Source organism: Lissotriton vulgaris, chromosome 4_1 (assembly GCF_964263255.1).
Source record: "Lissotriton vulgaris chromosome 4_1, aLisVul1.2, whole genome shotgun sequence".
NCBI lineage: Eukaryota > Metazoa > Chordata > Amphibia > Caudata > Salamandridae > Lissotriton > Lissotriton vulgaris.
Window position 1 is genome coordinate 506,269,078 of NC_141691.1, and position 144,179 is coordinate 506,413,256.

Genomic DNA, 144,179 nt, shown 5'->3' on the forward strand with positions numbered 1-144,179 from the left:
GAGGTTGGGACCACCAACCAGAGGTCGGTCAGTCCCTGTTCCGAGACGGTCGTCCGCCCGACATCATAAAAGGCCCCTTCATCTTTTCTAAATAATTCATTCGTTATAAGATTATCAGGTTTAGGGTCAGCCTGATTTGTAAGGAATACTGGTGAGCATGCAGTTCATTAACCATTCTCCATTCCATTTTAATTCTCAGGGCTGTTTCAAAGCTAAACACTTTCAAAAGATTGACTATTTAATGTGTTCCAATCTTTTTTTGACGTGCATTAAGTGGTTAAAATGTGTACTTTTTGCTCATAGGCTGTAACGAGTACTGGGACAAGTGCGTTTTGTAATGTAGTCATATAGTCTAAGTCTAAGCAATGATTAACAAGCGCAGTCCTCAAAGTATCTATCTCAGTTTATGCTTCAGGGCTTTGCCCTATAAAGCTGTTTGGATTTAAAATACCAGGTAAGAACTCAAGCAGACTATCATTGTTATTCTGAGTTGAATTTTGCCAGTATTTTAAGTCTACAAAAAAATCGGTAGCTCTTTGGTTGAATGATGTCATTCTGTGAGAGATTCATGGATGACAGACAAATGGATGACAGTCCCCGAAGCATAAAAAAAACGTAATCATGAATTATGTAATATTCTCCTTTTTTGTTGATTATCACGTAGGAAAAACAGACTGTGTCTATATTCTTTTTCCAAATATTTTGATGTATTTTACTTGTGTTTATTCATTACTTGATTTCTCAACATGTGAACAGACCATCAGTGCTTCAATAAAATTCATAACGCATCACATTCACATACATTTGTACGCAAATGGTCGTCAAAGGATCTTTGGTAAATGTCTTAAACATAGAGTCTAACTATGCTGTTTTCTTTGTTGGTTGCTCGTTTTCTGGGGCATTAAGGGGCATATTTACAATAAACTGGCAAAGCGTGCCGTTAAGCCAAGAAGTCTAATGGCACGCTTTGTCACTTTGGAAAAGCAGGGCTACAAAATATTTACAATAATATGGTGCAGCCCTGCATTTCCCCCTGCGCTGGCGCTACCTTCAGCTGCCTAGCACCAAAGCAGGCACCCTTGCACCATAGTGCAAAGGTGCCTGTGTTGAAGGGAAGATTGTTTATGTGCAGGAAGGTCCCCCTTCCTGCACATAACCAATATTTAAATGTTGTTTTGTAACTTTTATGTGTGAACATAGAAGTTGCAAAACTTCCTTTTTTTTTTTTAATTGTTTATGTTCAGGAAGGGTCACCTTCCTGCACATAAACAATCACAGGCAATTTGCTGTTTCTGTGTGTGCCTCACAAGGCAGCACACATGAAAGCAGCGAAAACAATGAGAAATAACGCATTTTCTTTATTTTGCCGGTTTAGGACCGGGTTTTTCCTGGTCTTAATTTTGGCGCTGCCTCCTATTTAAGCTGCTCTTGTAAATAGGGGGCAGCATCAAAATCATTGGGTGTTGCTGTGGAACGCCCACTGCAACACCCATTGCCCTCCCCTTTCACGCTAAACACAGTGTGAAATACAGACTTATTTACAAGGCATCATTAAGCCACGTTAATTGGCTTAAAGCTGCCTCGTAAATAAGGCGAGGCGCATATTGCCATCACAACATCACTGGAAGTGACGTTGTCTTGGCAACTGAGGTTTATAAATATGCCCCAGTGTTGGGCCATTCATGAAGATCACCTTTTAACTAAGCCTGGGCGTAGTTCGCGTAGCCGCACTCCGCAAGCTACGCGAAGATGCACTTGCACTCCGCGAACTACGCATAGCTCCGCGAGCATGCGTAGTAGCTTGCTTGACCAGTTCGCAAGCCATTATTCGTCTTCGGGAGCGCCGTGGAACTCTGGAACCTGCTCAACACCACATCTCCAGACGTCGCCTTCCTCACGGAAACATGGATGAACGCCTCCTCAGCGCCCGACATCGCCGTCACCATCCCGGACGGATACAAGATCACCCGGAGAGACCGCGTCAACGAGACAGGAGGAGGCATCGCCATTGTCCACAAGAACACCATCCGCATCACGACTAACTCAGACGACACCCTCACAGCCGCTTAACATCTTCACTTCCAGATACACACCGACCCCAAGACCACACTCAGAGGCACCCTCATCTACAGACCCCCAGGACCTCGCACACAATTCAGCGAAGACATCGCAGACTTCATCAGCCCGCACGCCCTCGCCTCCGCTGATTACATCCTCCTAGGGGACCTCAACTTCCACCTGGAGAACAACAACGACAACCAACACCACCACCACCCTGCTGGACAACCTCGCCAACCTCGGACTCATGCAACTGGTGAACACCTCCACCCACTACGCCAGACACACGCTTGACCCAGTCTTCTCCTCCAGCAAGTACATCCCCTTCAGCCACTCCACCGGGCTCCACTGGACAGACCACAGCTGCATCCACTTCAGCTTCAGAAAGACCACGACTCACCACCACCCGCAACAGGTTCCCCGCAGGAACTGGAACAAGATCACCACCGACCAGCTCACCACTTCACTGAGCCAGAACCCACCCGCCAGCTCAACGGACCCCAACCAAGCAGCCAACAACCTCACACAGTGGATCACCAATTGCGCTCGCCCAACCAGCCTCGACCACTCGCAGTCCGGCTTCCACACCAACCACAGCACCGAGACCGCCCTCATCGCAGCCACTGACGACATCCGAGCCCTGCTCGACAACTGGGAAACAGCGGCCCTCATCCTCCTGGACCTCTCCGCAGCATTCGATACGGTCTGCCACCGCACCCTAGTGCAGCGCCTCCGCAACATCGGAATCCAAGAGAAGGCACTGGAGTGGATCATCTCGTTCCTCACCGGAAGAACCCAGAGAGTCCGCCTCCCCCCGTACAGATCCAAGGCCACCGAAGTCATATGCGGCGTACCACAAGGATCATCACTCAGCCCCACCCTTTTCAACGTCTACATGAGCCCCCTCGCAGCCATCGTATGCCAACACAACCTCAACATCATCTCCTACGCCGATGACACCCAGCTGATCCTCTCCCTCACCAACGACCCAGGAACTGCCAGAACCAACCTACACGAATGGATGAAAGACGTAGTCGAGTGGATGAGGAACAGCTGCCTGAAACTGAACTCAGACAAGACGGAAGTCCTCATCCTTGGATCATCACCCTCCGCCTGGGACGACTCCTGGTGGCCCCCTGCCCTGGGCAGCGCACCCAAACCAGCGGACCACGCACGCAACCTGGGCTTCATCCTGGACTCCTCCCTCTCGATGACCAGACAAGTCAACGCCGTCTCATCATCATGCTTCAACATCCTACGCATGCTCCGAAAGATCTTCCCATGGCTCGCCACCGAAACCAGGAAGACGGTCACACCGGCACTCTTCATCAGCCGAATGGACTACGGAACCACAGCCAAACTCCAGAAAAGACTCTAACACATCCAGAACGCCTCCGCATGACTCATCTTGGACATCCCCCGACACAGCCACATCTCCGGACACCTGAGAGACCTTCACTGGCTCCTTGTCAGCAAGAGAATCACGTTCCAACTCCTCACCCACGCACACGAGGCCCTCCACGACCTGGGCCCCAGGTACCTCAAAAACCGCCTGACCTTCTACACTCCCACCCGCCAGCTGCGATCGACCAGCCACGCCCTCGCCGCCGTGCCACGCATCCGAAGATCCACCCTGGGAGGAAGATCCTTCTCCTACCTGGCAGCCAAGACTTGGAACTCCCTCCCCATCCACTTCCGCCTGACCCAAGACCACCTCTGCTTCAGGAAGCAACTCAAGACATGGCTGTTCGAGCAGTAGCGGACTCCCCTCCCCCAAGTGCCTTGAGACCCTCTGGTTCAGTAGCGCGCTATACAAATATCCTGATTGATTGATTGATTGATTGCCTGCATGCTCGGGATGTGTAGCGTGCGAAGTTACCCATGAGGTTTGTCCCGCCCGCTCGCATCCCCTTATTTCCGGTCACTACTAATGTGTTCGTGAGTTATTCTGTGCCAGATTGCAGTTTCTGCGTGTTCGGCAACTCGATCTTACCGACAAGCATCCTCGCGCACCCGAAAATGCTATTGAGCGCGCGAGAACTACGCTACGCAGCAGTTTGCGGAGTATTCAACAACTTCGCGTTCTCCGCAGAGCGCAGAGTTGCCAAAACTCCGCAAACTCCGCGAACGGAGCGTAGTTCTTCGCCCAGGGTTAGAAGCCTATGCAGATTTTAGTGTTGAAGTGAATTGCACATTGGGTAACGTAGTACTCTCCTCTGGCACCTGAGAGAATACCACTTCCGGCCTCTCCAGTAACCTTCCAGAGGTGGTAAATGATGCATTTGTGTTTATTCGATGTTCCACTATCTGTCATATAAAAGCAAGTATGGATGCCATAGAATGATGCATGGTATGCTCCTAGGGCAGTGCATGGTACCCCTTTTGCTATTATATAATTTGTTTGATTCCTTTCGCCTATGTAGAGGTTGTCGTATTTCAGGATTGGCTTCTAACGTTTGGCCTGTTTGCCAAAGGTTTTAAGTAGTGTATTATGATCCTTTTGTAAGATGTGTGATGAACATAGCCAAGTTCTAATCCAAACATAATTTCCAATATGTAATTGATATGATGGAGCCACTGCTTCAGTGGTAGTTTCATCTTTTTGGACCAAATACAAACATTTCACTGCAAATGCTTCACAAGCAATGACACTATTTCCTCTGGCCTGCTGTGAGCTTCAGCCTCAGCACGTATTTCAATTGGAAGAGCTGCTTATGTTTCCTTTGACCCAGGAGCAGATACTGTTAAGATGTGCATTTGTGCCTGAAGATGATGCTTTGACTGACACCATCAGTGATAATGCAGATACCATGGTTGTGTTTAGTGGTGCTGCAGGGAACAGACTCAATTATATTTTACTGGTTGCAACATTTTTGATTTTTGATGTCCCAAGGTGTCGCATCTGTGGCATGACTGTTATCTTTATTGTATTTTTGTTCTGACCTCCTGTTTTTGACTGTGCTGCATTTTATTTTTTGCTGGTTTTAGGACTCTGAGTACTTTACCACTGCTGAGAAGTGCTAAGTTGCAAGTGCACCCAGTCTAAAATGTAATGGCATTTGGTTTCTCCATGATTGGTATATTTTGATTTACTAGTAAGTCCTTAGTGCAATGCACCATGTGTGCCCAGGGCCTGTAACTCAAATGCTACTAGTGGGCCTGCAGCTCTGATTGTGCCACCCACATTAGTCGCATTGCAAACATGTGTCAGACCTGCCATGTCAACCTGCCAATTGCACCCACTTGCCAGGCCCAACCTTTCCCTTTTATTACATATAAGGGCTGTTTGTGCATTCACTGTAGACAATCACACAAAGGGAGCTGAGGTGTGCCCTGCATATCCATATGGTTCTTCCCCAGGCTGATATGCCTTCCTGAGCTAGAGCGGTGAAAAGAGTTGACACTGGCACCTGAATAGAGTTGTGCACTTCCTCACACAAATAAGTCTCCACCCCCTGTTGTGTGTCTGGAGCCGGGGTAGGGAAAAGCAGGGTCCTATGCACTACAAAGACTTTTATTTGAAGTTTGCCTTCTTCAAAGGCTGAAATGGGTATAAGAACTGGAGCTGTGACACCATATACTGAGAACACTTCTGGATTGAGGATATTCTGCCAGGAAGAAGATATGTGTTGCTGTCATGAGGGACTGCCACTTTGCTGTTTACTTTGTTCTGCTGGCCCCCTGTCTGCAGCTTCTGTGCTGGGAGTGAAAGGACTAAACTTCACTTTCTACATCCTGCTTCCTAATTTCTCCAAGGGCTTGAATTAAGCTTGCCTTCTGTTAAGAAGTCTTTGGGCCATCAAAGACTTCACTTGTAATCGTAATTTCTTCTCTGCCAAGGGATGACAAATCTAGTTCCTGGGCCTTTATAAGTGAGTTATGGTGATACAAAGAACAAAAAACACACATCGACTCAAAGTATAATTCGGAACCAGGGCATCATCGCTAATATTCAATGCATCCTGCAGCTGAGAGTGGTCCCCACTCGATGCAATGACTGTGGCTTAAAACGCGGCACCCGCTTTTCGTGGCGGTGTGCCCGAAGAACCGCCGCTGCATGAGTTGCAAGCAACTGTGTTTTTTACAATTTTAACCGTGAGTTGCAAGCACTGCATCACCAAAGTCCGTGACTCATTGCCCCAACTCTAATGCAGTGCTATGGAATCGAAGCAGAGTGACTTGACTTTTGACTTTTCAATGCATTGTCTCTGGATGCTGATTTCTACATTAACACTGAGCAGCACTAAGGAACTGAGGTATCATGCCTGCAAATGATGCACAACCTCCCCTGCGTAGTAGTAAGGAACTGGTGCATCACCTGCTTTTTCAACGCTTCACCTCCCCTGTGCCTTGCATCATCTGATTTTTGACGCAACCAAATTACTTTGGACCGATCAAGCGCAGCCATTGATCTTTAAGAACCACAACTTTATTTAATCTTTGAAAATTCATATCTTGAGTTGTGTTTGTTGGATATTTGTCATTGTGGTCTTGTTTTAATCAGATAAATAGCCTATATTTCTAAACTGGTGTCAAGTCCATTTGTTGTGTTTTCACACTGTTACTGTGTGTGTGTTTGTGTGTGTGTGGGTACAAATACTTTACGCATTGCCTCTGAGAAAAGAATGACTGCTCTTGCCAATGTACCAAAGGGGTGAACATGGGATATTCTGTGGATGTAACTTACTTACCCTGACAAGAATTAGGGCCCCCTCTTGAACAGAGTACAAACCACTGCCAGCTAGAGACCCAATTTCTAACAGGCACTTCAGCAGGAATTTTAGTACATGGCAGGGTAACTTTTTTATGATGTCCATGTTGATGCCTGTTGCTAGTATTTATTGGCGTCTGACACAGAGGGATGTGCAATGCTTGCACTTGGGGCTTTGGATTGTGTAATTGCTTTTGACTTCAGGGAATTTGTTTTTACAAATGATTACTTTTGCTATGGCCTACTCATCCAGTTTTCTTTTCAGGAAAAACAAATGTTGGCTTGGAAATGTAATGAATTTGCCTTAAATACCAGTCTGCTAAATATCGCTGTTCGTAAACTAATGCACATAACAGTACGTGAGATTTTTTTCTGGTCTGATATTGATCACATGGATATTTATCGAGATGCAAGAATATTATTACCAAAGGAAACCCGGAAAAAACTTGCATAGATCTTAACCCACTTAATCATTATTTTTCGGGTGTGGTAAATATCACAATTTAATTTTAAAATCATTTTAAGGGCTTAAATTAATAAGGGTAACCCCCTCCAAAATAATATCTATCAGTCTATTTATCTATTACACATTGCTGAAATGTTGACTGTTTCATATTTTGCTAATAATTCTGACGCCATCGGAAGAATCAGCATGAAAATTTCCCAAAAAAGGTTTTGCTGATTTGAGTTTGCCATTCTAATGTTTTGTGCAGATTTTTCAAAGTGGGCGTAAAAATAAATGACGGGTCAAAAATGCAATGTTTCCCTTTTTAATTTCAATGGGAATCTTTGCTCTCCTCTGTAGAAAAAAAACACTGAATAGAAATACGCCAAACTTGACATTAAACTATGGGGCATATTTATCAAAGAGTTGCGTCACCCTTGCTCCTCGCAAGGGTAGGAGTAAGGGCAACACAACTACTAAATCAGATTTATCTAGCCATGCAAGGTTACTTTGCTTGGCTCTGTATGGCCTGCTAAATCCAGAGTAATGCAGTGCAGCGAAAATCGCCATGTTGCATCGCTCTGCTCCAGGGAGGTGTTTCATAGGTGGAGCATTGCTGTTCCCAAGCCTCAACCCAGGGATTTTTGTGCACTTTCAGATTTACCATTTCTGGTAGACCTGAGAATGTGTCAAAATGCTATGCCTTTCCAGGTGCGGCATTGCAAGGACAAATATCTTTGTTTCGCCTCGTTTTTATCTCTTTCTATGTGTGCTAGAATACTGTACACATAGAAGGAGGGAAAATGCCTCAGAGGATTTTTTTAGTGCAGGAAGGTGTCCCTTCCTGCTCAAAAACAATACTGCTTTCAACACAGGTACCCTTCCACCATGGTGCAAGGGTGCCTGCATTAGCGCAAGGCAGCCTAGAGTGCACCAGTGAATGGAAAGACAGGAATGCACCACTTGATGTTAAATATCAATCAATCAATCAGAGTACTTGTAAAGCGCGCAACTTACCCATGAGGGTCCCACGGTGCTGAGGGGAGATGGGGGTGCTGCTTCTGCTCGAAGAGCCAGGTCTTGAGGAGTCTTCTGAAGGCGAGTAGGTCTTGGGTCTGCCGTATGTGGGTAGGGAGGGGGTTCCAGGTCTTGGTGGGGAGGTAGGAGAAGGATCTGCCGTCGTTAGTTGGATGCGGGGGACAGCAGCCAGGGCGAGGCTGGCGGAGTGGAGCTGGCGGGTGGGGGTGTGGAAGCTGAGTCTGCTGTTCACGTCGGCTGGTCCGGCGTTGTGAAGTGCTTTGTGTGCATGGGTGAGGAGCTTGAAGGTGATCCTCTTGTCGACGGGGAGCCAGTATAGGCCTCTCATTTGGGGGATGATGTGGCTGCGGTGGGGGACATTGATGATCTGTCGGACGGAGGCGCTTTGGATGCGTTGTAGTCGTCGTAGGTGTTTTGCTGGGATTCCTGCGTAGAGTGCGTTGCCGTAGTCCAGTCTGCTGCTGACGAGGGCCTGTGTCACCGTTCTTCTTGTTTCGGTCGTGATCCACTTGAATATCCTGCGGAGCATGCAGTGGGTGTTGTAGCAGGAGGAGGAGATGGTGTTGACCTGCTTAGACATGGAGAGGGAGGAGTCGAGGATGAATACTAGATTGGGTGCATGGTCGGTGGGTGTTGGTGCTGTTCCCAGTGTGGTTGGCCACCAGGAGTCATCCCAGGCTGAGGGGGTGGGTCCGAGGATGAGGACCTCTATCTTGTCTGAGTTCAGCTTCAGACGGCTGCTTCTTATCCAGTCGGCGACGGCCTTCATTCCCTCATGGAGGTTGGTTTAGGCGGTGTGTGGGTCCTTGGTGAGGGAGAGGATGAGCTGGGTGTTGTCAGCATAGGAGATGATGTTGAGGTTGTGATGGCGGGCCACTTGTGCGAGGGGAGTCATGTAGACATTGAACAGCGTTGGGCTGAGGGATGCGCCCTGGGGACGCTGCAGATGAAGTCGGTGGCTTCCGATCGGAAGGGTGGGAGGCGGACGATCTGGGTTCTGCCAGAGAGGAAGGACGTGGTCGAGTCAAGAGCCTTCTCTTGGATTTCAGCTTCTAGGAGGCGTGCCTTTAGAGTGCGATGGCAAACCGCATCGAAGGCGGCTGACAGTCCAGGAGGATGAGGGCTGATGTTTCGCCATAGTCTAGTTGGTGCCTGATGTCGTCTGTTGCAGCGATGAGGGCTGTCTCGGTGCTGTGGTTTCATCTAAATCCGGACTGGGACGGGTCCAAGATGTTGTTATCTTCCAGGTGGCGGGCCAGTTGCATGTTGATGATTTTCTCGATGACCTTAGCTGGGAAAGGGAGCAGGGAGATGGTCCAGAAGTTCTTGAGGTCCTTGGGGTCCGCTTTGGGCTTATTGAGGAGGGCGTTGATTTCGGCGAGCTTCCAGCTTTCCGGGAATGTCGCTGTTTCAAAGGAGATGTTGATGACCTTCCGTATTTGGGGTGTGATGGCTTCGTCTGCTTTGTTGAATACATGGTGTGGGCACGGGTCAGACGGAGATCCTGAATGGATGGAGTTCATGACCTTGCGTGTCTCATCGTTGTTGATGTTGGACCATGAGGTCAGGCGGTTGGCGCTAGTGGTGTTCACAGGGGAGGTGGAGTCGGGCGTAGTGGTGGCAGTCATGGTGTTCCTAGCATTTCCCTTTCAAACAATGCAGCACAGTGCTTCAAGGTGGCTTGATGCATTGCTCTACTTGAAAGTTTGATAAATGAGCCCCTAGAACTTTACAAGGAAAAGTGGCTTTGCTTTGTTTAGTTTGGTATAACTTTTTGGTATAGCTTTCAGGTCGAGCTAGCCCTTCCAGCCCACAAACCAACCCTCTTAGGGTTCCCAAAATAGATCATCCTAATCTCTCTAGCACACCTCCCGGCCGTTCCATCAGAAATGTCCCTAGGCTGTTAGCCCCCTCCCCACTAGCTCCCCACTCTGACTATGAGACTATTACACCTCCAGTGACCTACGAGACAGGTCGAGCTAGCCCTTCCACCCTATCACTGACAAATGCCAATAGAACTGCTCCTGAACCATTGTCCCCAGCCCTTTAGCACCTCCCTCGTTTATGTATTTTGAATTCCTACATTCTAGAGCTGCTAAACTAACCCTGTGCATTCACAATTTCATTTGGGATCTAATAAACCTCCTCCACCTCGCAGAACTCTCCTTCGCTAACCTCATGCCCCTGCCAAACTCCACCTCCACACATCACAGAGTACCCTAAACACCCTCTTCCACTATCCTTCAGACATCTTTGCTCTTGCAAGCAACCATGCCACCTCTCAGAGCAGGAAACCCTTGCCCTTGTCCTCTCCTACAACTCTAACCTTTCCACTCCAAGTCCGCTAGACCTCATGGAAATGGAAATCCTTGCCATCCGCCGGCACTACAACGCTACCCCAGTTACCTCTTATGCACTTGAAGTGAGTGACAAACATGCTATCTGCACAGTCACTATCAAACCCAACAGACCAGCTACACTCCGTAACATAATTGTGGTCAAAAGTAATCTAGCACCTGTTCACCTGTCTGCCCAAACTCCTGACACTCCTTCCGACCCCTCTCTGTCTGGTCCCTTGATCAACAGCTGATCGACAGCTAAGTATGCCACTGATATTGCTGATCTCATCCTGAACAACAATTTTGACTTAGCAATCCAACCAGAATCATGGCTCAACAAATCCTCATCTCCATGCCTGGACCTCCTAGTCCCTCCCAACTATAACATTGCAAGGCTGGACAGGCAATCTAAGAAGGAAGGAGGAGACATTGCCTGCATCTACTTCTCAATCTTCTTGTCACGGAACTCCTGGCATATACCACTGAATCCTGCAAATACTTCGCCCTCGCTATTTGCAGCAATTTCACCCAACTGTGCAACCTGCACATTTTTTACAACCCCCCAGACAAGAATGACTCCTTCACTGACCACCTCATGGAAATCATCACAGCTAAGATTTCCTCCAACACTAAAGATATTTTCCTTGGTGATTTTAACCTGCACTGGAACGATCCCAAGGATCCACATGTCAACGCCATCAAAGACCTCCTGGCCGATCAAGCCCTTACCCAAACCTGTTCACTCCCAACTCACTCGAAAGGGGCCACTCTTGATTGGATCATCTCTAAAGAATCAGCGGTCAAGCTTATCTCTATAGACCCATGTGACTGGTCTGACCACCACGCCATAACCTTCCTACTACCTGGCACCCACAAGACAAGGGCATTACAACCAGTGATTCCCAAACGCTGGATCCCAAATCAAAGACAGAAACCTCTGGTTCATGGGATCCCTCAACAATGAGAAGAGATCCCTCCAGCAATCTGAAAGAACCTGGAGGCAGCACCTGTCTGCCGCACATCTAAATCTTCTTCGCGAGGCCAGAAATGCCTACAACAGGAACATCCTTAACTCAAAAAATGAATTCTTCAGATCTGAACTAGGGAAGGCCAAGAACAGACCCCGCAAGCTCTTCGAACTGGTCAAACACCAATCTAATAAATTGGCAAAACAGAGAAAGTAACCCTCAAGTCCCTAATATCCTCCAAGGAATTCTCTTCCTTCTTCGTTGACAAAATCATAGCCTTAGGAAACAAACTCAATCCCGCCATATACTCTCAACTCCTTCCAGACCTGCCTCCTCCTGCCGCAACGCCCCCACAGACTTCACATAAAAATCAAGCTCACTGGACCGACTTCAAAGTCTATGACAAAGACTCCATCTCTAAAATCCTATCTACCTTAAACCCAAATAACCATTTTAATGACCCGCTCCCCTCCAACTGCCTAGCTGCTGTTGCCCTATCCACTGTTCCTAGTTGGACTGCAATAACTAACGCCTCTCTCCGGCAGGGATCGATGCCGGACTTTCTGAAAGCCGGCCAAGTCCTCCCCATTTCGAAAAAGCTGTCACTACATCCTGTTTCCCCAGACAATTTCAGACCCATCTCCAACATCTCCCTCTAAGCCAAAGTGCTGGAGAAGTGTGTGCAACATCAGCTAAGTCAGCATATCAACACCTTCTACCTACTGGATGACTTCCAATCTGGATTTAGACCTGGGTACAGCACTGAAACCACCATGCTCCACATCGTTGATGATGCCCAAACTCAGGATGGGATTGTAAGGCTCTGTTCTAGAATCGTTTAGGTACTTCCTCCATAACCGATCACAGAGATTACTAATCAACGGCAACTTATCCGCTCCCTCCCCGGTCACAGTTGGAGTCCCCCAAGGATCAACCCTGTCCCCCACCCTCTTTAACCTTTACCTAGAACCGCTTGCCAAAGTACTACGCACTGCCAATATCTCCTACCATGTGTAGGCTGACGACACTCAGATCTACATCAAAACCTCTTCTCTCAAGAAAATCCTCTCCCTGAACGAATCCCTGAAACTGACTGTCCAATGGCTCGCCTCGAATCAACTCAAACACAATGCAAAGAAAACAGAATTTCTCCTACTTTCCCCTCCTAAACCCAACGCTGAGATGCAAATATGGATCAAGGCTATCTCCGCCTTAAATTACCCACCGACCATCGTGGACTCGGCCAAATCCCTGGGAATCACCCGGGACAGCAGCTTAAACATGCGGGAAACATCATCTCGATGGCCAAATCAGCCAGATTCCACCTGAGCTACCTAGGGAGATTGAAACCCTTTCTCGATGCTCCCGACCTAAAAACGGCAGTCCAAGCACCAGTCATCTCTAGACTGGAGTATGACTGTTCTACCCTCTTGGGTTTACCCAAGATCTCCCTGGCACCTTTAAAAGCCTACATCAATGCATCCGCCAGGCTACTTACTGGCACAAGGAAATTCAACCACATTTCCCCACACCTGAAAGGTCTGAACTGGCTTCCTCTTGAGGCAAGAATACAGCTTAAACCTGCTTGCAATACACACAAGGCTTTATACACAAACTTCCCTGCATAGTTTGCACGGAAACTTGTGATTTCTGGAGGAATCAGAAACTCCCGGTCCGCCAGATACCTCCTGCGGCAACCTGCTCACTTACAATCATGCTTTCTCTGGGGCCGCTCCTAGAGTATGGAATTCTCTCCAACCACCATCAAAAGAATCCCTTCTCTGTCTCATTTCAAAAAGGATACCAAAACCTTCCTTATGGGTAAATTCCTCGTTTAAATTTTGTCTTCAACCACCACTAGGACCCTGATATACTTCTTGCTATTGCCTTACTTCAGATTACCTAGTCACCCCTGTGGCCTTTTCTTGAGTAATTGTTAAATGTAATCTGTAAATACTTGTCCTATTCCTTATGTATTCTGCACCCGCCTCCTTCTAATTAATTTTTTACTGTTGTGATTCTAAGTCTTTTTATACAATCATATGATTCCTGTAAAGCGCTCTGATACCCTAACGGGTCAAGTTCGCACCCTATAAAACACATAAATAAATAAATAATAATAAAAACGTTTAGCAGTTTCCGAAAATTGGCCTTACAAAAGGGGATGAGCATGAAAACGTTAGATGTGTCTTGATATTTGAAGACATGTTCTTTTATTTACACATATTTTTAATGTTACCTGACAACGTTGTACAAAATATGTCAGATGTTTAGCTACTCTTCGTGTTCCTCTAACATCTGGGAATGAAGTTCCTCATACAAGACCACAGTGAAGATGCATTTCCCATTGGAAACTCTTCATAGATCAACATGGCTTTGTAATAAGGCTGGTTTCCCCCATTTATTGAGTTACTTCTTAGATAAGCATTAAAAAATATACAGGTGTGCTTTTAGAGAAGTCCCTGAATCTGGACTTGCAAAACAACCCTCTTCTTCTAAGGGGATGGTAGAGGTTTCAGGTAAAAGTGTTGCAGCTGCCTTTCTGCATTTGTTCTATCTTTCGGTTGCACCCATTCATATATCACATGAATGTGAATTAACACTGCATTATAAACATCAATTACTGACACAGTTATACTTTCCTGCCACTTTGTCATATTACTGTTAAAAAGTCAGAGAAAACAACTGTGTAGTTATGGTTGGGCCAGAATTATCATTGAAAACTCCTGTTGCCCCTTCTTACGCAGAGTGGCAACAGGAAGTATGAAGCACTTAACAGAAAGATACACTTCTGATGTCAAGTTTCATGGGGAAAGAAATAATATTTCTCTGAATGGAAACAAAGAGATACATAGAAGGTGTAGAGTGTTCTTTTGTTGCCATGTTGTGCCTCAGTTTCCCCAGGGCCCCCACGACTTGGCTGTAGCTGATGCAGGATGAAGCTTGTGTGGGCAGAGGTCTGCGGCTCCATGAGCACCCCCAATCCAGTGGGCACAATCTCCATCCTTTGCCTAACTCTTTGGTTTTCATATGCAGGGATCTCGCTGAGGTTGGCAAGCACTTATGGGCATGCCTATAACTCCTGGCTTTTCCCAAGTTTGGATTATTAATTAATTGTGGGTTTGTAATGCGCTAGAATCGACTCCCGAAGGAGTATCTCTGCGCAGTAGACCGCTGGGGAACCCGTCCTGGCTTTCCCTGTGAGATTGTCCCTACTGGGTATCTCCAAGGTGAAACCAGGCATCCCCGGCGTATGTTGGGGGCCGTTGTGGAGATGAGGCAAGCTAATGCCCAGAGTTGCCGAGTGTGATCCCTGGTTAGAGTAGGCACCGAGGTGAGAATTATCGAGTCCGCTGACCCTGGTCCACAACCCTGCCGCGTCGGGAATTGAACCCTGGTCCCAGGCCATCCTCTGCTCTCGGGTCTGCCACCTCTAACCAGTGAGCCACACCACTCCACATTATGGGGTTTTAATTGTGTCCATATGTATTGAAACTGGTGCTCATGTAAAGCGCTCTTATACCCGATGTCAAGGGTCTATTTTGCGCTATATAAAACTTTGAAAAATAAATAAATTAGTGGCTACCCACTATTGCTTTTCTGCCGCTTGGATGCTTTATTGTGCTGATGGTATATGATGTAGGTTTGGGTACTTTTATCTCCCTGCTGTGATGTTTGGTAGCTTGACCGTTCTTCTTGCACAGCTTGCTCCCTGGGAAATCTTTCAGTGAGGCACTCTTTTGGGCTACCGCTCCCTTTTCCGGTTCTCATTTTGATTGCTGAACCCATTGCCATTCTCCACTTTTCCAGGTGCTTGTATGCCCAGTCCATTCCAACGCCTCCTGATTTTACTTCTACACTGGTGGCTGATGTGCTATTCTTGTTCTCAGAGGATTATCCCTGTTTGGGGGGCTGGAGGCGTATCTGATATGTGGCTGGCTTAACCTGGTGCTGTTGCTGATTGTAGGCGTGGTCTTTCGATAAAAATGTTGAGCTGTTGTGCTCTTGTGTTGGTCTACTGACTTGTTTTTCAGAAGAGATTGTGATTTGTACTTTTGTTCATGTTGCTTTGATGCATTTGTGCCTTACAGTATCCGTCTATGTCCTTTATTTACTCTCTTTTTCTGAACTCCTGCAATCATTTTGCCCTTCACCATTTGGAGGTATTGGCATTTGCCCCCAGACTATTCACATATGGTCTTTATCCACCCAGTCTGTCTGCATTGCTGCTCTATATTGGGGCTCTCGGAGTGGAGGCAAAAAGTAGCCTTTTGCTAGCTCCTTTACCGCCTTTGTACTCAGGTTGTATGCTTTGGTTGCAGCTCATATGCTTCCAGGTTTGGATTTATCTGCGAAGGCTCCTGCGCATATCCTTCACACTACAAGTGGCATTCTGCTTTGTGATGCCTAAAGTTGGCTGAAGTATCCAACCAGCTTGCCTGCCTTCCTCTCATTCTTCTATTTTGGGTTTTTACAATAGGTCTCCACCTGAAGGCTGTCAACTCATTGTTCCTTCTGGCATGTCTCTTCTGATGGTTTACTCCAGCCGTCTTTAGCCAGGCTTGCTTGAATCAAGTGGCAAAGTGAGCAAGGGACTCCTTTGACTGGGTGTGAGTGTTCATATGCTCCGTCCATCACCACCCCCTTTTGTACCACTTTGTTCACCATAAGTTGGCAGGGTATGCTCAGTTGTGAGTTCCTTGCTCACTTTGCCACTGGTTTCAATCAAGCCTGGCTGAAGACGGCTGTAATGCCAGAAACCGGTCCAAGGAAGCTTGTTTCCGGTCCAGGGAAGGCATGGCTTGGCAGTTCGGGCTTGACTGTTCCCATGAGGCACAGGGTCAGACTGATTTGCATATGGCCATGTCTGAGCTGGGGTGGCAGAGTAGGCTAAAGAATGGTGATGGATTACACCAGATCTGTTGACTGGGTGTGAGTGTTTGATTGGTTCAGATGCTTCGTCCATCACCACCCCCTTTTGTACCGCTTTGTTCACCATAAGTTGGCAGGGTATGCTCAGACGTGAGTCCCTTGCTCACTTTGCCACTGGTTTCAAGCAAGCCTGGCTGAAGACGGCTGTAATGCCAGAAACCGGTCCAAGGAAGCTTGTTTCCGGTCCAGGGAAGGCATGGCTTGGCAGTTTGGGCTGGACTGTTCCCATGAGTCACAGGGTCAGACAGATTTGCATATGGCCATGTCTGAACTGGGGTGGCAGAGTGGGCTAAAGAACGGTGATGGATTAAACCCAGACCAGTTGACTGGGTGTGAGTGTTTGATTGGTTCAGATGCTCCGTCCATCACCACCCCCTTTTGTACTGCTTTGTTCGCCATGAGTTAGCAGGGCATGCTCAGACGTGAGTCCCTTGCTCACTTTGCCTCTGGATTCAAGCATACCTGGCTGAAGACAGCTGTAATGCCAGAAACCGGTCTTAGGAAGCTTGTTTCCGGTCCAGGGAAGGCATGGCTTGGCAGTTCGGGCTGGACTGTTTCCATGAGGCACAGGGTCAGACTGATTTGCATATGGTCATGTCTGAACTGGGGTGGTAGAGTGGGCTAATGAACGGTGATGGAATAAACCCAGATCTGTTGACTGGGTGTGAGTGTTTGATTGGTTCAGATGCTCCGTCCATCACCACCCCCTTTTGTACTGCTTTGTTTGTCATATGTTGGCAGGGTATGCTCAGACGTGACTCCCTTGCTCACTTTGCCACTGGAACTCAAGCAAGCCTGGCTGAAGACGGCTGTAATGCCAGAAACCGGTCCTAGGAAGCTTGTTTCCGGTCCAGGGAAGGCATGGCTTGGCAGTTCGGGCTGGACTGTTCCCATGAGGCACAGGGTCAGACTGATTTGCATATGGCCATGTCTGAACTGGGGTGGCAAAGTGGGCTAAAGAATGGTGATAGATTAAACCCAGATCTGTTGACTGGGTGTGAGTGTTTGAATGGTTCAGATGCTCCGTCCATCACCACCCCCTTTTGTACAGCTTTGTTTGCCATAATAAATGAATGAATGAATACGCACTTATATAGCGCATGGCTGCCCATGGGGCATCCCAGCGCAAAAGGTAACCCCACACATTCAGCAGTGATCAAGCAAAAAGAAAAGTCTTCAACTGTTTTCTGAACCTAAGATGGTCAACTTCAAATCGGATGGTTTCAGGAAGCTGGTTCCAAAGTCTGGCCGCGTTATAGGAGAACAGCCGTCCTCCGGTCCGAGACCGTTTAACCTTCGGGACTAGCAGCAGTTGTTTATTGCTAGATCTCAAAGTCCTCTTGGTGTCATATAAATGCACCAGGGGCTGCAGCAAGACTGGACCTTTCCCCAAGATGCACTTATGGACAATGCACATTGCCTTTAACCTGACCCTTTCTGCAACAGGAAGCCAGTGCAGTTGTCCAAGTGCCAACCTAACTGTCTTATGCCTAGGGATGCCCATCAGGAGACCAACCGCACAATTCTGTGCTATCTGAAGTTTCCCAATAGTTCCCAAAGGCGCACCCAGGTAGACTACATTGGCGTAGTCCAACCGTGATAAGATCAAGGATTGGACCACCGTGCTCCTAGCCTCAAATGGCAGAAGGGGAAGAATCTTCCGCATCATCCTGAGTAGGCCATAGCAGTTTGCGGCTACCTTTCCTGCCTGGGCTTTAAGATTCAATTTACAATCCAGCCATACCCCAAGACTCTTAATTTGTGTCTTGGGGACAGGCGGCGCACCAAGGCAGGTTGGCCACAAGGAGTCCAGATTGTGAGGAGCTTTATGACCAAGAATCATAATCTCAGTCTTTGTGCCATTAAGTTTAAGAAAAGATGCATCCATCCATTCAGAGACCTTTACAAGACAGGCCCCCAGTCCTGAGTTTGAATTGTCTTGCCGGTTAAGACCCACCACCAACTGTGTGTCATCCGCATATGTAACAGTGTGAATCCCCCAGGGGCCCACCACTTCAGCCAATGGCCTCATATAGATATTAAACAAGGTGGGACTCAGTGAAGACCTCTGAGGGACTCCACACTGCAACGGCTTATGATCAGAGAGAGAACCCTCCTCAAAGACCACAAAGGACCTGTCAGAAAGAAAGGACTGTAACCATTCTAGTACAGTACCTCCAACACCCACCTCCATGAGTCTTTGGATCAATATATAATGGTTCACAGTATCGAAGGATGCGCTGAGATCTAATAAAATATTTGCAGCCCAGCCTCCGCTATCCAAGATCATCCTTGACTCCTCAATAACTGCAAGAAGAGCAGTCTCCGTGCCTTGGCGCCGTCTAAAACCAGTCTGGGTCGGGTGGAGGTGATTGTTCTCCTCAAGATAACTTGAAAGTACTGAATTGACATGTCTTTCTGCCAGTTTACTCAGTCCAGGCAGCAAAGAAATAGGCCGATAATTAGACCAGTCATCGGGGTCTAAATTATTTTTCTTCAGCAAAGCTTTATATCTAGCTTGTTTCAAGGACCTGGAACCTGTCCCGTTGAGAGGGAGGCATTTATCACGTACAGTATCACTGGGCAGACTATCTCTGAAACTGAATGAAGAATACCCGGAGGAGCTGGATCCGCTGGTGATCCAGATTTTAATTGGTGCAGTGACAACAAAGTAAGGGGGGAAAGATGTCTATAAGTTGGCAGGGTATACTCAGACGTGAGTCCCTTGCTCACTTTGCCACTGGATTCAAGCAAGCCTGGCTGAAGACGGCTGTAATGCCAGAAATCGGTCCTAGGAAGCTTGTTTCCGGTCCAGGGAAGGCATGGCTTGTCAGTTCGGGCTGGACTGTTCCCATGAGGCACAGGGTCAGACTGATTTGCATATGGCTATGTCTGAACTGGGGTGGCAGAGTGGGCTAAAGAAGGGTGTTGGATTAAACCCAGATCTGTTGTCTTGATCGTTCTTATGCATTTTCTGTGAAGGCTGGTTTGAGCTTATTGTTGCCTGTGGGTGGAACTGCAAGTTGCCAGTTTAAGTCCTTCAATGGGCTTTCCTTGTGGAAACCACTTGTACTGATTATTGCAACAGGAAGGCATGAATTCATTGATGGTCTTCGTCACTGGAGTTGGCTTCCTGGTGTACTTTAAAGCTTGTTTGTGGATCTTTTCTTTCCTCAGAGTATCTCATGGCTTAAAGGTTCTGTCTCTTAAATGGGGGTCCTGTTGTTTCCTTGGCTGTGCAAGACTTTCATTCCTCTAGACAGCTGTGGAGCACCATGGGGCATTGCTCTCCATTTTCTCTGGGTATCTTACTTCCTCTGCCCATTCATTTGGGATTCTTTAATTTTGATTGACCCTGTTTCGTAGAGTGAATGTGTGGCTGAGTTCTTTTTGATTTTGATTGCTTTTCATCCTTTTGTGGGAAGGTATCTATATCTTTGCACTTTGGGGGGTTTCACTGGCTTTCCTGATTTCCCTTGCCTTTCATGTAACTTTTGATGAGTCTCAGTATGATCTGCTAGGCTAGATCTGTGGGCTGGCTGTATGTACTCTGTTGGTTTTGGCCAGATTAATTTTCTTGTCTAACAATTGGTATTTCTGATGGCTCCTCTGGTTTTGTTTTGGGTTCTCTCTGGTTTTCCAACTTTGTTTTTCTAAACCTTGCCCCCTTGCAGGTTTATTTTTGTTTTTTTGTTCCTGCCTAATTCATACAGAATGATTTTCTTTCATGGTGTCTTTGCTGGCCAGGGTGTGACAGAGCTGGTAGGGAATATTAAGACCTGGGTTTCACTTTTACCATGTCAAAGGAAGAGTAGGTTTGGGTATCCAGATTCCGCCCTTTGACGTTTGACATTTGACAGTGGTCCTCTTGCACTGATGGCTGCAATTGCCAAAGTCTGGTGCCCTCCTTGGCATCGTTACACATTCCCACCAAGGGGTCCGCCCTAGAGTTTAAATATGACTGTCATGGAGTGAAGAATTTACTGGAATTAGCGTTCCAGGTGTGATTATTTCCTGATGTCGCATGTCCCAGGTAGGGCATCCTCCAGCAAAACAATGTTGACTGTGGAGGCTAGACATTCACCACCCTCAGGTAAGATTTGTAGGGAGGGATGGTTCTGAGCTGAAGCCAGGTTATTTAAAAAAAAAAAAAAAAAACAGAACTTCATAAGCTTTGCATTTCACAAAGCTTGAACAATTAGAAAATTGACAAAGTTGTGAGTCTGCCTATTTTACAGGCTAAGAGCCTGAACCACCATTTCAGGCTTGCGCACTGCTAGCAGAACACTTTCCTTGAACTGGACTTTGGGAAAATCACTCCCTTTTGTCCTCCATGAAAGGCCTAAGACGTCAGCTTTTTTGTTAAATCAACCTGCCTTTCTTGGCCCTTTCGCAATCATCTTCTTTCATGCCTAAATACGGCTAGACTGCCGCGTTGGCTTTATAAATTATTTAAATAAAAATAAAGGAATGTACCGTGAGATGATACAGTGGGTACTCAGAGGGGTGTATTTTAACAGTTTACAGCTGCATTCAGTACACAGTATGTTTCTTCAAATTATTGTGTGAAGTAACCTACAAGTGGCGTCGACTGTGTCTTCGCAGAATCAACACAGCATGAGCAAATGGAATTACATGTTTCTCCGGCGCCCAGTGACTATGTACACAAAGATTAGATGCCGGGGAGCAGTTTAATTTTTAATTGGGTTCTTCCTTTAACATCACTCGGGAGACCGTCAACCCCAGATATCTCCTTATTAGTGGTTTTCGTGAACTGAAGAGAAAACCAGTGAGGAGAAGGACGTGTTTAATTTCAAACAGGCCACTGGATACTAATCACAACCAAACGTTTGCAAGACAACCTACTATACCGCCCGGGACAGGCCCCGGGGAGACGAGATGAATGGAAGATTTCCATCACACAGCAGCATGCAGCATTACATTACATTCGAGCTAAATCGACACTGAAAACGCATATCATTGACAAAGCCTGTAGCTACGGCTTTTGCAGTAGTGAGAAGAACATATTTTTACGTGCATATTTTATTGGAAATCACATATGAACAAACTCCTCTAAGGAAAAAAGGTAGGATTATATTATGCAAACGTTTTTTCAATGCATTTGCTCTTGGTATAGGTCGTGTGCAGTAGCGGTCGGTGGTGAGAGTAGCTGCCGGGCAGTGACGTGGGGAGGGGGAGGGGCTAGGTGGGAGTAGTAATCTATGGATTACAGAGGATTACAGGTAAGTAAACATGTAAATAAATAAAAACGAATTTTGTTTTGCGTACTGCATCTCCAAACGCGATGCAGTGCACCAACGAAATTTGTTTTTTATTTATATGTTTACTTACCTGTAATCCTCCGTAATCCATAGATTACTACCCCCCACCCTGCCCCCTCCTCCCCCCATCACTGCCCGGCAGCTACTCCCACCACCGACCGCTACTGGGATACAGTACAAAAAGTAGACATATAAAAGCACTAGACTCGGGCAGCTAGCCGCGTCATAGTGCTTTATTTGATTGCTGGAGGGGCGATAGAGATGGTGGGCATCAACACGGGGGTAAAGAAGGCGTTTGGGTCTCATAAGGACGGAAAAAAGTGGTATGATGCGGCCAGCACTGGCCATGTCATCGCGTTTTTTGGGGGTTTACAACAGAAGAAGGGCAGATCGGTACACAACACTGAGGGTGGTAAGTGGGGGCGGGAGGGAGAGAAACATGTGGTTGGGTGGATGGATGACCTAGGGACAACAGAGACAACAGAGGGTAGGGTGGATGGAAGAAGTTGAGGAGGAGCGCATGGACAAATGAACGATGGAAGTGATGTCTTGGGTAAACATCAAACCAGACATCAAGTAGGGCTAAACATGGAGGTGGAAGAAGTACAGAAAGGAGCCTTGTTAAAAAAGAAGCGCTCTAGTAGTATTCTTAATCCCAAAGAAGAAAGTAGCGCTTAAAAAATGAGCAGTGGAAGGAGGCAAGTAATGCAACTTTGCTCCAGTAGAAAGAAAAACACACAAGTGGAGAAGTGTGGCTCAATGGTTAGAGCGGCAGACCCTGATGCAGAGGTCTAGCCCGGGACCAGGGTTCAATCCCCCGCCTCGTCGGGTCTTGGGCTCAAAATGATAATTCTCGCCTCGGTGCCTATTCCAATCATGGAGTCCCACTCTGCAACTTTGGGCAATAGCTTTCTTAATCTCCACAACGGCCTCACTACGCTAAGGATGCCTGGCCGCCACCTTGGGGGTGCCCAGGAGTGGACACCTCACAGGGAAAGCCAGGATGGGTTCCACAGCAGTATTTGTACAAGCGCCTTAAGACCGTTGCGGGTGAGTGGTGCGCTATACAAGTATCAATTTACATTTACATTACATTACAAGGAAGGAGGGAGTCTATGCCAGCTGACCGATAAGAAGGAAGATAAACAGAGAGACAAAGAACCTAAGCAATGGTAAGTAATGGGCTGTCTCCAAGCCCACTGATAAAAACCAAAATGTCTAAAAAAGACAGCACTTGCACTGTCTAGCCAAAACCATAAAAGGCACCTGAATACACTGGCTTCATATAGAGATGACAAGAACAGTCATGAAGTCCAGTCAAGTCAAGAATAACTTTATTTGGTTTAAGAAAGCTGTAAAAGTATAACGTACATACAAAGAGCATAAAAATGTAAATGTCGAATTAGTACAATAAAATGTTACTTGACTCATGTTCATGTTCATGTTCAAAAGCTTTTATTCGATTTGTACATACAAATCACACAAGCAAAAACACAATTGAAATATTAAAATCACAAAATAATCTTTCCTGAAAAAGGGAAAAAGCTAAAGTGCAGCAAGTGGAAGGTATTCATGCCTCTATAGGTCAAACATGTTCTTATAAAATACACGACGTTCTTACATGGACTAACTGGGAATCAATAGAAATTACTTACTAGGCCTTTACTGGGGACTGTATATTAAAATTATTAAATAATCATTCAATACTGTGGGGCACTGCATAAACACCTTAATACAGACATTGATATAAAATTCAAAGAAAGATAAAACATATGTATACAGACAGGGATAATAACATTAATTTCATCGTGAATAAACCCTGGCAGCTGTATAGCACAAGTACAGACAGGTCAGTAAACAACATTAAAGTACAATACTTTTCCTGGCAGCTGTACATTTTAAAATAAAAGTAGCCAAGAAGAAACAAATCTCCTCGTTCACTAGTAAGGATAAAAATATCAGTGCTGTTTGTGTGGTACAGATGGTATATTTGATAAAAATTGGTTTAAGGTATTTAAGCCTAAAATACTGATAAAATTTACAAAAAAGTAAAAAATGGCAACTACTCTGACGAGAAGTACCGTCACACGGACAAGGTGTGTTTGAACTAGTCTTTGTGTTTGGAAAAGCAACCAAGTGGTGTACAATACCCAATCTGACCCGTGTTAAAACATACTGGTGGGAAGGGCGGGTCACAAATACAAGATAGGATTGCAGTCCAGAAGCTAAATTTAGATCTTTGTAAAATTTCAAAGTAGCAAGATTTCCAACAGCTTTGTCTCGCTCAGCCTTACGAAAATTGAGGAACGTTATCTTAATTTCTTTTTTTGAAATGGATACAACCTTTTCCGGCTCACGAAACACATTAATGTTAAACAAAAGTAGATACCAATGATGGATGTATCTTAACCATAATACCCGTGAGGAATGATCCAAACCTATACAGTCAAGGATAATATCCTGAGTGAATCGGGTCTCCGGCTTAGCCCAAATAGATCGCCACAATAAAAGTGGCCGAACTGCTGCTAAGTCAGAGATGTACTCGATCCCAACTTCGTCATGGATCAACTGTATGGAGGCGGAAGGGGGAACACATAATAGCCTCCTTAAGAACTTATTTTCCTCCTTCTGCAAGAGAATACCCTCACAGTGACCCCACACCCCTGCCCCATACAGAGCAGAGGAAACACAGCATACATTATATATGTTCGTCATATCATAGATACTTCGTGAGCCAAGTTTAGAGGCAAAACGAAAAATGCTACTAGTGGACCGTAACATTTTTATTTTTACGGCATCAAATTCCGCATGCCAGGACCCACTGTTACTATATGTTATTCCCAAATAACAAAAGGATTTAACAGAGGTCAGCTTTTCCTTATCTAGGAAGAAAGTATGTTTTACCTGCTTGGCTGCCTGACCACATGACATTACGTATGTCTTAGTTTTATTCACACGAAGCTGCCTAGCTTGTATAAACTGCGTGAAATTATCAATAAGGCGCTGTAGGCCCAACTGTGTTCGAGATAAAAGAACAGCGTCATCCGCATAAAGTAACAGCGGAACAGGTTTACCACCAATCAGGGGGGCATCTGCTAAAATGTTGGTCAAGGATCGGTCGACACCATTAATAAAAAGGGAAAATAAAAGCGGGGCTAAAACACAACCCTGACGAATGCCCCGAGACACTTTAAAAAACGGGGTACATTCGCCAAGGGTACCATAGCGGACTTTACATGAAAGTTTTTCGTATAGTCTGGCTAAAAAATACACTATTTCCCTTGGTGCCCCTGCTTCAAGCAGAACCTCCCAAAGAATACTATGGTTAACCAAATCAAAAGCGCTGCTCAAATCAGCAAAACATAAAAAGAGGTTGCCACTTTTGGCCACAGTATATTTACTGATTAAAAGGTCCAGATTTACGCATTGGTCCAGTGTACCCAGACCTTTGCGGAAACCGTATTGGACTTTAGTTAAGATGTTAAAATCAGTTGCCCAGTCTTCTAGCCTCTTCAGTAAAATCCTGCTCATCACCTTTACGGAGGCATCCAGTAATGAAATTGGGCGATAATTAGAGGCCTCTGACTTATCGCCCTTCTTATGTAAAGGGATGATGATCGATTGACCCCAGGTAGAAGGGAATTCATTTTCAGCCGCACAATTAAAAATCCTTGTCAAAATGGGAGCCCATAACGCTGTTTCATCTTTATATAAATCCAGCGGAACCCCATCGGGGCCAGGTGCCTTGCCTCCTTTACTTAAAGAAATTGCTTCCTGACATTCTTCCAATGTTATAGCCAACGAAAGGGGCAACCATGGGTTTATATCTGGTGGTGGTAACTCAGAAGTTGGCCCTTCAGGGTTAAATATTTTAGAAAAATGATTAACCCAGTCGCTACATGCCACATATGAGGTCAGTTCTGGAACATTTTCTCTACTGAGAAACAAACTATTAATCGTTTCCCAATAGAGTTTACTGTTTTTAGTCTCAGCAGCCTCCCTCAGCTTGTCCCATGCCTCAGACTGTAATACCCTTTTCCTTTTATTGATGGCTAATTTATAACTAGCCCTGAGGTGTTGTATCACAGTCTTAACACGTGGTTTGGTGCCTAGCGCATTCTTTAGGTTACGGAGGGCGACGATACATGTCTTATCAAACCACCCCTGCTTTTGACCACTGTTGGCTGACGGGGTCTTAGTGAAGATACCCTCAATAATGATGTTCAAAGATACAAAACATTCTATTAAACAGCCAGAATCACTGTCATCGTCCAAACAATAACTAATTTGATTCTTGCATTGGGTGACAACCTCCTTCTGCTTAACTTTGGAATTTACACCGGTCCATTTAACCCTAAGGCCCTTTGGTCTAGTAGGCACTATATCGGTTGTACATTTACCACCTGAAACTGTTGAGGTGCCATGCCCCAAGAGGGTAACACGTAGGCTATTATGGTCACTGAGACTTTCTTCATTCACATATAAATCAGTGTAGTCTCCACTGCTAGACAACAAGATATGATCAATAAATGAACATGCATCTCTACCCGTGAATGTAGGGCATGTTATTGCCCGGTTGTTAACATTGCAGTTTAACAGGGTCATATCTAGCATGGCTAGCATATTATTTAGGGTGGAACCATAGCTGCAGTGTTGGAAATGAGGGGAATCCTCCTTCCCCCCCTGATCTCTCCAATGGCTATTTAATACTACATCAAAGCCACAGATATTCCCGTTAGATAGATGGCAAGGCTGCAAATTAAAATCCCCAGCCCATACCACCTCAGCCTTTCTTTTCGAGATATCTAAAGCTTTAATGATTTCCTTTTCTAAAGGCAGTAAAATATCCCCCCTGGTGGCGTCAAAAATGTTGTTATAGAAGTTAACAATAACTAAGTCAATGTTCTTTCTGCATTCCACCCTTATAACTTGGCTGTGTGTCCCCACAGTTGTACTATATTTGACCGTACAATCACACAGCTTAGTTGACACTAACAATAAAAGGCCTCCCTTAGCCCTGCCCGAGCTGGATTTGGTTGCTCTGAGACAAAAAGATGCATACCCTTCAATATTAATAGGGTCTGGACACCAAGTTTCCTGTAATAAAATTAAATCAAAACCCTCGCCCAAAAAGCTGGTCCAAAAGGGTGTACCCAATTTACTAGTAAGACCAGCAATATTCCAGGAAATAAGAGAGATTCCTGCTGGTTTCCCAGCATTACCAGCAACAGGTAACTCCTGCTGGTTTACTGGTGGTAATAAAGCAGGACCCTCTTCCTGAAAGATGGTAACCGGACTTAGTCTGGGGCTAGCAGTAGTTGTACATATATCCAGGCTACCCTGATTGCCTATGTGCTGGGAAGGTCTTAATGATGACAATTCAATAGATTCGTGGGGTACGACTGGGGGCTTGGCAGAGGAAAAAGAAGAATACTCCATCTCAGAATTAGGGTTGTTTAGATCCAATGCTTCTAGTGAGCTGAGTCAGTCTACCTCATCTAGCACGGCATATCTATTTGGGTGGGCGAATTGTGAGGACATGGGGTCTTGAGAGTGGGGCGGGTCCTGCCACGTTTGTTGCCAAGAATATTTATCCAATTGAGGTGGCTGAAAAGATTGCGGCCATTGATAAACTGACTGAGGTAAAGGTGGCGGAAAATGAAAAGGGTGTTGCCAGTGGGCTTTTGCTTGATGCATAGGAAAGAGTGGGGCAATTGGGGGCTGCTGCTGTAAATTAACATGATGTGGAAAAAAAGGGGGCGGATAAGGTGGTTGCAACCAAGATTTAGCAGGTTGCTGTGGAAAATATCCAGGTCCACTGTTGCTTTGAAAATTGGGACAGGGAGTGTTAGGTTGTACGGGCTTTGATAGAAAATAAGACAGGGGAAGTGGATTAATTTGGGTCGCAGGACCACTATTGGGTGCATTACACACGTAGCTTGCTGCCCCTACATCCCTAAAATTAACAGTTATTACGTCCCCTACTATTGATTTCTTGCTTCTGCCCACCCAATCCCCTCTACGCACGGTAAGGATTTCACCGTTCACGTTATTAGGTAGGGGTTTATGTAAATGGAGCCATTGAGCACATTTGTTTCTAAGCTCGGTAAACGATTCTTTTACTCCCTCCTTCAATGGGGGAACCGCCGTCAACACGACTACAAAAGGGGAAACCTCTGGTGGTAGATTTATGGACCTAAAACGTGTCTGCTTTGGTTTGGGCCCTTCAGGTTTGTTTATAATGGGAGGTGCAGAAGTTGAGTTAGGTTTCCCTGCTACTTCTTTAGCTTGGATAGTGGGGGTAGCAGTATTATCAACAACAGAATGTTGGGTCGCCTGGACAGGAGTATTCCCCTTTGTAATCTGAGCAGATATTGATTGAGCGGGAATATTCCCTGTTTGCGGCTTAGGGAGTATAACTGGGTTCCCATGGACTGCAGTACCTTGAGCCTTATTTAATACACCATTGGGGGCCTGAGTGCTCATTGGACATTCAGGGGTTGATTCTATGGTCCCTTGTGACTGGACAGACACTTGTACCTGCTTTTTTTGTGGCCATTTGGAGTGTATTAGAGAAGTAAGCCTATCCACTTTAGAAATTAAAGGCTTAATTTGTGCTGCTAAAGTGGCTTCTAGGTCTAGTTTTAAGTCTATTACCATGTTTTGCACCCAGCACGTGATACCTGATGTCAATTGTGGGGTAGGGGAGATCAAATTATGATTCCTAACTGGGGCTTTTGCTTTACTTTTGCCCTTCAATATGGCCTTAGGAGCCCTTCCCCGTGGAGCAGTGGGTACAGAAACTGTTTCCGCAACCTTATGCCCACTCAGACTCGGCTCCACTTTGTCAGGTGACTGACAGATTTCGAGATCTGGTGTAACCTCCAGATCTTCAAAAGACGGGTCCGAGTCTGATGGGGCAACCGATAGATCTACAGTATTCGGTACAGTCGAAACATGATTAGTGGGCAAAGTTATAGGTAATGAACAATTATTCACATTCTGCGGAACAGGAGATTTAGCCTTTGCCAAAGGGCCCAGGGATGAACGCCTAGCGTTAGCGAGGTCCATAGAGACTCTTTTTTCCAATATAACAATACTTTGGTCGATAGTCTCATGTACGCGTGAAATAAAAAGATCAATAGGACCAGTCACCTGAGCTACCGCCGTAGCTTTCTTCGCGCAACTTCGAGTTCTGTTGCGTATGGTCGACATCTTGGGTATTGGTTTTCAGGGGTGAAGACACAAGAGTTCTGGGCCAGGGCCGTCCTCTGCCGTCCTTGAACGGCCTTAAACGGCCCGCTCTTTGCCCGGTCTTCGCCCCGGTAGTCGTCCCGCGCGCGTCCCGCGTGCGCGTTACCCACGCCAATTATAAGGACTAGGCAGGAGGAGGGGGCGGGAAGAGGACCAGCTGCGGCCGATCTCCGCCGCTCGGAACGCTGGTCCTCGCAGTCCCGCCTCTACCCTGTCAGCTGGCTGTTTGGGTCCACAGGGCGCGTTGGTGCACAAAGCACGAGCAGTGGCTTCAAAGGGATATTTCCCCACAAGTGAGACTCGCCTGCGAGCGGCACCCGCGGAGCGGGGGCCGCGAGGCGTTGCAGAAGGATCAGGCAGCAATTAGGGACAGCGCTTCCTTTAGCGAGGGCTCACAGGGCAAGACTCACTCCCCAGAGGTTTTGAAGAGAGGAGGAGGGGGCGGGAAGAGGACCAGCTGCGGCCGATCTCCGCCGCTCGGAACGCTGGTCCTCGCAGTCCCGCCTCTACCCTGTCAGCTGGCTGTTTGGGTCCACAGGGCGCGTTGGTGCACAAAGCACGAGCAGTGGCTTCAAAGGGATATTTCCCCACAAGTGAGACTCGCCTGCGAGCGGCACCCACGGAGCGGGGGCCGCGAGGCGTTGCAGAAGGATCAGGCAGCAATTAGGGACAGCGCTTCCTTTAGCGAGGGCTCACAGGGCAAGACTCACTCCCCAGAGGTTTTGAAGAGAGGAGGAGGGGGCGGGAAGAGGACCAGCTGCGGCCGATCTCCGCCGCTCGGAACGCTGGTCCTCGCAGTCCCGCCTCTACCCTGTCAGCTGGCTGTTTGGGTCCACAGGGCGCGTTGGTGCACAAAGCACGAGCAGTGGCTTCAAAGGGATATTTCCCCACAAGTGAGACTCGCCTGCGAGCGGCACCCGTGGAGCGGGGGCCGCGAGGCGTTGCAGAAGGATCAGGCAGCAATTAGGGACAGCGCTTCCTTTAGCGAGGGCTCACAGGGCAAGACTCACTCCCCAGAGGTTTTGAAGAGAGGAGGAGGGGGCGGGAAGAGGACCAGCTGCGGCCGATCTCTGCCGCTCGGAACGCTGGTCCTCGCAGTCCCGCCTCTACCCTGTCAGCTGGCTGTTTGGGTCCACAGGGCGCGTTGGTGCACAAAGCACGAGCAGTGGCTTCAAAGGGATATTTCCCCACAAGTGAGACTCGCCTGCGAGCGGCACCCGCGGAGCGGGGGCCGCGAGGCGTTGCAGAAGGATCAGGCAGCAATTAGGGACAGCGCTTCCTTTAGCGAGGGCTCACAGGGCAAGACTCACTCCCCAGAGGTTTTGAAGAGAGGAGGAGGGGGCGGGAAGAGGACCAGCTGCGGCCGATCTCCGCCGCTCGGAACGCTGGTCCTCGCAGTCCCGCCTCTACCCTGTCAGCTGGCTGTTTGGGTCCACAGGGCGCGTTGGTGCACAAAGCACGAGCAGTGGCTTCAAAGGGATATTTCCCCACAAGTGAGACTCGCCTGCGAGCGGCACCCGCGGAGCGGGGGCCGCGAGGCGTTGCAGAAGGATCAGGCAGCAATTAGGGACAGCGCTTCCTTTTACTTGACTCAATTACTCTACATCGTATAAAAGAAATTTAAAATACAAGAGTTTAAAAGGGGGGCGCCAATTTCATTTACATTTCATATCGTTTCCTTATTAAAAGTGCGATCCTACTAAAATGTAATACTGCCATGCAGATAGCTTCAGTAGGCAAAGAGCATAGGAAACTAAAACCCTCCTGGTTATTATGTGGGCAAGCTTCTCTTAAAAGTGGATTAAGGAACTGGGTCCTTGGATCCTTATAAAGCGTACAAAATAGGGTAAAGTGCAAGGTGCTTTGTTGTGATAAGTTATTACAAGGGCAAGGGGTGAGGTTATTGCACCATCCAGCCTGTTTAGGAAAGGCCACTAAAAAGTGCAGTGTGCAAAACCGAAGTCTAGTCAAAAGAAATCTGAACTGCACGTTTGTGGTAAAAGATAAGTAAAATTGTTGATGTAAAAGGGGCGAATCATTTTGGGGTTGCAGTCCTGCTAGCCGCTAGCTATTATCAAGCTCACCACAGTATGCATTTTTTATAATCAATTTCTATATTCATATCTTTGCTGTCAGGATTATCATAATAAGGCCCTAGGCCTATTTCATTAAATTGTCCTTTTACATAGCAAAGCCATGGTATAACCGCTGTATTATCCAACATCATGCAATCCTTGATAATTTCTTTTGTGAGTTTCAAGTCTTCTGACAGCCAGACTTTAGCCCAAAGGATCAGCGGGGCAATATTAATTTGATCAGCAATACAAACCACCCCTACCTCAAAGTGACAGAATGCATTAGGGGTGCTTTTAGGAATCATCAACAATCTCTTTAAAAACGTATTTTCTAGCGTTCGAAGTTGTGTGCTTTTGTAGTGTCCCCATACGCCACCTTATATGTAGCAGTAGACAAACATTTTGATTTATATAGGGTTATCAATTCCGGTACTGGCTTGTGGCCCAACTTACATGCAAAGCGTAAGAGACCTTCCACAGCACAGCTAGTGTTCAGCACCCTGGATGTAATAAGATGTTCCCAGTTCAATTTATTATTAAAAACATTCCCCAGGTAGTTAAAATTTGAGACCTTGTCAATTGTCTTACCCTTTACTGGAAATTTTCTAGATTTAGTGTGACTAGGTCCGCAGACCATAATGTAGGATTTTGTAAAATTAACCTTTAGGTCCAGGGCTAGCATAAAATCAGTAAAATCATTCAGGGACTTCTGTAGAATATTACCAGTTAAAGCCATTAAAACCGTGTCATCCGCATATGTCAACAAAAGGATCGGCTTGCCCCCAATTCTGGGGAAGTCTAACTCCTGATCTAATAGAGCAGATTCTAGTCCATTTGTATACAAGAGGAAGAGAAAGGGGGCCCATATGCACCCCTGTCGAACTCCCTCTGTCGAAATAATGGGTCATGTCCTTTCTCCCACAGGGCCGTATCATTTGGCTACAGTGGTGGATGCGTGCAACCCTCGCAATAGGGTGATGAGAGGCTCCCCGAACCCATTTCCCCCATCATGGACTACAGTTTGCCCCTGTAACTGTGTCAAAAGCACTGGACAAGTCCATGAAGGTAAGGTGTATTGGCCCCTTCCTTGCCTTCAAGTACTTGCCCATGACCAGAGCCAAGTTGAAGCACTGTTCATTTGTCCCCATACCTCTTCTAAAGCCAAATTGAGTTTGGGACATTAGCCCTTTGGAATCTGCCCAGGTCTCAAGGCGTGCTAAGATCACCCTCCCTAGCACCTTAATTGTAGCATCAAATAAGGAAATGGCCTATAACAGGCAGGATCTTCCTTCTTTCCCTTTCTTTACACCGTGACCATTATGGCCTCTTTCCATGATGTTGGAATAGAACTAATTATTGCTGCTCTAAAGACGTTCGTCAGGAGGGGTGCCCAGAGTTGGAGATTACTTTTAAATATATCCAAAGGTACCTCAACCGGCCCTGGGGCTTTTAGGTGTATCCCTTTATCAAGGGCATCCTCAACCTCACACACTGATAGTCATGAAGTCATTTTTTATGCTATATTTGGAAAGGAAAGGGGTCCCTGCATTACATGATAAACCCTAGCAAGGAAATTACAATTTAAGAAAAGAGAACATGTAGCACCGGGTTTTGTGCCTGTTTCACATGGACAAACTTAGACGTTGTAAAAGTAAACTAATCGATACTGTTATATGTTACTGATATGTTCTGTTATTTTATTATACAGACAATGTTGTATTCCAATATTATTTCATCATTTTTATCTGTTTTTCAACCCATTTTCTTATGCATATAAAATAAGTGACTATTCGTGCAAAATAAATATTGTGAGTAAATGGTACAAAAATACAAAGCTTATATACAACAATTTATCGAATTTATCGAATACAGAACCAAATTCCCATTCAACGCATTTCGGCGTATGCCTTCTTCAGGATACCTGTATTTCTTGCACAATAACGGTTACTATGAAATAGAAAATTGATGCAATCAGTTATAAATGTACTTCAAATTCAATAACAACGTCTAACTGTTTACATAATTTACATAGCATACATTTATATAGATCTGTTATTTACTAAGGGACTTCTTGTACACCGTGTGATTATAGTCTAGCTAAGCCATTTATTCACGTATTCTTAGTTCACATCGTGCTGTTATACATATTCGTACATTGCTATACATATATACATTGCATATTTATATCACACTAGATTACTATATTCATCTGTACACTATATACATTATTTACATATGACTATAAATCTGGACTATTAGTGGTGGAGGGTACTAAACCTGCCAATCCATGCTTACAGATAGAATCACTATTGTACATATTTGCCAAGGGAATGTACTGCGTACATAATGCTCTATTGAAAAGATCAATAGTAGGAAGGATAATCTGGTATATATGGGTTGTAATGAATGACTCATAGACGAATGTCCACATGTAGGACTTACGGGTGATCCCGAGATCTAAAGCAAGAGACATGGATAAGCCTATTCTAAATGAACAAAACGAGATACCAGGTAAGTCAGACTAATCAAGGATTTATAAACCCGCTGTGGTAATACCTGTACTAGAGTCCATGTGGACTAGCTGTGCTATGTGGATGTTGTCGTTTGTGTGTTTCTCGCAGTCTCTTATGTATGTTGCTCCCAGAAGACGAATACGTGGAGGAAGAATCTGGTAGATAAAAAGGAGGAGAGTACCAGAGCTGTCAATTACCTATCTCTCAGTAAGAAGGGTTAAACTTTTCTTCATATAATTATGTACCTACTTGAAAAAACTTCTCTTTATATCCTTATGAATAACGGAAAAAAGGATATAAGAAAATTGCTGTGGAAGGAGTTCTTTTACCCGCTGGTGCCGAAAGACTGTAGTTGGAAATAATAGAAAAATATACATTCCAAAAGTTACTGATGCCCTAATTACGTGGAACTGAAACCAATATTACTGGATACCTCAACATACCTGTACTCGGTTAAGTGTCGCATCGAGGTTAGTATAGTGTATTCCTCTGAGTTTTTGTGTGGTGGATCAGGATCCATCGGCTGGTATTCCCTACATGAATAATAAGTAGCAACCTTAAAGCTCAAACTTATAAAACTATTTTTGGCCTCTATTACACACCCGCTAAACTATATTCTTGGGGTAAAAGGGAGAATGATTTATGTCCAAGATGTACACAAGGACCAGCTAATTTAATACACATGCTAAGCAGCTGCCCCAAACTCAATCAAATTAAACATATGATTGCTAATTATTGGGAGGTGCTGTTTGGTCATAACCTTCCAGAGACAGATTCACTGTTTATTTTAGGATATGATTCTTCGATCGCCCTATCAAAGAGCGAGCAAAATTTATTATTTATAGGTACAGCGGTACTTAGAATTATTTTGTCGGCCCGCTGGAAAGAAGCTGAACCACCAAGCTTCCAGATGTGGCTAGCTCGCTTTTTAGCTGTTTTCAGCTTCGAGAGAGCCATATACTCTACAAGAGGAATTAAATGGAAAAAATTGGGTGAATCAAAATGGTCTCCAGTCTTGAGTTGGAAAGCAGGATTAAACCCATCTATTTAGACTTTTTATGATGGGATGGAAGTTAGCATACAACCTAAAATATATATCAAACATTGTTTTATTCTGTTATTCTTCTTTCTTATCGAATTGAAATCCTTGAAAATGAAAACTAATATGATTATGAGTATGATGCTCTATGATTTTAACATGTACTCCCCTCTAACATGCTTGTTTCTTTTGTGTTCCTTTTGTATCATTTCTTTGTTATGTACCTGTCTGGATTGAGTTCATTAAAAAAAAAAAATAATAATGAATAACGAAAAAAAGGATATAAGAAAATTGCTGTGGAAGGAGTTCTTTTACCCGCTGGTGCCGAAAGACTGTAGTTGGAAATAATAGAAAAATATACATTCCATAAGTTACTGATGCCCTAATTACGTGGAACTGAAACCAATATTACTGGATACCTCAACATACCTGTACTCGGTTAAGTGTTGCATCGAGGTTAGTATAGTGTATTCCTCTGAGTTTTTGTGTGGTGGATCAGGATCCATAGGCTGGTATACCATACATGAATAATAAGTGCACGTAGTAGTGGTGAAGAGACAGTATCTTCATTCACATATGTTCTATCTATAGATCAAAAATGGGAACGCTGACCCAAGCCCCCCATATATGAAAACATGATTATGACATGAAATGCTAGACTCTCATCGAGTTGACTAACGGTCGATACGGGGTTCAACAAAGGATCTCTGACCTCAAAGCTTTACTTCCTCCCATAGAGCCCAATAGGCCCATCTGAGGTGGTTATATATTGACATCCCCGTTTCTCTGCAAAAAGTTATTCTAATAGTCAAGATACACGGGCCCACTCATGTCTCCAGGGTGGAGTGAATAAAAGACTCAAAAAGGTTATGTTGATGAACCCAGGTCTATAGGTCAATCATACGAAGGGGAAAGAAAACAGTTATAAGTTCCCCGTCAGAAAGTATACATACGCAGTAGCGTATATCCCCATGGAAAGGAAACAGATATAAGTTCCCCATCAGCAAGTGTAAATACGAGGTAACGTATATCCCCACGTTGAAAAAAGGTTCCGTCCTCATTAAATAACTAACACTTAGTAATTATATCATAATATTAAACATGTATAAGGCGTCTTCATACCGGTTACTGTTGGCACGGGCGCTTAAGGTTCTGCCTGTTTTAAAGGGACCTCGATTACCCGGCAAAAAGCAAGTTCCCCGTAGGTAAGTATACATACGCAGTAACGCATATCCCCACGGTATTTAAAAGGGATCCGAACTCTTAGATGCAATCACACTTACTTGTTGTATGTTAATCTTGTACATCTGCGCGGCGTCTTCCAACTGGTCACTAATGTAATGGATGCCTGAGGTTCTGCCTGTTTTAAAGGGACCTTGAGTACGCGCCAAAAATCAAGTATCGCGCTACCAATCAGGTCCAACGCGATCATATCTTTATGTTAAGGCACTGTGTGTTGAATGGAGTAGTAAAGGCGCCATCTTGACATGGAGTAGAATGGCTGTCTGCAGATATAAAGACGGGGGATAAAAACCTATATCTCTTTATAGGAGATCCGATTAATATATCTGTTTGTCCAAAAATAAGTTCCGGGTATATTACTAAATGAACATGCCGGTCTGGATGACAATGTTATAACGCCATGTAGAAGAGAAATATATGTTGGTAGTGTCTCGGGATTGTAGTAATGCATATATCACTACATGGTATCATCAAAAACGAAGGGCATATGGGTGCAATAATACATAGTGTAGGGATGGAGAAGCTACTTTTCTATGAATACAAGGGTATTGCCTAAAATGGGAGGTGTCTCTCCCTATGCTTGGAACATGTACATCATAATTCTTACTATGGTACTTATGTCTAACCCATACAGTTGGGTCTGGTAATTTATGGAAAAAATAAGGAATTCTAAAAATTTCAACAGTTCTATGAATAAAGATACTAATATTAAATCACTAAGGTGGACTATTTGACTACAAATTAGCTAACCAGCTATCCTCGGTGTGATACCTATTAAATGGTACAAGAAGCTATCCATTGTTAATGTAGGTAACGTATAAATCAATTCAACTATCTGTAAGCAAGGATAGATCAGCCAAGACAAGGACCATCTATATGATTATATTAGGGTAACTGAAACGGGACAATGCAATACATAGAGTTTATATTCATATAATTGCCTGTTCCCACTGGATTTCTGCATTTAATCCGTTCACTGCTGTCCCCAATAGGAAAATCCAGTATACCTCCCTCAGTTTTCTGATTTTGTCTTGGTCGGAGCCTATCTTTGGGTGTATACTTTCAAGGATATACCAAGACATATTATCAGGTGCATGGTTCTGCTCTAAATAGTGGGTAACCATCGGGGCTGTCGATTTTCGTATCCTGATCGCCGACCAATGCTCTGTCAACCTGACATTCAGCGCCCGACCTGTTTGTCCCACTTAACCTTTCTGACAGGGACAAATTATTAAATAAATTACATTGGAACTTCTACAGTTGTTTAGATCTTGAAGTTTGATCAATTGTTTGTTGAACTGCAAAGTAGGGCCTTGTAAAACTGTGTCACACGATTTGCAGTTTGAACAACTGTAGGTTCCTGTTACTGGTTGCATGTTAATAAGAGATTGCTGATTACTTGATGTTCTAGATGTCATGCGTGATCTTACAATGTGATCTTTCAATGATTTATTCCTCTTATAAGCAAACATGGGTTTTGGCAGCTGCTGATCTTCCTTTGGGATATTCACGTTTAAAATATGCCAGTTTGCACACACTGTTTGTCTAATTCTTTCAATAAGAACCGAGTGTTTGGTGATAAACACTAGGTTAGGGGCTTTTTTGTCTGTGCTGGGCTCCAAAAGATGCTGGCGATCATAGAAGCGAGCCCGCTTGTATGAATCTCGTATTATTTTATTCGGATAGCCTCGAGCCAGAAATTTAGATTTCATCATTATAGATTTGTCATCGTAATCTGATAAATTAGTGCAGTTGCGTCTTAAACGCAGGAATTCACCAAATGGGATGCTATTCTTCTGTATGGTGGGATGAAAGCTGTCGTAATGGAGTAGTGTGTTTCTTGCTGTGGGCTTAACTAATAAATCCACAGCAGGGACCCCATCTTGATGTTTAATAATGACATCTAGGTACTCTACTTGTGTATTATCTGCATGGTGAGTAAACCTGATGTTCTTGTCACATAAATTTATCCATTGAAGGAATTGGTCAAGGTTGTCTTCATTGTCAATCCAAACAAAGAACACGCCATCTATGTATCGCGACCATCAGGTCACAGATTCATAGAATGGTGTTATCTCGTTGAATATGAATTGATTCTCAAACTGAAACATATAGATGTTAGCAATCGTGGGGGTGCATGAAGCACCCATGTTGACACCCTGCTGTTGCTTAAAGAGATTGCCATTGAATTAAAAAATGTTGTCCTGCAAGACAATCTTCAGACATTCTAGGACAAATAAGGTAGGGCATGTGGAGAAGCGTGGCTCAGTGGTTAGAGGCGGCAGACCCGGAAGCTGAGATCGGCCGTGGACCAGGGTTCGATTCCCCGCCTCGGCGGGTCTCGGGCTCAAATTTCCACGGAGTCGACAATTCTCGCTCCGGTGCCTACTCGACTCACAGGGTCACACTCTGCGACTCTGGGCAATAGCTTGCTTAATCTCCACTACGGCCCCTTGCGGCGGGATGCCTGGCTTTCACCTTGTGGATACCCGGCCGGGGTATCTCACAGGGGAATACCAGGACGGGTTCCCTAAGCAAGCGCCTTGAGACCCCTGGGTTAAAGCGCGCTATATAAATCGAAGCACATTTACACTTACATGTTGTATTTTTGCATAAACCAATGTGTGGCTTCTAGGGCTCCCATGATGGGAATATTACTGTATAATGCCTCTATGTCCATACTGACTAACAGCTGGGCAGTGTTACAAAAATTCACATTTTCCACTAGATTTATAATGTGTCTAGGATCCTGTACGTATCCCGGAATACGGGAAATGTATGGACATAAAATGGCATCTACATATTTAGCTAAGGGCTCCGTTACTAAGCCAAGTGTGGTCACTATGGGCCTTAAGGGTGGATTTGGAATATTTCTATGCACCTTGGGTATTCCGTTGATGCTGGCAAGTTTAGGATTGGTTACATTTAAATATTCCCATTCTTTTTTGCAGATTTCACCTTCCCTTAAGGCTTTGTCCGTTAATTTTTTAATTTTGGTCTCGATCTGTTTTGTGGGGTCCTTGGCTATAGGGGCATAGAAGTGAGTATCACTTAACATGTCTTCCATTTTAGTAATATAACTCGAAGTATCATATACTACGATCCCCCCACCCTTATCACATGCCTTCACTGTAAGATTCTTATCTGCCTTGATGTCTTTTAGTGCATTATATTGAGTAGAAGTAAGGTTAAAAGGCGTTTTGGGAGTAAAATTGGTAATGTTAGTGAATTTGTCGCACATGAGTTGTTCAAATATAGTGACCTGTGGAGGCAATTGATCTACTGAAGGTGTAAAAGATGATTTGGGTCTTAAGCCAGATAGATTGACCTCCTCAGATATCTCTTCCTGTCCTAGAAAGGAGAATTTTAATCTGATCTTACGTAGAAAGGACTGTAGATCTCTAAATAAATCAAATTTGTTCAGTCCAGAATGTGGCGCAAATGTGAGGCCCTTAGATAGAACAGAGATAGTATTTAATTTAGATCTTTCTTACTGAGGTTAAATATTGGCAATTGTTGTAGTTTCTCCAGTATCGGTTGTTTCTCGTTTCTAGATACTGGTTGTACATCATAGGCTGATGTACAGGGAATTGGCTGAAATCCTCTTATGGGGCATTCTGGAAGCGAGGTTAAAATTGTGGCCTCCAGTTGCCACGTCTCATCTGGCGGTTCCCTAAAAAAGGTGGCCTATTTTGATATCTAGCATTAGACCTGACGTTTTGATAACTGCCTTCATAATAAGCTCCGTCACCATCTGAACCAGATGATTCAGAGAAAGTATTAATTCTTTTGCCATATTTAGTTGGTCTATTTCCCCAACTATCTGTGGGGCCTTCAGAATTGGTAAAGAAATTGTCAGATAGATAGGGGTATGTTGTCTCTTTTTTTAAAAAATGAATGTCCTTTCGTAGTTTATCTGTTTTTCTCTTGATTAAGTAGTCAGAGTATGAATTGAGATCCTTTTCTATATCTTCTAACTTTTTCTTTACATCTTCTACTACTCCTGAGTTCTTGATTGTTTCTTCTAGATCTGCTTTCTCCTTGGCTAATTGCTGTAATATACCTTTTGATGTTTCTACAATTAACATCATGTAGTCTCTAGAGCAGCGGTTGGATATTAGGGCCCAGCGTTCCAGAAACTCCCTGATGTGCACAAATAGACCTGGTATATTGCGGACCCTTATCCCCTGTGGTATTACTCCCGCCTTTAGGTATTGGAGCATAAAATGTCCATGTTGTTCTATACGTTTGTCTTAACCCCAATAGGGTATTTATATCTTCATTTTTGTCTTGTCCTAATGTAGACGATTCACCAAAGGAGACTGTGCTTCCTACCATATTGGCATATTGCTCGTCTGAGAAGCCAAAGGTTGGTAATTTAGCCATGATTTAAAGGATTCAATAAATAATATTGTATTAAGAAGTGGGATATTTGTTTAAAAATCAGGAACAAATAGTTTATTGCATATGGCTCTGCCAGACCAACCCACCCGGTGAAAAACAGAAAAGTCCCTATTTAATATACTGATTTCTATAGTCAAATTGATCAATTGGTGTGTCTATTTCTACGCCCCTCAAGGACCGGCCTTGAGTATACTATATTTGGAAAGGAAGAGGGCCCCTGCCTTACATGATAAACCCTAGCAAGGAAATTACAATTTAAGAAAAGAGAACATGTAGCACCGGGTTTTTTTATGCTAACAGCAGCAAAGGCACACTCAGATCTACTCCTCGCAAAGGAGGTGTGTCATCATCATCAAATAACTTTATTTTGTATTATAATATAGAATGCATAAAAGTACATATAAAATATTGTTGCATGTGATACAAAGAACCATAGTAAAAGAGATAATGACAGTCCCTATTAGCCAATGAATTATTAGGTTAAGAATGTCATATTAAAAGCATATAAAATAGCAGCAAACATCAAGTTTTTAGCCAAAAAATCATATTAAAATACTAAAAAAGATGTACTATCGAGCGTTGTGAGATTTTATAGCTGCTAATAAAAAATTATGACAATGCATAACACACAAACGCGGTTTCTAGTTGATAGAAAGTGGAAAGTGCAAGTGCAAAAGAACGGAATGAGAATTTATTTAAAAGTGAAGCAATAAAATTCTTTTTTCTCTGTTAAATAAAATGGACAAAAAAGAGGATATGCTCAGTAGATTGAATTGCCTTCTCCTCATAGGAGCAAGGTAGTAGATCGTTTATAAAAAAAAACATTATTTGGATGGCCCAAAATTAGCTGGATATAATTAAATCGGAATCTAGTCAAAATATGGCAATGCTGTCTGTTCTCTACGAACACTAGATAAGAACGAGATACTAGGGGAATATGCGGTAGACTATCATAGATCTTAACAGATTGTTTCCCTTTATATCTATCCCATCTTTCTGCAACTGGTTTCTTTAAAAAGATATCTTTTAAACGTGTTTTAGGGAATTTTTGGCAGAAGGACGGAGAGTCATATAAAAATGCAAGCCTCAATGAGAGAAGAGTATGATGAACATATGAAAGCCAGGGGATTTTATACACTTGATCTAGGTTCATAATATTTGTTAGATCTTCTGATTCAGATCAACCGAGCTTCTTTTCCAGACTGAAAGCCATAAAGTAAATGGGGCCAATTTAATAGCATCAGTGATAAAAGGCAAACTCAATTTCTTCTGAGTGATACAATTATTGCCTGCTAAAGAGAGTGAGAGCAATCTGTTAACAAATGTGTGTATGATTTGAAGTGCCCTCGCCTCCAATATCCCCCACATAGCTGCTCTGTATGTGGCAATTGAGACGGTTTTTAGCCATTAAAGGTTTACAACGTTGGTCTTTCTGTGACATAACCTGTCTGGGTTAAAACTCCTCAAACGCCCTAACACTGATAAGATTGTGGAATATTCTTTCAACAGCGCCACTTTATTGCTTCATTGAAATTGTTGCAACATCGTTCAGAAAGCTTAAACTACAAACGCTTTTCTGCTGCCTTATTAAGGGGACAACATTAACAAAGACTATTGTCCTGAAGATGGTCTCATGTATTGCAACGTAGAGACCGAAACATCGACCAATACCTTTTTTCTATAATGTGTTGTTATTATTAGTAAGAAGTAAGGTGTCTATAAATGTCACAGTAAAGGCTCTTAATTGACTTAACTACCATTCTGTCACATTTTTTGTATATTGTTTACAAAAGTACTCTTTTTTGAATAAGATAAAATTTAATATTTTTCTACGTACACCCGCTCTTTGTTTTTATTTGTATTTGCTCTGTATATTTCTACATTAATGATTTGGATCTTAGTTAAAAAAAGTTTTTGACCTTGTGATTTGCTAACACTACTTAATTAATTAAGGTATCAAACAGCTGGAATTAACCACCACCTAAGGTATTCATTCACTTGACTTATAAACTTAGTATATTTATAATTCTAACTAAAATACTTTATTATTTCTTAGACACACCTTTAGATTAAAGTCTCCGAGCCAGATCAGTTTCAGAGGTTTAGGATGAGCCTCCACTAGATACTTTAATATGCTTAGGAAATGCGTCGGGGTATAAGTTAATATTTTAATAATTCACTAACATAAGATCTCATGAGTCATAACCTTTAAATATTAAAGTAGGGTGAAATATTTATAAAAAATAAAATAATAAATAAAACCGAATTGGAGATCAGTGTAAGCAGACCCCCCACCCCCCCTACCCCCCTGCCCCCTGTGTCTCTCCCCTGTGGCTGGTATTGCTATTGTTTGAAACAAGCAATATCCATTAATGGAAATTTATTCAGACTCCCAAGTTTCTTGTGCACAAATGATATGGAATTTTAGTAATGGCAGAGAGCCATTCTTCCTTATCTCATTTGCTTTTGTAGCCTGCTATATTCCAGGACAGGAATGTATAAGATAAAATGGTTGCATAGTTGAGAGTACCCTGAAACGTTGGATTCAATAATACTGGGGGACATAGACCTGATTAAACTGTCGATCCACTACTCCTTGAAGCGACAATTGTACATCATTAACAACGCCCTCTTTTTCCCCAAAATCAGGTGGCATATGGGATAACTGGTTAGCTGATGCGAGGCAATCACAGGAGTCCAGACCTGAAAGGGGGGCAAACATATTGTGAGAGAGATAATCTGGATGATTCAAGTGAATCAACATGGGTGTACTATCACAAACAGGAATAACCAGACTGTTACCAGGGACCAACCCACGTTGCTGGCTCTGTAGGTTATAGAAGGAACCCAGGGGTACGAGAAAAATTTTGGTACGTGCCTTGTGAGCCGGGGCAGATTGAAAAAGTAGGTCTCTTAAAATAAGTGGGTTATCAACATTTAGCACAATGCAATCGCCCTCCAAGGCCTTTGTGGTTGGACCAATCCATGGTGTTCTTCTGGCCATTATTAAATGGTTCTGTATTAGGTGCCCCGATCTTGTGTGATTAGAGAGCCAATGACAAGATTTATCCATGAGTAGTAAGGTGGATTCTCTTTGTGAGGCTCTAAAGGTCTGGAGCTTTAACCAATACTAGAACATATGGGCAAGCCTCAGGCGGAAAGTCCAATATGTCATTGCACATATTGGACTTGTGGCCCCTGTGGCTGGTTACTTCTCTCTACGGAATTCTAATAGATGGTCTGGGCTCAGGGACAACTAGGGGAGAAGGGCCCAGTGGTATATCATCCAAAGATCTAATCACTTGTGGCAAGTTTCTGACGCTTGTTTGCGTTGCACAAATACTTGTTTGAGACATTGTAGAACAGGACGTACTTGCCGCTCCACGCCCAGATTTACTCACAGTTAAAGGGCTGTCCACCCCTGAGTGTAGTGAAAGAACAACAGGAGTAAAACCCATAAACCACGTCTGGATGGGTGAAGAGTATGTATAAAAAAAAATTCCCAACAGGTATCAATTTAAGGCAGTTAAATGATGTATGCAGTCAGCATTACATAAAAAAGAAACAATGAGACTCATATGGTTTAAGAGCTTGTTATTCACCAATTCAAAGGAGGGTGTTTCACATGGAAATACAGTTAGGCAGCACTGTACAGAGGAAATCATTTGACAACCCAAAGGCACTTGGTGAGTGGTGATATATACAATTGGTAAATGGTGATGATGCAAGTGCTGAACGTGAACAGCGTGAACGGCGCAAGGTGACAAAGAAGTAGACAGTGGTGGCTCCGCAGGATTTAGTTTTAGTTACTTAAATCATGGTATCAAACAATTTACAAGAGCCAAAAACATTAGATGCGCCATAAAGTTGTGCTGTGATGTAGACGGCGTTTCGATCCCCTTGAGTCGGGATCGTCTTCAGGACAGGGTTGTCGGGTTCAGGCAGTGCTGCGGGGAGAAAGGTCGGATCAGGCAAGATAATGGAGGAGGGGGGCGGACAAGGGAGTGAGGCAGAGGGGCATTTAGGCAGCGGAGCGGTAGGGGAGAGGGAAGGAGTGGTCAGACTATGGTGTACATGCGGGATGGTGGTGAGCTGGCCTAAGATCGGCACCGGGGGAGTGGGTGTGAGATATGAGGGAGACACATCAATCGGCCTGGAGTACACCAGAGGGTGTCAACTTGAAGTGACACAGGCCCGGAGGGGAGCGAGTTGAAGGTGGGTCGACTGGGTGTCCGGTGTGGGTGTGAATGGGTGCATTAAGGGCCATACGAAGTGCGGTTTAGTGTGGTAGAAGCCTAGGAAAGATCGCGCATAGTGGTTGCGAGTGATTGGTCGTGCAATTAGGTGGGTAGGGCGTAAATCGGGGATGGGCAACGGTATCATGGGGATCGGTGCTCGGAGGGTGATGCATCCTGGTGATTACTTGTGAGATGTGGTGAGGGTTGGGGGGCGGGGTGTTGGTTGGAAGGTCACCTAGTCAGCGGAAGCTGGGTGGTTAAGGTGGGTGACCTGGCATGGCAACAAACCACGACTGTGCTTAAGGGGTGCGAGAACTAAGTGAAGGGAAACTATCGTGGGTGGGCTGGTACACGGCAAGGCAATAAAACATACTTGTGCGCAAACAGCTGGTCGCGTGGTTCCTGGGTCCATGGGCTGAGGCAGCGGATGAACAGTCTGGGGGAGAAGGGGGAGAAAGAACGTCATGACCGGGAGAGGGCATGATGGTGTCGCAGGAACACATAGTCAGATAGTTACCTGTAACTTATTTGGCGCAGACGAGGGCGGGTTAGGAAGGGCAGCGCCTGTGGGAGGGAAAGAGCCGCCAGTTACAGTTAGCTGGTGCCGCGCTCGGCGAGTTAAGTAAAGAGCGAAAATGGACGGGAGAGAACCGCCAGTCACAGTTAGCTGGTGCCGCGCTCGGCGAGTTAAATAAAGAGCGAAAATGAACGTGGAGGGGTCACAAACCTGAATAAATCAAGGCGGCCGAGGGCAACGAAGCCTCAGAACACTCGGGAGGCTTGCTGTGAGAAGGAGCAGCTCCGTGAACCCGGAAGGGGTGTTGCGTTGTATGTAAGGCGTGATTGGGTGGTGACAAAGGGGGGGCGTGGCTGGGGAGGGAACGGGGCAGGGCTATGGCTGTGTCAGTGTGTTGCTAGGGCAACGATGGAAGTGCACGGAAAAACTTACTTGAAAAAAGACACATCGAGTAGATGCATACATAATTAGATCAACGCGGGTAAATACGGACTGAAATCGGCAAGAATCACACAAAGTGAGTAGGTTACCAACGCAAGTACTGTGGCCTCAAGACATATAACGCATTGTATATAATAGTTTAGGCAATTGTTGGAGGCAGCTGAACATTGGCCAAGTGGTGAAAAACCAGGCGGTTAGTTTACATGTTTTTAAGAATAGAACTGAGTGAGTAGGCGTTGTGTCCACAAGACAGTACATGATTGACATTGGATAGAACAATTAACATTGGTACTGAGTTGCAGAACCAGGCTGGCAATATACAAGATAGATAGACTTAACCAAGTATGTGGGAGCACAGAGGGTCTGCAAGGGGGCCAGCAAACCTGGTTGTAAATCCAGGTATTTGTGGGTGCACAAGGTTCATGGTATTACACGGTGATAGTACTATTCCACTCATCAAGTGTGTTGAGGCCATGGTTGACGGAGTCGACGCGTGAAAACCATTTGCATTCTGCTCTGTTCAACAGATTGGACATACTTCCGCCTCTGATTGGCAGAGTAGGTTTTTTAATGACCATCCATCTCAAGTCTGTGTCAAGGTGCCGTTTGTCGAGGAAGTGTGTAACCAGAGGGGCGGTCAATACTTTGCAGTTGATTCTGCTCTTATGTTGGATGATCCGCTGCTTTACCATTTGGGTGGTCTGGAAGATGTAAATGAGGCCACATGGGCAGCGGATAGCATAGATCACATTTTGAGTCTTGCAGTTGGAGTGGTGGTTGAGTTTGTGGATGTGGCCATTTTATACGAACTCCTTTGTGTGACGGTGAAGTCGCACACACTGCAGGATTGACACTTGTAGTGGCCGACCACAGGATCCAGGCCCCAAGTGGCTGTAATAGTGTGTTTGTCCGTGGGTTGGTTGGGCCAGGTGATTGCATGTACAAGATGGTTGGTGATGTTAATTCCCTGTTGATAGGAGAACAAGGGGGGTTCATGAAACTTCTTGGGATCGTAGAAGGGGCCAGTTTTTCTTGATTATTCTACTGATCCTGTTGCTGTCGGGGCTGAAGGTAGAGACGAACGGGATTCTAGTCAGCGTCTTTTTGTTGGTCGGAGTCAAAAGATGTTCACGGTGGTTGTACCAGGCGCGTTTCTTAGGTTTTGTCACTAGGCGTCGTGGGTAACCCCTGTTTATGAGCTTGGTAACCAATATGTCGGCCTCCCTGAAGTCTTTACGCCATTTGCAGTTGCGGCGAATCCGCAAGAATTGGCCATATGGTAGTCCGTCGCGCACGCCCCTGGGATGGTAGCTGGAATAGTGTAACAATGTGTTACGCTCCGTAGGCTTACGATAGAGAGATGTACCCAGGATACCGTCTTCTGCCTGGATCATAACATCAAGGAAAGGTAGATCGTTGGTCTTGTATTCACTCGTGAATTTGAGGTGTTCCTGTGCGTTGTGGAGCCACTCGACAAAGGGTAGAAGAGTATCTGAGGATCCATTCCAGATAAGGAGAATATCGTCTATATACCATCGCCACAGATCAATCTGTGGTCGGTAAGGGTTGATGGGGTTGAGAATGAGTGATTTTTCCATGTCGTGGACAAACAGAATGGCGAAGTTGGGGGCGAAGCAAGCGCCCATGGAAACTCCCTTGATTTGTAGGTAGTAATTGTCTCTGTACAAAAAGTCATTGTTTTGGAGTGCAATGCGAAGTAAGTCCAGTCCAAGTGGGTTGGGGTCTGGAAAACAGGAGGTTTTTGATCACTTCAAGGCCTTCGTGGTGAGGAAGGTTGGTGTAGAGTGACTTTATGTCCATACTGGCCATCAGCTGGGTGGTCATGTCAAAGGCCTTATCCTCTATGGTATTGATGAGGTCCGTTGTGTCGCGTATGAAAGTGTCGGTGGTGGGCACAAACTCCTTGATAATGGCATCTATGTACTTTCCCAGTGGTTCAAATATAGATCTGCACCCGGATACGATAGGTTGTCCTGGTGGGTTCGTGGTGTCCTTGTGTATTTTCGGAAGGACGTAAAGGATGGGCGACCTGGGGTGTGGGTTATTGAGGTATTCAAACTCCTTTTTGGTGATGATGTCAAGGTCCCTGGCCGTTGTCGTGGCAGATAGAATTCTTTCTCTGATGTCGCTCATGGGGTCTCTGGAGAGTGGGCGGTAGTGTTCCGCATTGGACAGTTGGCGTTTTTAATCTCCAGGTCGTATTGGGTGGTGCCTAAGACGACGATGCCCCCGCCCTTGTCTGCGGGCTTGATGATGATTTAACTGTTGTTTTGGATGGAGTTGAGGGCATGTTTCTCAGTCAAGGGAAGGTTGTCGGGGATGAACCGTGGTGAGGTTTTGAGGTCCATCACCTCTTTCATTACTAGCCATTCAAAGGCCAATATTTCAGGTGTCATTAGATTGGAGGGGCGATTGAAGGTGGAGGGAGGCCCGAAGGGAGAGACCTGGAAAGGTGTTGAGTCGGATCTGTCAGCGAAAAATTATTTAAGACGGATTCTCCTTAAGAATTTCAAGAGATTGGATTGAAGTTCAAGGAAGTTGGTTCGTACAGTGGGTACGAAGGTGAGACTCCGTGAAAGAAGTGTGGTTTCTTCAGTGGTCAAATTGTGGTTGGAGAGGTTGAATATGGGGATGGTCATTTCAGTCCCCATGGTAGCTGTAGCGCTGGTTACTGGGGCGGGCCCCATTGGTAGTAGCGGTTCCGTATCTGACGCTCGCCTGGGACCTGAGGTTGGTATTGTCTGGTCCTGGCTGGGTGGTTCTGAGGTGGAGGTTGGCCGCGGCCCCGGGCTAAAAAACCAGGAGGCAGAAGTGCTTGAGGTCTGGAGGTGGAGGAGGAGGAGGAGGAACCGGCGTCAGAGTTGTTCGCAGAGGTGTTGGAAGAGTCAGAGAAGGTGATCCGTTGGTTGTTACGGTATCAGCCCCAATTACGTGTTCTTGGGGGATTCTGTGGGGTATTGAAAAACTTGTCATTTAGGTAGGGGTATGTATTTTCCACTTTGTAATTTTTTATATCTTTTTGTATCTTATTGACTTTTTTGTTGAGTTCAAAGGTATTGAATGTTGCGATGGTCGAGTTTATTTTGTCTAGGAGACTCTTGGCGTCAGTTAGAGAGGGATCTGCCAAGATGAGTTTCTCCAATTCATCAATTTCCACCAATTCAAGGTGACTGTGCTCGATGATCGTATCTATGCCCAGGACCATCCAGTGGCGGGAGCAGGTGGTCGCTAAGTGGCTGAAGCTCGTTCTAAACTTGGGGTCCTGTGTAAAGATAGCAGGGGTGTTTCGGATTTATAGGCCCACAGGGATCACACCTGATCGTAGGTAGTCTGTGAGAATCCGAGCATGGAGATCAGTCCTGATATGTTTCTTTTTCAATTTTTCAAGTTTTTCCCCCCCACCCTCACCACATCTCACGAGTATTCACCAGGATGCATCACCCTCCGAGCCCCGATCCTCATGATACGGTTGCCCATCCCCGATTCACGCCCTACCCACCTAATTGCACGACCAATCACTCGCAACCACTATGCGCGATCTTTCCTAGGCTTCTACCACACTAAGCCGCACTTCGTTTGGCCCTTAATGCGCCCATTCACATCCACACCGGACACCCAGTCGACCCACCTTCAATTCGCTCCCCTTCGGGCCTGTGTCGCTTCAAGTTGACACCCTCTGGTGTACTCCAGGCCGCTTGATGTGTCTCCCTCATATCTCACACCCACTCCCCCGGTACCGATCTTAGGCCAGCTCACCACCATCCCGCATGTACACCACAGTCTGACCACTCCTTCCCTCTCCCCTACCGCTCCGCTGCCTAAATGCCCCTTTGCTTCACTCCCTTGTCCACCCCCTCCTCCATTATCTTGCCTGATCCAACCTTTCTCCCCGCAGCACTGCCTGAACCCGACAACCCTGTCCTGAAGACGATCCCGACTCACGGGGATCGAAACGCCGTCGACATCACAGCGCAACTTTATGGCGCATCTAACGTTTTTGGCTCTTGTAAATTGTTTGATACCATGATTTAAGTGACTAAAACTAAATCCTGCGGAGCCACCACTGCATATTTCTTTGTCACCTTGAGCCGTTCACGCTGTGCACGTTCCACACTTGCATCATCACTTTTCACCAATTGTATATATCACCACTCACCAAGTGCCTTTGGGTTGTCACATGATTTCTTCTGTACAGTGCTGCCTAACTGTATTTCCATGTGAAACACCCTCCTTTGAATTGGTGAATAACAAGCTCTTAAACCATATGAGTCTCCTTGTTTCTTTTTTATGTAATGCTGACTGCATACATCATTTAACTGCCTTAAATTGACACCTGTTGGGAATTGTTTGTTGATACGCACCCCTGAGTGCAGGGATGAACGTTAGTGGGATTTTCTGTGTGTCATATACCATCATTAACAGGAGCAGATGTATGTTTAGGAATAGAACTATGACTTAAAAGCTCTTGTAATTTCTGTTCAATGGACCCCAAACGGGACAATATTGGTTGAAACAGGGGGGATAATAAAACAAAACGATCCTCAGGAGGCTCTGATAAATCCAGATTGACTGAATTCGGATCTAGACTTGACTGGGGGAGTTGACTTCCTTTCCTTTTTTATTTTTGGGGCTGACTCTCTTCTCTTTACTCTTTACATGGACTTTTTTACTCTTACCGCTTACCGGTGGTATAACGGTAAGACTTCATTGTAAGAGAGGTAAGTCAAAGTCAAAAACCACTTTATTCGATTTAGTTAAAAATCATAAAAGCATTCTACAATCATAAAAGAAAAAGGGGCAATACAAATTCATGAGAAATTACAAAGATCGATGGAACAATTTATATATTCACAGTTTAAAAACAATTAAAAGAAACATCAAAGGTAATTTATATCTTCACAATTTTCAATGAAAAAAGGAATAAATATTTAGCTAAAATTTTTTACAAATACATAAAAACATTATCCATTTCATCCTTTCATGCAAAACCCTTATGTTACATTTTAAGTCTTCTCCTCCTGATCCGAACAGCAGCAACAAGATAATTGGCCACCCTAAACATAGCCAAAGCAGAATCCAATAATTGGAGATACAGGAGAGCAGGTTTTGCCTGCTGGAAGGCTTTATCTTTCAGCAAAGGAACCAGGTATTTCTGTCTGGGCTCAGTAATAAAATGACAGAACAACATAAAGTGCATATTATCTTGCGTTGAAAAATTGTTGCAATTACAAACAGGGGCGTCCTCCTCCTTATACCATCCTTGATTATCACAAAGGACCATATAAATCTGATTAAACCGAAGTTTAACCAGAAGCCACCTGTGAAAAGGGATGTTGACAATAGTAAGGTACGGTTGTATAGTAAGGCAGGTAAGGGTCAGGAAATGGGCTCTGACCGTGGGTTTAGTCAGTTGGCGTTCCTCCCTCTCCACATTTTTCAATTTGGCAAAGTTGAGCTTAACCCAATCTAGATCAGATTTCCTTAGACCTTGAGGGACCGAAAAAATGTCGGGACGACCAAGGTCCAAGGAACACTTATGAATGTATGATAGCCAAGCAATATTTTTAGAATTGTCCAATTTTAAACAGTCCACCAGTATTTTGTGATTCAAACCTAGGTTGTTATTGGTGCAGGTCCTTATCCATAACAAAATAGGAGCCATTAAAAGGATGTCAGAAATATACCCTAGACCCAGTTCCTGGTGAACTGAAAACGTGGCTGTAGATTGTGGAAGCCCTAAAATGGATCGAAGGAACTTGTTTTCTTCCCTTTGAATGGATTCGGCAGTCACATAACCCCACAAACCTGAACCATACCTGGCTATTGCCACAGATTTCGCCCTATACAAGTTTAGTAAAGCACCAGTTGGCTTCCCACCCAGTCTCCTAGAAAAACTTTAAATGGCATTAGCCGAGCTCCTAACTGTTTTAGTTTTAGCTATAATTTGGGGAGCCCAGCTACCCTTGGTGTCAAAGATTACACCCAGGTAAGTAAAAATTTTGACATTAGTGATCACGTCACCATTGCAGTAGAACTGTTTAGAATTATTTTTGACAGCCCCAAAAGCCATGACGTGAGATTTGGAGTTGTTTATCACTAGGTCAAGTGAAGACAAACTCATTAAAAGCATTTAAAAGTCTTTGCAAACCTAAATGGGTCCGAGCTATCAAAGCTGCGTCATCCGCGTACAGGAGGACAGGGATACGAGTATCCCCTGCACGCGGAGTGTCCAAGGTAGCAGTTAAAAGAGTCTTCTCTAAAGAATTTATCTAAAGAGTAAACAGCATGGGCGCAAGAATGCAGCCCTGCCGGACGCCCCTACTTGATTTCAACCACGCTGTGCGGTTACCTTCTTGGTCCATTCTAATAGAAGCTTTTAAATCCTTGTGTAGTTCTGCCAAGAAATATACAAGGGGAGGATCAAGACCCAATTTTAACAACATGGTCCACAGCCGGGCTCTATTAACCAAATCAAAGGCCGTGGACAGGTCCATAAAAGCAACAAAAATTGACCCCTTTTTTGCAGTAGTGTAAGAGAGGTAGGAATTGGTATGGCATTATCCGTAACGTTTTCCATGGCATTAACCATTTGAGGCAACAGAACCATTAAGAGCATACTACCAGCATCTGAAAGACCTAGGCCCAGTATTCCAGGAATAACATTAGACTTGAGAGTGGGAATCAAGCCCTCGGGTCCTACCAAAGAAACACAAGCACCATCCTCCAGGGAGAGCCTTTGCTCTGCTATAGCAATTTCCATAGAAGTGGCATTAGTGGCTTTAGTTAAGAATGAATCGAGGGGGGCTATTGTTACCCCAGGGGTTGCCGTCGCTGTAGGCTTCTTTTTTCCCATCTCAACCAGATCTTTCAGCTGCTGCATAAAGCAGACGATGGCCGGGTGGCAAGCGTTAAAGGGGTGGCCAAGCCCGGCCTCCTCCGGTCTCGGACGGGCGCAGATAGGCCTGCCTTTGGCCCGGGCACACCCACGCGCATCCCATGCTGCTGAGCCCGAGCATAAGATTTAAGCACCTCCGGGTGCGGATTCGGGGTGGCAGCAACAGCAGCAAAGCCAAGACTCATTGGGCTTGGAGGCTGCCCCATCCTTCCTGCTGCACAGTGCAGGCTCCCGCGCTGTGGGCCTAAGTGTAAGATTTAAGTGCATCCAGGCACGGATTCACAGTGACAGCAATGACCGCAAAGCAAAGGCTCCTGGGGCTTGTAGATTGCCCCCTCCTTCCTGCTGCACAGTGCGGGCTCAGAAGGTGTGCCAAAGACATAGCTGGTTGATTGCATCTTTGAAAACATAGTGCACACATACGTGCAAGTTGCTGATCTTCACCCATACACAACAGCCCATCCTGAAGGCAGGAGAGAGGTACATAGTAAAGTAAATGTTTTACCAAGACAGAGCTATTTCATCAAGCAAAAACGCCATTAAATAATGCAATGACGGTCAGATAGGAGTTAGATGTTCAATATAAGGAATAAGGAAGGCAATATATAAATTGTACTGCAAGTGACTCTTAAAATATATGAGCCAAAATTCATTTCGCCATGATTTCTCTAACTGTAGATAAACATTTCATAAATCCATTGCAGCCAGCAGATTTTCTCTGTTTACATGGCATGCAGGGGTAGGCACCTGGTGCCAACAATTCATGTTCCTACCAAGTGTTTTTTGGCAAATAATGTAATCGACATCTATTTGTATGCTTTCATCGCTGACTAGGTGAGGGATGGAAAATACACAAAATTTGATACAAAACATACAACTCCTGGGCACCACAATAATGCACTGTCCCTTCAGGGGTACCTGCGCCTGACCAGCCTCCAGGTTGATCCCCATACATCATCAACTCCAGGCAACGCAGGGTAGGGCTGAAAGGTACAGAACCATCAGCTGGTCAGTCCCCCCTCAAGTTAGCTCCATGCCTGTCAATATCATTACCCCATCAAGGGGACAAAACTAGCTAATCGGTCCAATTTCTTAAAAACAAGTATATAAGTCTAATTTCTCGAGTAGCCCCATTCTCTTCTACTCAAAATGTTACCTTCTGTTTTAGTTCTGTGAAGGTGGGTGTTCACATTACTTACTGTCCCCGCTGAATGTCCTGTTCCTCTAGAGGTTTTGATGGTTGTGTTGTCAAGGTACATGTTAGAACTGGGATTTCTGGTTGGCTAATGCTTACGCCAAAGCCAGGCAGAAACCACCACTCTAGTCAGGGCAAGGGAGTCACACGCCAAGATAACCCCTGCTCACCACCTTGGTAGCTTGGCACGAGAAGACAGGCTTATCCCGGAGGCAATGTGTAAAGCATTTGCGCACGCACACAACAGCAACAACATCCTAGGCACACCACAAAATGAACTCCACACAAGGTTATATGAAAATAACTTTTGTATTGTCAAAACACATCGGATAGTAATCACTTAATATACATTGTACCAACTGGCACGGGCAATATTCTCAAGGGATTATTTACACCAGGACAGGGCCACGTGGGCCACTGTCAGAATCAGCACTTAGAAGAACTAGCACTTAGAATAACTGTAACACCAAATAACAATTATAGATCACAACCAGTAACCACTGGTAACAGGTAGGTACACACTACGCAATACTAATAACCACAGGCATAGATCACGCATGGACACATAACCTCACTAGTATAAACTATACTAGGCAAAACAACCTACTACGCATGAAAGCACATCTAGAGGTATCACAGGCATAATGGCATTGCACATTACGCCTAACTCACATTTAGGTCTAACCAGTAAAAATACAATAGGCAATCTCCTCACTAGTCTAAACACATTAGACCTTACCCCTAAGCATAACTCACATTTAGGGGCGTAACTCACAGAGTGAAAACATCTCATTAGCATAAACCTACATAGGTAAACTAACCTCATAATCATAACCCACAGTTTAGAGGTATAAAACACAGGGTGCGTGAAACATACTAAATGCATTACATTTCCTAGCACCACATCACTCTAGCACATAAATCACATTAGGCAATTACCATCATAAACATAGTAAAATCACATTGTGCAAAAATCACATTAGGGCCTTGCGCCCTATCCACATACCAGTCCCCTTGGCCAAGTGGCCATCCAAGAAGGGGCTCAAATGCCCTGTGTCCAGAATGTCAGGGCGCCAGTCAAGGGTGCGCCACCGGCGCAAACCTAAACGTTGCAGCTGCCCACTACTTGCTGGGCAGCTGGGAGCAACAACAGGGCCTAAGCATTGCAGCTGGCACTAAGTGCTGCACAGCTGTAGAAGGCCTGGCACCTCTGTGCCAACACTGTCCCTCCTAGGGACTTGCACTCATATTGCGCATAAACGGTGCATCTGCCCACTACTTGCTGGGCAGCTGGGAATCAGCAAACTGCGACAGGGGCCCTCACTGGCCCTTAGGAGCAAAGTCTGCGCCACAGGCTCTCACTAGCTCTTTAAACAAAATTGCGCCAAACTGAGCCACCAGGTTCTGGAACCACCACTGTACCAACGATGGAGCCCTCTACCTTCTGACCTCAACTATGCCCCTCTAATAAAGCATGGGCTCCTCTGGGCCTGGGCAAAGACTAGCTGCCAAAGGTTGGGAGCCATCTGGCTCTTAAAATAATGATGTCCAAAACATTGGAGCCCTGTAGGCTCTGGAAGATCACCTTGCTCATGGAGCACTCCGCTCCTAAACTAATTATGCGCCCATCTAGGCGCAGCACTGGCCCCCAAACCCTGAGGCCTCTCCGGGGGATCAGCACAGGCCTTTCTGTAACAATGGTGGCCCCTGGGCCACGCGGGCCCCTTCAGGAAATAGATGCCCCCATCGGTGGAGCGGCCCGCTGACAGACAGGCCGCTCTAAATCGATACCTTGCACGGGCATCACAAGGCTCCCTCTGCTCCCTCGGGAGCAGAAATAGCGATGTCCTCCCCACCCGTCACCCAGCCCAGCCCCGACTCACCGGGCTGTTGGCTGGGGGACCAGTCTCCTTCCTGCGATACTCGCCGGGGCTCGCTCATGGATGCCGGGGTCCATGGGGCTCTCTCCTCACTAGGAGAGAGCCATACACCGGCAGGAACACTTTCGGCGTGGGACTTCCCTTTCCTCACGGGAGCTCCGCGCTGGCATCGACCGTCGTCCCCCTTCACCCGGGCCCCAACCTGGGACCCGGGGCTTCTCTGGGTGCCACGGGCAAAAGGCAGGGCTCTCTCTTCCGCATGAGAGCTCAGCCGCCCTCAAAAACACTTCTCTTACTGTCCGCACTTCCTGGTCGATGGCCCCGGGGCTCTCCACAGCTATGTGAGCCCCGGGCCGCGGGAGGACTTCACTACCTCTCGTCACCGAGCAGCTTCAGGCAGCCATCGGGTTTGCCGCGGTGACGCCACCAGCATTTTCTCTCTCTGGGGCATACGAGGGGTAGGCTCCCTTGCCAAAAAAAAGTAAATAGCGGGGTGAGCACCCGCTAAGGGGCACATCAAAAAGGGGTGGGCACCCGTAAAAATAAGGATAAAAATAAAAATGAAGACGCAGGGTGGGCACCTGCCATCACACTCTCCAGAATCTCCAAAATAGGCAGCCATGACGGGGGATCCCCAGACAGCAGCCACAAGCTGCAACGGCACACATAGAAACGCTCTCTAAGCGCCAGAGGAAAGTCACCAGCCTTCTCCCCCAAAAAGTGCTCACAGGGCGCTTACTCCACAAAAAGCCTGGGCAAAAGCAAAGAAAGCAAGGCAAAGGGTCCCAAAAGTCCTGGGTAGCAAAGGTGGGGAAAAACAGCTCCCTCACAAGGAAAATCCTCCAGGCATCCAGGGGCTTGGCAGGGCCCAGGGAGGCAAGCCTTCCCCAGGGCCCCAGCAGCAATACGCCCCTGGCAGTTTCAAGTTAGAAAAACAAGAACAACTTCATGGGGTCACAGCCCCCTTTTTATACAGCAAAATCCTTTGTTGCAGGGTGCAGGCAATGGGAGAACCAGCTACAACTGGTTATGGAGAACTCCATTTCACTGGCCAGGCTAGGGACATCAGACGCACCACAGGGGGTGGAGCCAGCATTGTGTGGGGGAAGCCCAGCCCTATTCAGGCCCCAGGTGCAGCCCCTCCCTCACATCAGCATGCTAATCTCAACACTCACCACCGGGGCAGACCCATCCTGACTCCTGGAGCCGGGCTCACCGGCCAGCTCCAGCCAATCACACGCCAGACACAAATTACACAAACATGCCAACTTCTAGAAGTGGCACTTCCACACTAGACACAATCATGCCGCATACATCATTGCGCAGCATTCAATTTCACAAGTTCACGCATAGCAAACTCAACCCTGCACTCCCCACACATCAGGAACTACCATGGTCACACATATTCCCCATGCATTCCTATGGGAGGGCAGGTCACTCTCACCACACACACAGAGAGCGCACACACTTTACACTGGACCACAGTTAAAAAGTGCGCAGAGACCTAAAATCACTAACACCAGGTTACAGAAACAGGCTAGGCAAAAGCAAAATGTTTCGGGGTGAACCTGTGAAAAGTGCCAGGTCTAGCAGTACCAAAGAGACATCTTTCCAGGACTGCAACGTTCTTAAGCCCCCTCTGCCAAGGTGCCTTCAAATTAAGTCACACCCCGGGAAAAGCCAACGGAGAACCCTTCAGAGACTCCTGTCCTTGGTGAGACTATTGGTGGTCCTCTGCTACATGCAGGGTATACCAGCTCATACAGCGTATACAACATGCAAGTCGCTGAAACACATCAATACCCAACTGCCCCATCCCCAAGGCAAGAGTCTGACACACTCAAGCATGTGGTTTACCAAGATATAGCTATTTAATGAAGTTAAACACCATCACAGAATGCAATGGCAGTCGTATAGAAGTTAGATGTGCAACACACACAAATAAGAAAGGCAACACATAGATTGTACCTCAAGTGACTCTTGAAAGATATGAACCAAAATACATTTAGACATGATTCCTCAGTCATGTAATATACTATTAAATGCATTGCAGCCAGCAGATTCTTTTCATTTGCATCCATTGGAGAAGCAGGGACCTGGTGTGAACAATACACATTCCTGTTAAAGGTTCTAGGGAAAATAATGTTATAAACATCCGTTTATACAAGTTTTAATCTCTGACTAGCCATGATAGGGAAAATACACACAGTTAGATACAAAACATACAACTCCAGGGCACTGAATAATGCTCCATCCCTGCCAGGGTACCTGTGGCATGATCAGCCTCCAGGCAGAGCCCCCATCCATAATCACCTCCAGGTAACTCAGGGTAAACTGAAAGGTCCAGGACCACCAGAACGTCAGTCCCTCGTCTAGCCAGCCCTATACCCACCAATATCATTGCCAGCTCAAGGGGACAAAACCAGTCAATTATTCAAATTTTTTCAGTGGCCTCACTCTCTTTTGCTGAAATTTCTGCCCCAGGCCAATTATGTCATTGTCAAACTCTACCTCCACCCACCAAGCTTCCAAATCGTTTGATAATAGCAAAACAATCATAGCTCAAGATATGCTCTAGCTCTTCACTGGATGCTGCTCTCTGTTGTATCCCGAAAAGTAACCTCCTACTGGTAGCTGAGTCAGACCTGCTAATGGGCATTTTCACTGTCGAGGCCCATAAGTCATTTGTGAACACTCCACCACTGGTTGAACAAGGAGCAAACTGCCTCAGAGATGTGCTATCCCAGTACCTCCAGAAAATGAAACAGCCCTGCTATGATGCACTCCCAGTCCTACCATTAGTCGCAGCAGCAGCTCTGGACCTTTGCAGGACCATATTTCTCTGAGGGACCTTGCACCGACAGTTGTAGCCAGGCGAACCAGATCTCACAGGCATGCGAACTACACTTACCATGGCTTGTGCTCTTACCCACCACCAGAGTGACTGGTAACCATTCAACCTTATGAGTAATTGATGATTTAACAAGTAGCCTTTGCTGAAATTGTCCCTGACCGTTGATGTCCCTCATATTGGACTACAACTGTGTATCAATAATTCAAGGTGACTTTCTATACCAAAAACTGAGTGCCAACAAGTATGCAGTTAATAATACCTGTCCTCGTTGTGACAGAATTCCTGAAACCATTGCCGACTCCTTAGCTCACCGAGCAATAGTTCGCCTGGACATGCCCAATGTGAAGAATGGTGTGGTGAGAAAAGCATCACACTTTTGCTGGCAGTACCATTCCTCCAGTGTATCCACTAATTTCTATGATTGTCACTGTTCCCTGCATTCCTGTGAGGCTTCTAGCTGATGCTGTATCTCATCCACTGAATTATTAGCTTGCAGTTCCACCACCCTTCTGCAAACTCAAGCCCTGAGCCACAAAGCAAACAGGGGTATGCCCCCGGCATAAGAGTCTCTTTTGGTGCAGGGTTTCCATGGCAACTCACCAAAGTCGCCCTGGTCTCAGTGAACATATGGAGCCAGTAGATTAGTGAGCTTGCCAATATGTTCTTGTGTATGAACGTTAGCAATGAAACAGACCAGGCACAGTATAGGACAATCCCAACAATTCTGCGATGTATGCCAATTGAAGTGTTCTTGTTTTTGTAAAATCAATAAAATATGTTAAAAAAAAGTATAAGACAATCCCTTAATAGACTTGTCCAATTGCTGCCAGTTTGAAAAACTCAAGACCCTTACATGTTGTTCCTAGGGTTGTGTTTTCCCCGCCCACCCACAAAACATCTATCTATAAAAATGTTGAAAGCTTAAGCTTCCATTTCTCTACCTTACTAGTAACTAATAGCCAAATATACTCTGAGTCTGAACAATGGACATGACAGGGAATTATACTGTTTCCAGACTTGCTAATAAAATGAAACATTTTATTATATCTAATTCATCCAACAGATGATGTAGGCTGTGCACTGTAACCTTGCTCCTTTGTGCGAGTTTGGTGAAACTTATTTTTGAATTAGTTTGCCATGCCCTCACTATGTCCATTAACTGGGATAATGACTCTTATCATATATCAGTGCTGCAGCTCACCTTGCTCTTGATTGCACCTGACAAGAAAGATTGTGCTGTGGTAAATACAGTTTGTGCTAATTGCCGGAAGTGTTTTTTAAACCCATGATACGTTGAAGGAATGCATCGTATTCATTACAGCACTGGTTGTTAAAACTGTGGGGCTTATTAACAAGAACCTCGTTAAAATTATCGCCGTTTTAGCGACAGGAAACTGCAGCTAAAACGGCGATAATGTGCTTGCTAATATGCGCTATAGAATTCCAATAGAAGCCCAGCTTAGATGTCCTGCACATCTAACCTGGGCTTCTATTGGAATTCTATAACACACATTATCGAGCCCAATATTTCCGTTTTCGCAGCAGTTTCCTGCCGCTAAAACTGCGATAATTTTAGCGAGGTTCTTGCTAATATGCCGCTATGTTGTGCCCACCCTGCTCCTTCAATAAGCCCATTTCAGCACACCCGGTAGGTTGAGACATTATCTCTGTAGAACCTCACACCTTTTAGTGCATTAATTCTAGAAAATTAATTTAGTCTGGAACGTGCTAAATCCACCCACATTCTTAGGACATTCAAAGAATCCTATTTTTCATTTCCTATGTAACCTGCTACAGTGTCCCGTTTCCTGTTCAATTACTGTTTTTTCCTGAGTCATATGGGGCCATGTGCCAAAATAACTACTTATGCTATCATATGGTTCATGCCCTATTTTTCCGCAAACTGTACTTGCAGCTGTGCAATGTTCTGCAATTTGCAGCGTATACCTCCCTTGATATGTTTGTGTTTAACTTATGCTGACAGTGTATACGTATTTACGTTTGGGACAGGTGTCCGTAGCCCCAGCCATGGAGGGTTTCCTATCCTCTCAAGAGCTCCTGTTCTGAAAAACCCATGGAATCACTAATCATATCCTGTGCCATTTGAAGGGATTTGAAGCAACACAACCAAGAGCTTGAGGGACTCCTGTAGGTATTGTGCCACCTAGCATAGAGAGGAAAAAAGCAAGATGTGTTTTGTTGCTTAAATATAAATCGGTGTTCACTTAACAAGGACACCCTCGACAGCCACAGGTGATAATGGAAGATTATTTGTATCTAGGAACACGCTATCTACACCGTCATTGTTTTGCCAATCATTCTCAACGGGTTGAACTTAGTCTCTCACTGAGTTTTGCAGAGCTCTGGAGAGAGAGCTCATTCTTTTTTTGAATACTTTCATTGATTGCTTTAACCTGCTGCAATAGGGACCCCACCTTGTATGCATATAATAAAATGGCCCTAGCCACCCAGTGCTGGGGTGGTCTCATGATTGTGGTGCAAGGCTATGAATATTTCTGTAAATGTCTCAATAAGCTATGGTCACTCCCACTGCATCAAATTCCTTCTTCCTATCTTTGATATCCTTTCTTAGCACTTCTTAGAAGAAAACCCCAAGGCGATACACGACAATTAGAGAAGCCAAAGGTGTTGCCCAGGCTGCACTTGCAGTGATCCTGCATGTGTTATAGCTGTTATCAGCATGCAGTTTACTATTACCATTCCTGATTCCTTAGCCTGGCTGACCCTCTGCCGAGGGTATATGTATGTGACCAAACTTAACAATGAGTTCAGTCCTTTCTGCCCAAAACTGAAACAAAAAAGCATAGATTTAACATTGTCTTCTTTGCTTCATTTTCACTTTGGATTTACAGGCTGATTTGACTTTTTCCAATAGCTATACCGTAAATTATATGTACTGTTGGGTGGATTTCCCAATGTCAATCCAATTCTTACAGAAAGCTCAAAGGGCCACTTAATATAATGTTATGTTATAAAATTTGTAAAGCCCATAGTAGCTCCAGCAACGCCTTCCTAGCGCTAGTCTATTGCAAGAATCATACTGCAGCAAGCGGCTTAAAACGGTGAGGAGAGAAAGAGACCCTAACTAATGAAGAGCCAGATCATCAGTGTTTTCCTGAACTGAAAATGGTTCTGACTGCTCCTGATGGAAAGGGGGAGCAAGTTCCAGAGACCTGGGGCCTTTGCACCAAAAGCACGCGTTCCCGCTCTTACTCTCTGAGCAGTGGAATAATGGCCAGATTAGGATCAGACGAGAGAAGAGGACGTGAGGGTCGATACAAAGATATCATTTTTGATAGGATCTCCCTTGGGAATACAGAATCTTGTGGGTGGCACACAAGGTCTTAAAGTCCACACGCCGGTCAACAAGGAGCCAATGCAGTTTGCAAAGGAGATCAGAGGCATAGCAACATTTAGGAAGGGAAAACAGTAGACTGGCCACAACGTTTTGTCCCAGCTGGTGTCTTCTACTAACTGGCTTATTGGCTTCCAAAGGAGGTAGGCCACCAGTGGTCACCTCAAGAGTAGGTATCTCTTCCTAGGAAAATAATTTCTGTTCTGTGCATGAATCGTCAACTGTGTTGCACAAGGCTACAGCAAATGTCTCTTTGTCATGTTGTGGCCCAAGAAATCAAATAATTACAGGCTACATAATCTACTATATTAACTTTTAATCTTCCACCCCCTTACTTTCTATGACACCTCTGGCAACTGTATAAACTGGAGCGTTCGGTGTGTTTTTTTATGAGGTGCATCGTAGGAATCATTCTCTCACCAGCAGTGAGGTGTGACTTCCTGACATCCCCAGGGGAACATTAGGACCTGAAAGGCCAATGTCCCCAGCACCCTATGCTGACTTTTAGACCTTTTGTGAGTTTCTAGACACTGTCTCCACTTGCAATTGTTGAGCGAGTCTTGTGTTCTATCTCTGTAGTAAAGCATTCATGGACTAACATCTACTGGGGCAGTGACAAATTCACAATAACAATTCATTGGGGTATGCACATCATTTGCCTACTGCTTAGGACCCCTGATGAGGTGCTACAAACGATGTTTGTCCTATGCAAGCACCTGACCATCATTCGATCAACACCATGGTCCGCACCCGAAGCGTGATATTCCATCTCCCCCCGGAGTTCTGACCACTCTGTGTGACTTTTCACGAGAGTGGGAAGTGAATATGTATAGCCCTCCTATGAGGGTTGAGGCATCAGTAATACCTCTCCCTTTAGACACTTTGAAATAATAAATGATGCATAAGCCAACTGTTCTTACTGAAATTGTGGTCTATTAGCCCTAAGCAGCTGCCTGTTGCACTACCACACATTCAGCATGTCTTTATTCAAGTGGACACTTCCTGCGAAAAGCTTAGACAATGATTTTGGATACTGTATGAGAAGCAACACCCCAGACGATCACTGTGTAAAACCGGACATTTGAGTTCAATCTCGATTGTGATAGGTAGGTAGGAGCTTGTCTCCCCTCACTTGGCCACCACCGTCTACTGTTTCACCAGAAGCAGAATTGCTTCTATTGGTGCAGCATGCGGAGTAGCACCAGGGCCAAGTCACTTGAGGCACCACTGAACTCTGATTATTGTTGCATTCAACATATGGAAAGCAGCGGACTGGCTCATTTCATTCCTTGTGCTAAGACCAATGACTACTGAATGAAACTCTTTGTTTATTTAGACCATAGTCTTTAAACACAACGGGAAACCACAATAAATAAATTACAATTCAATTCATTAAAACTTCCTTATAGTATACTCATGATAAGAGTACGGAATCCATGTCCTTTCCCCAATAGCAGCAACCAATAACCCAAACGAATTCAATGTTGTATATATTAATCTAAATAAATAAGTAACATTCATTCAAATCATTAAAAATACGTTATCAAATATGACTACTGGCTACACTGTTGCTCACCAGATGATCTTCAGGCATTCGTGGGCGGGTCCGCAATGCTACTAGTTGTTGCATGCTCCCACGCTGTCCTTGCCTGGAAGGGTTGTTCACAAATGGCATGCCATACTCCTGAGTGCCTTGTCTCTCTGTCTTCAGGTCACACACTGCCATCGTAGTGAAGAGCAGCTCCCGTTTATCGATGTAAGAACGACAAGTGGTAAGTTACACGGGCCCATTAATATTTATTATTTTAAAAACACAATTCCCATTTGCTTAGATATTATTAAATATAACCTCATTTACTTCTATAAGTGCTTTGTACCTAACACGCAGACGTGAATATACCCCTCCAATGAATGCATTTGTATAGTCATATATAAATATTTCGAATTGAATTAGCAAAATAAGCTGCATCCTGCACAAACAAGTAAAATCAATGCACCCTTTACTGCACTGCTAGCTAAATACTCCCTAATAACCCCTTCCACAGAATAATGTGAAAAAGCTCCAACTTCCTTAACGCTTTCCCTTCTTTAAAATCCTTCATTAATTTTGCAGCCTCTTTGTTATGGACCGGCACACTATTATGGATGCGCCAAGGCTGGAACACATGCTCTTCACATAAAGAGTCTAAGGGGCAGATTTATGAGTCCCTTGCGCCACGTTTACGCCGCTGTTGCGTCACGCAAGGCGGCGTAAACGTGGCGCATCCCTACGATCGATTTACAACGTGACGCATCTAGGCAGATGCGTCACGTTGTAAAGCCCTGCGCCGCTTGTGGGCGTTCCGGCGCAGGGTGGGCGTTCCGGGGCAGGTGCGCCTCGCAAAAGTGGCTGAGTGAAATCTATGAGATTTCTCTCAGTCACTTTCTACGTCAATTCCTTACGCCTGCTTGAAGCAGGCGTAAGGGTGACGCACCATGCATTGTAGGGGTGGCTCCTGTGCATTGCAGGAGTCATGTCGCACTTGCGACATGACTCCTGCAATGCGCCGCCCGTGCGCCGAGAGATGCGCCACGCATCTTCACTGCCTTGCACCATGGTGCGCCGCATCATAAATGCGGCGCACCATGGGTGGCGGAGCAGTGGCGCACTGTGGCGCACGTTAACTGGCGCATCCCTGGGGATGCGCCAGTTAACATAAATCTGCCCCTAAGACCCTAACCATGATGGCCGCTCCCTCAGAGGGATGTAAAAATTGCCTGGCTTCATATATGCGATCCCTCAGTCTCCTCTGCTAACAGAAAGGGGTGTCACTCCATACATAAGCTTGCACTCAAGGTAACATTAATTAAGGATAGGAATATGTAATACTAAGCAATGTTTATGAGGCATGTATGGCTACTGCATAGAAGTTTACAGCCTTTTAATCACCATTATTTAAGTTGGTTATAAGAACAACTGTATCAGTACGATGGACAATCCCACCACGTCAAGGATGCCCCTTGACCACACTTCTCACTACCCCCTAAAACACCTAGAATTGTTCACATAACTTCTGGCCCCACCACAGGCCTGGATTCTCTGGAGGTGTTGACAGTCATGTGGGCGAAAAAAGAAACTCTTTGGGCCTGCAGGTTTCTTAAGCTCCCCTCTGCCTTAGTGCCCCCAGATGATATCATACTCCTTAAGAGAATTCACCAGACCCCCCTTCAGAAGCCTTCCTGCCTGTGGTGGAAATAATGGCTACCCTCTGCTAACTACAGGGTCCACCACTGGCCACCCAAATCTCCCAGTTGTCCCAATTTAGCCACACCATCTGCAAGTGTGCAATTCATGTTTCAAGTGTAATTGATCTGCACAGAGAACCCAAAGGTGACCAGCTGGCAGAAAGGGAGTTATGGTGTAAGAACCGTGATTCTGCCACCTTAAAACCTATCTTTTATGTCCCTCTTTGGGTGGGCTCTCAACATATGATTAAACAGCACAACACTGAAAATAAATGACAATCAATTTGAATAATATATGTATTGGAAAAATATTTTGTAAATTAGAGACAATAACCAAACAACATATTCAACATACACAACAAATACACGTGATTTTTTACAATAGTGACATATACAGGTGACAGATTATGACTGTACAAATCATAATACTACAAAATGTGTACAAAAAACATAAAATATCAATTTTTCTTCATGATTGCGTTAAATTTCTACCAACAAAAAAAAAAACCCTAGCAAGACCTCCTATATTGTATGGGTCTTGTTGAGCAAACAATGCTAGATCAGGAACGCCAACGTTTTGACCCCTAGTTACGTGTGCGTGTCAATAACATCACAGTGGGGTCTTCTTCATGACAAACAAACAGTTGAGTATGCCCTCTTCAGAAGAAACAAGAAATATGGCTATTTTTGGAAATCAATGTGTGTGTGATAAAAATAAAAAAATGGAGCCAAGAGAATGAGCTCACCTTCAGAAGTGACTCAAGAAGCGCAATGGAATGCACGGTTTACTCAGTCAAATCCCCCACACGGGCTTGGAACGATTCTAAATGTACCAGAGTTATCTTGCTCTTAAGAAAAATCATGAGCACCTGTTTGTGATGTGTTACATAAACAGGGTCAAATGGATAATGATCATAAGGGTTTGGATCCTACCTGTAGTCTCAATAGTCTCCTGGAATCAATGAAGTTTTCAAATAGATTCTCCAATATTCAGGGGCACACTGGCTCCCCGTAAATCTGTGAAAAGAGATAATTCATTTGTGAAGGAATATTAGGTACAAACTGTGACACCAACCCACCACCGTGAGAATACGTGGGTTTATAAGTGTAAAAAGTCATTCACCTCCGTTGTACCCTGCTCGGAGAGTGGTAGGGGCTAATTCTGCACACAATTTGTAATTCGTCATAGAACACACAGACCTGGTCCTGCCCAAGGTCTGACTATACCAATACTTCCAAGGTTATAAGGTCCAACTCTGGATACATGCAGAAATAAATGGATTGAATTAAAGAGAAGCCACAAGCGTTGCCAGTAAGCTCCCCTCCACCCAAAAAGGTGAAGAAAAACATACCTCCAGCATATCAGCTCAGAGTCATGGATGAGAGCATGTTGGCAACTGCATCTTTCACTCAAATAAAAGCATTGTGTTTCGGGCATCCTTGTGCATGCAGGCACGTACGGAATGCTGAGTTGGTATGCTTTGCTATGGAAACTGAGACGCAGGCTACCACAAAAAAAGCCGAAAACCACACTCAATTTCCAGCTCACCTCAGTGCCATGGAAGCCTGGCCCGAAGGAAAGGAGTCGCCGATTTAGCCCGCCTGCTCACTAACGCGCATCATATTAGACAAGAGGGGACACGGCCGAATCATCCAGAGTCCATCAGAAAAAAATATATATATATATAGGACAGTATTAGGCCACCGGGTAGGCCCATTATTTCGGCACACGGTGGGACATTTGAAAATGTGTCCAGATTTATCGATCATTTCCTTCAGGAGTTTGTAAAATCCCTGCCGTCTTATATCAGAGACACTATGGACTTCTTGCAGAAAATTAAATCTCTTGTGTGGAAAACTGAATATCCATTGATCACACTAGATGTAACTGCTCTCTATACGAGCATCAACCATGTAGATGGGATGAGGGCAGTCAAACATTTTCTCAGCAAAAGACCAGTGTGTATGTTGGAGCATAACAAAATGTTGTTAGAGATGTTAGAAATGTGTTTAAATAACAACTATTTTCTCTTCCAAAATCAAATGTTCCAGCAGCTGCGGGGAGTAGCAATGGGGGCCTGCTTCTCTCCCAGTTATTCATGTCTACACATGGGGCTGTGGGAGGAGCAGGTCTTGGGCAATGCCTTTGATGAGATCATGTCCAACAAAGTGGTAGCTTGGTACAGATTCATAGACGATTTGTTTATAATATGGAAGGGGTCAACGAGTGAAGCAGAACAATTCATTAGTGACATCAACAAGAATGAATTGAATCTGAACTTCACAGGGACTATAAGTAATAACAAAGTCAATTTTTTAGACATAGTGGTTTATGTAGAAGGAGGGGGACTGCAGACTAAATTACATCGTAAGGAAACTGCGGGCAATACAATCCTCCATGCCTCTAGCCAGCACCCCAACCATTTAATCCAATGCATCCCCTATAGGGAAATGCTGAGGATTAGAAGAATCTGTAGTACAGATGCCGCTTGCTCAACAGCACAATTTGAGAGCAAAACAAGATTTATACAAAGAGGCTATACAGAAAGTCTGGTGCTAAAAGCAATGGAAAGGGCTAACAAAGCAGGAATAGTCCCGCCTGCAGAAGAAGGTGTGGGGGCAGAACATGTAGCGGCAAATAAAGCTGGTTGCCAGCCTAGACTAATTATGGAATATAGTCGCCAACACAGGCAATTACAAAAAATTGTCAAGAAAAACTGGCATACAATCACAGGGGACCCTGTGATTGGAAAAAGGGTGGCAAATTACCCAGCAATAACATACAGTCGCGCCCGTTCCATGAGTGATATGTTGGTCAAGAGCAGTCCAGAAGTACTAACCAGGGACAACTGGCTAGGAAAGAGCAAGGGTTTCCTAAAGTGTGCCGTGTGCAAGGCGTGTACCATAGGAAAGAACAAAATAACATACAGCTCTCCATTCAGTGAGGCTGAAATTCCTATTACTAAGAAGATAACTTGTAAGTCAGATCATGTTATCTATGTGTTGGAATGCGTTTGTGGACTGTGTAACGTTGGTAGCACCAAGCTACAAGTTCACAAGCGCATATTGCAACATATGAGGGCAGTAACCAACAAAGACGAAGCCTACCCTGTGGCGAGACATGTAAATTTATGCCACAAGGGAGATGTCAACTGCCTGAAATACTTTGCAATAGACATGGTACAGCCTTTACAAAGAGGGGGCAATAGAGAAGCCCGTTTAAGATTACTGGAAACCCGTTACATTCTGGAGCTCGATACCAAGACACCAAATGGCCTCAACGCGACGGAGGATTTATACACTTGTCTGCAAGTAGAATAAACATCATAAGACAAGAGGCATGAATCATTCAGGAGATGCAGAAGCCCAAAAAGAGATTCTGGGGTATAAAATTCGTCAAACTAACTAAAGCATCTAGCACTGCCAGGTTTTAAAAGTTATTAATGTAATCACATATTTAGGGGGAAACCACATAATTTCTTTTCGATGTGCAGGAACAACACAAAAATTCCCAAGCAGTATAGAAGCAGTAATCCGTAAAATGACAATGCCCACTGGGGCAGTATTCCCAATCCCTCTCAGAGTGCCAAATTCCACATAGAAGCGAGTTCAATTACAGAATATGCACTTTAATTTGCCAACTTTGCACAAAAATCTTCCTTTTTATAAAATTATTTTTATAAATATTTTGAAGGATATGTGTAAATATTTAATGAAATATGAAAATTGGTGTTGGGGTTTACATGTATTGAAACTGATACGTTGATAAATATTCAATATAATATGTTTTGCAAATTTGCACATATTTATATATGTATTCTAAATATTTATTCTATTTATTGTGAATTTTGCACATCACTGTGGAGTAGCAAACATAGAGGGAAAGTCTAAGAATGGAAAAAGAAATGTAAAGAATTCTAAAAAAGCCATTGTTAAAAAGTTCGGATTAGGCTGAAGTATTTTGTTTATTTCTATAGGCTTGGGAACATGTGACCTTTTCTGCACTACAAATCACGAGGTGAATTTCGACCATGTCATGTGATCAAGGGCTCCAGGGCCCGAAAACGCGTCATGGCGGACAAGAGGGTGCACAAAAATAAATAAGCGCTGAAATCTACCTGTTTGGGTCCGTTTCGTTATTCTGGTTCCTGTTTCCTTGGGGCGGACAACAAAGTTCTGGGTGTATATATATATATATATATATATATATATATATATATATGTATATATATATATATATATATATTACCTACTGGCGCTCGCCAGTAGGTATATATAGTTAGGATTTTTTCTCTATGGGACTTTTGAAAATTCTATGTCTAATAACTTTGGCGTTTGTGGTCGGAATCGGCTGAAATTTTCAGGAAAATGGCACATTTTGTTTCTGAGCAGCCCCTGGAAATTTGGGGGGTTTCATCAAGGGGGGCCGAGAAAAAAGGGGGGTCCCAAAACGCGTTTTCCCATGTTAATTTCCATAGGGCGTTTGGCCTCACTTTTAGCTCGAACGGCTGAATGGATTTCCACGAAACTTGGCAAAATTGTAGGGACTATTAGCCCAATGTGCCTTTGCTGGGTCTCAATATATGTGCTCCAGTGGATTTTGAGAAATTAACGTTTTAAAAAACAGATATATCTGTGATAGCGTCCTGGATAGCGCTCCAGATCGCGTACTTTTCGCGTAACGGAGCTTTGCGAAGCGAAGCAGATTGGCTCTCCGGTGTCTGTCAACATTCTAAACAGTCCGGAGCGGCCGCCATCTTGTCTCTCGGTAGGATCGAGAGACAAGAGGAGGAGAAAAACGAAGGGGGAATTTAATGAAAGGGGGCAAGGTAGACCCCTCTTGACCCCCTAGGAATGATGTTGTGGTTATTAAAGGGTCCCGTGTGGAAAATAAAAAAAAATTGATTTTTCTCGGTAGAAGCGCTTCCCGGTTCGCGAACCGGGCCGCAAACTTGTAGCGAAACGGGAATTCGCCATTTTGTGTTTCGGTTTAATTAAATTACAGGGTATAAGGGGGTACGGGAGACGTATCCTGACCCTTTATGTTTTCTGAGGGTGGCTGAGGAGGCTCATATATGTTGATACATGTCTTCCAGCGGCTGTGCGTGAGCGTTTTTTTTTTTGCTGCGTGACGTCTGTTAACGTTCGATTCGATGGAAATCAGGAACTGTTGACCGCCATTTTGTCACTGCGAGTAAATATTTTGTTAAAAATAATTGTTATAAATTAATCCGTATTGATAAACATTGTCTGCACCATCTTGCCTTTTTTGCAATGCCACAGTTTTGTTGAGCACGGCAGCCATTTTAGATGCCTTGACCAGACCCACTCCTTGCACGCCGCCGATCCTCAGCATGGCTCCCCACCCTCGCAAGCATCTCCCCACGCACTGGTCACCCCCGCTCTCTCTCTCATGCATGGGCCAGAAACCTCCTCCCATCTGCGCTGTTCTTCTCTGAGAATCACACCCTGTGCCTGCCCGACACCTCCCTTTCACCCTATTCACTACCGCACCCTCTGACACTCCTCTTCCTCTGTGTCCGATTGTCCAGGCCGGTCCCAGGCTATCACCTAGCCCTGCAGATGTAGTTTATGGCCCCAGCTGTAAAGAATCACCCCTCTTCAAAGGAGTTACAGTAGATCAAGGCCCCCACCCGATGAGATCCGTCACACCACACGCGTTCCTACTATCTGATAACCATCCTGTATTGTGCTTGGGGAGGGGATTCTCACTGTGAGGGTGTGTGGGTCAGAGCCTGAAGCGGAACATTCCAGGGATGCCTCTTTGCACATCAAAGTTTTTACAATTATGTGTCACATTAAAAATATGTAGCACTCCAACAAATTAGTAGGATTATAAAACTTTAATAACTTATAAATATATACAACGCAACAAAAACAGTAAATACATTTAAACATTTTTTTGAAAAAAGAAGCAACAATGGTCAGTAGCTGTGTTTTGTGCGAATAGTCCCAAAGGCAGCACAACGTGCTGAGTTCTGGACGGCACCCAGGTGATGTTACCTGGGTGCCGCACTGGTTTTTGGTATCCTACAATGCAGCTCCGAAAAACGGAGTGGGGCGTCCCGGGGGGTGCGGGGGGAGGCCTCGTCAGTAGCGGTCTGTTGTGCGAATAGTTCCAAGGCAGCAGAACGTGCTGAGATGTGGATGGCACCCAGGTGATGTCCAGTAAGTTGCCACACTGGTTTTGGTATCCTACAATGCTGCTCCGAAAAACGGCGTGGGGTGCCCCGGGGGTGGGGGGGGGGGTGGGGGGGGGGAGGTGGCGTGAACGGGCCTCCCCAGGTGGAGGCTCGTCTGCTGTAGTGGGGCACCCCTTTACCGTTTCAGTTGCCATTCCGCCCGCTTTTGGTACACTGTGCCAAAATCCGCCATTCAGCTGAGTTGCGCCCACTCTTGCGGTTCAGCGATAGGCGGCTGCTACAGGCCTGGTCCACTAAAATGGCCCTGGGACAAGGTGTTGGGGGCCCCCGACTCCTGCAGGCTTCCGGTGGGGAGCGGCTGCCATGATTGCTCGCGGAATGACCACGACGGAGCCACGAGATGGTGGTGCTTTCATGCTGACGCCAGCTTCAGTCTGAAACATCCAGAAACAAGGTGGGGCTTTCAACGTTTGGGAAAAAATAAATTTTTTAATCCAATGAAAAGTGTTATTTTTAGGTCATATGATCAAGCCTTCCATCATTAGGAAACCAAAAGTAAAATGAACCAATGAAAAGTTTTATAAACAAGTCACATGACCTGTTATGCGGCATAGGGCTATAAAAAGCGTAGAAAATCCGTTGGCACGTGAGGCGGCGTCAGTAGCGGACCGATGTGCGAATAGGCCGAAGGCAGCACAACGCGCCAAGATCCGGATGGCACTGAGGTGGTGTCCAGCAAGTTGCCGCACTGGTGTGGCCATCCTACAATGCCGCGCCGAAAGTCGGCGTGGGGCGCCCCGTTGGCCTGTGAGGTCGCGTCAGTCAGTGGGGGCTGTTTGAGGATCTGACTGCATTGGAAAGCAATGTGATGCTGTGCGTCGCCCCCAAGATGGAGGCTCCTCAGCTGCAGTGGGGCGCCCCTTGGTGTTTCACTCGCTATCCAGCTGAGTTGCGTCCGCACTTGCGGCTACAGTAGGCCGAAGGCAGCACAACGCGCCGAGATCTGGATGGCACCGAGGTGGTGTCCAGCAAGTTTGCGCACTGGTGTGGCCATCCTACAATGCTGCGCCGAAAGTCGGCGTGGGGTGCCCCGTTGGCCTGTGAGGTGGTGTCAGTAGCGGACCGATGTGTGAATAGGCCGGAACCAGCACAAGGCGGCAAGATCCGGATGGCACCGAGGTGGTGTCATAGTTGAGAGTTCTGAGCAGCGCTTGTAACACTGTCTGAAGCTTATTTGCACCTGCTGCAGCTTCACTATTGCCCTGGTGTGGCCAAAGATCGCCCATGACATAGGCGGCCGGCTCCCGGGGTCTGGTGGAACTTTTTTCCTTTTCCTTTCTGCATCTTGTCCCACAATCCGTTTGACCTGAAGACACGACCAGGTCCCTGAATGTGTGCAGGGGGACGCTATTGATTGAATCAAAATGGCGGTTTCACACAAAGCTGACTCAAGCATTGCTGTTGATGCTATACAGACAAAAACTGGTTTTCAGTTTGTACATTCTTCAGGATTTTTCCATCCAAGGCTGGTTGAGAGTTTGTAAAACAATGGCTCAAGATTTTCAACATACTACTCTTCAACATTCTTCCTAAATGTAACAATGTGAGACTCACTAGGAGAACGGCTGTTTATCTTTCCTTTCAAAATGCTGCCAACAATATTTTCTGAATGGAAGACACCACAAGGCGCTGAGATCCGGTTGGCACCGAGGTGGTGTCCAGCAAGTTGCCGCACTGGTGTGGCCATCCTACAATGCTGCGCCGAAAGTCGGCGTGGGGTGCACGAAGGGGGGGGGAGGCGGCGCAAACAAGCTGAAATATAGTTATGGTAATTATACCATGCATCGTCATATGGAGAGGTGGCACCGATTAATTATAGTGCTGCACAAATGAGAGATTTGGTGGACAACCCCGACCTGCCAGTACATCCACCAATGAAGTGGCACTGACAGCATCAGAGGCAAGGGAAACGGTCCCAAATATTCAGAAGAACTTTGGAAAGATTAAAATGACATGTTTAGATTGTGGCAAATTAATTTCATGTGGACAGATGAGTGTTACTCTAATAAATAGAGCTTATGAAAATCATCATAGTCGTTGGGTGGTGGAGACATTTTGACTATATCCTGGACCTGCCCGGCCTCGCCCAAAATGGCGCCGGTATAAATGGAACTCGTAACTCCTTGTTGTGTACTGGTTGCACAACCTTGATATCACGAGATACGTATGCAGTTTTGAAGCACATGGCGGGCAGGGACGAGAATCGATTGAATATTTTGACATCCCTATTGATATTAAGTTCTGATGTGTTATTGATTACTGTACTATTGAAAGTTCGAATTAACGTCACCCATGGTACTTGCCCGCAAATGTATATCTAGATAATTTTATTGTAAGTGGCCCTGTCGTATTTTAATTACAAAATGTACGTCCACCGATTCCGCAACTGTTAGACACCTTAGTTCTTGCAACCTAACGGCCCGCTCGTTACGTTCCTCTACAGTGTAAATGTCTTCTCATCATATACGATTCCAGTTTGCTCCGTGGCCGGCCCACGTGGTTATAGGCCCGTATTTGTATACTGACATTTTCACAATAAAGGTTTTTAAAACAAAACATGGTAGTAGTATTTACATTGGTAAAGTTTTTAATTTTAGTCACTGTTTTCGAATCAGTAAAAGGCAAGTGAAATAAAGCAGTCCAATTACATGACGGATAAAAGGTATAATACGCAGGAACGCAGTAAAGATAAATGGTCAAGGGCTGTTGTGTTTTCTACTCCTGCAACATAAAGTGATCGATAAGAATCTGATATTCAGGCATATCGGCGAGCCTCTTTTGCTCAATGGCTCCGTCATGGGACGAAGAAACGCCCTTTTTCTCGAAAAAGGAATGTATTTTACTTGCAGGACAGTTGTACATTTTCCGGGAAAGTACATTAGCCTGGAACATTATAACATATATGTTTAAGAAAAAATAATGTTCGAAAGCAATAAAAAGCGTAATTTTTAGGTGATATGACCAAGCCTTTCATCATTAGAATAACAAAAGTAAAATGAACCAATGAAAAGTTTTATTAACAAGTCACATGACCTGTTATGCTTACGTTACGCGCTGCGCGCCGCGCCCCGGATCGCTTCCGGGAAGCTGCGCTTCGCGCACCGGAGCACTTCCGGGTGTGCTAACGCGGCGTGTCATATAACGCATTACGTGACAACGTAGGTCCAGAATATAGTCAAAATGTCTCCACCAACCAGCGGTCGGAACACAACCCCTTTCAGCAGTCTAAAAAGTTCTGTTAAATGACAACAGAAGGGACAGGCAACAAGAACCATCAGTCAAAGAGGGGAGGGCAAGTTCTTCTCTACCGGGTCACGTTGGGGCGCTACCGGAACTGATCGAATTGGTAGTCTACAGTGTTTCTGGATGTTTCAGACTGAAGCTGGCGTCAGCATGAGAGCACCACCATCTCGTAGCTCAGTCGTGGCCATTCCATGAGCAATCATGGCAGCCGCTCCCCACCAGAAGCCTGCGGGAGTCGGGGGCCCCCAAGACTTTTGTAGAATCTTCAAGGCTGAGGGGATGCTTTCGAGAATGGGGCCCAAGCCCTAGCAGACAAGCGTCCGAGTTCCAAGGTGTTCCAGGGCCATTTTAGTGGACCACGCCCAAATCTGAAGAGCCGGCCGCCATTTTGAGAGTCCTGTGGCAGCCGCCTATCGCTGCATCGCAAGAGCGGGAGCAACTCAACTACATGGTGAGCGAGACGCTGTAGTCGCAAGAGCGGGCGGTAAACAGCTGAATGGCGGAAGAGGCACAGTGTAGCAAAAGCGGGCGGAATGGCAACTGAAACGGTAAAGGGGCGCCCCACTACAGCGTGTCTTCATGTCAAACGGATTGTGGGACAAGGTCCAGAATGGAAGAGTTATCAAAAGGCAAAAAGTTCCGCCGGGAGCCGGCCGCCTATGTCGGGGGCGATCTTAGGCCACACCAGGGCAACACGACTTGGGGAGGGGGCAGGAGCCAAGCGCCCCCTCCCAGTCCGCGCCACCACACCGTATGTTGAAAATCTGAAGCCATCATTCTACAAACTCCCAACCAGCCTTGGATGGAAAAATCTTGAAGAATGTACAAACTGAAAACCAGTTTTTGTCTGCATAGCATCAGCTGCAACGCTTGCTATCAGAGTGCATGAGTTTCATGCTCTATCGATTGAGCTAGCCGGATCAGGCAACAAAAAGTATAAAATAGTTATGTAAATAGTTATTTAATAAAATGTTTTACCCTGTTACTTTGCTGGTGTGTTGTATATATTTATAATATTTGCATAGAGTTTATCGTTATTTTGGGCGGGGTGGGTGGCGGAGCCGAGCTGTCTTGCAGCCATCATGGTGTGGAGCTCAGTTCATCTCACTAGTTTCGTATTTCTCATGAAGGGTTGTTCCTAATGTTTCTATTTTAGCGAGGTCAAAAAGAGATCCCATTAGTGGCCTACTCATTTTGCTCGATTACTTTTGTTTTTTTACACGATTTTTCACTATCTGCAAAGACTAAACAGAGTATTGCGACTCTGTGCTTGTTTGTAAATAGAGAATGAACCAAAGAGAATCAATTCTAAAACAGTAAATGCTTGGATAACAATCAATCAAATGGAGAGACAAGCAGGCACGACGGATTACAAAGGGGGCAAAGGCCTGAGTTAACTACCCTTCACTATCTGCAAAGAGAGAGTACTACTAAGAGAAAAGAGGGGGGGAGCGTTCAAAGCACATCAGCGTGCATAAACACGAAAATGTTTTTACCTATCACGTACTTGACATTTGACAGCTTTTGATATTTGCTATTAAAAAACCAGTGATGTCATTTGAGATATCATCAGTGATGTCATCAGTGATGTCACTGACCATGTCATGAATGATGTAATATGTGACATCATCAGCAGTGGATTGCGGGTGCGCGATATATAGTTATTGCAACTAACTATATATGCGAATTTCTATGGTTTTGTGCGAGTAAAATAAGGTTTTGTAAATGCTAATTCCTAACTATATATGGTCTATAACCTATGGTTTTTTCATTGAATTTTCAAGGTTTTGTAAATGCTAATTCCTAACTATATATGGTCTATAACCTACGGTTTTTTCAGTGAATATATATATATATATATATATATTCACTGAAAAAACGATAGGTTTCACACCAGTTATAGTTAGGAATTAGCATTTAAAAAACCTATTAAATTCACTGAAAAAACCATAGGTTTCACACCAGTTATAGGTAGCTGGAAATTTTACTGACATAAAACCATTGAAATTCCCACGTTATAGTTAGTTGGACTCACTATAACTTGCGCGTGCAATGCACTGCTGATGACGTCACATATTACATCACTCATGACATGGTCAGGGACATCACTCATGACATCATTGATGACACCATCCTTGTGACAGAGTGACAGACCTCCTTTCACTGTAAGGTAACCCTTGAAACACATTTTCAAGGATGGTGTCATCAATGATGTCATGAGTGATGTCCCTGACCATGTCATGAGTGATGTAATATGTGACGTCATCAGCAGTGCATTGCACGCACAAGTCAAAGTGAGTCCAACTAACTATAACGTGGGAATTTCAATGGTTTTATGTCAGTAAAATTTCCAGCTAACTATAACTGGTGTGAAACCTATGGTTTTTTCAGTTAATTTAATAGGTTTTTAAATGCTAATTCCTAACTATAACTGGTGTGAAATCTATGTTTTTTTCAGTGAATTTCAAAGGTTTTTTAAATGCTAATTCCTAACTATAAGTCTCAGTTTATAAGTAAGACTGTTAGCGCTCTAGTTGTTCTTTAGAACACTCTGTGACATTCTGTCATTGGGCTATATTTGGGCTACATCTGGCTGATATTTAGGCTACATTTGTTTTTTTTGTCTCTGGTGGCCATCTTTGGGCTACATTGAGCTACATTGGGCTACATTGGGCTACATTGGGCTACATTTGGGCTCTAACATATATATAGCCCGATGTAGCCCAATATATATTTTTTCGAAGTTAATTTTCATAAAAACCTCTTGAGCATATATCTTGAGACATAGCAAAGGCACATCGGGCTACCAGTCCCTACAATTTTGCCAATTTATTTTTTATATTGTTTTTTTTTTTTTTTTGCCTTCGAGCGCTCCCGGAAAGTGTAGTTTTATGAAGCGCCCCGGGGCGCGCACCGGGGAGCGTCCCGTAAGCACCAATATCGCGAACGAAAACATGATCGTGACGTATCGCGTAGCCGCGACTGCGTGATACGCATGGCGTAATTGCACCCGGAAGCACTCAAGCAAATACGATCGCGCAACGTAGGCAGCCGACGCGCCCCGGGGCGCGTAGCGTAAGCGCGTCGGGTCATGTGACCCGAAAATAACACTTTTCATTGGTTCATAACAGTTTTGAAAGAGGTGGAGAGGTGTGGCTCACTGGTTAGAGGCGGCAGACCCGAGTGCAGAGAACGGCCCGGGACCAGGGTTCGATTCCCGACGCGGCAGGGTCTTGGACCAGGATCAGCGGACTGATAATTCTCGCATCGGTGCCTACTCCGACCAGGGATCACACTCGGCAACTCTGGGCATTAGCTTGCCTCATCTCCACAACGGCCCCACACAAACGCCGGGGATGCCTGGTTTCACCTTGGAGACCCCCAGGAGGGACTATCTCACAGGGAAAGCCAGGACGGGTTCCCCAGCGGTCTATAGCGCTACGAGGCCTCCGGGTAGCAGTGCGCTTTACAAGACACAACAATTTACAATTTACAATTTTGGTTTCATAATGATGAAGCCCCTGGTCATGTGACCTGAAAATAACACTTTTTATACATTTTTTTTTCAAAAGGATGAAAGACCCCACCTTTTTTCCTTATTCTGACTTTGTCCTTTGACTTAGGAAGACCTGTTTATACCTCTCTGTACCTTTTTGATCTTTATAATGGCTTCAGTAGCAGCAGCAGCTGGTGCATCTGCACCACCACCACCACCACAACCACCAAGAGGACCACCACAAGATATCATTGGTGGTCAACAAGAGGAGGAAGAGGAGGAGGAGGAGGAAGAAGGGAGGAGAAGATGGCTTGAAGAACAAAGTACCCCATACCAGCCAAGACCACACATTATATGGGAGTTTTTTTCCATCCCACAGGGGAAGAAAAAAGTAAATGCAGCCAAGGTGCCTTGCAAAATCTGTGGCGTGGAACTTTCCAGGGGAAACCCGAACAAGAAATATTCATTTGGAAACAACACGATGATACGCCACATGCAGGGCAAGCATCCAATAAATTATTCTGCTGCAGAGATGAGGAAACTGGCCAGTAACCCTCCCCAATCCACAAGCACCACCTCAAAAAGGAAGCAACCCACTCCGTCGGCACCAGAGGAAAGTGAGACGATGCCTTGCATTCAGCCATGATTTGCAGATTTTCGAATTATCTGTAAATATTGTGGGAAGACTATCTCCTACGGAGAACAGAGCGTAAAGCTCATCGTCCTTGCTGGGGACAACCACAAATGCCCCAATAAACCCTAATTATTTCTTTTCTTTTTTTTTTGCTCCAGTTGAGCCATTTTCAATTCCCTGTTTTTTCGTTTCTCCCCATGAAAAATACAAAAAAAATATAAAACTGTTCAGAAAACCCCAAAAAAGTACAAAATGTTCAAAAAACAATAAAAAAATATAAAACAACAAAAAGAAGAAAAAAACAGTTCTTTTTAGAACTACCTCCAATTTATAAAAAAAGGCTACATTTTTTAAAAACTCTATTATTCATTTTTCCCCATGGGACGCTCCCCGGTCCGCTCCCCAGTGAGCGTACCGGGCGCTACCCCCGTGCATATAAAATGATGTGGAGGCTTTTATGGCCTCCACATCAAACCTAGGGGGTCAGGGGGGGTCTATCCCTGCCCCCTTATGGTCATTTCCCCCTTTGATTTTTTCACCTCTTATGTCTCGATTTTACAGAGACACAAGATGGCGGCCGCTCCGGACTGTTTCGAATGTTTACAGACACCCGAGAGCCAATCAGCTTTCTGTGCGCAAGTCGCGTGGCGCGCCCGAAGCGCTCCCCGGAGCGCGTACCTGGGCGCTGCCATAGATATATATATGTTTCTGAACCTAAATTACTCAAAATCCACTGGAGCACATATCTTGAGACATAGCAAAGGCACATCGGGCTACCAGTTCTTACAATTTTGCCAAGTTTGGTGGAAATCCATTCAGCCGTTCGGGCTAAAAGTGAAACCGACCGCCCTATGAAAATTAACATGGGGAAAACACGTTTTGGGACCCCCCTTTTATCTCGGCCCCCACTTGATGAATCCCCCCAAAACTTTCAGGGAAGGAGCGGAGCAGAGCGGGCCATTTTCTTGGAGAAATTCGCAAAGATTCGTCTACCGGCGCCAAAGTTACTCCCAATAGAATGTTGCGGATTTCCTATGGAAAGTAGATCCTAACTATAACTACCTACTGGCAATATATATATATCAAGTTTCACAAAGCACCCAAATGCGAGGCGCACTCCCAGACAGCTCGCTCCGGGTAGGAGAGAAATCGAGTGCAACCTGCGCCAGCAGAGCCTGACGCGTTTCGGGCTACGCTCTTCCTCAAAGACTCTCTGCTGCTGAATCACTGCTACCAAGGAAAAATCCGGTATTTTACCCTGTATTTATTCACAATCAAACTCAGGTGAGTAATGTTATAACAAATGCATTCTGGGGCCGGTAGTCTCAAATAATGCCCCAGTGGGCTGGAAGGCAGTAAATTCAGTAAAATCACCAACTTTATCAACGGTAAACTATTCCATTGTCTCTCCGTTCAAAGTAAGGAGCCAGAATGTTCCATACCGCTGATGTTTACCACCAGCAATGAAGCCGCCCGATAACGCGGTAGTTCGCCTCCCGGCCGGGTCGGCATTTCAAAATCAAGTTTCACAAAGCACCCCAATGCGAGGCGCACTCCCAGACAGCTCGCTCCAGGTAGGAGAGAAATCAAGTGCAACCTGCGCCAGCAGAGCCTGACGCGTTTCGGGCTACGCCCTTTCTCAAAGGCTCTCTGCTGCTGAATCACTGCCACCAAGGAGACATCCGGTATTTAACCCTGTGTGACCCAGCCGGGAGGTGCACCACCGCTTTATCGAGCAACTTCAATGCTTGTGTAAACATCAGCGGTTTTAAGGTAAAGGAGACAAACCTCCTTGGTGTAGCCGACCAATGCTTCATTGCAGTCAACCTAAAATCACATCTAGGTCTTTGTCACTACGACCAGACACTATCCATCTTTTTCTTGGAGCTTTTTACTTCAAATTTCTCAAATTTATATCTCTGGTTCCTATTATAAGATTTTTGTTGGTTTGATGCCATTATATTTAGGCTTTCCTGTTTTCTGTTTCTATTTTTGGTAGATTATGGTGTTTTTTTCAGTGTTTTCAATACCTTTAAAAACAGTGGTTATCAGTGGTTACACATTTGTGTGACATTAAAATCAACAGAAACAGTGTTTTACTGGTGTTTGTGGAATGTTTTTCTTTTATTACTGTTTGCTTTCTGCACTGAGAGTGCAAGTGTATGGACATTGTGCCTAAGGGGGGTTTGGAGGTCCAAATACATTTTTACAAATCAAACTTATTGTAGTATACCATACAATACTTCTTTAGAGAGTCTTTGATCATGTGCGTGCGCTTTTTCTTCCCATGTAAGCGTTTATCTGTGAAAAGGCCCTCTCAACATTGGCACTTGAGACAGGCAACGCCAAAACAGTCAGTACGCAATTTGCTAACTCTGACCACTGACATTGCTTTCCATGCCAATACTGTGGCACCTGTAGATTGCAATACTCTGGGACAGCTTCTGCAACATATGTGTTGAACTGTCTGCATATGCCCTCAGTTATTGAAGCGCTAAAAAAATAAGCAGGACTTTTTTTAATCTGGAGAAAATTCCCCTTTGTGGAAGGGATCTAGAGCGTGTGCAGATTACCTCAGTGATGATTCAATGACTTCAAATACCATGGTTGGTGAAGGGACATTTCTATGCATCATTGCAAGCAATTTCTCATGTTATGTTATGTTATGTTATTTATATTTTTATAGCGCACAGCTGCCCCAGCAAAGGGGCGTCCTGGCGCTTTGACAGACACTATAACATAACACACAATAAAAGAAAAGGAAATTAACCAGACACGGGAAACAGGAAAGTTTTAATCGCCTGCCTGAAGGCGAGCAGGTCTTCAAGAGCTCGGATGTGTACCGGGAGCGAGTTCCATAAACCTGCCGCAAGCACCCTAAAGGAGCGGCCACCCATTCTGCTCAGTTTAAAGCGTGGACAGACAGCCAGGTGAAGCCCCTCCGATCTCAAGGATCTCAAAGGAATATAGGGCGTGAGTAGGTTGGCAAGTGCCGGCGGCGAAGAAGATTTCAAAATTTTAAAGGCCAGGCACAGCGCTTTGAACTTGATTCGCTGTCTGACCGGGAGCCAATGTAAGGCCGTGATGGTACCAGACACTGAGCAATGTCTGGGGAGGCCCACAATGGCCCATGCCGCAGTGTTTTGTACCCTTTGGAGCCTAGAGGCCTCTGCTTGATTCACCCCTAACATCAGCGAGCTGCCGTAGTCCAGCCGAGATAGTATTGAGGCCTGGACCACAAGCTGTCTGGTAGGGGGATCAAAGTACTTTAAAACCGGCCTTGTTCCCCGCAGAATGCCATAGCACGTGGCAGCCACCTTCTTGGTGTGGTCCCTGAAGGTGAGCGCAGAGTCCAACCAGATACCTAAATTTCTCACTCCAGAAGCTGGAATAGGAGTGACACCCAACTCTGATGGCCACCACTGGTTACCCCATAGCTCAGCGTGCTTCCCTAGTACCAACACCTCCGTTTTGGTGGCATTCAACTGAAGGCAGTTGGTGCGAAGCCAGCTTGCTACTGCCACAAAATCCGCTCGGAATCTGGGGGCCTCCACCTCAGGGTCTCCACTAAGTGTCATCGCTAGCTGTGTGTCGTCCGCATATGAGGCCATCGTAAGACCCCACTGTTTGACGACACCAGCCAACGGTTTCACATAGAGGTTGAACATTGTAGGGCTCAACGAGGATCCCTGTGGTACCCCCAGCTCCAGGGGATAAGTGGCGGATTGGCCAGGTGGTATAGCCACTTTAAAGGATCGATCCGATAGAAAAGACCGAAACCACTGGAGTGCGACATCAGTCACTCCCACCTCCTGTAAGCGTTGGATCAGTATATGGTGGGACACAGTATCGAAGGCAGCGCTTAGATCTAATAGTAAAAGCGCTGCAGTACGACCTGAGTCCAGTACCTGGCGAAGATGTTCCGTGATGTAGAGTAATGCCGTCTCGGTACTGTGTCCCGACCGGAAGCCGTTCTGACTGGGATCCAATATCTGGTTGCGAGCCAGATGCTCAGACAGAACAGAGTTGACGTGGGCTTCTGTTACTTTGGCAATCCAAGGCAACAGGGATATAGGTCGATAGTTTTCTGGCAACCGGGGGTCAGAGTTGGCTTTTTTTAGTATAGGAGTAACCACTGCCTGTTTCCATGCCGTGGGTACCGTTCCGTTGGACAATGACATATTGATAAGATTCAATATGGGGTCACGGCACAGCGGGGAAAGTGTGTTGATAAAGGCTGGCTTTAACGGGCCTGAAGGGGAACCTGACTTGACCCTGAGGCTAAGACTGTCAAAGGTCTCAATAGTCAGTTCAGGTAGCATAGCAAGGGTCTCATATCCCATCGTATCGGGGACAGTAACCTCTCGATTCTGGTGGAGTGTGTCAAAACCTTGGTAGATTTTTTTCACTTTCTCCACAAAAAAGGAGGCCAGCTTATCACAGTGGGAGTCTGTGCAAATCACCTCTGAGGTGGATCTGTTTTTCATAAGGTCCTTCAGTACCTTAAAGATCAGTTTTGATGGATTGGGGCTGGTAGCAAATGCTTGAGCGTAAAATGCGGCTCGTGTTCTGCAAATAGCTCTATGGTAGAGCTTCAGCTCAGTAAAATACCGAGTTTTCAGAGCAGGGTCATAGGATCTTCTCCATTCCCTCTCTGTTTTTCGGCAAGATTTTTTCAGTTCTGCGAGAGACTCATTATACCAACGACTGGGTGTTTTTGTCCGGCCTTTCGACCACCGCAGAGGTATAAGAGAATCCAGGGCATCGGTGATCCAAGCGCAGAACTGTTGGTAACCTTGTTCCACATTAATAAAAGTGCTCAGAGGTTTCTGTTCCAGTATACTATAGAACTCTTCAAGCCTAAGCTCATGCACTGTAAAATAAATGGCCTGAATTGCTCCTCGACATTTCTGTGCTTACCAAGTAGGAGGAATTCTAACATTCAACATGTTGCAGTTCCAAAGTCAGTAAAAGTGTCACCAAGCCTACTCTCAAAGAGATGTTTCACATCTACACCAATTACGCTGAACACTTGGTAGACACAGATGTTTTCAAACTCTAGTTTTTTTATTATGTCCACTACAGCAGTCATGTTTACCTGTAAAATCTAAGGATGCAGGAGAGTGTACAACTTTTGGACATCACTATCAATATGGGACCAAAGATCCTCACATTCCTTGCCTATAGCATCATCGATAAGCAAACATTATGTAAACGGTCACCACATCGATTATATAGCATTCACGGCCTCTAGGACTGAGAACCACTGACTAAATTACACAGTTGGGATGACTCTTTCTTTGATGTCACACAAAGTACAAAATGAGAAATATTTGTGTTTTAGTTCCTGTGCATAACAAAACAGTGCACTAGAATGGACTACAAAGTAAATAGTATTCTTCATTAACTCTGAAGGTTATAAAGATGCTTTCAGCTTGCCATCTAGCAAGTGATAAGGATCTCTTAAAGGAAAGAACTTCAGCCCAGGTGTTGGATTTGACAGGCCATCACACACCTTTTTCATATATGTAGCTGAGTTACTGCAAATACAAACAATATCACTCCAATCATTGTTGATCTTCGTAAGAACTTTTTGCAGCAGCATTCCAAGTTTACAAACCTCTGTTTTCATGTTTTCACCCCTATCCCAGATGCTTGGTGACAGCACTCTTTTCCCATATACCTGTCATTTCACCTTGCATTGAATGTTTAAAGCCTTGGGTGTTTGGCAATTCACTTACTATCAATATTGACTTGCTAGAAAAGGGGGCTGATGTATCAAAGTGTTTCACCCATTCTCTGTTTGTGTGTAAATGTGATGGTACATATTAGGAAAGATTCGCATAAAACTAGCTGTTTTACCTTTTAGTGTAAGAATCAAACATAGCGAAAATCTCAAATATAATGTAGATATTTCCTGATTTTCTAAAGTGTATAAAATAAATGAAACCTAAAGCATGATTCTAAACCCTGCATCTTTAGACCAAAGACCACAAAACTGAATTAAAAGGAAAAGTAAGATGAAACAATATTATAGTGACATTCCTAAACAACAAATCTCAAGCAGAATAATGTTAGCCCAGTCTTTCTTGCTGCTGCCTTGTATAACAAAGTTACATTTAATTGTCCTCTTCAGAATGAAATAAAAATGACTCTTTCACTCACCTTTTCCATTCTTTGAATGGCATTGATTTTGTGGTTGTGAAGGTGTTTTTTCAGTGTATACATGTTTACACTTGTGAAGGCCAGTTTCCTTTGGTGGGGTTTTATCAGTTATTATAGATTTAAAAACAAAACAGGATAGCCTAATTATATTTATTACGTTTTTCTAATTTGCAATGAGGCTTTTATTGTGTTGTGTTATTGACTTTTTAACTGCTTTCGTACTTCTAAATCCTTTACAAAATTTCTGTAAGTTAAGCCTGTTTGCTCTGTGCCATTGATACCAGGGTTGAGCTCAGGATTAAAATCCTGAAACCTTTCACTGAACATAACAGGTTAGTGACTTTATTATCTGCTGTGGGCTTCCATCCCCTCCAATTAATAATTCACTTACTCACTAAATAATTTCAGTTAGGCACAGCCAGGCCTAAAGTAGGATACATGCCCAACATTACATTGACAATAGCCACTGATGTGTAGCAGAAACACTGTGAATATCCTTACAGTTACGAGGAGAATATTACCTGATCCAGCAAACTGTTGCAATTCAACAAATTCTGATAAAAGGCAGACACAGTCATTTTCAATTATCATCAAGATCATTGTATGAAAATTATGATTACAGTGCTAGCTACAGACAGCGAGTCAGTGCTCTTTTGCATGCTTGTACAAAACTTCCCCTCCAACCTTCCTCCTACATCTTCATTTCTCAGATGTGTCACAAGCTAGTAGAATTGCTTGCTTGGACAAGAGCTTTGAGGATCTATCATTTGTGGGTCAATAGATTAAGTGCACTGATATTGCAAGAAATGAAGGTTATTAACCCAGTATAGTGGGGGGAGGAGGTGACCGTTACCAACCTAATAGACAAACAAAATGCAATCCTGAGAGAATCTCTGCTCAAGTCCTGGTAGCTATGGCATGAAATCCAGGTGAGTAAATGAACTCTATTGGTGGATTTGGGAAAGTAGGGGAGGAGTCAGTCCGTGTTTGGGAGGGTGGTGTATGTGACAAGAACATGTTAGCATGGTTCTTAAACTCTAACCAAAGTAATATATTAGCAGGACAGGTGAATGTGTAAGAACGTGATTGTGAATGTGACAAGGACATGTTAATCTTTAATCAAGGCGACAGAGAGAAGGCTATGTCACAAAGTGTTTGCTAGAATATGAAATGTGGTTGTTAGAGGTGGTAGGGAGTGCTTGTCACTTGTGCAAAGGAATCGTTCCGTGTGCAGACGAAAAGCTCTGCTGAATGGTAAGGCATTATCATTTTTAACAGTTATTTCTGCTGTGTTGCCATTTGTAAACTGAAGCCAAATATAAGTAAAACGTCTATGTTGAACATTCATGGTGTTATGCCAATATTTTACTAATCAAGGGACAAGCCAAAATTTGCTTTAATTTAATTAAACAACACACCAGGCAATTACAGAGAAGTGTGAATTAATGTCACGCACTAGAACAATTTTACAGTAAAGAACACAATACAATAAAATTCATTATTTAGAAGCACAGAGAAACACAGAGAAAAATTTAATGAGTGAATAGGCACCAGGAGCATTTAAACAGGATAATGGGAACCAGAGATATTAATTTTAAAATTATCACCACGTTAAGTATTGATGATTCCCCCCACCAATCCCACCCCTTCTCCTCAAGACTTCTGCTGAGCCTTTTTTTAGGTCTGGGCTCTAGATAGCGTGCATGCGCTGTCACGAACCAAGACTGCTGCATCTACTTCTGGACTCACAGCTCCATCCATAGGCTTTCCATTACTTCCCATTAGCATTGTGGCTCCATTTTTTGGTCTTCCTATTTGTCAAGGACATGTATACGTCATGCCTCTTCTGGTCTTTTGCCCTACCTGAGCCCACCTACTTTTTGAGCATATGCAGAAGCCGTTTTCATTCATTTCGGGACTACTTTTTAAATGTGTGACCATGCTGTGGCTTGGTGTGGATGCTTTATCTGTACTGATCGCTAAAAATCGCATTTTGGGGATTGCTGTAGTTCTGTTGCGTTATGTTACCCCAATGCACTCATGACTATCACAAATTGGGAGGGCAGTGAGACAGGTGCTGCGAGATATGTTTGAGAGCACTTCCCACAATGCATTTGTGTTTCGTTTCCTTGATCAGCTCAGTGTCCGTCTTGCAAATTCACGTTCATCTCTAAGCTTGGAAGCATTGCTATTTTGGGATTTCTGTCATAATTCTGACCGAAAGCATTTTAGTCTTTACCGCAGCCTTCATTGCGGTACTTTTTGTGTCATTCAAGGGCTCTGCATTACTGCTTTGCTCTTTGCTTTAGTCAACCTGTACACTCTAAGAATCCCGATTTGGGGATGGGTGAAACAGGCAGTGTCATGGAAGCGGCACAGCCGAGGACACTGCAAATAAACATCGTTCAGGTTTCCCTCTATCGTTGTTTGTTGTTCGTCAACCCTTCATCTATTCTGGCAGATACCGAAGTGCTTCCCCTTGGAACTCCATCTGCTAGGCTTTAATATTAGTTCCAGGGACTGGCCGAGTCTGCTGCGGGAAAGGTGTAAGACACTTAAAAGAATTGGGCACCGGGTGTCTGATATGCAGTCTGAGCTAGGATCAGATGGGAAGGCTTCACTGGGGCCTGGGCTCTCTAGTTGCTCTATGTTCTAGGAAACAGAACGACCAATATCACAGAAGCAAAATTCTCCTTACATACAGTCTGCCACACAGCAACCTATAAATCCTCCTTGAACTAAAAGTGCGAAAGCAGTTAAAAGAAAGGCCGTCATTGCACATTTTGCTTACATAATTTCCCAGCGCTATTTCCATTTCTTTCTGTAATCCTACAATTGTGCCTTCCATTAAATATCATTTTGTCACATTCCTTTATGCAACAAACCTTTAACTAATCTCATACGTTTTTTGTGATTTTACACTAACTTCACACCTGTGGAAACATGTCATGCTGCATACACGCACGCCTCAGTCTGTATCTTCCTTGCTCACTTTGCCACTGGATTCAAGCTAGCCTGGCTGATGAAGAGTGTTACTGCAAAACTGGCTGTAGGAGGCTTGTTTCAGGTCCAGGGAAGACCTGGCTTGGCAGTTGTGTCTGGACTGTTCCCTTGAGGCACAGGGTCAAGTCTGATTTGCATATGGCTGGGTCTGAACTGGGGTAACAAAGTGAGCTAAAGAACGATGATGGATTCAACCCATATCTGTGACTAAGGGTGAATGACAAGTTTCAAGCGCTCCATCCATCATCTCCTGTGGTTGCTTTGTATTTCCTAAGTTTGCAGGCTATGCCTAGACGTGGGTCCCTTGCTCACTCTGCCACTGGATTCAAGCTAGACTGGCTGAGAGGGGCGTTACCCCGAGACTGTTCCCAGGATGCTTGTTTCTGGTCAAGGAAAGATCTGGCTTGGCAGTTCAGTCTGGACTGCTCGCATGAGGCACAGGGTCAAGAATGATTCGCATATGGCTGGGTCTGAATTGGGGTGGCGAAGTGAGCTAAAGAACGATGAAGGATTCAACCCAGATCGGTGACTGATGTTGAGTGTCTGAAAAGTTTCAGCGCTCCGTCCATCATCTCCTTGTGTTTGCTTTGTTCACCCTAAGTTGGCAGGGTATGGCCAGACCTGGGTCCCTTGCTCACTTTGCCACTGTATTCAAGCTAGCCTGGCTGATGAGGGGTGCTACCCCTAAACCGGTCCCAAGATGCTTGTTTCCGGTCCAGGGAAGACCTGGCTTGGATGTTTGGTCTGGACTGTTCCCATGAGGAACAAGGTTAAGTAAGATTTGCATATGGCTGGGTCTGAACTGGGGTGGTGAAGTGAGCTAAAGAACAATGATGTGTTCAATCCAGATCTGTGACTGGGGGTGAGTGTCTGAAATGTTTCAGCGCTCCCACCCACTCTGCCGGCCACAAGCTCGACCCAATCTTCACCTCCAGCAAACACATCTCCTTTGATCACACCACAGCTCTCCACTGGACAGACCACAGCTGCGTTCACTTCAACTACAAAAAGACCACTACCCACAACACCCCACAACCTATTCCCCGAAGAAATTGGAACAAAATTACCGCCGCCCAACTCTTCACATCGCTTCACCAAAACCCCCCTGCCAAATCATCGAACCCAAACCAAGCAGCCACCAACCTCGCACAATGGATCACCCTCAGCGCCGACGAACTAGCACCCTTGAAAAACCATCCAATCAAGCAAGGTAGCAAAAAAGCCCCCTGGTTCAACGATGACCTTAAGAAATCCAAGAAGTCCTGTCGCACCCTCGAGAAAGCCTGGAGAAAAAACCCAACCACTGACAACCTGTCTACCTTCAAGAACGCCACTCGCAAACACCACCAACTGATCCGATCCACTGAGAAATCTGCATTCAAAGATCGACTCGACAACAACGCCCACAACAGCAAGGAACTATTCAACATCGTCAAAGAATTTACCAACCCCACCACCGCCACCAACGACATCACTCCCTCCCAAGACCTCAGCAACTCTCTATTCTCATTCTTCCACAACAAAATCGCCGACATACATAACAGCTTTGAAAACCAGTCCGAAGACCAGTCCACTCCACCCACCTCTGAACCAAAACAGCACTCTAACAACCTTTGCGCCTGGAACCCAATCACCACTGAAGACACCATCCGCCTAATGAACTCCATCCACTCAGGACCGCCAACCGACCCATGTCCCCACCACATTTTCAACAAAGCAGACTCCATCATCGCACCCCATCTCCGCGACGCCATCAACTGTTCCTTCAACTCCGCCACCTTCCCGGAATGCTAGAAACATGCCAAACTCAGCGCCCTTCTGAAGAAACCCACAGCAGACCCCTCTGAACTTAAGAACTACCGCCCCATCTCGCTCCTCCCATTCCCTGCCAAAGTCATTGAGAGAGCCATCAACAATCAGCTCGCCACCTTCCTTGAATCCAACAAATCCCTCGACCCCTCACAATCCAGCTTCCGAGCCAAACACAGCACCGAAACCGCCCTCATCGCAGCTACAGACGACAATCGAACGCTACTGGACAACGGAGAAACAGCTGCCCTCATTCTACTTGACCTCTCCGCCGCCTTCGACACAGTCTGTCATAACACCCTTATACAACGCCTCAGCAACGTCGGAATACAAGGAAAAGCATTGGACTGAATCATCTTGTTCCTCGGAAGAACTCAGAGAGTCCACCTCCCCCCTTTTAGATCAGAGGCCACCGAAGTCATCTGCGGTGTACCACAAGGATCATCACTCAGTCCCACCCTCTTCAACGTATACATGAGTCCCCTCGCACCCATCGTGCGCCAACACAACCTCAACATCATCTACTACGCAGACGACATCCCCTCACCAAAGACCCAAACACCGCCAAAACCAACTTACACGAAGGAATGAAAGAAGTAGCTGAGTGGATGAAGAACAGCAGTTTAAAACTTAACTCGGACAAAACGGAAGTCCTCATCTTAGAGTCTTCCCCCTCTGCCTGGGACGACTCATGGTGGCCTCCGGCCCTGGGAACAGCACCCATACCTAGGGATCACGCACGTAACCTGGGCTTCATCCTGGACTCCTCCCTCTAGATGACCAGACAAGTCAACGCCGTCTCATCATCATGCTTCAACATCCTACGCATGCTCAAAAAAATCTTCTGTTGGATCCCCACCGAAACAAGAAAGACAGTCACCTACGCACTGGTCACAAGCCGACTGGATTACAGAAATACCCTTTACGCCGGAACCACAGCCAAACTACAGAAAAAACTCCAACGCATCCAAAACGCCTCAGCCAGACTCATACTGGACATCCCTCGTCAAGCTCACATTTCCGGTCACTGAAAGACCTCCACTGGCTCCCCGTCAACAAGAGAATAGCGTTCCGTCTCCTCACCCATGCACACAAAGCCCTCTACGACCTAGGACCAGAATGCCTCAACGCGCGACTGTCCTTCTACACCCCCACCAGCCAACTTCGATCGTCCAATCAAGCCCTCGCCACTATTCCGCGCATCCATAGATCCACCATGGGGGGAAGATCCTTCTCCTACTTAGCGGCCAAAACTTGGAATTCCCTCCCCACCCACCTCCGCCTTACACAGAACCACCTACACTTTAGAAAGCAACTAAAAACTTGGATATTTGATAAATAAAGCACCCCCCCCCCCCCTCAAGCGCCTTGAGACCATCTGGGTGTGTAGTGCGCTATACACATTTCTGCACTTGAACTTGAACTATGCTACATAATTCCAATCAGCATAATTTCACCAAACACATTCCACGCTACACAATTCAACTCTACACATTTCCATTCCACACCACATAATTCAACAAGTCACATAATTCAACTCAACAGCACAATTACACAACCCACCACATACATCCAATCCACACCCCAAAAGTTCACATCATGCCACAATATTCAACAGCATACCACATAATTAAACTTCACTTCATACCACTCCTCAACACAAAATACCATTCCACATATTTACACTCCATGACACACAATCCCACTCTGCATGATTCCAATAAGCTCAATATCACATTACTACTATCCATATAATACCTCTGCATAGCATGCTACATAATTCCACTCCACAAATCCACTCCATACTACACAATTCCACCACACACAATTCCACAATTAACAATTCCAATCCAGCCCACATAATTCCACTCCACACCACATACCTCCACTCCACTCCAAATCAAAACACATGGGTAAAAGACATTGGCATTTTCAACGCCAACAGCTCTAACTCTTACAAATGCGAGACCTATTGCATTTCAAATGCTTGTTTATATTTAGAGCAGGTTGAGCTTAGCCGTTTCATAACTTCTCTCCATAAAATGTGTCCAGTCAGAATATGTGTACTTTTTCCCCATATGCTTGGGACGCTAAAGGTACCTATCAGTTGTGGATTCCCATATAAGGAACCATGAAAATGCCCAAAATGTAGCAAAATATTGATTTCTTTGGAAAAAAGGGAAAACGTGCTGTGCATGAAATTATATATTTCTGTTTTCTAAAAGTTGTATCAACTAAAGGGTTCCTGTGCTAAGATTGCCCTCTTCCCAGCTTTTAAGAACAGGCAGAGGTGTGAAAAAATAATGTGTAACTACAGTTTTTACAATTTTCTTGGTGGCAGTTGATTTGACTTATTTAGGTTTTATTTCTACCTACTTGAATTTTTTGTGGAGCAAGGAGTAAAAACGATTTGTGAACTTAGAAATCTATACATATCTGAAAAGTAGATACATTTCTGAATTCAACAAGCGGTCATTGGTAAAGCTTGCTGATGGTTTTTTCTCAAAGAAACTATCAATTGAAATGAAAAACTGATGGAAATTAGTAAAATAAAAATAGATGTCAACATTTCCATCTGTAATTTTGTGCCCTCACAGACGATCTACAAAAGTAATATTCTGTTACATTGAGTCGACGTTTCTGGTCACATGGATATGTAATGTTTGTTGGTTGTCTACAAATATTCTACACTCAGAACCCACAACTGAGCTTTAACCTAACAATATGTTTTAATTTGTACCAACAATGCATCCGTTTATAGGGTAAAATCTAATGAAGTAAACTGTATGAAGGAACATTATGCATTTTTGTATTCTGACTAAGACAATATGTGGGCATAGGGGTTATTTGTTCAACCCTCAATTTGGGCTGATCCATAATATTATTTACAAAATGTGCTCTTTCCTGTACAGAAATGAAATTAATAACAACTATTCTACTATTGTGTGTTCCCACACTTCTCCTAAAAAAACAGTTAGCTCCTTATATGCCTGAGCCTGTTGTTTGACACAGAAAAGTAAGCGTTCCCATACTTCCCCAATAAAAGCAGTACATCACTTGTATGTCTGTGCCTATATTCATGACAAGAAAGGCCCCGAAAGCAACATGGAAACATCAAGATTTTGCCTTTCAAAAATCACCCATTCTGGTGATGTACATAGCTGCAGTATTTGGGTCTGAGCATGGCTGGCACCCAGGGAAAGATACAAAACCAAAATGTATCCAACAGTATTTTCTGGCAAAGAATGCTCCACAACCTTCAGTTTTTGGATAATATAACAGATTTTCCGAACATTTCTGTGACGAAAAGTTGGAGTATCTGCAAAATTACTACCACCCCTCATTTCGACAATTTTCCTGAGAAAAGCGGTTCCCCACATTTGTGGGTGGGCTATTCGCCCACAACAGGAAAGGATGCAACACATAACAAGGAAACAGCAAGAGGGCTCAGGAGGGATCCAATGGTCTTTCTGAACCTGTTGGATAGATTGAGAGAGAGGACAGAAAGACTGAGAGGGAGGGCAGAAAGACTGTTTGCACATTTAAGGGTGGGAGTTCAACAAATACCAGGGCAGGCCTCCAGACCCTATCGTTTTATCTTATAAAAATCTCTGATGTCTAATACGCATTCTGCGTCACTGGGAAGAGTGCATTGGTGGTAAATTCACAATCTCCCCCTCCGAGGAAAGAATGACTGTTGGGTCTTTTAGAGTGTTGGTGTGGTTCAATGCCAGGTTGGGTCTTCCCCACCCCATCCTTTTTCTTAAAATTCTCTGGGTAAAAAGAAACAAATTGCCATCCCAAGGGAGGTAAAAAGACTGCTCATTTTGCTGTGGAGAACTTGGCATGTGTAGGGATTTCTGCCGACAGTGTCTAGTGGGTGGATTCCTTTCCAACTGTACTGCTTCAATTTTGATTGGTGCTTGAGGGGCTGTGATATACCCCTGAATACTGATCATAATAAAAAGATCAGAGTCCTTTTTATCTCCAGTCTGTGTGATGTCAGCTAGCATGTTATGCTGCATGTGAAAGTGAATGGGAAAAAATAATCTTGAGGTACAAGGGAATCCTTTCCTGCAGCTCATGATTTCTAAACCAACAGAAAATCCTGTGGATGAAAGTACTAGAAATATGTTTTGCCTTTATGAGGAGGATATCATTTCCACGTCCTCCACACTGAAAAGCTAGTGTGGAAGATATGAATGTTGTCTTTACAAAGAAGTGGCGGAGTAAAGCGTTACCCACTTCAGAAACGCAAGGCTGCACCATATTCTTGTAAATATGGTGCAGCCTTGCACTTACTCCTGCGCTGGCGCTACACTTTGCAGTATAGCGCCAATGCAGGCGAGGCATTGCGGGGAACACAAGGAAAAGTAGAACACGTTGTAAGGTCCCCCTTCCTGCTCATAAACAATCTTGAAATGGCATTTTGTCACTTCTATGTGTGCTGCTTAATGCAGAACACATGGAAGTTACAAAATGTCATTGTTTTTTAAAGATTGTCTATGAACAAGAAGAGTCACCTTCCTGAACATAAACAATCCAAGGTGTTTTGCTTTTTCCTTGGGTGCCTCGCAAGGCAGCACACATGAAAAAAGCAAAAAGGAGGAGAAATAAAGCATTTCTCCTCATTTCGCCAAGTTAAGACCAGGTTTACACTTGGCTTAATTTTGGTGCTGCCTCCTATTTACGCTGCCCTTGTAAATAGGGGTTGCATCAAAATCAATGGGTGTTGCGGTGGAACTCCCACCTCAACACCCACTGCCCACCCTTTCACTCTAGGTATAGCGTTAAAGGGGGCCTTATTTACAAGGCACCGTTAAGCCACGCTAACGCTGCTTTAAAAATAAGGTGAAGCCCCTATCGCCACAGAAACGTCACAAAAAGTGACGTTCCTGTGGCAATAGCGGCTTATGCCCCAAGGTGTCTAGAGGACGTAAATAGTCATTGATTATTGGAAATTACCATCCTTTGCCTGATATTTCCCGAGATTTTTTGCCTTCTTTTTCCGAACCCATTTTGTGTTGCCCATTGAACTCTGCACTTTGCTCCTGCTAAGCAGTGGCAAAATGCTTGTGCTTTCTCTTTTAAACCTGGTAAAATTGTCATACACCTAATTGGTGCAATTAATTTACTGTTAAGTCCCTAGTATATGGTTCTATCTCTACCAATAACTGTTTAGTAAAAGGCAACTCTTACTGTGCCAGCCACTAAAGTAGCATTGTAAACCATGACACCAGCCTCCCACCACAGGTTATGTGTGCAATTTTAAATCTGTCATTCCGACCTGGCAAAACAAACCATTCGCCATGCCCAACCCAATTCTTATAAGTCATACCTAAGGTAGAACCCAAATGTCCATAGGGCAGGGTGCATGGCCTATACATAGTAGAGCATGTATATTTAATATTTAGATGCCCAGACAGTGAATAACCTCCGAAGTTGTTTTTCATTTTGACGAAGCTGGCTGTCCCATTGTTAAACCTACCGTATTGTGCTTAGTTTCAAATTGGAAGCAGCTAGAAATATGGTTCAAGGTCTCATTTTAATAGAAATTTAAAATCCAATGTAGTGGTCAAGTTGGATTCTATATTACTATTTTGAAAATTACACTTTTAGAAAGTTGTCATTTTCCTGGCTACCCAAAAGGGGCCTTTCTACCAGCGTCTTGGGTCCCATGATTATGAATGGCACTCCTGTTATGGGTTGTGTATTCTTTCCAGACATGGGGACAAAAGAGGCCTAGCTGTGACAGGAGTAGGTCTTCCTAACAAGGATGACTGGGAAGGAGCTGTGCCCTGCCCTGATTGCACTAATAATGGTTCCCCTGTGGTGAGATGCGGCTTCCTCCCAGACAATGGACAAAGGGCTTGAGTGTGAAGAGTTTTTTCCTTCCTTGATCAGAATGGCCCTGGGAGCCACAGCCCCTTCCTGACCACAAAGGATGCCTGCTCCGTTACTAGCAGATGCAGCTCATACCTAGGCTTGCCTCACTTTTCATTGCTATTCAACATGGCTATAACCCCAGTAGGAGGGATGAAATGTCCCAGAACTGGATTGAAGTGAGGGATTTTCCATTTTCATAGCCACATTTCTACGTGGGCACAGGGAGGTCTGAAAATAAAATAAAAGGTGTTGCCATGATGTTTTTTCTTAGAGAGGAGTACTGTCAGACACATTACAGTACAACACACAAGGAGTTCTGTAAAAATGGGGAAGGTCACCACTCTGCACTTTCACCCCATTGATTATGGAGTGGCCAGGAGTTTCCTTCATCCACAGGCTGTATCTGGGAATGCAAGTGGCATCCCTAGAACCTTCCTCAGTATAATCCTGGACATGTGAAGATCGTAAGGAGAACCACCTCCTGTCTGAGACCTAAAAGAAGGCTGGACCAGCTTGCCTTGAAACAAGGGCACCAGAACCAGCTCCAGGGGTCATCTGGCTGATCTCCTGTTTGAGGTACATGGACCCAACAACCTACTACAACTGCCCAGATGACCAGTGCCAACTGCACCTGCCCTGACCCAGCTGCACCCCCCTGTTGGAGTGAGCCACAACCTCAAAGTGGTGACCCTTCGGTCATGGACCCAGGAGTGGTTTTAGAGTGTACTCCTGTCCCCACATTCTGAGATCAGGGACTTGGATCGTTTTTGCCAACTTTCTATCTTGAGAACCCTCAGAGACTGCCATTAAAGCCACAACAACTGAGAATCGAAGGTTGACCTCAGCTTGCTGGTTCACCCTGCTGAAGGAGATCTGACATCCAGAAACATTTCTAAGTGTGAACATTAAGGGCTTCATCAGGATCAAGCTGAGCAGCAATGTATAAATGTAGAGGCCATCCTGGTCACAGTCTTTGGACTTCACCCGCTTAGAGATTTCCTGCCATCATCAGTAACTGCACCGGGAGCCCACTGTTCAGCATCCTGCCCTCTTTAAGCTCCTCTTTGGATCCAATGTGCAGGTTGCTCTGCTGATGACTTGTCTACAACCACTTTTTCTTCACAAATGTAAACTTTCCACTGGGATGAACCTAGTGTGTGTACCTGACCTTTAGTCCATTGCGGTCAGCCTTAACTTTTAACTTTGAACTAGTATAGCTTGACCAGGTAACTGTGGTTGGTGCTTTGTGCTTTTTGGTGCTATTTTTAATAAAAAATTAACTTTTTTAGATATCTCATTCTACTTATTGGATTTTTGTCATTTAATATATTAACCTGTTCTCTGTTTTTTATTTTGGTTCTTGGAATTTTCTTGTCTTGTGTTTTCAGTCTATTATTGTTTGAGTGCCTCATAAATACTTAATTCATTGCCTCTAATTTAAGCCCCAGTCCTACTGCTCCAAGCTACTAGAGGTTTAAGCACTGATTTATATTACGACTTTCATGGTTCATCCTCAAAAGGATTGTAAATATTATTTGAGGTGGGCTCTCATCCCTGTCAACTAATTGTCTAATTACTTACATTGATAAAAATGGAAGGAGCCTTGGTGAGCCATGTAACAGCTCTAAACTCCAGCCATCCAGTGGCACCAGACTATATGGACAAACAGGGGCCAGTCAACTAGTCAGCACAGAACCAACAGGATCTAACTATGAAGGTCCACATCTGCAAAATCATTAAGTCAATGAAAAATGAAGTGTCGCCAGGACCTAACAGCTTTCCCCCTGGAATCTATAAATGGGTCTCTGAGTACTGTGGAAAGGTTCAAACTCCTCTTTTTAAACAATATGTCCTCTCGGCCCAAATTCCAGACGCATTTGGACTATGTCTTGTGCGCTATATTTAAGAAAGGGGACCCAACAAAGCCATCTAACTATTGCTTGATAGCCCTTTTAGATCTAGAGGCTACTACTCAAACAGCTAGAGGCTCGGGATCTGAACAATGATATTTTCCCATTCTTCCATACAGGCTTTCGTGAAGCAGAGTCCACTGTAGATAACATCAACACACTTGCTGTCTTGAGCCATCAAGCAGTCCAAAGAAAACAGCTACCACTTCTTTGCTGCTTTATCGATTTCAGCACTGCTTTAGATGAGGTGGGCTGACCTACGCTATGGAGGAAACTAACTATGTGGGGCATCCCCTCACATTTTTAAGGAGCTATAATCTCTCTTTTCTGAGACACATGAGTCCACATGAGAACTGGGCCACAAACTGTCACCTGCAAACTTACTACCCCAGGGTGTCTGAAGCAAGGTTGGGTTCTCACCCCTCTGTCTTTTCATTTATATACAGCAGGTCTGGGCAAAGCTCTGGTGATGAGCTGTCTGTCCCCCCTCAACTAGGCCTTCAACTCTACTTATTCTTCAGTATGCACATGATATCGTAGTAATGGATCACACCAAAGTGGGCTTACAGCAAACACTGAGCAATCTCCATGCATATGATGAAAAGAACTTTCCTATGATTAAAAGGATAAGACTAAAATCGTAATCTTCTGCCATCATAAGAACAAGAAATCTCCTTTATGGCATATGGGGACCAAGATCATTAAAACGGCTCTGAAATATAACTACTTGAGGGTTTCATTCACTCAGACCGCCAAACCCTCAGCCCAGAAAGGCTCATGTAAAAAGAAAGCCACAGCCATCATTTGTGTTCTCGCTTTACTCAATAAGAAATTAAAAAGTCCCTCTGTTGCGTCAATTCTAAAAGTCTTAAAGGCATCCATCTTCTCAGCACTTCAATAGGAGCAACCCCAGCTTTTCCTGGTTCCTGTCCTGTCAGTCTAGAGCACATATAGTGCTCAGGTTATAAGAAAATATTTCAATTGCCCAAGTATCTTTGCAGATCTGGAATCCGCCTGGAATTTGGCCTATCAAATAAAATGTTAACCTGTGAGTCTGACACCTTGAAATATTACCTATGTATATTGAAAGCACTAGGGAACTCACTCAAGACCCATCTGAGAGACACATTTGAGAGCCCATAGAGCCCATGGCATCTGCAACTCCAGAAAGCAAACGCATCTTTCCAAATTGAAGCTGCAGCACTACTAACACTCAACTCCATCTCCTTTTCAACCTGGAAAGGGCAATCAATATGTAGTGGTGTTTAGCTTCATTTTAGGAACTTTGGGAATGTAATAATCATAACGTGAAATCCCTGAAATAATGCAAATAAATGTGGCATAGTTTCATTTCATCAGGCCTACCAGCAGACAGTCCTATCTTTAGCTCTTTGGCCACTGCTCTATGAATAGGAGCTTTCTTTCCATCTGACAGGGTCCCTATTGGTTTACTCTCCCACTGTAATTGGCGCCTGGCTATCTAGAAGGGTCCTAAGGATGATTAAAAGTAGCCTTACCTCACATATTCAAGTCAAAATAAGATCATTTAAGGCTGTCCAATGTTCTGCCAGCTCCCCTGCTCCTCCCAGATAGGTAGCCATGCTACGTGGGCAGCAGTTTGCATCACTCTGTCCTTTCTGGGATCAAAGGCACACAATTGTCTCCTGAGCTAGGATTGTTAACTTTTCTAACCAAGGTTGTGTATTCTCGCTCTGGAGGTGTGATGAGTGGCAGAACTGCTTTTAAGACAATTCTGGCCCGTGCCACTAGCCTGCCTGCTGCCTACCTGCCTGTGGGGGAGGATTACTGCCCCCAGACTGCTCCCGGTGCTGCTGTTGTAATTTTCGCGCCAGGAGGCACATAACTTCACTCGCGGCTCCCGCTCCGCAATTACAGAACAAGCATGGATCAGCCATTTATCTATTCTATTCTATTAAAAATATTTATACAGCGCACTATCACCATCGGTTTCTTGGCGCTCTTGATAAAGATTGCGGTGATCCAGGAAAGGGGGATTAATCATAAGCCGCTTGAAAGAGCAGAGTTTTTAAGAGAGTACGGAAGCTATCGTACTTAGGACAGAGATGGAGAGAGAGGGGTAGGGAGTTCCAGGTGGCGGGAGCCAGGACAGAGAAGCTCAGGCCACCGTGCCTTTTTCTTTTAAATCTGGGGACCTCAAGGAGATTCAAAGATGCTGAGCGCAGAGCTCTGGCAGGAATATGACGGGACAAGGCTGATGAAATAAACTTAGGGGCCGCGTCCTCAAGGGCCCTAAAGGTGGTACATGCCAGTTTGAAGATACACCGTTTTGAGACAGGGAGCCAATGCAGACTGCGGAGTAAGGGGGTGACGTGCTGGTGTTTGGGCTGGCAGAAAATCAAGCGGGCAGCTTGGTTCTGCACCAACTGAAGTCGATGAAGGTGACATGCCGGAATTCCTGCGTACAAGATGTTGGCGTAGTCAAGCCATTTATCCACGGTGTATAATGATCAGGGAAATACTGGGGGGCAACATGATGACAGCATATTAATTTCTAGCACACAGATTGACTTAGAAATCACCCTGGAAGACGTAAACAGGGCCCTGGCTAATAGCCTAGGTGGCAAAGCCATTGGACCCGATGGAGTCCAGTTGACTTGCTCAAATTTAATATCCCACTGTGGTGCCCTATTATAACTCAGATCATTAACGCTAGCATTAAGTCTCATTTTCTCCCAACGTGGGTGCAGTCAATAACAATCCCAATTTATAAAAAAGGTGATAATGAAAATCCAGGATGCTATAGACGATCTCCCTCCTGGATTCCATGGTTAAAGTGGCAGGGAGGGTCATCCTGGAACGCCTTCAAGATTGGGCAGAGGATAATCAGATAATGACAGATTTGCAGTACGGTTTCCGTACCGGTTTAGGCACCATTGAACAGTGCTTGAATTTGTTGATATTGATTGTCAAATACACAAGAGCAAAAAAAAGGAAATCTCTTCCTGGATTTTGTAGACCTCACCACAGCCTTTGACTCAGTTAGACATCATAGGCTGTGGGAGGTCCTTGAACCAGTAGGGGTTGACCCGCAAATTATTATCTTATTAAGGCGGTTGTATACTGGAGCCATGGCAAGCCTCTGGTACGGCCTGAAGGGCGAATTTTCGCAAGCTTTCCCAATTAAGAGAGAGGTCAGACAAGGTTGTGTTCTGGCCCCTCTTCTTTTTAATCTTTATAGAAATGAATTAGGAAAAGCATTACTTTTCCAGGGAAAAGATTTTCCCCAAGTAGGGGGCCGGTTTATCCCTGCACTCCTCTATGCAGACGATGCAGTGTTATTTGCACATACACAAAATGGCCTACAGAGAGTCTTGGACAGCTTCACCGTATTTATGAATGATCTAGGTCTTAAAACTAACATTGCTAAAACATATGTCATGAGATGTAGGCAGGGGGCATATTACCAAGTTGGCCGATATGTGATTATCGCCGCTTTAGCAGCCGTTTTCGGCCGCTAAGCGGCGATGATTCCATCGCCCTATTAGCAAGCTGTCGCTAACAGCAGTTAGCGACACCTTGTAGGCGATAGGGAGCAGTTTGGTGCCTGCTTTGCATGTCAGCGATATTTATCGCTAATGACATGCAAAGTGGACGTACCCGACCTGTTAGCGACTGAAAGCAGTTGCTAACGTCGCTATCGCCTATTAGCAAGGCAGGCGTATCGATGGAAATATTCGTGCTAAGCATGAATATCTCCAAAAACTAACGCCTGCTCAGACCAGTTCTTAGTCATTATATCCAATGGGAGTTGGATATTATGGCTAATTCCTCATTAGGGATAACGCGTGAATATCTCTGGATTACCAGCGATATTCACGCAGTTCGCAGCTAAAGCTGCATATTTTATCGCTTTAGAGAAAAACATTGCAAATAGCATGTTATCTCTGCGATAATATCCGGAGATGCTTGGCGTTAAAAAATTTCTCGTTAAGCCCATTTAGCGATAAATATCGCTAGTTGTTGATAATATGCCCCACGGTACCCAGAAGACTAGAGAAATGTTTATAGATGGGAAGCAATTATTAACAGCAAAAAACGTTTCCTATATAGGAATACTTTTTAACCACTGTGATTCCTTGGTCGCCTCTCTCTCTGCTAAAAAGTTGGCTTTTTCTAGATCCACCTCAGCTCTAATAACATTTGCAAAAAAACTAGTGAGGAAACCACCTTCAGAACTCCCACATATTTATAAAGCAAAATGCATTACGATGGCAATATATGGGGCAGGGGTGTGGGGTTTCACAGACGCTACTCTAATACAAACAGTTGGAAATACCCTTTTAAGGCATATTGTATCCCTACCCCAGGTTACCTCCTCTTTCATTTGTCATGAAGAACTGGGTCTACACTATATAGCAGATCTAGTAAAAGTAGAGCCAATACTTCTGTGGCATAGAGTTTTGTGCAAAGATCAGAAAAAGTTAAATAGAAAGATTATAAAAGATACACTGAGGTTAGAGGGAGCTCTGCGGATACCCTGGATTAAATTTATCCATGATTTCATGAATGATCTGGGTCATCCAGAGTATTTTCTAAATCCAATTTCTATGTTGGAGATTCCCAGAAGGACCCTAAAAACAGCTTGTCTCAAATTATTGGAAACAACTAGAATGACAGGGTAAATTTCAAATAAGGTCACTGTGGGCCATATGTATCATTCTATCGTTTTGCGAATTCCAAATAGCGAATTTTAAGGAATCGCTATTTGGAAATCGCAAAACGGTATGTATGTAAATAATCACTATTTTTTTTCAATTTCCAATAATTCCTTATTTGCGAATTCGCAAGTTGCGAATTCGCAAATAAGGAATACATCCCATTCATTTCTAAGGGCCTCTTGGCCCATAGAAATGAAAGGCAAAATTGCGATTAACAATTTGCTAATCGCAAATTTTGCGAATTTTCCAGGGTGCAGGGGTGTCTCAAGAACACCCTGCTGCACCCCTGAAAATGACATGTGTGCGCATATGGCGCACATACATGCCCAAAGAGCATGTATGAGCATCACATGGCACCTTTTTTTTTTTTTTTTTAAAATGCTTTTTGAAAAGAATTCGCAAGTTACCACCAACTACAAGTTGGTGGTAATTTGCGACATCTTATTCCAAAATCGCAATTTTTAAATATTTCATACATATCATTTAGGAAATCGCATTTTGCGATTTCCTAAATGCTTGTGCAATGTTAAGGAATCGCAAATGTTGCGATTCCTTAACATTTGCGATGCGATAATTTCATACATCGCATTTCACGTTTTTCTTGTCGCAAACGCTGCGAATTTCCGATTCGCAGCGTTTGCGACAAGAAAAACGCTTCATACATATGGCCCTGTGAGGCAGCATCAGTTAATAGGTGCAACCCTGGGCATGGAGCCTTACATGTCATTTGTACCTTGCACTTTTGATAGATTTATCCTGACTAGGTTCAGGCTGGGAAATATCCATAGATTAATGTCTTGGCCGAAAATGAATGACTGGTCGCACAAATTGATATTGTGTCCTTGTGATAAAACCTCAGATCAGTCGACCATGCACTTAGTCTTGTTTTGTAATTTCTATATAGAGCCAAGGAAAGTATGGAATATTCCATTTTTAAAGAACTTAGGGCTTAGACAGTGTCGCCAATACCATGTTTTTATTCCAGCTCCGGGAAAATGAGCATGTAGCATGGAGAATAACAACGTTTTTAAAAATGGTCCTTCGAATCAGGAAAGGTCTTAGCACAGACTTATACCTACTGTAGTATGTTATGATGGAGAATGATGTGCGTTTTTTTATATATCCCTTTTATGCATAATATTGTAAATAATATGAAATGAAATTTCTCTCTTTTTAATATTGTTATTATGTGCTTTTATGCCTGTATTGAAATACAGTCGAATGAAGCTTTCCTTGACTGACTGACTATACTGGCACAAGGACACTAAAGTAAATTTATATAATGTTCCTTTTTTAACTCAAGTTATCAACAGTCAGATTTCACATTGAATCAGATTTATAAAATGAAGCTGCTTATAACTTTCAAGGACTTATCTAGCATTTCCCCAAGTGAGATACAGAGTAAAACATTTTATTCACTCCTAGGCCTGCCCTAAGGGAAATGTAGCAGAACGTACACACCAAAACAGCATTTAGCACTTCAGTCTGTGTGAGGGCACACTTTGCAAATATATAGCGTACCATATTTATTGTATATTAGCCACCCTGTCTTGCTTATGTGCTTACAATCACTGTAGGAGTTTTCCTACATCACAAAGGAACTTTTCATTGCCAGTCCAGCAAGAACACATTGACACTCTTGCCAGCCATCCATTTTACATATATATATTGGGAGGTGTGAATCTATACAGCAGCTTACAAATGATATGTAACACCTGTGCTATTTGTTCATTTTCTGTGGCATCCACTATGACCATACAGGTAAGTTAAATATACTAATTGGGTGACATTAATCTTACCAAAACCATTTTAAGACCATAGTGCAAGCATATGACACCAAATAGCAGTGTCAAATTGCACAGACCCACTAATGCAAGCAAAAACAGGTTCCTGAAAAAGTGGACATTTTGGAGTGATCATGCAGAAAAAAGAAATTTGCTACAGGTATCTATTAAATGACAGTGAAATTTACCTGAACTTGGAGCTGATATTTCTTTCCAGTGGTCTCCTGCACATCAGCATGACTATAGGGAAACCCAAATATAGCAAAAAAGATTCACTAATTATGTCACATTAAAAATTTCAGGAGGGTCAGCATCTGGCATTTGAACTTCAAACTTCTTTGACAACCATAAGTGTCAATATTAAGGATTCTGATTAAATTGACTCAATTTTGTTAGTCATTAATGACGGCTGACTCACTAGGTTACTGAAATCCAATCCCAATTAACCACACTGACCCCCAATATGACAGAGTCATACAATAGTGAATGAGGTATTTGAAGTACCAGCAGAAGATGGAGAGGGGTGATGATGCCACAACAATAAAAGAATAGGAGGTCTGCCTGGGCTGCCCAATGGTCAGAGGCCAGGAACTACTCTTTAAAAGTTGGTTCAAACCTGTAGATTTTCCTACTGGCTTATTTCACTTTTTCACAATAGAACAGATGCACAAAATTCCTGTAGCAATGCAAGCTTTGGGAATACCACGCAGGACAGTGGTGGTTAAGTCACTGAATGACAGGGACTGAGATCTGCTCCTACAGTGAGTTCACTGTTGTTAATCTTTAGAATTGAAAATGTCAAAGCAGTTCTTTTCCTTGATTTTGTGGCAGCAATTTAACCACACTGGTGATTGTTCCACACCATCAATTTGAAACTTGATAAAATATGTCTCTAATATGTGCTGCTTTCTAATAAAGTAAATATCAGGGATGTGGAAAAAAGTCCCAAAAGATGCATGGACATAGACAAAGTGATGGGGAGTGTTAAACTCGCTGAAAAAGTGATGAAGAGGAGGCAGGCGTATAACTGGAATGGCAGACAGCCAAGCTTAAACCTGAAAGCCTCTGATGTTGAGGGTGGTGACACTCCACTTATAACGGCCTGAACTGCAAACACCATTATTAGAAAAGTGTGCAAATATTAACACCAATGCAATATTGTATCTCAAACTGTGGTGTAATGTGTGTCCAATTAGTAAAGTATTAATATGTTTAGGATTCTGCCAGATTTTACCCTTACTGAGGAGTGAGCCAACAGGGCTGGCAGGGTTTTCATAAACTTTTAAGATGTGTTTGGGCTTGAAATATGTTCTGGTCTATCCCTGGGAAAGGGATTAATGATTCATGTTGTGGGAGTCTGTTATTGAGCCACAACAAAAGTCACTATAATTCATAATCAGTTGATAGCAATAATTGAAACACTTGGCACATTTCATAAGCTGCATTTGAGTACATTTATACTTGGGCCACAGGTGGGACATGGTAATCTTGGCAAACTTTGGTGTGACGACTTGGAATATCATAATGCACCAAACACACATCATGTGGACCTTTAGTAGTATTGGCCTGGCATACAAGTGTCACAAGATTTACACTTACCCAACAGACATAATGTACATTTTGCTTTGCTCTAAGAAACACATCTTAACTAATCTGAGAGAAACGCAAGCGTGGGTCTCCTTTTAGGACTAAGAAACCACATGTTAACAATAAAGGAAAATGTGTCTAAACAGAAGGAGAACTAAATTGTAAATCTATTCATATACTGGGACTCAATGCACCAAACACAATACAAGCCACATTTCTAGACCACATATCACCACTTGCATTATTACTTGTGGGAAAGTCTCATTTAAAATGAACACAGAGAGACAGGTAGCATTTATCGCTATAGAGAGCATCCAGAGTGAAAATGACAAAAGTAATGGTAGTGTGGGATAAAAAGTGGTGTTTCACTGAGGTATAGAGATCAATGTACCTTTCTGTTAGTACATTCACCTGTTATTCATTGATACATGATTTCATACATATCTAGACATGTTCTTCTGTGCACCACAGCTTATGTTATGTTATGTTATGTTATGTTATGTTATGTTATGTTATGTTATTCTGAATTTGTTAAGCGCACGGGCACCAAGAGGTTTCATGGCGCTAGTACTTATGGCTTAGGAGTTTCACTGGCTGAATATCTAGCTAAAACTGTTTCAGATCACAAACCTCTGATAATATCACTATAAGGGAGTGGGCAATGTAATTCAGTCAGCACTTGAAGGTGAGTCCAGTAGATGTTGAGGCATGTTGCAAGATAACTGTTTATCTGTGAATTTTTCCCTTGTCAATTGAGATCTAGCTATTTTGTCTGATGCCCGATGGAGCTACCTGGTTTAGCTATAAGGGAGACATGCCGAGGATTCCCTCCTTGGACGTCACCTACCCAGTCGGTGTTTAGACAGACTTCCTTTCGTCTCTCCTGTTGTCTCTTCCCGCAATCTTCCATCTATTTTTGTCTCTCCTTCTCTCCTCTCTCAGTGTATTGAGACAACTATTTTGTCTGATGCCCAAAAGAGCTACCTGGTTTAGCTATAGGGGTGGCAGGCCGGGGATTCCCTCCTTGGACGTCACCTACCCAGTCGGTCTTTACACAGACTTCCTTTCATCCCTCCGGTCGTCTCTTCCCGCATCCTTCCCTCTATTTTTGTCTCTCCTTCTCTACTCTCTCAATGTATTGAGACTGAACTTTTTTGTCTGATGCCCGATGGAGCTACCTGGTTTAGCAATAGGGGAGATGGGCCGTGGATTCCCTCTTTGGTCGTCACCTACCCAGTCAGTCTTTAGACAGACTTCCGTTCGTCTCTCCTTGTTGTCTCCTCCCTTTCTCACCTTCCCTGCCCCCTCCACTACTTTTCTCTCTCCTTTCTCTCCTCTCCTAATGTATTGCCTATTTTTTGATGTATTGTGTAATTGTTGATCTTTTTTTGTTACATTGTTGATTCTCATGTAAAGCGCTCTGATACCTTCGGGTCGAGCCAGCGCTATATAAAACTCTTTAAATAAATAAATAAATAAATAAATAAATATGCATTGTGTTGGTGCTAGGCAGCACATTGTGAGCTGAGTTGTGTTACTCTGCCTCAGGGAGGCATTCCATGTGTAAAGCGTGGGTGTTCCCACGCATCCATCCATGGATTTTGCCGCATTCCCAGACTTACCAATACAGGTACACCTGGGAATGCATCAACATGCTAGGCATCCTCAGGTGAGGTGTAATGAGGAGAAATACCTTTATTTCTCCCTGATACTGCCTCTTTCTATGTGTCCTGCATTTGGCACCACACATAGTAAGATGAAAATTCTTCAGAGGATTGTTTGTGTGCATTAAGGTGTCCCGTTTACAATGCAGACACACTTACACAATAGTGCAAGGGTGCCTGTTTTGGTGCTAGGCAGCACATTGTGTGCCAGCACAGGAAAAGACAGGAAAGAACCATAATGTTAATACTGCAAATTCCTGCTGTTGCCATATAATGCAGCATTTTAAGGTGGCTTGCTGTGCTGTGCTGTGCTGAGTGATATTTTAATAAATATGCCCCAAGGTCTTTTTCAAAAATTACATATCACAGAATTCAATTAAACCTGATGACACCCCCTCCTATGACAAGATACAGAACACCCGTCTGAATGTATTCTTGCATAAACAGAAAATAATATTAGACAGTCCATTGACATTGACTAAATAAAAGTAAACAAACAATTTTGCAATTGGCCACATGAAAGACACCTGCCAGCGATGGCCTACCAAGCAACATTTATCACATTTACCTGAAACAGTTAATACAACATCTACACAATAGGTCTTTACCTGCTAAGGAGAAGGACCACCCCCCATCTCCCACTACTCAGGGAGCAATCATTGTAGAGCTACCAAAGTCTAATAGCGCTTCATTGGCTAGCTTATCCTAGTGACCTATGTTAGTGCCCAATTTAGATTGGAAGATATTGGGGAAAATGCCATACTTGCATCTGCTAATAGTGCTTCCTGAATGGGACACTCTGTCCGGATCTGGGAGGAGCACTTCTCTGAATATATCCAAGTTTTTCCATATCCTCAATTGAATCCCTAACACTTTTACAGAGTTGTCAGTGGCATTGATCAATATAGATAAAATATGTGATTCTGTTACTTGGGAAAATCTTGTCCATGTCATACGGAAGATGGGTTTCTGAAAAGCATCATTGCATGGTTTGAGGTCCTTTATCCCAGTTATAAATGTTGTGTCAAAACCGAGGGCCTAATTTACAGCTCCTAACCAGTGTGGAGAGGTATGTGCCTCCTGTCATTTTTGCAATTCACTCTGGAAATTAAACCATTGGCTAGTCAAGCAAGGTGCATTAGTATGATCATTAATGGAGAAGTTCATTCTATATCATTGTCTGAAAACTATGTACACAATGTCTGATGATGATTGGAACCAATAATGACACAGTTGAACATCTTTATGGACACTTCAGTTCTCTCTGTCTTTTGAATGAAATCTTGTTTATTCTCTTTAAATCGTTGAAAGTTACGCCAGCTATTGTTCTTGCAGTCACTGGAGCCAAATGGAAACCTACTATTTTCTATTATTCGGCTATTCAGTAGCATATGCAGATTGACAATGATGGAGCGTAAATGTTATCTGACGTTCACCTTTATCAATTATCACCTGCAAAAGATAACTGTGACAAATTCTTGATGAAGACATGTTAACCAGTAAAGTAAAAAAAACATGAGCGGTACAGGATATATTGTGAAAGCATGCAGATTGTTCCAACACACTGATGTGAAAATGTAAACAATGAGAGAAACAATTGACTTTTTATTTTTGCACGTGACCTATTCCCCAGTTGTTGCTTTATTTTGAGAAGGTAACACTTTAATATGTTTTTTTAGCCGATTGAGCCCCCTATTTTCGAGTGCTGTCCCAAGTTTCCACGTTGGGCATGTTCAAGCTTGCACTTCTCAGTGCGTACCTAGTTTGCCCCCTCAACTTTATCCCTGTAGATCTGTTGCCTATTTCACCCTCCAGAGTCACCAGAGCCCCCTTAGTCATGCAAACACCTCCTGGTTCATTCACCACGGTTAAACTTGCTTCACTGCCTTCTCTTACCCAGTGCTCAATAATGATATTCTCTGCCACCTCCTCTTCCAGTCTTTGTGGGGCTTCTCACGGTTGCTGTAGCACAGAAGCAGCGGAAGTGCTGCCCCTGTCTCTCCCGCCATGGATGGGGAGCCTCACAGCGGCTTTCTGTCCACGTCCTACCACGGGACCACAATGACTCCTGAATCCCCTGGGGCTCCCAAAGCCGCCACTCTGCAGCTGCCACCACCGTTGATCCGACTGGATCCGCCACCTCCACCACACCAAAGGACCAAAGAAAAAAAAGCCAGAAACCTACACCGGGTCGCTGTGCGGAAACCCGAGAACCGAAGTCCAGCCCCAGATCCAAAGCTAAATGAGCCATCACCGACTGCTGTGACCACCAGTAAGTGTATTAATTACACCGTCTCCTCATGTCCATGATGCCATGCTGGCTATGTTTACTATATGCCGTCTACAAACCATGTTTTTACACTGGTCCAAGACATATAATTCCATCTCGCTTCGGACTCTCTGCAGCTCCCGCAACCAACTACTCACTAGCCGCCATGTTCTCCATCCCCCTCCCAGAACCAACATAATCCAAAACTTACCCCCTCATTGAGGAGTTATTTTAAGGTTGCACCCAGCACCTTAATACTAAAGCTAATAGGTTGTATTCCTGTTAGTAACCTCAGGAAAGTATCTGAATTTTCAGAAGGTATATTAAGCCCAAACAGGTTCCAACCACTCGCAAGCGAGCTGGAATCACTAGAAGGAGAGGTCACAAGGGAATTGGTAATGGCTGACGAAGGAGACAAAGTCTCAGATATGACTAAACAGAGAGACTTGGTTTCTCCAAGTGAGAACTAGAGGGCTCAATCTGGGGAAACTGTTTCTGAGTCAGCCGCAGGTGAGAACCAGGCGGGTAATCTGGGAAAACTGCTTCTGAGTCAGCGGCAGTGGCACCCCAAAGAGAAAAGGCTGCTGTAGACCAGTCCCCCCGATCAGTCTCAGATCTCTTGCAAACGCTGACAAAAGACGTTAGAGACAGATTTGTGGTCTCTGAAAGGATTCATGTCGATATCAAAGTGTCATGCAAAAAGATGGTAGACAAGCTGGATTCTCTAGCTGCCAGGACCACACCTTTGGAACTCACTGTAGCGGAGCTAGCTTCTCACTCGTAGGAAAATGCAAGAAATATAACGTTGGAGTCTCTTGAAAATATCCAAAGGAGGAATACATTCGCTTGCTTAAAATTCCTGAGGGGGCCAAGGGGAGCAATCTTAAAGAGTATGTACGTAAATTAATTAAACAAGGTACCCAAATTGAAACTTCAGAGCAAGATCTCATGGCTGATATACAGAGGGTACATAGCGACCCATTTAGGCTGAATCCAAATAAAACTAGACCTAGAAAAATCCTAGTCCATTTTTTAATCTACAATTTAAAGGATGAAATTTTAAATAAGGCTCTTAAGATGAGTTTGTTAAATGCAGAAGGTATAATCTTCCCAATATGATCTGACGTCTCATCAATTACAGCAACCAGGCAGTAGGAGTTGAGAGAGCTATTAGAACCCTTCATAAAGCAGGGCACAACAGCACACAACAGCACAGCTTAAATTTCCTGCCATGGTTAAAGTGATGTATAACAATAAAATGCATTCATTTAGGCTGGTTGAGGAAGCTGAACATTTTTTGCAGTCTATTTCAGGGGTATAGAAGGAATGAGAAGTTAAATAGAAGCTCTGCATACCACTAAGTCTTTTCCGTCACTGTCAGCTGAAGGTTTTAAAGTAAAATGAATAACATATATAGATCACAAGAGTTACAATATGAAAGTTTCCCCAGGATGATATACAGTATCTAGTGTTAAAGCTCCTGACTCATGGGGGGGGCCTCAAAGGCCAGGGTAGGGCCATGGAAAAGGGAAGAGGGGATTCTCCAGGGGAGGGGCCACGAGGGAGAAGGGGAGAGAGAGGGGAGGCATAGGGTGGGGCGCAGTAGGAAAAAAACATAAAAAAGATGTCCAATTCGCCTAAATGGGGTTCTTAAAATAAAAATAAGAACATCTTTTTTTGTTTGTTTTAGAAATAGATAGATGGTCCAGCCAATAGAAGATCAGAATATGTGTTTAAGGGTATTGTCATGGAATTTGAATGGCTTAAGAGCAAAGTACAGGATGGATAAGATCTTTCAAAATCCAAAAGGAAGAGCAAAACCTTATATTACTCATGGAGTAATCTGTCGGACAAAGACATTTCAGAAAATATCCAGTCTCCTAAATTATATCTGAGTGGGGTGATCGATTTTAGGTGGAAAAAGAGGTAGCAAGCTAGGCAGCTTTCTCACGTCGATTATGGGGAGGGCTGCCGGAAGCCTTCGGCGTGGAAGACCAAGCAAGATATTGCCAGAGGAATCATCAAAGAAGTAAACTCTGACATCTCAGGGATTCTACTTTAGAGCCTTGTTGAAATTGAAGAGGCTTTTCGGAAACATTTTGAAGAGGTATATCAAGAGGATTTATTTGTCCAGGAGGAAGCAATTAGGGCCTGGCTAGGCCAAGATCTCCCGAATAAAATCACTGAGAATGAATCTCATAACTTGAATAGCTCGATAACAAGTAATAAGATCAAGAAAGCATTAGCAGCAGGAAAATCTGGTAATGCTGCACGACCAGATGGCCTGCCTGTGGAACTATATAAAGCGCTAATGGAAGCCCTTATTCCCGTTATGGTAAAGCTATTTTCCCATATTTTTTAAAAGGGCGGGAAAATGCCCCTATCTTGGAACGAAGCTACAGCAGCTTTGATTTTTAAACCTTCAAAGTCGCCTTGCTCAAGTGATTCATATCGGCCCATATCTCTGCTAAATCTTGATTAGAAGATCTTTGCCAAGATTTTGGCAGAGAGGCTGAATGGAATGATAGGGTGTCTATTGCATAGGGATCAAAAAGGCTTCATTAGCGGGAGAGGAATTTGAGATCTTACTTATAATTTGATTCGGGCAATTGATTGAGCAACACTTTATAAAACACCACTGGCCATTATTACTTTAGAAGCCACAAAGGCTATTGACAGAGTTAACTGAGCCTATTTGAAGTATAAACTGAGATTATGTAATCTGGGGGAAAACCTTTGTAGGACAGTTACCCTGATCTATCAAACTCCTATAGCCAGAATCCTAGTGGAAGGGAACCTGTCTGTTCCAGTTAAAATCCAAAGGGACACAAGGCAGGGCTGCCCATTATCCCTGTTTCTTTTTAATCTATATATTGAGCCCCTATCTGAAAAGATTTAAGCACTGCAATACCAATTACTTTCAAGGAGGCGCAACAGTTTGGTCAGGTTTCTGGTTATGAAATAAACGTGTCAAAGACTGAGTGTATGGCCTGGAACCTAGACACAAACGTCCATCTAACGAACAAAATGGGAAGGTATCTGGGCATAATGATCACACATAATATAGATATTACAGATATAAATTTTTACAAAATTAGCAAAGAAGTACATAACTCCTTAGCGAGCTGGGCATACCTACCTCTAACATTAATAGGTAGAGTTAATTTAGTAGAAATGATGGTTCTACCTAAACTCATTTTTTTAATACAAAACTTCTGACTTGCATTGAAAGAAGAGGGACTGAAAAAACTCCAGGCAAAAATAAACAGTTTTATATGGACCTCGAAAGGTATTAGGATATCATGGGAGAAATTACGCAAAAAGAAAAACAAGGGAGGGATGTATCTGCCAGATTTTGTTTCTTATGCGTGGGTATTCCTAATGAGGGCCAGGAGAATGCTCAGGAATGAACCAGACAGCTCAGACATAGGTACAATGTTTAAGGAGATGCTGTTAGATCTAAAGGGAGGGGACCAGGGCTTCATATATAAATGTGGTGACCCAAGATTTTGTAAAAAGGTTTGCCTAAAGATTTTAAATGGTCTAGCCTCTACATGGTTTAAGGTTAGGGAGTTATTGAAGATCGGTTATTAAAGCGCATTGGCACCCATCTGGGATGCTCCAGCCTCGCCTGAATGGACTAAGGACTCTCTGGTAACCCTTTGAAAATAGCTGGAATATTAAGTTGGGAACAACTTGTACCGGAGGGCTCTCTGCTCTCATGGGATGCTTTGAGTTCACTTACGGATAATGGATTATCCAAATTTAAGGAATGGCAAATTAAGAGGTGGCATCAGGCCGTCGGTACGACAATTGGGGTGTCTAACAAATTGGAGACGACCCTGAGGAAAAAAATCACGAAAAAAAGGGGTGGCGATCCTATATTGGCTTTCTGTAGACCTGGCAGAGGGCAAATTTAAAATTCCATCAGAGCTGTGGGGAGAGTGCTTGCCTGGCACCCATCCGGAAGACTTAAGACAAGTATCTTATAACATCTTGTATTTCACAGTTTAAGCTCCAAAACTAAGGAGAAACCACATCTTTTGTCTCCAAAGGGTGTACTGATCTCCCTTAAAGCTATCCAGATTAATGAAGGGTCCTACTCCAAAATGTCTGAAATGTTTCCAGGGTAAAGCAGATGATGTCCATATGTTATCAACTTGTCCAATGTTACACCATTTTTGGATCTCTGTAGGTAGAGGTATGGAAGCCATGTTTGGGCCTGGTATCCAGGTGAGCAAAATGTTGGTATTTTTTGAGGTTTCTCCATATTATGAGTCAATGGCCCTGGAGGAAAACAAGGTTTGTTTATTTATTTAATTTTACTTGCACAGATAAAAAATTGTAAATTTTAGGCTAAAAGTACATCTCCGATGCTTCAAAGGTGGTTACTCTCTATACATAAACGATGAACCTTTTTAGAAAAGAAGAGTAAGACAGAAGATTTTTGGGTGCCATGTGAGAATTGGCTGGGTATTTTTGAACATAAGGGGGAATCAGTCCAATGATTATGCCTCTACACTGAGTTACTTCACCCCTCTGGTTGTTCTGCGTGGTGCCCAGAGAGAAAAAGAACAGACCGAAAGGGAGGTTCTATGTAAAGTGCATCCATTAGATACAGTGCTCTCCAGTCGGTGCCAATTAAGGGGCCTATTAGGATGACAGACGGACCTGCGTCCGTCCACCACCCCAGAGGAGGAGGGACCGTCTGCAGGGGTTGCGGCGGTCCCTCGGTGCTAATTAGGATGTGACCACACATCCTGTATTTTTCAAATTGCGGTGGGTGCTGCTTGAAGCAGCAAACGCCGCAATGTTAAAAAAAACATGTTTACCTTTGCGTGTATGAAGCTTCAGGCACCGCGTGGTGCCTGCTGCTTCGTGCACGCAAGGCAGGGGGGTACCCCCATGTGCACCCTCCACCCCCTTCACCCCTGTGGGCCCGCAATGGGCCCCCAAAGAAAAGTCTGTATGCCTTTCCACGGCAGAAATGCCGCCGTGGAAAGACATAGGACCGCTGACATCCTAATATGGCTGGCGGTGTCTGATAGACACCGCCAGCCATGTTAGACCTTTTCCGCCGCGGTCGGAATGCGACTGCGGCAGAAAAGCGGCGGACGGAAAAAAGATCCCCCAGCCATCCTAATCTGGCGGGGGTCTTTTTTCAGTCCGTAGCGGTTGATCCGCATCCTCTGGGCCGGCGGTGGCTTCCGACGGCCCGGAGGATGCGGATTAACCGCAATCATAATCGGACCCTAAGTGCGGGCCGCAGAGATATTTGAATTGCTCTGGGTTTATCTAATGGCGAATAAGGACATTTTTTTTAACTAATGGGAGAAACAACGAGAACTATATATAACTACATATACGTGTTGAGAGAAAATAAAATATAAGGTAACATTGAGAGTTTCATGAAAATAACATTTAAACGCGCATCAAAATAGGAAAATCTATGTAAGATTTGACATAGCGCAAAAGTGAGGTTCTGTAATGCTTAAGCAAAATTACATGCATCTCAGAGTGCCACGTTAATGATTTGTTTTGAAAAATGGTAACATGCAAGTAATGCTTATAATGAATATTTTGACAGTATTTAACACGGATGCATAGTTCTTAAAGAAAACTAATAACTGAAGTAATGCACAAAATATTGAAATGCTTTTATGAAATGTGTGATTAATAGGATGTGAGAGGTAGTAATTTAGCTAATTGTTGTCTAGGCTTCAAATGCGATTCCTGTCCTGTGCAAATATAAAATCATACGAAGCAGTCACTTTAGCCACTGTGAAAACTTTCTGTCAACTTGCTTTTCCGTATTTGTTAACAATGGACTCACTTCTTGCTAAGAAACATACTCAATAGAAATGTGACAATAATTTAACAGGGAAAGGCGCCTGGGAACGGACGGGCTGTGAGCTAAGTGCAGTTTCACCCACTTCAGTTGAAGTGACGGAAGTGTAATACAATTGAACCTAATGAATCTAATGAAATTTGGAAAAGGATTTCTTAATTCTTCCGGATTTTTGTGATTTCACTGATTACCCCATTAACGGCCCTTTATGAGTGACCAATGAGAACCGCATGGACTGATGAAATTGATACATTAAAGAGTGTAAACCAGGAACTTTTTGAGGTATAAGGAGTGGGGGCTGGCTATCATTTCCATTTTCTCTGCCTGCCATTCTGTCGGACTGACTTTTGATTCCTTTTGACTCCCTTATTCTATTCCCAACTATACTGGGTGGCGAAGTCCTTAGATTAACTAAACTATTCCTAACTGCGACCCTGGAACCTCTATTTTGCCAGCTGGTAAAATTGAACAGGAAATAACCTTTCGGCTGAAGGGTTAGCTGACTCCTTCTATGGCATGAGATGCTACAGTTCAGACTTGGCCAGATCTATTTGAAGATGAACTGAATCGACCAGCTTTGCTTTGGTTTGTATGATTGATAACTGAACCTCGAAACTCATTTTCCTTCTCTCCACAGACAACATTCCAGCTGTCTTTTAATGCTTTGTACTGTATTGTGAGGCTACATGTACTAGTAATTGTGTCATTAAAAATGATTTGAAATGCAAATTCTTGATCTGACCATCCAAACTGAGGTTTTTAGTTGAGTTATCTACATTAATTCCATCTCTTTCTTTTAGATATATTTCTTGTCAAGGTGTGTAACAGTGTTTGAGAAAAGCTATGAAATAGGTTTTGCGATAACAATTATTTTATTCAAAGGTCTTCATAGAATAATTGTTCACATTCTCCAAGTATTCTAGTCCCTGTTAGCTAAAAGAAAAAGATCCATTGGAAGATCATGGTTTACAATATTCAGGTAGACAATTGCGAATTCTGTGTATTCATGAAATACAATGAAATGGGCCTGACGATTCAAAGTTTGGTTTAATGTAAAGAGAAAACTTTAGTAAGCTTCACACTGCATTGGTTTTCTGCTAGCTTGTCAGATGTTTAGTTTGACTAATTCAAACAAGCATATGAGGGAACGTTGTTCTGAAGGTCATTCTGTAGTTTAGAGGTGTAGTCAGTTTTTAACTGCCAGTAAAAATTGACTTAAAGAGACTAGTCTGGAATTGTGATAACAGAAATATTATGTCAAAATTTGAAATGGGTATGTCAGTGTTGTATTGGAACTGAGTAGGGTCTGTTGAGACCTAAGGTCCCTGGATATGCACCTACAGGTGGGTCTTAGTGTGGCATACACTAAGGGGTCCATTAGGATGGCGGGCGGATTGCCCCCGCCAGGCTGGCGGTAGCCACCGCCAGCCTGGCGGGGGCAATCCGCCCGCCATCCTTCCCTGTATTCCCCCCGCCATATTAGAATGGTGGGGGAGACCACGACGGAGCAAAACACCGCCCGCCACTTTTCCGCCCCGGTCCACCATCCTTCCCTGTATTCCCCCCCGCCATATTAGAATGGTGGGGGAGACCACGACGGAGCAAAACACCGCCCGCCACTTTTCCGCCCCGGCCGCCTTGCGGCCGGGGAGGAAAAGAAATAATATGGTGGCAGTGTCTATCAGACACCGCCAGCCATATTATTATGGGCATTTTACAATGCCTTTCTGTGGCGGCAATGCCGCCACAGAAAGGCAGGCGGACTTCACTCTGGGGGCCCCCTGCGGGCCCCCAGAGTGAAGCACGGTAGGGGTGCACACGGGGGGTACCTATGGTACCCCCCTGCATTTGTATAATGAAAACGGCAGGCACCGTGCAGTGCCTGTCGCTTTCATTATGCAAATGCTGCAATCCATTTTTAGCATTGTGGCGGGCGGTGCAGAGAGCACCGCCCGCCACAATGCTAAAATTACAGATTTTGCCCGCCACTGTGGCGGGCACATCCTAATGCGACCCCCGCCCTTAAGGCGGACGGTCCCGTTTACCGCTAGAGTGGCGGGCGGGCAAAGCCCGCTCGCCATCCTAATGAGGCCCTAAGTGTGTTTGTCTGCTGTTATGAGGGTGGTGTGCATGAAGGCATTGTTGCAGTGCCACAGATACGGAACTTTTGAGTGTGACGAGTTAAGATTTGTTGGGCTTTCTTCAGGAAGCGCACCTGGAGGAATCATAAAGACCTTTTTTACTTAAAAGGCTGAAATCGCGCTGGTTGAGATTTTACTAGAAGTGAACAAAATTTCTGATTGCATCGTTAGTGGAGAAGACAAAGTTGTTTTATGTTTTGTGTTGTTTTGCGTGAAATTTGATTAAAGGACTGAAAGGAAAAGACAACAAAAGATTCTGTGAAGGGAGGGTTAGTCGCTGTGAAGAGTCAGACTGACAAAATACAAGTGCTGCGCTGGTATTGTTTGGTTGGTGTGGAGCCGTGCTTGCATTGGTTGTTGATATCGAGCTGTGATTGGAAGTTGAAAACAATAATGAGGAAGTGAGTTTTTTTGCAGAGTTTTATATAGCGAGAATAGGGTATCAAAGCGCTTACATAGCACCGGTTACATTACATGAGGTACACATTCATTTTTGTTAGGCAATGGGAGATTAAGTGATTTGCCCAGAATCACAGGATGTATTTTTTTAGCAAGACTGGGTTGCTGAACTGTTCCTTAAATAAGGGATTGTGTGTCTCTGGCGTGCCCAGAGGGATAGATGTAGTCCCTTTGGGTATCCATTTTGTTGGAAATATTTGCCTCACACACCCTTGCGGGTGTCATGCTTCCTCATTGGCGTTGCTCCTCGTCGGGGAGGCGGTGCAATCCCCGACGGGCTCACCTCAAAGAGGGGCTCTTTGGCGGAGATCTTTTAATTCCAACAGCCTTATGGTGAAGTGGGGGTATGTGGGCTGTATGTAGCCTGAAGGTGATTTAAAATGTAGATGGGGGTACCGGAAACTATTTTATTCAGGGGTCCCTTACTACAGATAAAAACGTGGATCTACCAATCCGGGTGCCAACTAATTAGGTGTAGTGGCCCTAGATTTGATATGAAACGACAATGGCCAACATGTTTCTCGCATGGGTATAGTGCCCGCGATTCATCAGGACCTATTATGAGTGAAGACAAGGTCTACAAACGTGAAAAAACAGCATGCTAATGTCATGTGTCTAGTGCCCAAATTATGGGGTTAAATGTTTTACCTCTGTAGCTATGTCCTATACCTGGATGGGGAATAAAAGTACAGGGTTAATAGCATGTATAATCGCCAGACTAAATGCATGGTGCTGGACCAAAACAACACACAGTGTCATGCTAGTGATAGAATACTATTACTAGACTAGGTTCAACGTGACTGTATTGTGGCTAGGTGAGTGTAAAATGTCACACCACCTAATCGTGAGTGAAGTCTTTAAAAACACAAATTGGTAAAAGAGCAGCAGTGCTAAAATAGGAGCATCACCCTCATAATCATTTCATAAGTGTTGGTGATGTGTTGAACTATTCCAGACTTACCACAGACACGACCGTCCTGCTTACCACAGACACGGCCGCTCCTCCATGCTGCTCCCGACCTGCCTCCCCTAACAGCCTGGTATCGTTGCTCTCCCCAGCTGCTTGCACTCGTCGCTACCATTAATTCATCTCGCTCTGCAGGACCGCTTATTTGCATACAGCGCTGCTATTTATTTATTTATTTAATCATCTCGCATTGTAGAAGCGCTTTATTTGTTTACACCGCTGATAGCAATTGAACTATCCCGCATTGCTGGACCGCCTGAACTGCATTCATCGCTGCTAATTACTTAATCATCTCTCACTGCACGCTTTAATTGCAAACATCGAGATTATTAATCTAGGCTACTCACATTGCAAGTTTGTTATCTTTGTATTTTATGTGCCTTAGAACGCTGAATCACCTCGCCTGCTAAGTAGTTGCTGAGATAATTGTGCCATCGCTGTGTTGCCTTGACTGACTTTTATTTTGTGTCTTCTGCACACTTTGCATTACTTTGCCTGCCTGCTCCGTCCCGCCGGCCATTTTGTTGTTGATATTATTGTTGTCGCCCTGCCCGAGTCTCCGCCCCGCTCCCGCCTTCCCAGCTGACCCTCCCTCCCACTGAGACTATCAGGCCCGCGCTGTGAAGATCGCGCTGTGACCGTCCTGCTTACCACAGACACGGCCGCTCCTCCACGCTGCTCCCGACTAAGCATGGGTGAATTTTGCGGATCTCGCGTTCGCGAATTTTGCGGATTTGCGAACTCGCAATCCGCAAAATCCGCGAATTCTCGCGAATTTGCGGATTTTTTTTGTGTTCGCGCGGGTTTCTGCCAGTTTGCGAGGAATTTTGTACAATTTCGCAAACGCGAACTTACCTGTCGGGTCGCAAGTTTTGCGAACTTGTTGTTTCTACGTGTCCAGCCTGTTTGGGACACTCTTCTTCATCACTGCCACCCTCTGTCACCACTGCCACTCTCTGACTACTCATGCCACCCTCTGGCCCACCCATGCCACCCTCTGTTTTATCACAGCACCCTCTGGTTGTCCAGTGTACATTATTGTGGCAAAGCAAAGCACACCTTCCCTGCCTCAAGTGACCCGAATTAATTTGGGGCTGATTAATGTCACAGAATATTTTTTTAGCTGGCACCTGCTTCCTTAGTGCTTCCTGATTAGTGATCTTTTGCACTTGCTAAGTGCTTTCATTGTTGCAAAATTAGTTACAACACCTGCCCTGCCCCAACTGACAATAATGAATTAGGGGCTGATTAATGTGTCACTGGATTTGAACTTCCAGCCTGGCTCCTGCTTGTCTCCCTTAGCTGTAATACAGGACCTTTGTGGCATATGTGTAACTATTCTGAGGGTCAGAGCAGGGTCACATAATAGTTGCAAGTAGGCAACTGAACTCTGGAGGGGCCCCTCAGGAAGCACTACAGGAAATGGCTACTAATGATGAGCTTGAACTTTTGAACCTGGTAAGTAGTTTCAGTTTTGCTAAAATCGTATTTCTGCAATTTAGCGCTTATTCGCGGGGCGCGAAGTTGAACTGGGAAGCCTCGAACTCACGGGAACAGTGCGAGCAAGCCATAAAATCCGCTGCTCGCGGATTTGCGGATTTTGCGGGAAATTCACGAATCTCGCGGATTGCGAATTTACCGAAAATCCGCAAAATCTACGAGCGGAACGGATTTTCCGCCCAGACCTGCCTCCCCTAACAGCCTGGTATTGTTGCTCTCCCCAGCTGCTTGCACTCGTCGCTAACATTAATTCATCTCGCTCTGCAGGACCGCTTATTTGCATACAGCGCTGCTATTTATTTATTTATTTAATCATCTCGCATTGTAGAAGTGCTTTATTTGTTTACACCGCTGCTAGCAATTTAACTTTCCCGCATTGCTGGACCGCCTGAACTGCATTCATCGCTGCTAATTACTTAATCATCTCTCACTGCATGCTTTAATTGCAAACATCGAGATTATTCATCTAGGCTACTCACATTGCAAGTTTGTTATCTTTGTAATTTATGAGCCTTAGAACGCTGAATCACCTCGCCTGCTAAGTAGTTGCTGAGATAATTGCGCCATCGCTGTGTTGCCTTGACTGACTTTTATTTCGTGTCTTCTGCACACTTTGCATTACTTTGCCTGCTTTCTCCTTCCCGCCGGCCATTTTGTTGTTGATATTATTGTTGTCGCCCTGCCCGAGTCTCCGCCCGCTCCCGCCTTCCCAGCTGAACCTCCCTCGCCCCTTACCTCCCACTATCCACTAATGACAGATGCATTTGCGTGCAGCGGTCACGTGCAGCGGTCGCGCCGAAGGTGCGCCAAAGGTAAGCCCGTCTACGCCCGTCCGCGCCTGGACCGCGCCCAGCGCCAGTCCCCCTGGTCCCCGCAAACCCCCCCCTCCCGCATCACATACAATGCAGCTACCCTCTCAGCCCTTAATCCCGGCCGATCACCAAACTGCTACCAAACCGAATCTGGACGCACCCATGGACCATTCGCCTGCCTTTCCTGCAAGTACAACTGCATTAAGAAACCCACCACACCCTCAGATTCCAAACCGCGCTCTGACCCCAACCATCTGAAGTGCATCCTGCTCAACACTCGTTCGGTCCACAGTAATGCCATCGAACTATGGAACCTACTTGACACCACAGCGCCGGACATCGCCTTCCTCACAGAAACCTGGATGAACACATCTTCAGCACCCGACATCGCCATTGCCATTCCGGACGGCTACAAGATCATCCGAAAAGATCGCACCACCAAACAAACAGGAGGAGGCATCGCCATCGTCCATAAGAACACCATCCACATCTCTACCAGCTCCGATGATAACCTCGCTACCGCCGAACACCTCCACTTCCAGATCCACACTGACCCGAAGTCCACACTCAGAGGAACCCTCATCTACAGACCACCAGGACCCCGCGCACAATTCTGCGAAGACATCACTGAATTCGTCACCCCTCACGCCCTCCCCTCCGAGGACTACATCCTGCTAGGAGACATCAACTTCCACCTAGAAAAGAACAATGACAGCAACACCACCACCCTTCTGGACAACCTCGCCAATCTCGGACTCAAACAACTTGTCAACACCCCCACTTACAACGCAGGGCACACGCTCGACCCCATCTTCACTTCCAGCAAGCATATCTCCTTCGACCACACCACAGCCCACCAATGGACTGACCACAACTGCGTTCACTTCAGCTACAAAAAGACTACAACCCACAACCTCCCTCAACCAATTCCGCGCAGAAACTGGAACAAAATTACAACCGACCAACTCTTCACATCACTGCAACAAAACCTCCCTGCAAAATCATCGGACCCTAACCTTGCAGCAACCAACCTCACACAATGGATCACCCACAGCGCTGATGATTTAGCACCCTTGAAAAAACAGAAATCCAAACAAATCAACAATAAAGCCCCTTGGTTTAATGAGGACCTCAAAAACTCCAAGAAGACCTGCCGCGCCCTCGAGAAAGCCTGGAAAAAAGACCGAACCTCTGACATCCAGGCAGCCTTCAAGAACGCCATCCGCAAACACCACCAACTGATCCGATCCACCAAGAAATCAGCACTCAAAGACCGACTCGACAACAACGCCCAAAACAGCAAGGAACTATTCAACATTGTCAAAGAATTCACCACCCCCCCGCCGGCACGAACGACATCACCCCCTCCCAAAACCTCTGCGACTCCTTAGCCTCATTCTTCCACAACAAAATCGCAGACATACATAACAGCTTCGCAAATGAGACCGGAATCCAAGCCCCACCACCCTCACCTGAACTTAAACACCCCTCTAACAACCTCTGCGCCTGGAACCCAATTACCACTGAAGAAACCATCCGTCTGATGAACTCCATCCACTCAGGATCACCAACCGACACATGTCCCCACCACATTTTCAACAAAGCAGACTCCGCTATCGCACCCCATCTCCGAGATGTCATCAGCTGCTCCCTAAACGCTGCCACCTTCCCAGAAATCTGGAAACACGCCGAACTCAGCGCCCTCCTGAAGAAACCCACAGCAGACCCCACCGAACTCAAGAATTACCGACCCATCTCACCCCTTCCTTTCCCTGCCAAAGTCCTCGAGAAAGCCATCAATAATCAGCTCGCCACCTTCTTCGAATCCAACAAATCCCTCGACCCTTCACAATCCGGCTTCCGAGCCAAACACAGCAGGGAGACCGCCGTCATCGCAGCAACTGACGACATTCAAACACTATTGGACAATGGAGAAACAACCGCACTCATCCTACTTGACCTCTCCGCAGCATTCGACACAGTATGCCATACCACCCTTATCAAACGCCTTAGCAACGTCGGGATACAAGGTAAAGCACTAGACTGGATAGTCTCGTTCCTCGCCGGAAGAACTCAGAGAGTCCGCCTTCCCCCTTTCAGATCAGAGGCCACCGAAGTCATCTGTGGGGTACCACAAGGATCCTCACTCAGCCCCACCCTCTTCAACGTATACATGAGTCCCCTCGCATCCATGGCACGCAAGCACAACCTCAACATCATCTCCTACGCAGAAGACACACAGCTCATCCTCTCCCTCACCAACGATCCCAGCACCGCCAAAACCAACCTACACGAAGGAATGAAAGAAGTAGCCGAATGGATGAAAGACAGCCGTCTAAAACTGAACTCGGACAAAACTGAAGTCCTCATCTTAGGCTCATCCCCCTCCGCCTTGGACGATTCTTGGTGGCCACCGGCCCTGGGAATTGCACCCACACCTGCTGACCACGCACGCAACCTAGGCTTCATCCTAGACTCCTCCCTCTCAATGACCAGACAAGTCAACGCCGTCACCTCATCTTGCTTCAACATCCTACGCATGCTTAAAAAAATCTTCCGCTGGATCCCCACCGAAACAAAAAAAATGGTCACCCACGCACTGGTCACCAGCCGACTGGACTACGGAAACACCCTCTACGCCAGAATCGCCGCCAAACTCCAGAAAAAACTCCAACGCATCCAAAACGCCTCAGCCAGACTTATAATGGACCTCCCCCGCCGAGCTCACATCTCCGGGCACCTGAAAGACCTCCACTGGCTTCCCGTCAACAAGAGAATAACGTTCCGCCTCCTTACCCACGCACACAAAGCCCTCTACGACCTAGGACCCGACTGCCTCAACACACGCCTGTCCTTTTACACCCCCCCGCCAACTACGATCATCCACACTAGCCCTCGCCGCAACCCCACGCATCCATAAATCCACCATGGGAGGAAAATCCTTCTCCTACTTAGCGGCCAAAACCTGAAACTCTCTCCCCACCCATCTCCGCCTTACCCAGAACCACCTCACCTTCAGAAAAGAACTAAAAACTTGGATATTCGACAAATAAACTTCCCCTTCCCCAAGCGCCTTGAGACCCTCTGGGTATATAGGGCGCTATACAAATGCCAAACTTGAACTTGAACTAGGATCTATATTACAATAAGTCTCAAGCCAGCTAGTGAATATGTCAAGTATGGGCTACTGACTCACCTATTTGGCAGGAGCTAAGGGCCACAACAATACTCGGCGGGTATGTGCAGCAGAGTGGAGCCTCCATGTTCAGCTATGGGAGTCAAGGGAAGGCATGTGTATCATCATGCTGTTCAGAGATATGGCCATGACAGGTTTAAAAAGGGGGGGACCCGTGGAAAGACCATGGTAAGGGGCAGTACGGACTCGGGTCCCCCCCAGGGGTGTCAGCTTACCTCTCGATGCAACAGGGAAGTGGGAAGGAGTGATAGAATGAATTCCACCATAGAAGGGGGAGTAGAATCATTAATAAACATCATACAGAAATGTTTTGAAACACCAAGAAGAGGTCAGCAAATATTTACAGGAAAGGTTTTGCAATTGGTAAATCAGAAAACAAATCCCCAGGTAACCCACAGAGCAGGAGAAAATAGTGGGGAGGCTCAGAGAATAAAGATGCCTACATCAATAGAACTTGATAACTGGATTAGGGACATGGCTCCTACTGCTAGTGCAAAAAGTAATGTGGGTCGAGACGTTATTATAGACTTAAGCCTATTAAAAGTGGATTTGGAAGTCCAGAGAGGGTGGCAAAATATTGTGATGAAGAATTACTATTCATGTGCAAGGTTAAAACATGGAAAGGAAGGAATATTAATGAAATGTTTTCAGAGGTAGCTCAAAATTATGGAGTAAAAGTAGAAAAATCTAATGTTTTGCAAAAAACATATCGATTAGATTTTAGTGACAAAGATTTGGAAAGTTGAAACCCTTCTGGGGGCTTATGCGTTGGCTTGCATGAATAGAGTAAGCGCCTTGAAGAGAGAAGTCCTAGGGATGTCATGCTTCATCATCAGGAGGGCGGATGCTCCTCGTCGGGCTGGCGCTGCAATGCCCTATTAGAGTAGTATAAAGGTCTACCTTTACTCATCTCTGTAAAAGTGAGAGAAACCATGCCCCTCTGAAATGACGTAGGGTTCATGTGTCCTAGGGGTGGGTACATGTAGGGGCAGGGCTTTCTGGAGACCCCAGCAAACCAGAACCCGAAGATGCCCTGTGACCAAGATGTGATGTAGAGGTGTACGCCTCTTTTACGGGTGCTTACAATACATGTAAGTCATTCTTAAGCGCAATGTACAGCAACCAGGTGTTGGTAAACAGAAAGAGCAACTTATTAATATGAATAGATACAGCCCGCTCATCAAAAGGACCCCGTTGGCGTGTGGCCAGGCCACTATTGATAGATATTATCATAGCATAACACCCACGGTAACGGACGAGAATTCTCAACAGGAAGCTTCTAAATATATGGGCTGTGACGTTACTGGTTTTCACAATGACCTTTGGCGTTGGATGAAAACACTCAGTCTCATGAATTGGCCATGACTGGTATTCCCTGACTTAGGTCAACAGCAGCGACAGTGAGGTCTCGAGTAACAACAGCGGTTGAGCTGGAAGCAACCTCTTCAACATGGAAGAGGGAGAAGAATCTATAGTTCTTCCTAACTCACCAGGCTATGAAGATATGGGTTTTTTGGAGGAAGCTGTTCCAGAGCTGGTTGTCGTGCAACAGCTTGGTACAAGCTCCAAAGCTGGTGGGGCTTCAGTGAACCTCTGCGACTCTCAAGATTCCAGAGCCACCACAGAGTGCTGTCAAAATGCTGAGGTTAGTAAAAATGGTATAGACAGTCAAAGTGTATATTGGTGATTTGTATTGTATTTTTTTGCCTCCAGAAGAGTCTAACTTGAAAATATCTGTATTGTTGAGTCAGCCATTGCGTATTCTTATTGGATAGTAGCAAATAAGATGACCCCTCCTCTCCTCCATAGGTCGCGCACTTTTGATATTCCGATCATGTCTAATTTATTGAACCCATTCGTGCTTCTCAGGGCGCCTAAATGTGCTGCATCCTACAAGGGGGTGGCTTATTGTATTGTATTTTTAACTTACTGGTTATGTCTCCTTCTTCTTCTGTACCTTGGAGAGAATCCCCAAAAAGAACCGGGCCAGAGGAGCAGCTGTCAAAAGTTAATGACGTGAATTTTTACTGTCTGTGGTGTTCAAAACAGACTGCAAGCTCCGCATTTCAAAACAACAATGGTCACAGGAAATATGTCTGTGCCTTTAAGAGCAGCACTTGTGAAAAAAAAACTCATTGCGTACCCCAGGATGCCATATTACCTGTTAAAGGTTTGCTCCAGCTGTTGTACTTGCCTTGTCAAACATGTCTATTATGGCCTTTGTCACAGACATCAAATTAAGGATCTTCAGCAGGGTGCGCACGAATGTCTGTGCAAATCATACACAGCAAGAACAATATGTTATATATGTTGTTTGTTAGACCTGTACAAGGTGTATAAACTGTTAAGGGTGGTGTATGGGCTGGCTGCTGAAAAGATATATGTCCACTCTGATATGATAAAGATCTTGTCATTGGCACTCAATGAGACCCGATACACCAGTAAACCAAGCTCAAAGCTACGTTTTATGCGGGGGCTCGCTACGTGTTTTGATAGAAAGATTATAGAAAGATTTGTAGAAAGGCGTATGTGTAATATATATTTAAAAACTAGGAGAATAGGTTCTTTAGCCCCCCCAAAGACTGCTTTAAAATAAATAAGTTATTTTTAATGTTACATATGCGTTCCTATTTTGAACAAAACAATAGATTGTCACAGCGCAAGATCGCTATGCAGTACCCCATGGATACCGCTGTACAGGCAGCTAGAACCAATGAGTGTATATCTGTAAAAAGTGTAAAGCCAATTGAGTTTCAACAATGAAAATGTGAAGTACCTTCTGTTAAGGTTTTGCTAATATTCTTAATTTTTTATAAAATACCCTTACACAAAACAACTGTCTTTCATTTCCTGGGCTGTAGTGGTTGATAACATGTCAGAGGCCTGGGTAAGAAAACCTTATTACGATGCAAGAGGGGTTGGGAGCTCTGTATAGAGGGGCTTTAGTTGAAAATGAACCAGTAAACAGAGCCCTGGTGAAGACTTGATTATCAGGGGATGAGGTGTATATACTCCAAAAAACAGCCAGAAGGCGCATTAAGAGGCGACCTTCAATGGTTAATGCGCAAATAGATTATCAATGAAAGATGGGCATCATCAGACTTTAAGATTTAACAAACCTTAATACCCGCACTGATTATATATAAACTGCCATATGCAGCTTGTCCAATTACGCCTTTGCAGGGCCAGCATCACCGCTACTTTTAAAGCCATCTTTTAAATCCATCTTCGAGAACGGTCAAACCCATCCAAAACTGCAAACATACGCTGTGAAAGAATTCTTAAAAAAGTTATTTCTGAAATTATTAAAGCAGCACGTTGTTCACCATTTTGTAACACACACAGAAGTAAAAGCAGCGGTTGTAGAATGGTTTAATAGAACTTTCAAATCTAAGATGTGGAGATATTTCACAGCCTACAACACATACAGATACGTCAATGTTCTACAGGCTTTAATAGATGTTGATAATGCCAAGCTAGTTGAATGAGAGGCAACATATACAAAGCAAAACAATATGTAAAACATTTAACAAGACGAGACAATCAAGCGCAGTTATTCGTCTTTTATTTTCAGCTGTTCAGAGCATGCAGATGTGGAAACCAGCCAACCCGTTTCACCCAAACAAGGGCTTCTTTAGGGCAAAGAATAACAACGTTTTATTTTCTTAACGCTACCAAAGTAATCCTTCAAGTGTAGTCAATATTACAATGATAATCCTAAATTCTAATTCAAAAATCAAGAAGCTCTTGAATAAGAAGGGAATTCTCACTGTGTAAACCTGAATCCCATAAGGGCAGAGAAGTGTCAGAGGAGCCGTTTCCGGTGGCCGTCTTTCAAAGTAGCGCAATGTTTATAATGCCAGTTATCACCAAACCATTAAAACAACACCCCTAGAGGTAACACCTGAAAGGTGTCTTTACAAAGGGGTACCAGCAGACTTTTAGTGATGAGATATTTATAGTGGAAACTGTGGAGCTTAAAGAGGGGTGGTATATTTACAGGTTAAAGGACTACAATTGGTGAAGAGGTGGCAGGTGTCTTGTACAATGAAGAGTTACAAATGGTACCCAACGATCCTCACAGGGTGTATAAGGTTGTAAAGGATCTGAAAAGGAAATATAGAGGGGTTAACAACTAGGCATTTGTCAAATGGCAGGGATGACAGGTGAAATTTAACAGTTAGATGTTGGCCAGCTCCCTGAAGAGTGTGTGAATTTTGGGACTGTTTAAAGCTGGTGGTAAGATGGAGACAACCCTCTTTTATATTACCCTGTCATCCAACGCCTCTAAGGACATGTTCCCCGACAACCAGATTTCTATTCACATAATGAAATTAGCTAAACCTGTGGACCTGAAAGGGAATTGGGAGGTAGCCCTAACAAAAAAACAATACCCGACAACATGGAAAACATTTACGCTGACCAAGGCCATATTTAACATAAAGCGTGAACTTGACCCTTTGACCATACACTCCGGCTTTCCCCACACAGTTATTACCCAACTGTTACAAGTGTTGTCGACGCCATCAACAAATCCATATCCAGCATTGCAACGAATATGAATATTCATCTGATGCAAGATATGGTCAGAAGGAAGGTGTTTTTTAAAGCCCCGGGCCACAATACCACGCTTAACTGTTCTTGGTAAATTAAGAAGGGTTTTAGGCACTGTGCAACATATGAGAAGTCCGGTCGAACCGGATCACACGGGCCATATAACGGGGGGGGGGGGGTTCTATACACTCTATGTCAGTGGTCTTCAATCTGTGGGGCCCGACCCCCAGGGGGGGTCGTGGAGTCCTGGGAAGGGGGTCGCAGAACAGATTCTGTCAGTTTGCCTTAGTGGCGCCGGGCTGATGGAGGCCAAATTCACACCGAGGGGTGAAAAAAATCAAAGACTCATTAACAAGTAAAAGGTCTTTTAAAGACCTGTGAAGTGCTTGGATGTGGCTTTGTGTGTGTCCAGTGAAGCTGTTTCAGCCGGGCTCACATACACAAGGGGTTGGGAGGGGTAGGGTGGGGTGGCTGGGGGAGGAGGCTGTAGCCCTTTGAGTTCAAAGGGCATTGCGCGCCTGGAGCTGTGGGTCCCGCCAGTAAAGCACGATGAAGGATGGATGGACGAAAGGGTGGACGAATGAAGGATGTATGGATGGATGGACTGATGAAAAGGTAGATGGATGAAGGATGGATGGATGGATGGATGGATAAAAGGTTGCATGGATAAATGATGGATGGATGGATGTGTGAAAAGGTGGGTGGATGAATGATGGGTGAATGGATGGATAGATGAAAGGGTGGGTGGATGAAGGATGGCTGTATGGATGGAAGGATGAAAGGGTGGATGGATGAAGGATTAATGTATGGATGGAAGGATGAAAGGGTGAATGGGTGAAGGATAGATGGATGGATGAAAGGGTGGATGAATGAAGGATGGATGTATGGATGGATAAAAGCTTGCATGTATGAAGGATGAATGGATGTGTGAAAAGGTGGGTGGATGAATGTTGAATGGATGGATGGATGAAAGGGTGGATGAAGGATGGATGAACAAAAGGGTGGATGAATGAAGGATGTATGTATGGATGGATTGATGAAAAGGTAGATGGATGAAGGATGGATGTATGGATGGATAAAAGGTTGCATGGATGAATAATGGATGGATGGATGTGTGAAAAGGTGGGTGGATGAATGATGGGTGAATGGATGGATAGATGAAAGGGTGGGTGGATGAAGGATGGCTGTATGGATGGAAGGATCAAAGGGTGGATGGATGAAGGATTAATGTATGGATGGAAGGATGAAAGGGTGAACGGGTGAAGGATAGATGGATGGAAGGATGAAAGGGTGGATGGATGAAGGATGGATGTATGTATGGAAAAAAGGTTGCATGTATGAAGGATGGATGGATGTGTGAAACGGTGGGTGGATGAATGATGGGTGAATGGATGGATAGATGAAAGGGTGGGTGGATGAAGGATGGCTGTATGGATGGAAGGATGAAAGGGTGGATGGATGAAGGATTAATGTATGGATGGAAGGATGAAAGGGTGAACAGGTGAAGGATAGATGGTTGGATGGATGAAAGGGTGGATGGATGAAGGATGGATGGATGGATGTGTGAAAGTGTGGGTGGACGAATGATGGATGGATGGATGTGATGAGGTCTAACAGGCGCATTTATGGTTGTCGATAGTTGTTGATGATGAGGAGTACCAGTTTCTAGAAACTTTTATCGGAAGGGGGTCCTTACGCCTAAAAAGGTTTTACAAGGGGGTCTCGGCATCAAAAAGTTTGAAAACCTCTGCTCTATGTGTATAGCAATATCCTAGAGGCGCAGAGGATCGGTGATAGTTATTCACCATTGTCAGGACGGGTACATGTGCAGGGCGAAAATATTACATTTAAAAAGGCAGACTATTTAGCTGTTTCTAATAACCATTTTGATACTATTTCAATTATGACCTTTGGTGACCAGTCTTTGTCAGCGTAATTTAAGATCAAGACACAACAGCAACTATTAAGAAGACATCATGGTGGTCGTGAAAACATACGGTGACCTGTCTATTTACAGGGACTATTACAGAAACCAGACTGGGTATGGAGGACCGCCGTACTTTCAAGGGTCCCCTGTTATGTACCGGCCGGCTTCGGGGGTTTCTTCCGTAGTTTGCTTAGAGATGCTATGCCTTTCTTGAGGTGAGGCTATGAAATTGCGAAAATCCATGTCAAAGCTGCAGCTATAAATATCACCAAAGATGTGATAGGGTCGGTCACACCGGCTGTAGCCGAGCACATGAACAAACAACTACAAAAAGTTGCGGGTTTGGTATACAAGCCACTTAAAAGTGTTTAAAGAAAGTGTTGCTCTTCGAGGCATAGGGGGCTGCCAGTCCCCTAAAAAAAAGGAGGAGTTCTTCAAAAGGCGCTCACAGAAGAAGAACCCCAGGACAGAAAAGAGCATCGAAGAAGAAAAGAACAGCCTCTAAAGTAATTTTTTTTTAAAGTGTTGCATCCTGAAGCACTGCCTTTGTATATTGCACAAAGGGTAAATGCGCTAAATCCGAGCTAGACTTGTTTACTCTAAAACCTACGCAGACCAGCATCGAAAACAGCTTTTTTCATGGAGATATCACCTTTAGCTGCTTTGAAGCATCTGACTCCTATGGAGTTTTTTGTGTCAGGGTCCACGGATATTTATTTGGAGCTCAACAACACTATGCTGCATCTTGTGTGTAAAATCCTAATAACCGGATGGTACCAACATAGCAGCAGCTGCTAAAGTGGCGACAATCACTTACCTTCTCACAACCATGGTTAATCAGGTGGACATTACCCTGGGCGATCATCTCATCACACAGAGCAATAATATGTACACCTACAGGTCCTACCTCAAGAGTAATCAAAATTACAGTAGGGACGCCCTTGACACACAACTTACAGCTGGCCTTTTCTACAAGAATAGATTGGCACAGCTGAAGACAACAAGCTGGACGGCGCAAATCAGGGTTATGCAAAAAGAGCAGGGTTTGCCGTAGGGAGTCGTCAGTTTGACCTCCTGAGGTGTGTACGTTCAGACCTCTTCTTCCAAGATAAACTGCTAGTCAATGGCATTGATCTTAAGATCAATCATACCCACAACAAGGACTCATTTTGTCTCATCAGCAGGGATGCAGAACAGTATAAACTGGACATACTGTCCTAGAGCCTGTTTGAAAAGAGAGTAAAAGCATCCCCAAACCTAAGACTAGCTCACGCCGATGTTTTTCAATTATTGAACCCCAAGTACGCAGTGGAAATTGTAGCTCTGAAGGTATTCAGCATCCCTCCTGGTACCCGATTAACCCAGCAGCTAAATTTATTCCTGGGGAAACTACCCAAACGTATTATCTTTGGTTTTGTGGACAATACAGCTTTTAGCACCTCAAAATCAACTATGCTACGCTGGTCCAAGAGGGGGCTGAGATTCTTGAAAAACCCTATACACCCAGTTTTGGAACCTCCAATTTTATCCGAGAATGTCCAGGGCTGGTTTCGATAACAGGGAAGCAGACTGTGGGGTAGTCATTTCAAGAAAAGGTTGTGGGGCAGGATACACACTGTTTACATTCAATCTGACTTCTGACTTGTAAGACCGGGATCATTATAACCTGGTCAAAAACGGAAATCTAAAAGCTGAAATACATTTTAGTAATCCCATGAATGTAAATGTGAACATGGTCATATTCTCTGTATTAAACATTGTCATTTAGATCAACAACACCAGACAGATTCTGTATGATTATCTTTAAAATATTGTGAAATAGACACTGTGCAGATACACGAGTTCTCAAGCAGGCATAAATACTCTAGGAAATACTTTTCAGGTGTTTTACCACGCAACAGACTATTCACTTAAATAGGGGCAGAAAGACCCCACAACCTTGTCTTTACCACAGATCCTCATTACAAGGGAGGAACACACTGGGCAGCAGTGTTTATGGATAGTGAAAAGGTTACAGTGTTTGACAGTACAGCCGAGTTCCCTGAATATAACATCCAGACAAAAACCATATTCAAGTATGTGAAAAATGCTGCAGAGCGGGTGGAGCATAATAAGATAAGGGTCCAGGATTTGATAGCCATCACATGTGGGGAACACTGTATATATTTTATTAGTAAAATGGCAGAGGGTATGAAGTTTAGAAATTTCTTAAATCTATATTTGAATGACCTTGTTAACAATGACCTGATAGTTATGAAATATGTCAAAGAAAACACAGGGGCCATGAGCTGTTCTGTTTAAATGGAATACACTGTCTATCAAAAAAATTTAAACTAGTGTAACATCTGTATGTTTAATGATGAATCTCTAAAATAAATTAATTGAAAAACACAAATTCAGACAGTATATTTTTTTATTCTGACACATACAACATAATTAAAATATTTTAAAAAATGACTCAAAAAAACTGAAAAGTTAAAAGTGTTTAACACAATCAGTTTTGCAGGATGAGTATTACATTGACAGCATTACTAAATAAATATAAGAAGAAAAAATCAGACGATAACATTAGATGATGCCTAACTATACACACACTCAATGGATGCAGATGGTCAAAAAGTCTGGAGAAACATCAGGTTGTAAGCCAGGTGTGGGGTTTGGACGTCTTTTCGAGGTGCAGCTGATGTGACAGGGGTGCTCCAAGCGGGGGATAGCTGTGGAATTTTGGAGACAGCTGGCGATGGACGGAGGTGTCCACCCCATCTACGTAATTCTTACATCATTTCTGCGTCATTGTCAGGGGCCTGGGACCTGTCAATGTTATGTGTAGTGAAGGGGCAAGTGCAGGCACCACAAGGGTAATGGCCAGTCACTGGGCTAGTACCCATAAAATAGATTGTATAGGATCTCCTTTTGATCATGGTCTGGTATGTACCAGTGTGTCTTTCAAATGCCAGGTTTATGTTGCCTGCATTCAAACTGTTCCAGTGTTTCATACTGATGATCTGGATTATGTTGGACTGTGAAGTAAAGGTTGTCATATAAGTGGTGACATTTCCAGTTGGATGTGTGGTGTTTTCGAAAAGGTTCTCATGGTTATTATTGTGGGCCCTTTTCTCTGCTTGTTTGATCACTTTTGGTGGATAGTTCCTTGCCAGTAGATTGTCACTCAGGGTTTTGGATTAAAGTCGTAATCTCCCATGGTGTTGCAATTTCTCTGTATCCTAAGAGTTGACCGAAAAGTAGATTCTCATGTACAGCTCGTGGGTGGTACCTGTCAACATACTATTGCAGTTGGTATCCTTCTTGTGGGGTCTTGGATGGACTTCTCCTTGATTGATGTAGACCAGAAGGTCCAGAAATGGTAATCTTTATCTGAGTTGGACCTAGTGAAATTGAGGAAGGGGTCTATGGTGTTGACCCAATCACTAAATTTGTGGCATCCAGCCTCATCACTTTTCGAGAAAACCAGGATATTGTTGATATATTGTTTCCAGGTAATGAAGTTCATCTGGTAGGGGTTGGATGGTGTGAATAAATGATGGGTTTCAAAATTGGCCATGTACAAACAGGCCAAGCTCTGGGGAAAAGTACTGCCCATCGAAAGGCCTTGTATTTGGTGGTATAAGAGTGATTTATACTTAAAGAAGTTGTTTTTAAAGGCCTTTGTGGTGCATTCCATTACATAGTCGACTGGCGTGTTTGTAGTCAGTGTTGCTGCTCTGAGGCAGTTGTCTATCATCTTGATCTTTGCATCCTAGGGGATATTCATTTTAAGAGCTTCTACATCGAGAGTCATCAGGATCTTGATCTCCTCTGGGTTGTCCACTTTAGCGATCAGATAGAGGACATCTCATGTCTTTTAAGAACGAGGGTATAATTTGGACCGAAAGACAAAGGAAATGTTCACAAAATTGACTGAGAGGTTACAAAAGGGATCCAATGGCAGAGCATATAGGTCTTCTGGCTTGAGGGCAGACCTCTTTGTGTATTTTAGGTAATATTTAAAAGTATGGTATCTTTGGGGACATTTTCATTAGGAACTCTGCTTCATGCTGAGAGATCCACTGTGGTGTTTCTGCTGTGGAGACCATCGATTGGATACATGTTGTTAATGTATCAGTGGGATCAGTTTCCAATTTTTTGTAGTATCTTATATTCACCAGCTGACAGAGACCCTCCTGGTCATAATCAGTGGATTTCATCATCACTATTGCATCTCCTTTATCTGCTGGTTTTATAGTGATCAGGGGGTCATCCAATATAATAGTCAGTGTTCTTCTTTTTCTAGAGTAGGCAGTAAGTTATTGAATGGCCACTGGTGTTTAAATGCACTGGTATCTTTCAATACTGCTCTCTCAAATGTGAGAATTTCTCTTGGTGTCATAGCAGCAGTTGGAGTAAATGTTGATGGTGCCCGTAATCCAGTGCCCTGATGACCAGGAGATTCCTTTCTTAGGAAAAAGGAGCGTAGTTGGATTTTTCTGAAGAATAGTTAATCTAAACTCGTCCTCTCTTGTCGTGGGTACAGAACAAAGGAATTTTTGTAAAACCTCTTTTGCATCATTTGTGAGGATCATGTTTGAGAAGTTCATCGTTTGTTTTTTTGGTAGTTTGGCTCCTGGTTTGTTGCTGTGTCTCAGTCTCCTCCCAGTGTACTTGTTTTTCATCTGCCCCTGCCCCAACCTCTGCCACAAAAAGGTTGGGGGTTGGTATGTTGGAAAAATGGTTGGAATGGTTGTTGAGGTCCAGTGAATCCTGGATAAAACATCGGTGTGGGACCTGGTAAGGGAGGCAGTTGCTATCCTTACAATGGTGGTTGAGGGCGTGGTGCTTGTCAGCTGTTCTTACTTCCCCAGCTTTTGATGCTTGACTCACTATAAGAAGAGTGGTTTTGACTACCGGGATGATGTGGATTCCTCCTCAGACGTGATGTCAATTCAATTCAATTCATAATCTTTATTCGATTGTAGATTTTACAATCATAAAAGTTCATTTTAAAAACACACAATTAAAAACGGTTACAATTCATTTTCAAAGGCAATTAATGACACAATAGACAGTACAATATATCAGACAATAAAGCATGGGAAGTATATGGTTAAAAATATAAATAACTGTAGACTTAAAAATCACCAGCACATTTTTACAGCATGGTTAGCCGTCCATGCTTTTCCTAAAGCAGATGGCTTTTTAAAAAAAATTACAAATAAACAGGGTACAGTCAATATTCAGTAGTTGTAAGTAATAAAGTGCGGGTTTAATTTGTGTGAAGCTCAATTTTTTAAGACACGGTTTAAGGTATAAATTCCGTGGGGTAGAGTAGTAAGGGCAGATAAAAAGGAAGTGTGCCAGATCTTGAGGAGACTTTCCGTCGCAGCCACAAGCTGGCAACACTTCGCCCCGCTGAGCACCACTTGGGAATGCCAGTAGAAGGTGATAAAAGTCAAAGCGGAACCTTGTTAGAAGAAACCGTTCATAGCTGGACATAGGCCATGTCAGATAAGGTTCTATTTGCAAGCATGTTTTTAGCAGTAGATGTTTCCTAACACTGACCTTCTGTGTCTCAGCCTCTTCTCTATCGGTACATCTTAACAAAACTATGGCATTCTTGACCAGGTTCACATCAGATTTTCTAATTGTATTTGGGGCATAAAACAAATCATGTCGGCCTATTGCCGTTAGGCTGTCCTTTATATACTTTACCCACGGTACCTTAAATCTCCTGTCTAACTGTAGAGTTTCTTTCAGTAGGGCATGTGTTAATGGAATTTCATTGTTTAACCAACATTTCAGCCAGCATAAGACTGGGCTTACTGCTATTCTGTCACCTAGAAAGGGGACCCCCAGCTCCTCGTGTACTGAGTAATTCCCAGTACCCCTGGGCAGTCTTAAGATCTTTTTTAGGAAGTTATTTTCTGCGACCTCTAGGTCTTTAGCCTTGCGATAGCCCCAGAGCTCGCTCCCATAACAGGCAATAGCAACGCTTTTTGCCTGGTACAATTTAAGCAATGCGGCCAACGGGCAATTGCCGATTTTTTTTGCAAAGCCGAGGATGGCCGCATTGACCCTTGTAGTTTCACCCTTCTTTTTGGAGACTGCTGGCCCCCATGATAACTTGTGATCTATCAGGACCCCGAGGTAAGAGAAGGAGTTGGTTGATGGAATTTTTTCCCCGTTTAAACTGAAATGACCAGGTTTCAGAGTGCCCTTACCTGCTTTCAAAACGAAGGACTTGGAGTTATTTATACTTAAACCACGTGACTCCATAAATTTGTGGAAGGAGTTTAAAAGTTTCTGGAGGCCGATAGCTGTTCTAGAAATAAGAACAGCATCGTCGGCGTAAAGTAGAACAGGTACCCCTTTGCGCTCGACTAAGGGGTAATCTGCTTCTACAAGTAAAAGAGATTCCTCCAGTTCATTAATATACAAATTAAATAAAAAAGGGGCCAAGATACAACCTTGTCGGACACCCCGATTTATTTTAAATTCATCCGTTACCTTAAGGTCTTGAGAGTAGCGGACGTTCGCCCTAGTGTCTGTATGCAGATCAGCGAGGAAATTGACAAGGTTCCCCTCTACACCCATTCTCAGCAAAGTGGCCCATAATAGGCTTCTGTCTACGCAGTCGAACGCGGACGACAGGTCCATGAAGGCCATATAGACAGTGCCTTGTCTCGCCAGTGTATACTTGCTTAGGATAAGGTGTAGGTTCAGACACTGCGTGATGGTCGAGTGATCTGGTCTAAACCCGTATTGTATGGGTGAAAGGATTTTGTTTTCTTTAGCCCAAGTAGATAACCTGTTAAGAATTACTCCCCCCACCACTTTAACTACTGAATTCAGTAAAGAATTTGGCCTGTAACATAACGGGCTACTGCGGTCGCCCTTCTTAAAAATGGGGACTATAGTCGAGAGACCCCAAGTTCTTTGGCAACCAGTTGTCACCGCTGCATTTATTACAGCCGTGAGAACCGGGGCCCAAAACGGGATACTGGACTTAAACAGGTCCGGTGGTAAACCATCCGGACCCGGGCCTTGTTGGTAGTTAGACCCTGTATTCCCCTAACGGTCTCTTGTACTGTGAAACACAGTGGGGTCGCAGTTGGAATTAAAAGATCGGAGACTTCCCGTTGCTCATTGCTCTTAAAAATTGTACTGAAATGGGACACCCACTCCCCCTCAGGGATGTTTGTTCCAATAGCTGTGTCATTTGGGTTTTCGAACATGGGTTTATTAATTATTTGCCAAAACTTACTGCTATTCCCCAACACAGATGGGTCTAAAAGGGATTCAATAACATTTGCCTTAATTTCCTTTTTTCTAATGGCTATTATTTTCCTATAGGCCATGCGAAGATTTTTTATCAATTCACGATCTCTTGGTTTGGTTTTTAATGCAAGTTTCAAGTCCCTGCTTGCCTTTGAGCAATTATGGTCAAACCATTTAGAGTTATTCTCACTATGACCCTTTATTGGCACTGTGAGCATGGAACCAATTTTAGCGACCAACCCCTCGAACCTAAACAAAGTGTTCGAAGGGATTGAATCAGATGAAAGACAAACGGACAGCTCCTCTTCACATGCGCTGGTTATATTAGAATACAAGGTGTCTTGATTTACCATTGACCATTTAATGCGACGCCTGCCATTTACGCACCTTAACATACCATGATCGGGACGTGACTGACGTTTAGCAATAAATGGACCACTCAAGTTTATAACAAGGGGATTATGATCGCTGTATATACTAGTGAGAATAGAAAAATGCAAGACCCATTGAGCAGCATCTGGAGATAATAGTATGTGATCAATAAAGGAACCCTGCCTATGCCCTTTAAAGGTTGGGGTGTCAAAGATTTTTATGTCGGGGACCAACGACATAGCTACAATCAAATTGTGCTCGTTCATTAGGTCGTTTAGGTTCTCACCACCCCTACTATGGGAGAAGTGAAAACCTTCCTCGTTATGACACCCTAAAGACCCCATTGGCGTACTAGCTGGGTTACCGCATGGTTGAACATTAAAATCACCTGCTATCAACAAATGCTGTGATACATTATAAACATTTTTGCTCAGAATGTCATTTAGAGAGGCAATATAGCAAGTTTCATTGTTACTATTAGCATTGTAAAAATTAACGAGTGTCATCACAGTCTTCCCATTTTTTAGATCAATCTTCTGTAAATTCAGATTTACGCTATGGTAGTTGCTTATATTACATTGCAGATCTTGGCTAATGAAGATGGCCAGGCCACCCTTGGCTCTACCCCTGGTCGAGGCAGCTGCTGGGGTAATGAAGCTTAAGAAACCCTCCATATGAACATTATTTTCCTCTAACCAGGTCTCTTGGAGACACACAATACTAAATTTTCTGATAAATGATAGCCATACTAAATCTCGTAACTTATTTGCCAAACCTGCAATATTCCAGGAAATTAATTTTACACTGTCATTGGGTGCAGGACAAACAACAGACTCTCTAATTGGTTGTGAAGATGTTAAAGTAGGCGACATTACGGCTGCCACCACCGGGCCCACAGTACACACTGCATCCGGCACCCGGAGCCCAGATATAACACTAGTAACTACCTTTATGTCTGAAGGTGGTGAGGGGGGCACCACATTTTCCCCTGTTAACACTGTGGGTGGTGTTTTAGGGGGGCTACTGTTTTTAACAGCGGTGGTTTGGACAATATGTGAATTTATATCATGACACCGACCCCCTAGCTTCTCAGATGACATTGAATTACATGAAGCACTTACCCCGCCCCCCGTAGCTTCTGCGTTCCTTAACCATCAATCGCAGTCCTCTAGGCTGCTAAAGACCGTGAACCTGTTGGAGAGCTCTAAAGGCGTAAATGGTAACAGGCTTGACATGTTCCCATTGAAACCAGTTTTGTGATTAAAAGGTATGGTGTTCCACCCAGATATGGCTGGTGGTGGAGCCAGTGGGTGCATATATACGGGGTTTAGAGCCGACTCAATGTTAGGGAACTGAGAAGAAGAGAAGGTATTACTATTATAGTGTTGTGGAGGGAAGACAGTGGCTCTGGGATAAAAATATGTCAGGGGGCGTGGTACAATGCAGTTCTTTTCATTTCCGTAGGGCCAATTCAAGATATGTTGTACGGCTCTCCTGTCTCTAAAGTTTATTACCACGACATCACCACCAATGTCCTTTACTCTGCCCCCCAACCAGGATAGGCGCCGGACATGAACTATCTCACCGTTAATCGCAATGGGTTTGGGTCTATATAGAGAAAGCCAATGCGTTATTTTGTTTTTTAACTGTGAATATCCCTCTCTTTTACCGTTGGGCAGTTCTGGGACCCCAGTGAGTATGACCACATACGGCAATGCTTCTGGGGGAAGTTCTGTCGGTGGTGTCCTAGACGGGCCCCCTCTTCCCCAGTTATTCTCCTTCCCTTCAGGTCTAGGGGATCTTCCCGGGAGAGTACTAGGTTCCCTGGGTGGGATATTTGCGGAAATAGTTGGTAATATGGTGGTTGGTTTACCCTGTATATCGGTTGAAGTTGTTATTAAAGAGTTTTTACCGGTGTTACCGCCAAGTGCTTTTGGTGCCGCATTTAGGGAGTTAGGGGTGGCTGAAGTTGCTACAACAGCCTGGCTATTACTTGTGCTAGGTTTAGGCAGTGTGGGACACACAGTATTTTTTAAGAGGGGTTGGGTTGTTGTGGTGCCTAGTTGGTGCTGTACTTTAGACTGACCTTGTAGACGTACAAAATTCCCTAACACAGTCAAATCCCCCTCAATTTTACCTAAGCGTGCCTCCATCCCCTTAAATCTATCTGACAAGGCAAGCATGTAACTACGTATGATCAATTCAATATTGTCCAGAAGCGACTTAGGGGTGGCGGGTTGCAAATCCTCCTCCATCTGGATAAGGGTGGAATCAGAGTCTGTAGGTACTTGAGGTAGGGATAACGGTAGAGTAGGGCTAACTGTTATAGTTTGGTTTGTAACAGAGGATCCCATTAAAGGTAATGTAACAGTGTTCTTCTTTTTGCCAAAGTCAGTGTGACTTGTTTTGGGCTTGTTAGCTGTTATGGTTTTCCTTCTTCTTTTGGGTGGAGGTGGCCCATGCGTTTTATCTGTCACTGGCCTTGAACTTTTACCTCGTGCAACTTTACCAGGCCTTATTGTGGGGGATATTAGGATCTTAGAAGTATTATTCTGTTCGGTGGTCACTGTAGGGACGATTTCTTGAGGATGAGTGGGTGACAATGCCGGAGCTAGACATTCTTGGAGGAGCAAGGGTATGCTGCAGGTCAGTGAGGTGTTATCTACCGGGGCGCTACTCAGATCGTCGTCTAAAGAAACAGACATTATGGGTTCAGAGAATGTTCTGTTTTTTATTCGCTCGATGGAACGGCGGCGGTCTGCCCTCCTCTCAGCTAGCGAAAGCTCCTTGTTGCCATCCATTGATGGTTTAAGAAAATAATCATCCAATGTTCGGTTGGTGATGTTTTTGTCCAACCCCACTAATGCAGGGCTTATTGCCGCAGCGGCCATTCAATAGTGAGGAATGATCACGAGGTGGGCACACAACGGAGACAGTTACTTACGTACACCTTGTACCAGGATCTCTGGCCCAGCCCAGCCTCTTCTGGCCGATGAGGGCCGTAGAGGGCCCGCCCTTTGCCCAGCCCAGCCTCTTCTGGCCGATGAGGGCCGTAGAGGGCCCGCCCTTTGCCCGGGCTTCGCTCCGGGCGTCCCGCTCGCGTCCCGCGTTGCGGGCGTGTGGCCGCTTTGTAGCCCCGCCTGGCGCTAGATGGTGACGCGCTCCTATGCGCGATAGCGGTGCCCCCTGGGAAAGCTAGTTCCTACTACCTGCGGCGCTGTTGCTTCTCGCGTCCCGGCAGGGAGGAACCAGCAGTGTGAGGCAGTCAGGTGCGTGGGCGTCCCGGTCAGCAAACAAACGTTCTCCCTCCTTGCGTGAGCCCTCACAGACCCGTCTGTAAAGATCAGCAGTTCGCAGATGTCTCTTCCGGATGGTTGGAAGTCTTCTTTTGCATATGGAAATATCCAGAATTTGTCGAATCTCCATATTTCTTTAGTAACTTGGCTATTTTTTGTTGCATGATATAGTCTTTGTGCTCATTCATTTCTGTGTTAATCTCCAGTAGCCGAGACTTAAAGGTCAAGAAGCTGATTCCTGTTTTTAATGCATTTTCAGCAATGTTGATTCTAATAATCAGGGCATCAGACAGACGTTTCACCAACTAGTCACAAGTGCACTTCCAGGCTATCTTATTTATTGTTATTTATTAATGTTTATATAGCGCTGACTAGACCCGGAGGTATCAGAGCGCTTTACATGAGGATCAGCGGTTTAAAAGTTATATAATTATGTCAGTTACAAGAGCCAAGTATATATCTGTCTCGATTCACACCTAAAGATAATATCAGAGGAGCTGTGGTCACTATTAGTCCATTCAATGCTATATTTTTCCGGAGATATTTGTAGGGGTGGGTGGACAACTCTGTTCCGCCCACGGAATGTGCAGAATTTTGCCTGTTCCATGTCCCACGAAGTAGGCGAAACAGGCAAATCTCCGCACACTCGGGGAGGAGCAGAGTTGGCCTCCCACCCGCCTCCTACCCGCACCATTAAAACATTATAAATAAGAATTTAAAATACTTTACCTTATCGGGGCGTCCCCGGGCTTTCCTCCTTCTCCATTGGGACTTCTTGAAAACTGCACATGTGATTGGTTCTGTCTCCATGGCACTCTGCATAGCCATGCTACACCCATTATGCCAACCCCTAGATATTTCGTCATTACTCCCTCATGAAGTGCTATCTTGATCTGATGGATTTCGGGCTGCAATGCAATTCCAGTCGCCATGTTGGCTGTTGGTCCTGGTACATCTGTCTGCCCCTAATAGTGAGGGTGTTTTTTCAGTATTTCAGTGATGACGTCTTCGCCAAAGCTGATTCCCATATTCTCTTCCATGATTGTATATGTGATGGCTGTATAGACCAGAGAAAATAGCAGGGAAAAACTAGAGGAAAGAAGAGGCTGTCCCTCAGTTGTGCTAGTATCAAAAAGAGAGGGAGACTGGGAGAGGGAATAGAACAAGTGCCTGTGCTCCAAAATTATAATCAAATCAAGATCGGGAATCACTGTTCCTGCAAAAGGAGTGTAGGTATAAGACAGATCAGAGGGGGGAAAGTCAACAAGACTGTTTCTTGTCCTTACACAACCCTAGGGATATCATCTTTCATCATCAGACCAGCTCCGCAATGCTCTGTGGGTCCCCAGAAGGGTCACATTGGTGGAGATTTTTTAATTTGGATGCCAAATGATAAGTGCAAAGGGTGTCCCAAGTGAGGTGATTGGTGAGGTGTGATGATCGTGAGCTAAAACTGACTAAGGGATGTCAGATATATATTTATTCTGTTAACTCCCCTGTCAGATTAAAAAGATCGAAAATGTTGGTGATATTTTTAAGGTTGATAATGTGCCCAAATACCTGGTGCAATAAAACCGCGGGTCGACAGGTTTTGCACCTTTATGGTCTATGCAAGATCTGCAGTGCTTCTTCAGGACCAAGAGAGTGTGAATGAACTACCCCACTGACTGACCATGCTAGGTGCCCCCTATGCAGGTGTCACTTACTTGTTATGTAGTAAATGATTGTCCAAAATGAAAAAAGAAAATTGAGAAAGGAGATAATAGCAAGTAATATGGAAAGTATTTATTTTGTGGCTCAAGTGCTTTTATATAACGGAAAAAGCCCCCAAGGGTGGACTCATATGTGTGTAAGGGGTCGATCCCTGATGTTGGTACTTCCTACACATGTGATGTATTCCAATCATGAACCAGTTTTATGATAAAAATGCCACCTGCACCAATATGTGTAATACATCACTCGTGACATTCTTGCATCCATTATCCAATTGTCATCATATGGGTGCCCTTTGTGATGTGTTCAATACGCTCTTAACACAATGCATCCAAAATGTAATAGGTAAGTCATGCATACGTGCTTCTCTTTGTGCTTCCTGTGGTCTGATTTGCATAGCCTTACCTTGTAGACAGTCAGCTATGCCTTATCTGTCAGAGCAGAGGACATGCACTGTTTGTGGGCTAAAAAAGAAGAGAAACAAGATACGAAGGAGAGGGGAAAAGATGGGTCTTCTGCTTGTAAGGTATTGACACAGAGGAGGGTTGAGTTTCTAACTCAACCTTTGGTGTCCTGACGGAGTATGAGCGATGCGGTATTCACATTTTTCCAGTGCTCCCTCCTTGGTGCACCTACCCAGCTCATTTGCTCGCCCGAATCAAGGATGAGCATTGGGGGCCTTGTTTTTGTGTAGGGATAAACTAAATGATCCCTTTTACCACTCCTAATTAACCCAAATCGGTCTTCTCAATTATATTTGAGATCTGGTAAAGATCTTGTCATGGAAATACAATACCTAGTTGGTA